We start from the raw sequence: 122429 nt of genomic DNA, 5'->3' as shown, positions 1-122429 counted from the left end.
TCACTGGGGAAGCCAGCGGGAAATTGCAAGTCGCAGTTCAGCAGCTGCTGCCAGGCAGGAGAAAAGAGCAAGGATGTGTGCAGGGGGGAGGCATAGGGAGGGTTGGCAAGGGGATACATTAGAGGCATAGGGAGGGTCGGGGAGGGGGTGACAGATGTGATGGGTTGGTGTGTGTGCGATCAGCATGAGCACAGATGGGGATGTGTGGATGGTGGAGACTTACTCAGTGACTTGCAACCTTTCCTGCTGGCTTCTCCAGTGACTTTCTGCAACCAGTTGTAAGTATGAACTGTCATATCACAATTACGTGAAGATCAAGGTTCAGAATTGGATTGATGTGTGAATGTTCTTTCAGCACTTCACGAGTTTTAACCAGCGAGCAAGACCTGATGGGTCAAACATCTCTGTTTATACCATCGTGGCTTAACAATCAAATTTGTAGGATTACCTGTAATCAGAAGTTGCCGCTAAGTCAGACTTCAGCAGGTGAAGCAAATATGGCAGGAAATACATGGATAGGAGACCACCAGGAAATTTCTCCTTTGTAGGCTGGATTAGGAAGTGGAAGAAATTATATGATGTCCTTGGCCCTAAATTTTGCTCTCTGAGACCATCCAGCTTTGAGAGTGCAGAAACTTTGCACTCTTTGGTCCTCCCAGAGCAAGGTGGGGATTCTGGGTGTTGTAGTCCTAGGATAAAGAATGGGGGGAGGGGAAATAAAGTCCATTTGGAAACCTTTCTGTATCCGAAGACATCCACGCCAGCCACTCAGGCAGCATGCGGTGTCCAGATTTAGCTATCAAGTTATTTCTGAGTGAGTAAGGTTAATACAAGGTAGTCCTCGAGTTACGACCACAATGGAGACCAAAATTTGCATTGCTAGGTGAAACCTTTGTGAAGCGAGCGTGTGCCATTTTGCAACTTTCCTTGCCACAGTTGTTAAAGCAAATCACTGCAGTTGTTAAGTTAGTAACAGGCTTGTTAAGTGAATCTGGATTCCCCCTTGATTTTGCTTGTTAGAACATCGCAAAAGCAGATCACATGACTCCGGGACACCGCGATCGTGATAAACATGAGCCACTTGCCAAGCATCTGAATTTTGACCATGTGACCCTGGGGCTGCTGCAAAGTGTGAAAAACGGTCCTAAGTACTGTTGTAAATTCAAACGGTCACTAAACAAATGGTTCTAAATGGGGGGCTACTGTACAGGTAGTCCTCGACTTACAACAGTTAATTGCTGTAACTTTGAACGGTCTAAATCAGAGGTCGGCAAACTGAAACACTCCAAGAGCCATTTGGACCCGTTTCCCACAGAAAAGAAAACACCGGGAGCCACAAAGGTCCTAACCGGAAACCTCCTGTTCAATTCTGGAGCTGACCGTAAGTTCATTTCCCCCACCATAGAATCTCCTCCTAGCGCGGCGTACTTTTTCCTCTACCTGTCATAACCGAAAGCCCTATCAATTGTGGGGACAACTGGAAAAGGTGCTGATTATCATCTTCAAAGCGCTCCATGGCACAGGACCTAGTTATTTGCGGGATCGTATCCTGCCCCACACATCCCTTCGGCCGATCCGCTCACACAGAGAGGGACTCCTCAGGGTGCCGTCCACTAGGCTGTGCCAGCGGGCGACGCCCAGGGGAAGGGCCTTCTCTGTGATGGGCCCGACCCTCTGGAATTAGACCGGCTTGGCCTAATTCCAGCTCTCCCACCTCAGTCTGTATTTTTAAATTTCACGGGTTGGTCTTAAGACTAAGTTTTTAATTTTTATAAATCTGTACAGGGGTTTAAAGTTTAATCCAATTTTAATTATATTTATTGTTATCTGTATGGTTTTTAATCTGGTACCTGTACACCGCCCCGAGTTCCTTCCCTGGCCATAGAGTCTTCTCCTGGCACACTGTGCTTCTCTCCCCCCCCCCACCGGAAGCTCCTCTCAAAATTGTGGCGCCGACTGGTGCCGGAGCCGCAGCAGAGGGAGGAAAGAGCCACATGCGGCTCCAGAGCCGCAGATTGCTGAGCCCTGGTCTAAATGAACTGTTAAGTCGATGTCTACTTGTACCTCACATGATAGCGATGCATTGGTCCCCAGAATCATTTGTGCACTTGCTCAAGATGCAGCTGTCTTCATAAATTGCCAGGGGGGGGGAAATGAAGCCCCCAGCCCCGCTTTTTAGGCAATTCTGTTAAGAGACAGGTTAGGGAAAGGGGCACCTTCTAACCCAGGGGTCGGCAACCTTAAACACTCAAAGAGGCATTTGGGCCCGTTTCCCACAGAGAAGAAAACACCGGGAGCCACAAAACGCTTCCCGTGCCTGACTATTTCCTGAGCGCCCACAAAACTACCGTATTTTCCGGTTTATAAGATGACTTTTTAACCCCCAAAAAATATTTCAAAAATCGGGGGTCGTCTTACACGCCGGGTATACCAAAAAACCAAACAAAAGAAAAAGCAACTCCGCCAACAAAAAGCCGTGCTGCCACCAGCGCAGATGCTGGCCTTTCAATCGATAAACTCAGCGCTCCTTGCCTGGGCACGTGGATGGATGAGTGCTAGGCTTAGTAAGGTCTGGCTGGAGGAGGATGGCGCTGAGCTCAAACTACAAAAGCCTGGCACCGCGGAGGCCTTCAGCTGGCTTGCCGCCGCCTGAAAGTAGGGGGTTGTCTTATATGCCCAGTCGCCTTATACGCCGGAATATACGGTAGCATATGTACTTGAATTGGACTCTTCTGTTTTCTTCTGAAACTTTTCTTGGATTTATTCATGGTTGGCTTACTGGGGATCGAAAAGCTCAATAAATCACATGCTGGCGGGTGTCACACATTGGCAATTTGTGACATAATTTGAGCAACAGGGAGCCACAGCAGAGAGATGAAAGAGCCACATGCAGCTCCAGAGCCGCAGATTGCTGACCTGTTATAGTGCAGTCTTTATTATCATTGTACAGAATAAATACAACGAAATTGGTTCTAACCCATGGACCTCATTCTCTTTCTCTGCACATAATACGTGGACATGCACGCAATGTTTGCTTAATTGCGCATTGCTTTCTCTTCCATCCTTCACAGGAGCAGATCAGATCGATAAGATACTTCATTAAAAGTTGCAAGGGAGCCAGATAACTTCGCTTCAGTATAAGGCTTCGTAGAGTCCTTTGCTGCCACCTTCCCTGGTGGTCTAGTGGTTAGGATTCGGCGCTCTCACCGCCGCGGCCCGGGTTCGATTCCCGGTCAGGGAAAGTGAATTTTACTTAGGCCCAGCTTTACAGAGGCGAAGGCGCAATGCGATGCCAAAGTTTTTGCATCTCCCCCAGCGCCTATCCTCCCCAAACCAGTCAGCCAGCAAGACCACGAGGCGGGTTGCAGTTGGGGGTTGGATCTATCTCTCCTGCCGCAGAAACACTGCACCTGGGCCGTGCCCGAGCCAGCCGGGGAAGCACCGGGAATCCCCTCCTCTCCCCGCTCAGCAGCAAAGCCTTGTGCGCAGGCGCGAAGCTGGGGGTGGGGGGGATGACGAGGAGGCCTCGCTAGCTCTCCTCATTCCCCCCTCCCCCTCCGGTCCATCCGCGCGCCTCACGCTCCTCGCGCGACTGTAAAAGCTGTCGGCTCAGCCCGCCCTCCTTTTTCCCAGCCTCGCCGGCGCTTCTCCTCGCCTCTTTTTATAATCAAATCTCTCTCACTCTCAAGCGCCGGCGAGGCTGGGAAAGGAGGGCGGGCTGAGCCGCCAGCTTTCACAGTCGTGCGAGGAGCGTGAGGCGCGCGGATGGACCGGAGGGGGAGGGGGGGAATGAGGAGAGCTAGCGAGGCCTCCTCGTCTCTCCCCCCCCCCCCCTCAGCTTCGCTATATATAAATACATAGATTTTTAAATCGTTTCTCCCCTCACACACTCTGGTCGAAGCGCACGCTTCTATTCGCCACCCCCCCCCCAGGAGCGCCTGAGCGCGCGCAACCCCCTGCGCCAAATCTCGCCTCAGAGAGAGCGAGATTGCGGAGGCGCGCGTGCGCGCCCACCTCCCTCACGCGCCCGCTCCTCGCGCGCTTCGACAACCGCCTCCCCCCCAATCTTCCTTGGCGCGCGCTCGCGCCTCCTCACGCGCCCGTCCTCCTCATCCCGCTTGCCGGCCTCGCGGGCGCGCACGTCGCTTGTATCCGGGCGGGCTGTGGTCGTGAGGCGCGAGAGCTTCGGGCTTTTTTGGTGATTGGCAACCGGGCGCCCGGCTGCCTTCCTTCCCACCCTCCCACCCTCACGCCTCAGTCGCCGGCCCTGCTTCCTTCTTTCCTTCCTCCCGTCAGTCCGCCGCCCCGTCTGAGGGGGGGAAACCCGGCCCGCCCCTCACGCCTCGCGGAGGCCGCCCTGAGGCGGCGGCGAAGTCGAAAAGGCGGCAGGTGAGGAGGAGGAGGAGGGCCGGTCGAGGGGGCGAATGGAGGCGACGGTGGCGCAGTGGGGCGGTCGCGGGGGGGGGGGCGGCTGTGGGGATACAGGTCGGGGGCGGCGGATTGGGAGTGGGGTGAAGATGAGGGTCCCGCTGCCCTGAGGAACCGGGATAGAAAACGTTGGACGGAGGGAGGGAGGGAGGGTCTCCTTCGTGCCCATCTAACGCCCCCCCTCCCTATTTTATAGGCTTGGCTGGCAGGGATGGGTGAGGAGGGGGCAGCCCGTGGATGCTGGGAAGGAAGGGGGTGGGCGGGCGGGCCAAGGAAAGGCCCACGGGATTTTGGGGAGCTGCTGCTGGGCCTCCCCAATCTCTTAGTCCTTCCCCCCCATCTCTCTCCCACATGTTGGGTCTGGGGGCTGCTCCAGAGGTCGTTGGGTTTTGCAAGCAGAGGAGATCCCAGGTTATTCGTGGGAAGCTGAGCCAGCTCTTTGCGGAAGGACGGGCGCATCCTTTCGGGCCTCTTGCGCTGGGAATGAGCTTTTTTAAAAAATCTCCCTACTGGTGTGTGTGGGGGAGATAGGAGTTTCAAGGGGAAGAAAAATATATACCCACCCCCCAAATTGCATATATGCTGGGCTTTCTTTTTTTTTATTTAGGAGAGGTGTGGAGGCTGAATGTGGCATTTCCCCCCCCCCCCCCCAATATCTTGAGCTTTCCAAATCCATGCATTTCATTCGATGTTTGGCGATCGGGTCCTTTAACAGTAAATTTGACGTTATGCATTTGATGAGGATGGAGAATGATGACCGCTTGGTGCCTTCCTGAGAGCACTGAGGGTTGGGTGGCTGATGCCGTTTCTAGCCAGACCCTGAGGAGCGGAGGATGAAGAATCAAGAGATGTGCGTCATGCCTACATTTTATCTGTGTCTCAGAATTACGGACTTGATGGCCCAGACTGGTCAGTTCATTATCCCTGTGGCTGGAGCTCTTTTCTGGAGCGGGTAGGGTGGGGGCAAGCAAAGCTGAATGCCGGTGCTGTGGGAACACAGCAGGGGCTTGTATCAACTTTATGTCTTGTGCGCCTGGTGATCGGGGGAAGCATCGGTTTGCAGCATTGCAATTAATAAATGCACTGCTAATTTTTGCTGTTCGTTACTTGCCTTTTGCGTAGGGTGTGGAAAAGGGAGGGTGGGGGGAAAAAAGACAAAATCAGTATATCACTTCGGACCAGTAGGAGACAAAATCTGCTTTTTATCAGTTCAAGCTGTTTTATTGCTGCAATTTTCTCCTTGGGATGTGTAACGGTGAGCGTGCCTTTCTGGCTGGTTACTGAAGCAAAGACTGAGCTAGATAGATCATTCTGTGAGCTGCGGCAACATCTTTAATTACTGTACCGAAAGACATTTATTTATCTATTTGCAGACTTTATAGGCCATTGCAATCCACTGAGTGAGCCAATCCATAGTTGGTGTTAAAATAAATACATAACAATCAGTTAAAATCCAGACCACACATTATAAAACACCAGATTTACTTGGAATTAAGCATCCCCCCATCCCAAAAACAAAAACAAAACCTAATTAAAAGTAAATGTGGAGGGATAGTCACAGCAGTCTTGCTGGATGAATTAGATATCTGGGAGGATCCTGTTCCAGATGTGGGGGACAGCAACTAAAGAGGCCTGTTTCTATGGTCCTTTCACATGGCAAGCTGTGATCAAGAGGACCTTTAAAGATCCTACTCTACTCTAGAGGGGCAGATGTTATTTAGAGATAGTCCCCACAGAAATCAAAATAGAGCTGTTAGGTGATTCAATTGCCACAATCTGGAACAGTTTCTACTGCTAACTGCCTTTTAATGACATCCCAAATAGAGATGATCACAGCAGGCCAATCGAGGCAAAAAATACAGAAAGTTGCAGTTGGTATACAAGATGGAGCTGTGCAAAGGTGCTCTTGACTGTGGCTGCCACTTAATTATCCTTCCATTTAAATTGGGGTGGTGTTTTTTTTTTTTTTTGATAGGGCAATGTTAGATACCTAGTGTATCTGGGTGTTTTATAATGTAAGGTCTTGGCTTTAAACTTTGATATGTATTTAACTTCAACTGTGGATTTCCTCAGTTGACTAAAATGGCCTATAAAACATTGCAAATAAATAAATGTGTGCTATTTAAATTCAGTTGGCCGAGAAGTCAGAAAGGAGCTAGTGCTTGTATACTTGATGAAAGGGGCATTCACTGCAAGCTATTTCAGACATAGGGTCCCCTTTACTATCTCTCTGATGAAATCTTTGCTGCCTCTTGATTTCATTTCACTTGACCACAAGAGGAATGAGGGCTACAAACTGGGTCAGTTGCCTATCCCCCCCCCCCCTTTGGCAGCACTTAAGTCTGTTGTGATTCCCAGGACTTTTGACTGAAGGCCAAGGGAACTATTTAACATATGGGATTAAATTGGATATTGCCAGTGGTGCATGATTCATTTATTTTACAGTTCTGCATAAAGCTAATTGAATTAACACATTTATTTTCTCAGTATTACTGAAAAGGAGATAAACTTTGGGAGGAAAACAGGAGGTGAAAGAGCATCCAGTACATGATGTTTCTGTCCCCTAAATTCTTCTGTTCCCTTTGTTAATAGATCTGCTTTCTTGGACTTCTTGGAGATGTTTCGCTAAGTAAATTCAATTCTCTTTCTCCATTTTTGAATTTCTGGTCTTTTGGCCCTAAAAATCCCCCCCCCTCTCTCTCACACACACATACACACACACACACACACAATTTTGAGGCCTAAAAGAAATTCAGAAATGGAGGCAGAAAACTGAATACACACACACACACTCCTGTTTATTATTTATACAAATAACTCAAGGTGACAAACATATCCAACACACCTTCCTCTTCCTTTTTTCCCCACAACAACAACCCTGTGAAGTGGGTTAGACCAAGGAGAGAGTTAGGGAGAGACTGGCAGGATTCGAACTCATGGTTCTGTTAACGTTTGAGGTTTATGTCAACTGAATGAGTTCAGAGTTTAACCAATGAAAGCTATAACAATTCTTTTTTCCTCCAGAACAGGATTTTTATAATCCTGATTTACAAAATTGATCAAATTTAAAAAACAGTATTTATTGCCAAGCATATTTAAAAGCCAGCTTTTAAAACTTTTGAAGGTTATGCCTTTTTCCTTGGTATTCTGCTGAACCACTGGGTTGTGGAAGGATTGCGAACATTTGTGCATTTGTCCTGCTACTTTGCTGAGCAAACCTGTGTTGCACAAATATTGAGGCCAGAGCATTTTATTATCAAATTTCATGCAGCATAAACTTTTTGGGATGTTACTAGTGCTGTTTCCTTGTATTTTGGAATGAAAAGCTCTCGTGCTGCCTGGGCAGTCTTTTATTGTGCCTTAGGAATTTACTTAAGTAGGCTACGGGGAGTAGAATTGCACAGCTCAGAATCAGACATACGGCCAAAAGAACAGGAAGCTGAGCTTAGATGTTTAAAAGAGAAGGTGGAATCTTTGTAAACACGGATCTGTTGTGAGGTTGTTGTTAAGAACATAAGCAATTCCCTGGCCCATCTGGTTCAACAATCAGCTTTCAGTTGTGGTCAACTAACTGCCCAAGGAAGCCTATTGGTTTCTCAGCAGAGGGGGTCTTCAGAAGCAGTCCCATGACTATCAAGGTTAAGAGCCAGCCTAGGACTATAATGAATTAGTCTAACATTTTTTTTAAAGCCAATCAAGTTGGTTGCCAGCACTACATCTCATGTTACTATCAATAAACTTTTGCAAAACAAAATTAGCAGAACACTCATGGCAAGTTGCTGTCACATGAGGTTTCATGACATTTCCCCCCCCCCCCTTTTACGGAGCTAGGGTGAGCGTGTGTGATGCATCTGGCCCATGGGCCACCAGCTTGACACCCCTGCTACAGAAGATAGGCCCAAGATCCAGAATGATCTCCAGAGACTTGAATACTGGGCCCTATCCACCAAAATGAAATTCAGTGATGAGAAAAGTAAAGTATATACAGGCAAGAAAAATCAAATGTATAGGTATAGAATAGGTCAGGGGTGTCCAAACTTGGGAACTTTAAGACTTGTGGACTTCAACTCCCAGAATTCCCCAGCCAGCTCTGCTGGCTGGGGAATTCTGGGAGTTGAAGTCCACAAGTCTTAAAGTTCCCAAGTTTGGACACCCCTGGAATAGATGGTCCCTGGCTCAACAGCAGTAATTGATGTGGGAATTCTGGGGGAGAACCACTTACATATGAGCCAGCCGTGTGCTGCAGCTGCCAAAAAAGCTAACAAAGTCCTAGGCTGCATCAACAGAGAGTTAGAATCAAGATCACATGAAGTGTTAATGCCACTTTATGATGCCTCGGTAAGATCATAATTGGAATCCTGCATCCAGTTTTGGTTGACAAGATGTAAACAAAAAGATGCAGAGACTCTGGAAACAGTGCAGAGAAGAGCAACAAAGATGATTAGGGGGCTGGAGACTAAAACATATGAAGAACGGTTGCTGGAACTGGGTATGTCTAGTTTAATGAAAAGAAGGACTAGGGGAGACATGATAGCAGTGTTCCAATATCTCAGGGGTTGCCCCAAAGAAGAGGGAGTCAAGCTATTCTCCAAAGCCCCTGAAAGGAAAACAAGAAGGAACTGATGGAAACTAATCAAGTTGAGAAGCAACCTAGAAATAGGGAGAAATTTCATGACAGAACAATTAATCAGTAGAACAACTTTGCCTCCAGAAATTATGGGTGCCCCGTCACTGGAGATATTTAAGAAGAGATTGGACAGCCATTTAACAAATGATATAGCGTCTTATGCTTGAGCAGGTGGTTGAATTACAAGACTGCCAAGGTCCCTTCCAATGCTGTTATAGTGTTCTACTTTGGGCTCTCCTTTCAGTCTACATTGTTTTCTCAGGTCTTTGCAATGTTATCCCATTTGGGCTAATCTCAAAGGGCATTGTTTCCAATTCTGGCTATCTTTATCTGTTTCTCTCACTCCAAATTCAAATGAACCTAATCAAAATGAACCTAATCATGAAATCATAGTCCTACATGAAGGAGGAAATGATAGATCTCCCTAGGATGCTATGCCTTTGCCCTTTCTCAGTCAAAAGCTTGGTAGAGCGAGGATTAAGAATTATGGTTGCCTTGAAATAGAAGGCCCTCCAAAGATACAAAGCAATTTGTTGTTCCAGATTAAAATTTAGAATGGCAAAAATGACCCTCTTAAATCCTCTGCATCCTTTTGAGAGTTGTTTGGCAAGCTGTATATGCAGTTCAGGTGAATACACCTATGCAAATGTCTGTGCCCTTCCCATCCACAATATTTACTTTTAATGTATCACATCCTGCTTGTCCAGAAAACAGCCCCACCAAGGTTAAGTACAGGTAGCATCAAACAAGTGGTCCTCAATTTACGTCCACATTTGGGACCAGAATCTCTGCTGCTAAGCAAGGCAGCTATTGAGTTGCGTCCGATTTCACAATCTTTTTTTTGGCAGTTGTTAGCAAATCCCTGCAGTTGCAAAGTGAATCGTGTGGTCTTTAAGTGAATGAGGCTTCCCCCACAGACTTTGCTTGTCAGAAGCTTTCTGGGAAGACTATAAATGGTGATCACATGACCACGGGATGCTGCGACTGTTGTAAATACCTAGTGGTTGCCAAATGCCTGAATTTTGATCACAGGATCATGGGGAATTTGCAATGGCTGTAAGCCTGAGGACTGGTCACAAGCCACTTTTTTTTGGTGCTGGTATAACTTTGAATAGTCATTGAATAAATGGTGGTGGTAGGTCGAGGTCTACCTGTATCTCAAATGAAATAATATTTTTTTTTAAAAAAACTTGTTCTTGTGGAATAATAGTTCATAGGAATGATCATGTAGAATGAGAGGAGATAATTTTCAGAAGTGGATTTTTCCCACCTGTCTTCCTCTTCTTTTTCAAGTATTTTTCATTTACTGCCATTTGCAACTCATAAAAAGAACCTTCCCTAACCCAGCAGTGCCCTGATCTGCTGAGATTCCCTGAAATCTCCAGGAATTCCTTGGGAATTCTGGATGCTATATTTGTATCCTTTCCAGGGGATGTCCTGTGTAAGAATATAGGGTTGAAGAATGTTATGTTGAAGAATAGAGGGATCCTTACAGGATCCCCAGTTGTCAGAAGATGGAGATCTCTCCTTTGGAAATATTAACCATTTTGCGGTGGTAGCAAATATGTTAGCTCAGGGGAAGGTTCATTCTCCAACCTTATGGTTTGGTTTCCAAGCGTTTTGGAATTCCCTGAAATCTACTGAAGATGTTACCTGGCCTGGTAATGAAATGTTCGGAAACTAACCCAAAAACTTGGAGAACCTAGACCCTGATTAATCATTTCCCCAAGTAGAGCTGAATGTTGAGAAAAAGTAGCATTCCCAACCCCATTAATGGTGGCAGGTGTTGCTTTGATATTTTTTGTCCTGTTCTCCAATTTTCTTTCCTTAGAGTGCGATCTAAGTTATCCCTGAACACATTTTCAGGTTGAATTAATAGGCAGGAGAAGGAACAAAATTGTCTTGAGTTTCATTTCTTGCTTTTTCATCCTTAGCAGCTGTGGGTGTGGCTGCATTTATTGGCTGAACTACTTCATGGTTTTTTCATTAGATTCAATTCCTTGTACAACAAAGGAAACTGTCAGTAAAGTTATGCTAAAGTTTTCTTCCTTTGATTTTTAATTTAACGCTGTCTGACGCAAAGATGCTTTTTCAAAAAACAACTAGACTTTTTTTTTCCTTGAAGAAATTTCGCTTCTCATGCAAGCTTCTTCCGAAGAAGCTTCTTGGATGAGAAGTGAAACGACTTCAAGGAAAAACAAAATCCAGTCGCCTTTTGAAAAAGTACCTTTGGGAGAACCATGCCCTGAATGACTAAGACTTTCCAAAGACATTATTGCTGTCATTTCAGAGTTGTTTAAAAGTAATTCAATTCCCTTTTTATGAAATCCATGATTCTTTTCTTAATGGAAACTAACAGTTAATGTGCATTACAATAAGAATGACAATAATTAATACATTGGCTTCACTCAGTTGAGTCTTGGAGTGGATGTACACATTTAATAAACAAACATGTTAATAATCTTTCCTCATTGGATAAAGAATCTCAATACAGATAGTCCTCAACGTATTGGGACCAGAATATTTCCTTCCTAAGCAAGGTGAGCATTAAATGAGCATTAAGTGAGTTGTGCCGAATTTTAAGACCTTTGTTTCCCCATGGTCATTAAGTGAATCCAGATGCCCCTGTTGACTTTGCTCATCAGAAGCCAACTGGGAAGGTTGAAAATGGAGATGACATGACCCTGGGATGCTGCGGCCATCGTAAATACATGCTTGTTGCCAAGTGCTTGAATTTCAATCACATGAACGTGGGAATGCCGCAACAGTTGTAAGTCTATGGACAGGTCATAACTCACTCTTTTCAGTGCCATTGTAACTTTGAATGGTCTCTAAACAGATGGATGTAAGTTGTGGACTACCTGTATTTCCTATAAGTAGAGTAAACAAAAATATTAAGGACTATAGAATATTTATAATGTGATACTTGTTACGAATCAGTTACATTTCCAAGCCCATCCTCGCCCTTCAACCTCTGCACACAAATGTAGCAAGACTTGTGTGCAGAGGTTGAAGGGCGAGGATTTAGACGCACAGTGACTGCATAATTCTGCAGTCTAGACTTCTGGCCAAGCTGGAAGGATGTGTAGTATGTTGTGAGAATTCTTTATTTTAGTTTGTCATATAAACCATCTATTACAGGAAGCCATAAAATGATTTGTTTGAGCATATAGCAGATTCTATGAACTTGTATGTACTGTGTTTCAACACTATTGAACTGAATGATGCAAGTCTTCTTATTTTGGATAGGTTGTTTTGATATTTAGAACCTGAACAAAATTGTTACTGGGGTGGGGTTGTCTTTCCCATGAATTTGCTCATGGGTTTCTTACAAGATTCGGTTCAGGCAAGCACCTTTTCACACGTTTGCCTCTGTCCATTGTGGGTTGTGAAATGTCCACTTGCTGAGCATTTTAATATATTACTTCTTGGAGGCATCTCTGTCTGCATCCATGGAAACTTTTAACTACTTGAGGATTTTAGCTAGTGGCAAAAGTCTGAAGGAAAGCTGTAAGTTTTTATACATACAGGACGATGATCCAGCAATTCCCTTTCATATGTACCAAATCAATGCTTCTCAACTTGAGCAACTTTAAGATAAGTGGACTTCAGTTCACAGAATCCCCCAGCCAGCATGCTCGCTAGGGAATTCTGGGAGTTGAAGTCCACACATCTTAAAGTTGCTAAAGTTGAGAAACAGTGCACTAGGCAATCCATTTTATGTTCATTGGTTGATTTGCTCCAAAACTCAGGTGTGTCACAACTGCCAAGAATTTCACAGGTAAACCAGTTCTTACACACTATTCCCCAACTTGCTCCTCATAATTTCATAATTCCAAGTAAAAGAGCAAGTTATTCAACATCTCTAGAAAGCAGCATCGGACATTGTTGAGTAACAATTGAGTGTATAAATGCTAAATGTTTTGTTTTGAGGGCAGAAGTGAAGTGACAGCATGAGGGAGGGAGGGAGCTGAGTTGCTGCTTATCAGTACATTTTATTTGGCAGCTCTGTGGGTCAAGTACACCCACATTGGAGTTTTATTTGATGGTCCTGCTGGCTGAAGATACTGAGAATTGATCCAATTTACTTAGGAAGCAAAAGGTTGGGGAAATTCAGCTTCCAAATGAGAATAAATGAATGCCCTTTATTAAATTGCTTAATTTGTGAAGTTGGTCTTCCTGCCATTTTAAATGTGGCTTGGTCTTTGTGCTTTATAAATGCTCTCTTAGGCCAAAATAAAATGTGGCCTTTTCAGGCTGAGAATCATGTCATAATAATAGCAATGGTAGGTTAAAAAACAATGTAGGCCTCTATCTTGGATGCGTTTCTAGTGGAGCTGTCCAGCATATAATACTGAAACGAACACCTCCCTTTCTTTCTTAGTTTCTTTGGTTTAGTTGAGAGTCTTCTGAGTTGAGTTGAATACAAGTAGTCCTCAACAAAGTTTCAATAGCACTGAAAAAAATGACTTGTGACCATTTTTCACAGTTATGACCGTTGCAGCACCCCCATAATTATGTGATCAAAATTCAGGCATTTGGCAACTGGTTCATATTTATGACAGTTGTAGTGTCCCAGGGCTGTGACTTTGCTGACTGAGGAATTCTGGGAGTTCAAGTCCACAAGTCTTAAAAGTTGCCAAGGTTGGAGGCCCCTGTAGAGTACTCTAGAGCAGTGTTTTTCAACCTTGGCAACTTGAAGATGTCTGGACTTCAACTCCCAGAATTCCCCAGCCGCTGGCTGGGGAATTCTGGGAGTTGAAGTCCAGACATCTTCAAGTTGCCAAGGTTGAAAAACACTGCTCTAGAGTACTTTGCTGAGAGGAAAGGTGCTAGTGAGAAGGAGCTACAATTGTTTGTACGTATCATGTGGTTCTACCTTAAAGGCCTTTTATTGGGGGACCAAGCAGGCTGTTAAAAATACTCCCATGCTCTAATGTTTATGGAAAATGTTATAGGAAATAAATAATTCACATTTCACATACTTTTAAGTGAATGGCAATTTTTGGAGCTTTTGGTTCTTAATATTGGTGCTCATGTTAGCCTGTTAGCTTTGCAGACATGAAAGTTGGGTGTGGTTTTTTTCTCTCTTGTGAATGTTTTATACAGCATTAAGAATATCTGCTTTGAGGAGGTTTTTGGAGGAAAAAAATTGAAAATCTGGTGGCCAATATTTATTTTTGTATTTTTAAATTTATTTTAATCTGCCCAGTCACCTTGTTGGGGAGATGGGGGGCATAAATTTAAAAAAAATAAATTAAAGCTGTCCTTTCTCACAAACAGAAAGTCAGAGTATACATTTGATAATTAATTAAAAATGTAATTTTTTTCTACTCCATTTCAGTTTCCACGAATATGAGGATGTAGTATCAAATGTTACAATATAGAAATGTGCCCTTTTCCTTTTTCTTTGTCATCTTCACACAAATAAAAGCAATATATACAGTGGGGCAAAAAAGTATTTAGTCAGCCACCAATTGTGCAAGTTCTCCCACTTAAAAAGATAAGAGAGGCTTGTAATTGGAATCATAGGTAGACCTCAACTATGAGAGACAAAATGTAAAAAAAAAAACACCAAACAATCACACTGGCTGATTTGGAATGAATTTATTTGCAAATTATGGTGGAAAATAAGTGTTTGGTCAATATCAAAAGTTCATCTCAATACTTTGTTATATATCCTTTTTTGGCAATGACAGAGGTCAAACATTTCCTGTAAGTCTTCACAAGGTTGGCACACACTGTTGCTGGTATGTTGGCCCATTCCTCCATGAAGTTCTCCTCTAGAGCAGTGATGTTTTGGGGCTGTCGCTGGGCAACACGGACTTTCAACTCCCTCCAAAGATTTTCTATGGGGTTGAGATCTGGAGACTGGCTAGGCCACTCCAGGACCTTGAAATGCTTCTTATGAAGCCACTCCTTCGTTGCCCGGGTGGTATGTTTGGGATCATTGTCATGTTGAAAGACCCATCCATGTTTCATCTTCAATGCCCTTGCTGATGGAAGGAGGTTTGCACTCAAAATCTCACGATACATGGCCCCATGCATTCTGTCCTGTACACGGATCAGTCGTCCTGGTCCCTTTGCAGAGAAACAGCCCCAAAGCATGATGTTGCCACCCCCATGCTTCACAGTAGGTATGGTGTTCTTTGGATGCAACTCAGCATTCTCTCTCCTCCAAACACCACATGTTGTGTTTCTACCAAACAGTTCTATTTTGGTTTCATCTGACCATATGACATTCTCCCAATCCTCTTCTGGATCATCCAAATGCTCTCTAGCAAACTTCAGACGGCCCCGGACATGTACTGGCTTAAGCAGGGGGACATGCCTGGCACTGCAGGATCTGAGTCCCTGGTGGCATAATGTGTTACTGATGGTAGCCTTTGTTACATTGGTCCCAGCTCTCTGCAGGTCATTCACTAGGTGACCATGTGATCCTGGGATTTTTGCTCACCGTTCTTGTGATCATTTTGATCCCACGGGGTGAGATCTTGCATGGAGCCCCAGATGGAGATTATCAGTGGTTTTGTATGTCTTCCATTTTCTAATTATTGCTCCCACGGTTGGTTTCTTCACACCAAGCTGCTTGCCTATTGCAGGTTCAGTCTTCCCAGCCTGGTGCAGGTCTACAATTTTGTTTCTGGTGTCCTTCGACAGCTCTTTGGTCTTCACCATAGTGGAGTTTGGAGTGTGACTGTTTGAGGTTGTGGACAGGTGTCTTTTATACTGATAACAAGTTCAAACAGGTGCCATTGATACAGGTAATGAGTGCAGGACAGAGGAGCCTCTTAAAGAAGAAGGTACAGGTCTGTGAGAGCCAGAAATCTTGCTTGTTTGTAGGTGACCAAATACTTATTTTCCACCATAATTTGCAAATAAATTCGTTCCAAATCAGCCAATGTGATTGGTTTTTTTTTTACATTTTGTCTCTCATAGTTGAGGTCTACCTATGATGCCAATTATAAGCCTCTCTCATCTTTTTAAGTGGGAGAACTTACACAATTGGTGGCTGACTAAATACTTTTTTGCCCCACTGTAGATTATTTTATTCAGAATTGGCAAATGAGGTATAATCTATAGATTCATAATATAGTTTTTGTGTGTCGTATCATAGGATGGAGTTATAGGGGCCCTGGTGGGGCAGTGGTTAGAATGCAGTATTGCAGGCTGACTCTGCTCACTGCCAGGAGTTCGATCCTCACTGGCTCAAGGTTGACTCAGCCATTTTACCAAGATCAGTAAAATGCGGACCCAGGTTGTTGGAGGCAATAGGCTGACTCTGTAAACTACTTCGCGAGGTCTGTAAAGTACTGTGAAGTGGTATATAAGTTCTACTGTGTTTCCCTGAAAATAAGACAGGGTCTTATTATCTTTTGACCCCCGAAATAAGTGCTTGGCCTTATTTTCAAGGGGGTCTTAATTATTTTTGAGTTGCAGGAGGCGGGGTCACCTCACGGCTACTGCTGTGTTGCGCGTTGCTGGGCCTGATACTTTTTACAGCAGCCATTAGCGTGACAGAAGGGGCGCGGAGGCTAGGGTTCCGGGAGCAGCTATTAGGTATGGACGTGTGGGGTGTGTGGAGCATGTTCCCCTCTCCCTTTCCTGTCCTCCGGCCTCGCCTCCTCACCTTGTGTTATTTCCGTGGCAAGCAACCAGATGAAATGGCGGGTACCAGCTGCACGTGCGTTTAAATATTTTCAGGAAGCGTTTATCTTGGGAAAACAGGGCATTGCTATCATTTGCGAGACCACCTCTCCTCAGTGACATCTACTCATAAGTGGTGGGTTGCTCTTACCGTCGCTACCGGTACGCTGATTGCGGTCTGTCCGTGCACACACCTGATATGTGCTGTGCACACATGCGCAATAACAGCACCCCTGCGATACCTAGCTGCTTGTCGGGGAACGTGCGCAGTGTGCCTTTTGGCATAAATACAGCTATAGAGTGCAGGCGGGAGAATGGGCCAAACGAGCCACTGTACCGGTATGCTCTCAACTGCTCCAGGCCACTACCGGTACAGCCGAACCAGTCAGGGTTGGCAGCAACCCACCACTGCTACCCACCCCATCAGGTGCAGCAGAAGCAGCTTCCATCCAGTAGTAAATGTGATATGGTGGGACCTAGAAGGAGGGCCTTTTCTGCTGCTGCACTTATCCTGTGGAACATCATTTCCCCTACGCCAGGCTGGGCCTGATCTTCATAGACTTCTGGAAGGGCTTGAAGACCTGGCTTTTTCATCTGGCCCCGGGATCAGAGAGTGGTATAGATACCCATAAAATTGCTGTATTGTTCTTGAATGGCTGTTCCCTCCTGGTGATTGTACTCTATAGCTTTTAATCGTTGAGTTGTTTTTAATGTTTGTATTGCTTGTATGGCTGTTTGGTTTTTGTTTTGTTTTGGTACTGCTTATATTTTAATTGGAAGCAGTCCAGAGACATGAATGTGTGATGGGCGGAGATATAAATTAGATAAATAGAGAGAGAGAGGGGAGAGAGAAAAGGATTGCAGGTTTGTAATATTTATATAGCATGGAAGAAAATTGCATCCCTCCTGTGTGAATGTACCATAAATTTGCAAATGAAAGTCTTTCCAGTTAAATTACTCTCTTTCTGGTTCTCATTTTTTGACAGCAACATGCTTTCATGGCACCAAGTAGAATAATTAACTCAGCCAGCTTTATGTAAGATAGTCCTGAATTCTAACAAGAAAATCCATACAAAATACCTGGCATAGCTTTTTTGGCTTGTTGACTACCACAGACTTCTAAAAGCACATATGCCGAAAACAGATTGATTGCCTATAAATATAGAATTAAGCAACACCAAGATGCCCATAGTTGCATTCCAACATGGGGAATGTTTGAAAACTGTCGCTGAACAATACTGATGGCAAACAGCGAAACAATAAATTTGAGAATGTTATTTTGACATTATTCCGTGGAAGTGGAACCCAGAGGATACCCAAGATACCAGACCTGATATGTTGCACTGAGGTAACTGCATAGGACAGTTTCTCTGTGATAAAACTCTAGTCATTTCGGGATGGGTTGAAGGCATTAGTAGCATAGATATTATAAAAGGAAGTCAAGATAGGCATAACAGTATGGGACTAACCGTAGAGATCACCTTAGAGAACTCATGCAAAAGCAGTTTGTCAAAATATGATTTAAGTTCAGAACAAGAAGAAAATTAGAAAGAAACTCAAATCGGCCTTAACTTTTGGAGGGGCAGGGGAGAAAATAGTCAGTTTTTCCATGTTTCTGCTACTTTAGCCTGATCAAATACTATATGTGTAGAGTCATTGGTGCTCTCTGAGCTTGGTGGTTTTGTTGCAGACATTTCGTTACCCAACTAGGTAGGTACAGTGCACTGATGATGTGATCTAGTTGGGTCATGAAACGTCTGCAAAAACACCAACCTCAGAGAGCACCAGAATTTCCATTGCTAACCAAGGCAGTTGTTAAGTGACTGGTGCCTGATTTCGTGACCTTTTTTGCCATGGTTGTTAAGTGAATCACTGCAGTTGTTGAGCGAATCCAGCTTCCCCCAATGACTTTGCTTGTCAGAAGCTGGCTGGGAAGATCACAAATGACGATTACCTGATCCCAAGACACTTCAACAGGTGTAAATACATGCTGGTTTCCAAATGCCGAAATTTTGGTCATGTGACCATGGGGATGCTGTGACATCATAAGCATGAGGACCATTCTTTTTCAGTACTTTGTAGCTTTGAATGGTTGCTAAATGAATTGTAAGTTATCACTACCAGTGCTAGCATTCTGTTGCCACGATCAACAAATAAAGCTTGAAGGTATAGCTTGTGTTGTTTTCATTCCAAGCACCTGCTTCCAAGAATTTACCATGGGTGAGGAACTCTCATTATGCACAGCAAGGGACCCATTTAGCCACGTGCATTTAAGAGAAACAGATCCTAACCCAAAGCTCCACACTTACATTATTTTCGTAAATTAGAAAGTTCCAAATATTGGTGTGCCTTTTAGAGCAAGGGTGGTTCCTTTTTATATCATTTCTTGCTGTTATAGCTTTTTCCATAGAGTTGCACATGGTAACTCCAAATATGGATTGTAAGCCAAATATGGATTGTAAGGTAGAACAAGAAGCAATGGGTGGAAACTAATCAAGGAGAGAAGCAACTTAGAACTGAGGAGAAACTTCCTGACAGTTAGAACAATGAATCAGTGGAACAGAAGTTGCCTCCAGAAGTTGTGAATGCCCCAACACTGGAAGTCTTTAAGAAGATGTTGGATAGCTATTTGTCTGAAATGGTATAGGGTTTCCTGCCTAGGCAGGGGGTTGGACTAGAAGACCTCCAAGGTCCCTTCCAACTCTACTATTGTATTATTGTATTGTAAGCCATCTATTCAAATGAAAGCAGTACAGTATGGTAATTATTTATTTTCTTTTGTAGTGATTTCTCGGGAGCTAATGAAAAGCAACAGGCTAGAAACTGAGAAACCATGAGTTCTGCTCCCAGGAAGAAGGCAAGGACAAATCTCTTCCATAAATGCTGCCGAGAAAACTGCAGGGATTTGTCTGTGTAGAGACAAGTGGTGTGTGTGTGTGTAGGTAGGTAGGTAGGTAAGTAGGATTAGAAAATTACTGAAAACATAGTAGTTCAGGACAACTTTGAATGACTGAATGCAACCTTTTAGTTACTCGTTGTCTCTTTTTAAATGTGACTTAAAGTTTAAGTCAGTCCTCTTCAACTGTTCAGTGATAAATCAGAAATAACATTGGCTCATAGAGTTCATGGCCTCTACTGTGTGTAGATTAATACTCATTGCATGAGAATTAAATAAGAGGATCTTAAGCACCTAATACAAGAAAGGTAGATACAATTTAGTAAGTACAACAGAAACCTGAGGGAATCTCTCCTTTAACTGGAATGTTAGCAGCTGAAGAAACAGAAGTAATTAAAGGAGTCTAGTGGTACCTTTTTCCTATTAACCGAATGCATTAAAAGGCATAGGCTTTCGTGAGTCTTAGCTCACTTCATCAGATCCATAGAGTGGCTGGATTGAAGTGGGCTTTATTGTAAATTGGGTTGAGGTGGAAGGGAACACAAGCTTGTTATGTAAATGTGAGATATTACAAGTTACTATATCAATAAACAGTTGCAGTGTGCTAAAGTGAGAATAACAGACTTGGAAGGGACCTTGGAGGTCTTCTAGTCCAACCCCTGCTCAAGCAGGAGACCCTACCATTTCAGAAAAGTGGCTGTCCAGTCTATTCTTGAAAACCTTATTGGAGCACCCACAACCTCTGGAGGCAACTCGTTCCACTTATTAATTGTTCTCACTGTCAGGAAATTTCTCTTTAGGTCCAGGTTGCTTCTCTCTTTAATGATCTCCCACCTGTTGCTTCTTGTCCTGCCTTCAGGTGCTTTGGAGAATAGCTTGACCCCCTCTTCTTTTTCTCAGCCCCTCAAATACTATCATCCCTAGTCCTTCTTTTCACTAGACTGCACATTCCATTGCCTATAGTATAACATCATAAAAATAGATAATAGATAATCCATTGTGTTTGTTCTGAAATCTTTTAATGTGTGTAAGTTCAGTTAAGTAATAGAAAGCGAAGAATTGCACTATTGCATTACAGATTGAAAATATCCTTGTTCAGAAAGCCAAGAAAATGGATTTGGCAGTAAAGAATCTGAGTTAAAATAAGTGGAGAGGAGGAAACAATAAAAATACTATTATTGTTTTCTCCGCCCCCCAAAAATCATTGAGAAAATGTGAAGGACCCTTCCAAAACCAAAATAGAGTTATTTGAAGAGAGCATGAAGTTGTAGTAGTATTCTTTTGAGCTGAAGACAAAGTTTGGATCTTTTATGGCTGTTTCTGACCTGCTTTGCTGACTTTGTCAATCAGAGAATGTCAGGAGGTAGAAAAAAACCAGCTACTAATTAATTAATGCCTAATGATAAAACTTAATTGATGAAATGGAAGTACAGTAGCAGGAACAGTTGGGGGAAAGTAATTGTGTAATGCTGATGTTTTTGAGGGCAAGTGAAATTAAAGTTGGGTATAGTTGAGTGCATGAAAATTGATTTTTATAAGCTTAGAGGAATGATGATTGTGATTTTATTGTAGGAAGGCACTATAGAGAAGAAAAGGCTGGTTGGATGGTCCAAAGAAAAATAAATGCTCAGAATATGGCTACCACAAAATTCCAGCAAGGCAGAGAACAGAAAGCATAAGCCTGTGGGACTACCCCAAAACTGTAATAAGGAACTGAGAAAAAAGGCAATATATACAGGAAGTAGAAAGAGGAACAGCTCACCAAGAAAAAAGAAGGAGCAGTTAGCCCAAAATTGGAGAACATCCTAAACTCAGAAAAGCTGGAACTCAAAATGAGTTGAAGTTCATGAAAGATGCTAAGAATACCAAGGACTCATTCAGATATTTTCAAAATAAAAAGAAGTGGGGAAAAAAAGTGGTTATCCAGCTGCTGAATGAAAATGGAAAGATGCTGAGAAATAATACTGTAGGCAGAACTAATCAACCTTAATTATAATAAAACAACAGTTGGAAGGGACCTTGGAGGTCTTCTAGTCCAACCCACTGCTTAAGCAGGAGTTCCTATACCATTTCTGACAAGTGGCTGTCCTTTTTCTTCCTAAAAGCCTCCAGTGGTGGAGCACCCACAACTTCCGGAGCCAAGCCATTCCGCTGATCAATTGTCTTAACTGTCAGGAAATTTCTTCTTAGTTCTATATTTATGTCCATTCTTCTTCGAAAAAAGCATACATCTATTTCCTTGCGATGAGGTATAGTCTTCAGTGCCAGATGAGTTACATCTGAGGGCCCTGAAGGAATTATCTGATGGTCTGGTCAATCCTGGACAATGGATTAGCAGATTATTAGAAGAGGGCAGGTATTGCAGTATCTTCAGAAGTGATGCAGATAGAGCATTTTGAGTTTAAAAAGAAAGAGGAAAAGAGGAAATAATAAAAATGCTATTGTTAGTTTCTCCTACCCAGTCATTGAGAAGATGTGAATGACCACCTCCCAAAACTAGGTATAGCTGTTTTTGGTTTTTATTTAGCAAATTTTTAAAACTGCCCCTGCCCCGCAAAGGTAGGTAGATATTGACCTCGGCACCTGGAAATATTTTAGAGTGCATCATAAAATGAAAAGTATGCACTTTTTGGGGGTGGGGGGGGATGGTGATCGGCTAATAATACCCTGTAAGCAGAAATAACATTCAAAATGATTCTTAATAGCCTAGATTAGTGGGGTGGAAATAACACAATTAAATTTACAGAGAGTTAGAGCTAAATGCTTACAAAACAAATAGAATTCACAGATACAAAATGGGACTGTTCCGGTGGTGGGATTCAACATTTTTTACTACTGGTTCTGTGGGTGTAGCTTGGTGGGCGTGGTGTGATGTGGCTTTGTGAACGTGGCTTGGTGTGCATGGCAGGGGAAGGATACTGTAAAATCTTCTTTCCCTCCCCACTCCAGGGGAAGGTTACTGCAAAATCCCCATCCCTCCCAATCAGTTGGAACTCCGGAGGCAGAGAATAGGTGAGGGTGGGACCAGTCAGTGGGGGCATTTGCCAGTTCTCCGAACTACTCAAAATTTTTGCTACCGGTTCTCCAGAACTGGTCAGAACCTGCTGAATACCACCTCTGGACTGTTCGGTTTGTCAGTACTATCTGTGGAAAGGATCTTACAATAATACAGGTAGTTGATTACAAACTGAATCTGAGTGAGCAGTTTTTATGTGACTGGAGAGGGGGGGGAAACAGAAGTAAAAAAACCCACCTCAACCGACATTTATTTTCCAAACCACAAGAAGTAGTTAATCCCCTTCATTTCATGTTTTAGTCATATTGCACCTTAGATTTTTAACACGTGTTCAGTGGAATTGAAACGGATTCAGAGATGATCATGGGTGTAGAAATTTCAGTCCTGTGTTAAGAAGGCTGAGGCGGGATGATAGCATGTTGAAGACCCTTTGTAGGCGTGTCATCCAGAAGACAAAAAAAAAAAAGGCCATTCCGGAGGGCAGGACACAGAAGAATGGATTTAAGGAAGGCAAAGTCTGACAATGTTAGAAAAATGTTTCTAACAGTAGTCAAAAAACAGGATCCAGGACCCAAAGAGATGGTGTTATTTTAATTGGGATTGTATCATTCCTTTCTTCAGCTGCATCAGTTCTGCTGATTCGTGGCACTGTAGTAAAATCTGCCAATATTTTTTGCAACCTCATGAAAAGCAGTGAATTTTAGTAAGTGAGCTCTCCAGAGCACAAGCAGTTATTATGGTGGGTCCTTTTAATTGTTTTGCAACCAGTTTTTTTTTGCTGAGGGCTTTTTTTTAAAAAAACAAAAAGCAATTAATTAAAAGTAGAGGCTGGTACTGTTCTAAAACTGCTTTCCCCCCATAAAGTACAGATAGTCCTCGACTTACAACAGTTCACAGTGACTGTTCAAAGTTATGAAGACCCTGAAAAAATCGGCTTATGACCATTTTTCACACTTACAACTGTTCTGGCCTCCTCAGGGTCATTAGATCAAAATTCAGATGCTTGTCAACTGGCTCATATTTATGTCTACGGAGATTCTCAGTCATCCAGGTCTAGCTCATATTTAGTTCATATTTATAACGGTTGCAGTGTTCCCGGGATCACATGATCCCCTTTTGACAAGCAAAAGCAGTGGGGAAGCCCAGTTCGCCATATTACTAATTTAATAACTGCAGGGATTCACTTAGCAAGAAAATTTGTACAATGGGGCAAAACTCACTTAATTGTCTCACTTAGCAACAGAAATTTGGGGCTTAATTTTAGTCATAAGTCGAGGACTACCTGTATACCTATTAGCAGCAGTGGTTGTTGATGATTTAAAATGGACAGCTGATAACAACACAGTATGTGTTAATGTTCTTGGGTTTAATGGCGGTTTTGTCTGATGTTGCATTACAAAAGACTTTTAAAACTTGTGTGTTAATCACATGTATCTTTTTGGGTAGTTGTTTTCCTGTTGTGTAAAATACATTGCCTAATTTTGTGGATGCAGTATTCATTTGGCAATGTTTCTCTGCGGTTTGCTTTATGTATTATTATCTGTGTTTTAAATGAGCACATACCATATGCAGGAAAAGGAAAGAAAGGTAGCCATTTTCAAATTCTATAGCTTATATGCTATATAAAAGAGCAAAATTAGATGGGTCTTTGAGGGTGTTTGTCTGCAGAGCAAAATGTCAAAACTAATATGACTTAAAAAGAATTTAAATAAATGCCAAGGAGAATCCCAAGTCAATCAGGGAGAGTTGAGTGCTCACTGAAGGCCCAGAATGCTGGCTGACTGGTTTGCTTGCTGATAGGGAGTGGGATGGGATACAAACTAGGTTTTGTGGAATAGAGTGAAGATTCTGGGAAACAGTTGATAGAATAGAATAATTGGACCTCAGTTTTACTGGCTGGATAACTCTGGGTGTTGTCGTCCAAATGCTTCTTGAAGGCACTTCATTGGAGAGGAAGCTAAATTGTAAAGAAAATATTTTTGGAAAGCCATAGTAAATTCTCCAATGTAAGTTTACAACACGGAGGTTCATTTTTGTTGTATTTATGGGAAAGGCTTTTTTTTTTTTTACACGCTCTGCTGTCTTAGCTCCGGATTGGAAGTGTTCTTATTATAGAGAAGGGAAATTGCAGGTAGTCCTCAGTTAATGACAGCAGGATTGCCATCACTAAGCGAGGGTCACGGGACTGCATCACGTGGCAACAACCTTAGCAGACCTTGTTGCTAAGCAGGAAGTGAGGGGGATGTTGCAGGGAGATAATACAATAATACAATAGTAGAGTTGGAAGGGACCTTGGAGGTCTTCTAGTCCAACCCCCTGCCTAGGCAGGAAACCCTATACCGTTCCAGACAAATGGCTATCCAACATCTTCTTAAAGACTTCCAGTGTTTAAGATATGGGAGGGGAGGCCCTCAAGCCACATATGAATTGTGCAAGCCCTGATGCAGGTTACACACCAGAAGGCCTGGAGGTGAATGGGTGGGGAGGGAGGGTGCAAATGCAGGAAGGATGGGGGCTGGATGGCACAGCAGAAGGCCAAGAAGACTGATGGATGGATGCTGCAGCAGAGAACAAACACAGCCAGTTGTGAGTTGAAGGTTTAGGAGTTCTGGTGCAGGTGCAGGAAACCAGCGAACAAATGGTGCAAATATAGGAAGGCAAGGGATGGAAAAGGGGTAGCTATTTCCTCCCACACCCCCTTTTTTCCTTTTTAAAAAACTTTTATATTTTATCTCTCTTTGAAACTTTAAATTCCTTATATTTTTACTGCATTAAAATTGCAAGTTCTGTTCAATGTAATAAAACATATTAATTTTATTGCATGTTTTTTTTAAAAGGAAGACCAGGGATGGATGAGGTGGCTGGGCACGAATGCAGGGAGGGAGGGAGGGGATGGACAGCGTGGTGCATGCGCAGGAAGCATGGACTTACCAGAGGGACTTGCAAAAAGTGCCCTATTGACATTTTTTTCATGGGAAGCCATCAGAGAAGGTCACGAATGGCGATTGCACAACTACATGATGCTACAACCCTTGTAAATTTAAGCTGATTGCCAAATGCCCAGATTCCGTTCACATGATTGTAGTGACAGACATTGCTAATGTGTACAGTTGCCAAATAGCTGATCAGTAAATGTGGACTATTCGTATTTAAAAAAATTACAAGTACATAAGTCAAAGAAGCAAAAGGTGTAAAGGGACGGAAAAAGAAAAGCAGCACAGCTTGGGAACATAGATGCTCTGAAGATTTTAACATCTGACAAGATTTTCCCTCTGGCAATATTTGAAAAGCTTGTCAGTCCTTGAACTGATAGCAGCAGTTATCTTTATTTAAGAATTAAGGTTTTCATCTAAGTGAAAATGAAATAAAAGCTTCTACATCAGCAATTCCCAATCTTTTCCTTTTGCCAGGGAAGTCTAACTTGTCTTGACTACTCTAAGTTTTGTGGACTTCAACAAGTCCATGCTGGCTGGGGAATCCTGGGAGTTGAAGTCCACAAGTCTTAAAAGTGGCTGACCAGCCCTGCTTTACGTGGATCAGTACCTTTGGCTTCTCTGAGCTTTTTACAAACAGAAAATATCTTTCTTTGCAAGAGTTACAGCCACTACAACAATTGTTCATAGTTTGCAGCCAAAAACACTCAGATAAAAACTAAAGCTATTTTTAACAAACAAATTGTCAAAACTGTGTGAGATCACTCAATATTTTAATACTCCCATCCCAAATCTTGTAAGGTTTTGACTGAGAAACCAAAATATTTAAAGCTTTGGTGGATCTTGTAGGATTTTAAGTATCTTTTAAAAGATTTGTTCTTGGCAGCTTCACAGGAAACACAGTTGAGGTCCTCCATAATCCCTGCCTACAGGTGAGAATTAATATTCTGCTGTTGTTAAAAGGCTTAGGGTAAAAAATAAATTAGCAGCTGGAAATAAAAAGCAAAAATTTATGTCTTTATAAATGTCTTCATGTGCTGTAAATTACAGTTCTTAACCTCCTCTATTTAAGCATTTAAGCATTTAATTATTTAAGTATTTGATTGTTTAATTATTTGTTTATTTATGTATCTTTTTATGTATTCTATTGACTGTACACCGCCCCAGTCCCTTTTGGGAGAGGGGGCGGTCTAGAAATATGAATAAAAGTAAAAAGTAAAAGTAAAGCTCTCCCAAGGCAAGGATTTTGTAGAATTAGATTAATAAGGGTGAATTTCCCAAACAATCCCTAGGAATCCTGAAGAAGGTGGGTGGTCCTTCGGAGAGCAACACCTTAAAACTTCTCCAGAAAACAAAAGATGTATAAATGGGCTTGAATCAAGAATTGGGAGATTGCAGTTGTTGGCTGCATTCTTCTCACTGTCATTGAAGGATTTGTCATTTTGATAGACCTTAGGAAAGAAGGATCTTTGATCCTTGATGCGCTCTTAGCTTGCCAACATTTCATAGCCCAACTAGGTAACGTTATCAGTGTTGGTAAGAAGTGAGGTTTGCTGTCAGTTTATATTCTGGTGTCTTGCTCTGTCATTGTTGATGGGGATGGTCTTAGAGGTTCTTTGGTTGGATTCTTTACTTCTTTGGCAGTTTTTCTTTTATTGGGGTGTTGCTTCCTTGATTATTGGTCTGATGTTAATTTTGGAGTTAATCTATGCTCATCTAGGTGCTTGATTGCTGGTGGAGAGATGCTGGGGTCTTTTTTTCTCTTTTGGGCTGGTTGATTGTCTCTTTTGCACAGTCTATAGATACTTCATCATCCTCATCCTCATCATAGCCATTCTCTATCCATTGCAGGACGAAGGCCTCTTATGCACGCTTCCAACCAATACTGTCCTGAGCTTCCTTTTGCCAATTGGGCTGGTCATACTTGCTGATGTCGTCGATCGATATTATTTTGGGTCTCTTTCATGGATGCTTTTGATCCAGTGGGATCCATTCCATGATTGCCTTGGTCCACCTGACCTCGGTTCTTCTTGCTATGTGGCCGGCCCGTTTCCATTTCAATTCTTTTACTCTCTTGATGGCATTGTATACTTTTCGTTCTCTAATCTGTGTGCAGGTCTTACTATGATACGGTTTATGTCTATCCATATTGATATGGATGGCTAATTTGTCAGAAATTCCTTAGCGCTAGGGAATCCTTCCTGCCCTGCCTTCAGGTGCTTTGGAGAAGAGGTTGACCCCCTCTTCTTTGTGGCAGCCAGCCCCTCAGATATTGGAACAGTTGATATCATGTGTCATCCCATTACACATATCCCACATGAAGCATTGCTGTTTTTATGTTGCTTATCCTGTTCGTTAAGCCTATTGTTACATGCAGCTAATACTTTGCCAGGCTCTTTCCAGATGGTGTCTTTGGATGCAACACCTCCATCTTGTCTGTCATCCTGAGCTTTGCTCTTAGAAATGACAAAATCTGGCAGAAAAGAGTGCTTGGTTGTTTAGGGGAGTGGTGTAGCTCACAAGTCCAGTGTGCTGGTCTTCTTTGATTGCACTTCTTAGATGTACATAGGGCGGGAAGGGGCCTTGGAGGTCTTCTACTCCAACCCCCTGCTCAAGGCAAGGAGACCTTATACCGTCCTGGTACCTTTTCTTGAAAACTTCCAGTGTGCGAGAATTACTGTATTATGTCTGATTAGGCTAGAGTTTTTGCAGGAATTCCTTTTAAATTTTCAGGTATGTAGAGCGTTTGCTTTGATATTTGTCACTTTGAAAAGAAGAGCAGTATTCTTTTCCACCAAGAATAGAGGATTAGAGAAGCAACATTCAGTAGTAGAAGGATATGATTTGCATGTTTAAAATCATAGATTGCATCCTAGTTAAAAAGACTTTTTAAGAACAGAAGACAGAAATCATTTGGCTTTAAAAGAGTCAGAAAATAGGCTTTGTTACTTGATGGAGCTTGGAAATATCCAAGAGGTTTTAGTGTCAGATGAACATAATAAACGAATCAAAGCAAAGACCCCTGAATTCATACCTAGTTGTGTCCTCTATTTGCATGATACCTTTTCTTAGAGTACAGGGTCACAAATCTTTACAAGACACTGGTCAATTCTATTTAAATAGCTGAATTTTAATCCTCTAAGCCTATTAAAGCAATGATATTTGGGCTACTAGGTACAGCGGAGCTAATTATAGACAAATTCTTGCTTTTTAAGTCAAATAAATTAGAGATTGTAAATGATTAAAAAAAATCTGTAATTCTGATAGATCTCACAAAGAATTGGTGTGATTTGAGAATCTTGTCCTTTTAATGAAATTGAGTTAAAGGATTCTTGGCTCTGATGTTTCCACAGGGGCTTCTAAACCCAAATTTCGTGTCCATCGCTCATGCTGACCTCCCCTTGTTCAATGTACAGAATGGTAAATTTTATGCTAATGAAACAACACAAAAGAAGCATTAAGTGAAATCTATATGGCTGCTGCGTCCTTCTTTAATAAGCCCCCTGCAAAAAAGTGGACACCTGAACAGTGTATAGGATCACAAACACAACATGACTGATTTGGAACATCCATCCCATTGCTTGCTGTTGTGGTTCTCTTCTACCTCAGTCCTTGACTTACGACCACAATTGAGCCCAAAATTTCTGTGTCTAAGTGAGATACTTGTTAAGTGAGTTTTGCCTCATTTTACGACATCTCTTGCCACGTTTGTTAAGTGAATCGCTGCAGTTATTAAGTAAGTTACATGGCTTCCACATTGACTTAGCTTGTCAGAAGATCACAAAAGGGGATCGCGTGACCCCAGGATCATTGCAACTGTCATAAATACGAGTCCGCTGCCAAGCAGCTGAATTTTGATCACATGACCACGGAGATGCTGCAATGGTCGTAAGTGTGAAAAGCGCTCATAAATCACTTTTTTTTAAAGTGCCATTGTAACTTTGAACAGTCACTGAATGAACTGTTGTAAGTCGAGGACTACCTGTACTTGAGAGATTGCCGGGCCTTAAGTAAGAACAGCAGCTTCAGGTGTGATTCAAAGCTGTAGACAGAAATATTTCCAGGGTAATAGGGGTGGTGAAATTGCTTTGAGTCAGTTAAACAGGTAGTTCTTGACTTAGCAACAGTTCATTTAGTAACCAAAGTTATAGTGGCAGAGAAAAAAGTGACTTGTGACCATTTTTCACACTTAAATGACTGTTGCATGGTCACATGATCAAAATTCAGCTGCTGTCTGCCTCTACTTCGCTTACTTGCTAACGGCTGCCATAGAAACGGGGAGGGTGGGGGCATGGTATTTGGGATGGGAATAAATGGTACCGGAGGTGATATGGAAAAGGGAGTTTTCTTCTCACCATCTTCTGTGCATGCTGGTGGCCAGTGTTTAGACCTGGTCAAGGCCAACCGTCTTGCATACCAACATGATGATGACTTTTGGAGATGCAATCCACATGACACCTAAGGGAGTTGCAGATTGGACACTGGGGTGGGGTTATTGGAGGGAGGGGGCTGGGTTATCATTTGATATGTACTTGTTTGCGCCTTTCTGGCTCAGATCTTGCTTTACTTTCGTTGCTATCTTTTCATAATCAGTAAAAGTATTTTAATTCCATGAACAATGGAGTTGGGAGTTTGCTTTCTTTGTTATTGATGGAGGCACGCCCGACAGCGGCTTAGCAACTGATTCATACTTATGATGGCTGCAGTGTCCCGGGATCATGTGATCCCCCCCCTTTTGCCACCTTCTGATAAGCAAAGTCAATGGCGGAAGCCAGATTCACTTAACAAAATGAAGCCAGATTTACTTGTGCAAAAGGCACTTTACAGAGAAATGGGCAGAGGTTTTGATTCTGACAAAAATATCAAACCGTCAATTGAGTGCTGCTTTCTTTTCAACCTACACTGCTATCCATGCACTAAACAACGTCTGTTGGTGGGAGCCCTGTTATTTGTCCATTAATTCCCCCGATTTGTGCCTTAATCTTAGCCTAGCGTTGTTTCTCTGTAATCTACTTTCTTATAAAATGAAAATATGCTAGCAATTTGATTAACTCGTCGTCATTTCATTCCATGTTTACTTGGTCAACCCAGAGGGAGCTGTCTATATTCCTGGCGCTGTTTATTTTATTTTATTTTCTTTAGAAATTTTATTTTGCTGCCTATTCACACATGGCAATTCAAGGTGGCTTACAGGAGTATAAAAACATATATAAAAATAAGACCAATAAAAGAAAATAATAAATTAATAAAATACTATAATAGCCCCCCATCCCGGCAACATCACAGAAGCCATTTGGAGGGCTACGTCCCACTCTGGGTTTCCCAGGCCTGCTGGCAGAACCAGGTCTTCATCGCCTTCCGGAAGAGTATTAGAGTGGGGGCCGTTCTAATCTCTGGGGAGATAATGTTCCAGAGAGAGGGAGCCACCACGGAGAAGGCCCTTCCTCGGTCCCACCAGGTGTATCTCCCTCGGGGATGGGACCTTTATGCTCTTGCTCTAGTGGATTGGCTAGATGTGACCAGCAAGTCCCTCAGACAATCTGGTCCCAAAATATGAAGGGCTTTAAAGGTGACAACCAGTACCTTGATTTGCACCTGGAAGCCAATCGGCAACCCTTGCAGCTACCCGTGGGAGAGGTGACGACATCCGAGGTCTGCACAAAACCATGCGGGCCGCTGCATGTTGCACCAACTGGAGCTTCCGAATGCTTTTCAGGGGCAGTCCTACGTAGAGTGCATTGCAATAGCCAAGACAGGAGGTGACTAAGGCATGAGTGACCATGAGTAGGAATTGTTGGTCCAGGAAAAGGCGTAACTGCCTGTGCCACCCTGTGCTAAGCACATTCAGCTACGTGAAGCTTTACCACTTTCTAAAGTTCATCATAAAATAGGTTTACGAGCGTTACACCTTGGATTGTGTATAGATCTTTATACTGTCAGTGGAATCTCAGTTCCTCTTCCAGTTTGTATGATGTCAGCCTCTGCTTCGCTATTTGTTTTCGGCTGCCATTGAAACGGGGAGGGGGAGGGGCTGGTATTTGGGAGGGGAAGATTTGGTACAGGAGAGATGGTTAAAAGGGAGTTTTGTTCTCACCATCTACTGCGCATGCTGAAGACTGGTGTTTAGAGTTGGTCAAGGCCAACCGTCCTGCATACCAACCTGATGATGCTCCTTGGAGATGAAACCCACATGACACCTGAGGGATTTGCAGATTGGACAATGGGATGGGGGTTACCGGGGAGAGGGGGTTGGACCAATATTGATATGTATGATTTTGCGCGCTTTTGCCTCAGACCTTGCTTTGCTTAGCTGCTATCTTATCATAACCAGTAAAAGTACTCTTAATTCTGCAAAATGGAGTTAAGTAGTTTCTTTCTTGGTTGCTGAGGGAGGCCGGCTTGACACATACGTTGACGGCGCTCGTCGAATTTCTGTATTTTCTTTTTAAGCACTGAAGAGTTTAGCACTCTGACAAACATTCACAACGGTCAGAAATCTAATAGCTCACAATTCCCTTTTGTTTGGTCCTTAGGAGAATCTTGCTCACATATCTACGAAGATTTAACTCCAGGATCCGCACCCGGGATCTGTTTTGCTTCATTTCACAAGGACGGCATTGTTTCAGTAAGTGAAAATTCTTTTATCCTTTTCAGGGCTTGCAAATAACACAAGGTGATACAGCAGAAACCCAATGTGTGACTTTGATTGAATGCCCCAACACTGGAAGCCTTTAAGAAGATGTTGGATAGCCATTTGTCTGAAACGGTATAGGGCAGCGATGGCGAACCTTCTTTGGCTTGTGTGCCATAAACGGGGGAAGCGCAGGAGGGTTGTGCGCGGGCATGCCGCACCCATAATGCAATGTGCGACACTCACACCCAGCGCGCATGCACGCATCACAGGCGCAACCCCCCATTTTTTGCATGCTTTTTTTGCCCTCCCCAGGCTCCAGAAGCTTTATAGGAACCTGGAGAGGATGAAAACAGCCTCCCCTGCGCCCCCCCCCCCCCCCCCGAGGCCCTCCGGAGGCTTCAGGAGCTTCCCTGAAGCCTCCGGAGCACAAAAAACTGGCCCTATGGGCAAACCGGAAGTTTGGGAACAGACTTCCGGCTTAAACCGGCCCTATGAGCAAACTGGAAGTCCATTCCCAAACTTCCGGTTTGCCCGTAGGACCAGGTTTTTGCGCTCCGGAGGCTTCAGGGAAGCTCCTGAAGCCTCCGGAGGGCCTCTAGGGGGCAGTGAAGGCTGTTTTTGCCCTCCCCAGGCTCCTATAAAGCCTTTGGAACCTGGGGTGGGCATAAAATGGCTTTAAAAAAGGCTGAACTCAGCTGGCCAGCGTGCGCATGCATGCTGGCCAGCTGACAGGGCAACACCTCGTGTGCCCTGACAAATGGCTCCACGTGCCACCTATGGCACGTGTTCCATAGGTTCGCCATCCCAGGTATAGGATTTCCTGCCTAAGCAGGGGGTTGGACTAGAAGACCTCCAAGGTCCCTTCCAACTCTGCTATTGCAATGTATTGTATTGTATTCCTTAAATGCACCTGGCTGAGAGTCCACAGCATAGCTGACGATAGAAACAAAGGATCAGAATATGTTCTAAGTATCATCTGTTGCCAAAACTGGCACTTTAATCAAAGAGAGGGAGGAGTATTAGGTATATTCACTGCCTTGAGTTATTTATATATATATATATATAAATGAAGGCGGGATAAAATCTAAAAAAATAAATAAAAGAAAAGTACACCAGATTGCAAAGACAAGTAACTATAGCGTTATTCACTTAGCAGGTAGTGACACAATTATTCCTGACTGTTTGCATTGCAGTGGTCTGATGTCTGGTGGGAAATCCAACAATGATCTAGTGTTGCAAAATAAACGTCTCCATGTAGGAGTTAGTATATTGTGCTGAAGAAGAGTTTGTAGTCAAAAAGACTGCATGACAATTAAATGGGTTGGTTTTTCTTTTTAAAAAAAAAAGTATCAGCCCTACCTAAGCATTGTAGGAGGAGAGCCATATTAGTCTAGGGCCGTGATGGCGAACCTATGGCACACCTGCCACAGGTGGTCATGCCGAGCCCTCTCTGTGGGCACACGAGCCGTCGCCCCAGCTCACTTCCACCGTGCATGTGCGTGCGTGCCTCCCGCCGGCCAGCTGATTCTGGGGTCTCTGCTGCACACATGCATGGAGGGCAAGGTGCATGCGGGAGACATGTGCCCATGCATGAGGGCGGGGGGGGGGTTTGCATGCACAGGTGGGGAGTGGGGGGGAGAGTCCCAGGAGGCTGCAGGGAGGCCTTGTAGGCCCAAAACAGTGGTGCAGGGGCGGATTGCATGTGCAGGCGATGGGGGGAGAAGGGAGGGTGGGTGGGTGGGTCATGTATCCATGCGCAGGGGGAGCTGGGTGTGTATGGGGAATGATGTCAAGCACACATTGCATTATGGGTATTGGACACACTACGACAGAAAGGTTAGCCATCACTGGTCTATGGTAGCCTTTTTTCAGGCTAATCCGTTTTATTAGAAGGCATAAGTTTTGGTGAGCTATAGCAGCGATAGTGAACCTTTTTTGGCTCGCGTGCCATAAGTGGGGGGAGTGCAGGGGGGTCGTGTGCGGGCGTGCCACACCCATAATGCAATGTGTGACCCCCCCAGTGCGCATGCGTGCACTACAGGCGCTCCCCCCATTTTTTGCATGCTTTTTTTGCCCTCGCCAGGCTCCAGAGGTTGGAGGGTCGTTTTGAGCGCTCCAAAGGCTTCAGGGATCTTCAGGAGGCTTCCCCGAAGCCTCCGGAGCAGTCAAAACGATGCTCCGAGCAAACCAGAAGTCCATTCCTGAACTTACGGTTTGCCCATAGGGGCGGTTTTTTGCACTCCGGAGGCTTCAGGGAAGCTCATGAGCCTCCGGAGGGCTTCCAGGGGAGCGGGGGAGGCTCTTTTCGCCCTCCCCTGGCTCCTATAAAGGCTCTGGAGCCTGGGGAGGGCGGAAAATGGCTTTAAAAAAGGGTGAACTCAGTGGCCAACGCGCACATGCGTGCTGGCCAGCTGATAGGGCAGTGCCTTGCGTGCTCTGACAAATGGCTCCGTGTGCCACCGGTGGCACGCGTGCCATAGGTTCGCCATCACTGAGCTATAGCTCACTTCTCACTTGCATCTGATGAAGTGATCTGAAGCGCACGAATGTATGGCTTTTAATAAAATTGATTAGACTAAAATAAGGTGCCACCAGACCCCGTCCATACGTAAAGCTTAAATGTGTTAAGATTTCAAGTATTGTTCTTAATTAGAATAGGGCAAATGGACCTGCATGAATACTGGTCTAAGTCAACAATTGGTTTTCAATCATATTATTAGAGTTTTTTTAAAAAAATCCGTATGTGTCATTTGGTTTTTCTGCTGCAGTTTGTTGATAGAAAGATTGGTCAGCCCGCCCCATTAGTTCTGGCAGAAAAAGTCTACTGCGGATCTCATCAGCCAAGGAATTTCAGCTGGTGGGGTCCAGAAGAGGCTTTTCGCCCTCAGTCCCCCTTTGGAACATCTTGCCACTGGAGGTGAGATCCACCACCTCCCTTCTAGCCTTAAGGAAAAGCCTTAATACCTGGCTAAGCCGGCTGGTATGGGGCCCTGAAGAAGACACTGTAGGCTGGAAGTGGTTAGTGCAATAGCAGTGAAAGCACCATTGTTGCTCTGATCCAAACCCCGGATTCCTTTAGACTGCTCTTAATCCTCTGTAATTGTCATCTGCTTTTATATTTATAATAGTTTTTATATCTATATGCTTTTATTACATTGTAAGCTGCCCAGAGTTGCCACAAGCTTCAAAATGGGTGCTGTATAAATTTAATAAACAAATGAACAAATATATATGCCTTGGTAAGGCCACACTTGGAATACTGCATTCAGTTTTGGTCGCCACGATGTAGAAAAGATGTGGAGACTCTAGAAGAAGAGGGAGTCAAGCTATTCTCCAAGGCACCGGAGGGTAGAACAAGAAACAATGGGTGGAAACTAATCAAGGAGAGAAGCAACTTAGAACTGAGGAGAAACTTCCTGACAGTCAGAACAATGAATCAGTGGAACAGAAGTTGCCTCCAGAAGTTGTGAATGCTCCAACACTGGAAGTCTTTAAGAAGATGTTGCATAGCCATTTGTCTGAAACAGTATAGGGTTTCCTGCCTAGGCAGGGGGTTGGACTAGAAGACCTCCAAGGTCCCTTCCAACTCTGCTATTGTATTGTATATATTCGTTCCCCCAATTCAAAATCCCTGGGAAAGAAATGTCTTTTGACTGCTCCAAAGGTATCATTTATAACCGAGCAGTAGCAATGGCTACAGATAAATATGTATAATTGATTTTTTTTAGATTTTAAAGGTTAAAAATAACTTTAGAATTAAAAACTGTCAACGAAGTGTGTAAAAGACAGTCATTGCTGATGCAATCTCCATAGAATGCATAAATTATGGATGGGGCTTGTTTGCAGAATCTAGAACAAAACTTCTGTTTTCTCCATAGTGAGGGGGGGAGTATCCAGGATGGGTTGACCTTGTCCTCTCTTGATTGGACTGAGTTAGATACGCTCTTTTAGCCATGCCTTGGTCACCAGGCTCCACCCAGTTATCAACTCAGTCCATCAACGGATGGCTATGACCATCCTGAGATCTTGAAGAAACTTAAAGGAAAAATGTTAAATTGCTGCAAAAGCGATCAAAATTGCCTCCATGCTGCCTGATCAATCACTAGAGGCTGAGGAAACTCCCAGCGGGGGTAGGAATCCCACACAGCAACCGCTAAGGCGACATGCAGCCCAGGTCACAGAGCGAGACCCAGGGCACTAAGTGAGGACACTCACCAAAGACAGGCAAGCGAGCTCCGCAGAGGCCCCTGCAGCAAGGGCAACGCCTAAGGACGCTCTAAGGGCGCCAGAGCGCTCCACCGCTCCCCTCAGGGGTTGAGCGATGAACCACGGTGTTTTAAAACGCCCCGAAGCGCCTGTGCTGGCAGCGATCACCAGAGAACAAAGTGAGAGCTGGAGAGGCTCAGAAAGAGCTGTGGGAGGCAGGGGGAGGCGAGAGAGAGCCCCCAGCGGCAGCGGGAGCCGCGCGGCAGCCTGCAAAGGCACAAGCCGCTTCCACGTGCTCCAGCAAAGAGGAGCTTTTTGAATTTGGAGCCAGGAGCCATTTTGAAATGACGTGGTCCAAGATGGCGGCCCCCAGCAGCGCAGAGGAGGCCGGCAGGAGCCAAGCACTCAGCCCTGCAGCCAGTAACCACCGAAGGCACTGAGGAGCCCTTAAAAAGGTTAGAAACCATCTTGGAGGCATCAGCCAAGGGCAGGGGAGGCAAGGCAAAGGCCAAAAAGGAAGCATATCTTCACCAACGGGGCTAAAGAGGCAGGCTATGGATCCAAACCCCCCCAAGCCTAGCTCCAAGTATGAAAGGCAGAGGCACCAGAAGCCTTGGAGCGCATCGGCCACAAGGTCAGCAGCAGGAAGACACCCCCCCCCCCGGCCTGGAACCTGAGGGAAGATTACCAGGTTTCTCTTCACCTGGCAGGGCTGCAGAAGGGGACCCCTCCCTCCAGGTGAGGATTCCCTTCGACACCTCGGGCTTTGTCATCCTGTGTTCCGGCAACCTTGCTATCACGATTTATGCAAGCCCTATTCAATCCTTTTCTGAGTGCCTGACTAGCCGGAGAAGCCCAGACAGGGCAACGAGGCTCAGATCGCTGCTGAGGCTTTCCCTTTAAAGAAGGTCTTCCCTTTAAGGAAAAACTTTCCCTTTAAGGAAGAGAAAGGAAAGCAGCTGGAGGAGGGGGCGGCAAGGCTCTCAGCGAGCTGCTGTTAACAGCAGGAGGCCACAGGAGAGAACCGGCAGCTCTTAGTAGCACAAGCCGCTTTTTCAAAGCCCTGACCGGCAGGGCTGTTGTATTTGCCACGCAGCGCCATTTGAAAAGAAGGGGGAGGAGAGTCCCCACGCGGCCCAAGATGGCAGCCTTCTGCAGCTCGGAGGACACAGGCAGGAATCAAGTCCTCGCTTCTAAAGCCAGCAGCCCCACTGGAGGAGCAGAACAGCCTCCAATCAGGTTACAGATTACCCCTGAAGGTCCATCCAAGGGTGAGGGGGGCAAGGCAAAGAGCAAAATGAAGCACACCTCCTCCAGGGCTGCTAAAGAGGCAAGCTTCGGCTCCAAGCCTCCCAAACCTGCCTCTAAATATGAAAGGCATATTCCCTAAAATTCTGGGAGCCGAAGCCCCACATCTGCAATTTGCCACTTGGTTGAGAAACATCCTGTCATTTTAAACATTGGAATAAATGCTCTGAAAAAGCATGGATTGTCAGGGGAAGTTCCACCCTGAACTAATGAGGTGTGGATCGTTGGCTTTCCAAGCAGCATATTTCCGAATAAGCAGAAAATAAAACCCGAAAACATATTCTAATTAAAAAAAACGTTAATATAAAATAAAATAGAATACAAATCTTGCTGTCTAAATCTTACATTTTTTGGCAAGAGCTACATTGCCCACCTTCTTCGGCAGGCGAACGGAAGATCAGAAGGGAAGTAAAGAATGTGTGACGTATTATGAGACATGCGCATTAATCATTGTCAGATAAGAAACAATTCAGTCTACTGTATAACTCAGTATATAAGCACAAGTTGGCAAACCAATTAACGCAGTGACATGGATAAACTAGAGCAGGGGTGTCCAAACTTGGGAACTTTAAGACTTGTGGACTTCAACTCCCAGAATTCCCCAGCCAGCCATGCTGGCTGGGGAATTCTGGGAGTTGAAGTCCACAAGTCTTAAAGTTCCCAAGTTTGGACACCCCTGAACTAGAGCAAAATTAGGGCTTGAATTCAATCATACTGTTTTTGGTGGACAGTTAAAAGTGGGCTGTTTAATCCCAGAGATTATATTTCTTGGTGCATTCGCTCTCCCAGGCTAGGAACGGTAACAGATGGCGGGCGAGCGTTTTGCATGCCACCTGCATTAAAGGTACAGAAGAAACGCTAGTCCCCACTTAAAAATTCCAGGCTTATTTGTGGCCTGACATGTAAAATCAGTGCACGTACATTTTACTCATTAGCTCGCTCCCCTCAAGATCAGGAGTCTGACGGAGTCATCCCTGCCTGAAAAGTACCATTAAGGCCAAAAAGACTTTGTGAGCTTCAGCTCATATGCATAGAAAAGGCTAGCTGGTTAGAGGATTTAAACTGAGAAGAGGGGGGGGAAGGAGGGGCAGACAGGTTGATTATGCAAATGCAGATTACGTAGGAGACAAAGTCCATGATCCACTTACAACTGTAATGTGTTAAAAACCCATTGTGGTGGTTGAGACTTTTCGAGGGAGCGGAAAATCTTTCGATCTATGTGGGTTGATGGATGGATTGTTTAGGCCTCACCTTTGTTATTTTTACAAATAAGGCAGCAAATATATCCAAACTAGCCTCCTTTTCTCCCCACAGCAACAACCCTGCGAGGTGGGTTGGGCGGAGAGAGAGTGACTGTCCCAAGGTCTCCTAACTGGCTTTCGTGCTTAAGACTTGAACTTCATCATCTATTTCGTTCTTTAATTTCTCTTCCCTTGCATTTGTATTTCTCCTTTGCATGGTACGTAAGCATCCCTTCCTCTCTTCAGCACATATTCTGGAATATTGTAGACCAGGGGTGTCAATCTCAATTTCACTGAGGGCCGCATCAAGGTTGTGTTTGACCTCGGTGTGTGTGTGTGTGGCCAGGGTGGGCGTGGCCAGCTCACCATCACTCCCATTGAATAGAATAGAATAAGAGAATTGGAAGGGACCTTGGGGATCTTTATGATTTAACTGTCATAAATATGAACCAGTTTCCAAGCAACTGGATTTTGATCATGTGAGCAGCCCTGGGCATGCTGCAATGGTCATAAGTATGAAAAACAATCATGGCTTTTTTTCACTGCCGTTGTAACTGAACAGCCACTAAGCGAACCGTTGAAAGTTGAGGACTACCTATGCATAAACAAGCAACAAATTTCCCTCTTCCATCCACTGACGCTGTTACCTATCCTGGCAATGAAACATTTGCAGGTAGATTGCAGTGACAAAAGTATTTTTGTCAGGGCCAGTGGTTAGAATGCAGTACTGCAGGCTACTTCTGCTGACTGCCAATTTAGCAGTTCAAATCTCACCAGGCTCAAGGTCGACTCATCCTTCCATCCTTCCGAGGTGGGTAAAAAGAGGACCCAGATTGTTGGGGGCAACAGGCTGACTTCGTAAAACCACTTAAGGATGGCTGTAAAGCGATATATAAGTCTAAATACTATTGCTATTTCTGAATTTAATGCCAGAAAAAAACTTCCTGGATTGTTCATATAATCATTCATGATTTTAAGTTGCGGGCAACTTGGCCACGGCAACGTAGCGTAACCATGGTGATGGGGCCAGATTTTCTATCACTAAGCAACACAGTTGTCAGCATGTGGACTGCCTCACTTAGCAACAGTGGTTTCAGCAGTCCCCAGTTACTGTCATTAAGCAAATCTCAGTCGGTCATTCAGCAAGGACCTCGTGGGGCTGCAATTTCCTGCTGGCTTCCCCATTGAGTCACTTGTGAAGGTCACAAGTGGGGATCATGTGACAGGGATGTTGCCACAGCTGGAAATGCGAGCCAGCGGTTGAGCGCCTGGTTGGTGATCTCTTGATCTCAGGAGCAATGTAATGACTGGAACTTGAAGGACTGGTCATAAATAATAAAGGATAGAATAACAGAGTTGAAAGGACCTTGGAGGTCTTCTAGTCCAGCCCTCTGCTCAAGCAGGAAACCTTGGACCATTCCAGGAAAATGGCTGTCTAGTCTCTTCTGAAAAACCTCCAGAGTTGGAGCATTCACAACTTCTGGAGGCACTTCGAACAACTACCACTCCCTTAAAACCATCATAAATTTGGACAGTCACAGAATAAGTGGTCATTAACCGAGGATCACCTCTACGACACTGGAATGTCAATGGACAATGGAAACTCTTCAGGGTTTGCATTTGTCTCACAGAAGTTCAGCGTCCAGGATACAGGTAGTCCTTGACTTACAACCATCGTTAAGTGACCATTCAAAGTTACAACAGCACCCAAAAAAGGGTGTTCCCATTTTTCACACTTACGAACATGACCACATGATCATAATTTGTATGCTTAGCAACTGGCTCACATTTATGACAGTTAACAATGTCCCTGATTCACTTAACCACCTCGTTACTAATTTAACAACTGCAGTGATTCACTTAACAACGGTGGCAAGAAAGGCTGCGAAATGGGGCAATTGTCTCACTTAGCAGCAGAAACTGGGGGCTCAATTGTGCTCACAAGTCAAAGGATACCTGAATACCTATTTAGCAGCCAGTGAGTTAGCGGTTGCTGGCGATTTAAAAGAAACATTTGATAACCATATTCTTCGGTTTAATAGCACTTTTGTTTTGGATGTTGCACAGTGTTACAAAAGAGTTTGAAAAGTTCACAACGGCCTCGCTTAGCAGCAGAAATTTTGGACTTAGTTGGGTTCGTAAGTCGAGGACTACCTGTAATTTATTAGCCCATGGCCTAGCCCACCGGCCCCCAACCTTTTGGGCACCAGGGACCAGTTCTGTGGCGAGAGGTTTTTCCGTGGACCAAAGCAAGCAAGGTTTCATGTGGGGCTTTGCTTGTTTGCATGGTCCAGTTTCTTTTTTCTTTTTTAAAAGTTTTTATTTTTTTATTTTTATTATTATTTTTTATCAATGCATATCAACGCATGAACAGTGTGACACCTGGAGGTCATATATTCTAATACAAATAAAACTAATCAAATTAATCATCATTATTACATTCAACCAGATTATATATTTCTAACAGTAATACATAATTATATTAAGTTGCCGTCTGTCATGATTCAATTCTTCCAATGTTTTCTCTTGTCACTTTCTCTTATTTTGTTATTTGAAAAATGTATACTTTAACATCCCTCCTCTTATTTCTATCTCTCATTCTAACTTTTAGTTCTGTCACCCTTTGTTAAAAGACGTTTTCTTTCTATCCTACCTAACTTCTAATCTATGTCACCTACCTAACCAAGGAAAGGAGAAAGAGAGAGAGAGGGAGGGAGGGAGGGAGAGAGAGAGAGAGAGAGAGAGAGAAAAGGAAATGGTCCAGTTTCTGACATGCCACAGACCAGGAGTTGGGGAACCCTGGTTTAGCCTACAGAGTTGTGTTTTCTAGTGGCCTCTCACTCTGCCGGAGAAAGTCCATCCTAGCCTCCTGCTTGCTGAGACTCAAAACTTTCAGCCACTGCCTTATCTCTTGTTTTTTTTCTACCCCACCACTGGTTTCAACCTCCGGCTTCTCTCCTTTATGCCCTCTGATGTCCACTGTTGCCCAGCAACCTCGCTGATGCTGAGCTCTTCTCCGTCTTGTCCTTCCCTCACCTCTTCTTTGTGTGCCTTTATCCTTAGGGACCTCCAACAATTATGCCTCATGACGATCTCCCTGTATCCCCAGCCATACACTCATCTGTTTCCATCCCCGTCTATATTTCAGCCAGGCTGACCTGTCGCGCTCTCTCCTCTAGCTGAGGTAGTTGCACACTCATTGCTCAGCCAGTCTCATATCACCATCGCCCAGTAAATTTAATTGATATCATGATTATGAATTTACCAGTAGAATAACATAGAATAAGAGAGTTGGAAGGGACCTTGGAGGTCTTCTAATCCAGGGGTCACCAACCTTTCGGACCTCAGGGACCCCTAAATTCATAATTTTGAGTCCCGCGGACCACTAATATGATCTGCCTAATGATCGGCTGGACGGTGTGGCCAGGTGGGCATGTGGCTGGGTGGGCATCGCCAACTCAATGTCACTCATGTTGAGGGGCATATGGCTGGCTTCTACTCGACCCTCACAGCCACTCCTCGCACTCCCCGCCTGGGCTCCTTAGGACCCCCAACAGGAAGCAGTTGTTGGAGTTAAGCAGCCACCAGGAGAAAGAGTTGGCAAAATAGCTGGCTCAGTTCAAATTGGAGTGCAAGGCCAGGTACCAGCGCCTGGAGGCTCAGCAGGCTGAGATGGTCAGCCAGTTCCAGACCATGATGCAGTCCCACTGGTACAAGGCCCTCCGGCTCTTCGCCACCAGCGGCGCTTCCCTCCAACCTTCGCCCAAAGCCCCCCACCAGGAGGATGAAGCAGACCACAAGTCAGAATTTCTGCCCCGCTCTGACCCACACAAAAAGACCCCGAAGGGGGGGGGACTCTCTGCAGCAACACAAGCCTTCATTGCACGTATCCATCCCAGGGACCGTAGTTTGAGGACCTCTGATTTAGTGCAATATCATAAATGCAAATAATTTTTCCGTAGACCACCAAACTTTTCTCATGGACCACCAGTTGGTGAGACACTGTTCTAGTCCCACCCCCTAACTTGTTAAAACTGTCTCACCTGTCAACAAAAAATGTGGGCTTCATTGCAGTCGTAGATCAAGGTCTGGCTGTAAACTGGGCTGAGCGACTGTACTTTCATCAAGCAAAATAAAACTAGGGAAATGCCGATGCCTGTTTCCTCTATCTGTAGTCAGGCCTCCTCTAAACAATGATTTTCTCTCTTCGTTGTTCTATCTGGCACAAAACACACTCTTGGCGTGAACTTATTACTTAATCTTAGCTCTGCCTGCATTGTAGACAGATCAAGTTCTCTGCTGTCCTGAGAGCGTCTTCTCTTTTCAAATGTGTCATCTAAAAAATATTGCTGTATTGCTGTTCCAGCTTCTGCCAACCTAGCAGTTCGAAAGCACATAAAAATGCAAGTAGAAAAATAGGAACCACCTTTGGTGGGAAGGTAGCAGCGTTCCGTGCGCCTTCGGCGTTTAGTCCTGCCAGCCACATGACCACAGAGACGTCTTTGGACAGCGCTAGCTCTTTGGCTTTGAAACGGAGATGAGCACCGTCCCCTAGAGTCGGGAACGACTAGCACAGATGTGCGAGGCAAGGGTGGGTTTCAGCCAGTGCAGACCGGTACTGGCATACCATTCCCTTCCCATACCCGTCTTCCGGAGGCCCCATACTGGAATGCTCCCTCCCCTGGCCTGCCCCCCCCCCTTGCTCCCCCCACCCACTGGTTGCCACTTGCTCACTCGCTCGCTCACCCCGCCTGTCTGCACCAGGCTTGCCCGGCCCACTCACTTCCTTTGCCGGAGCGGAGGATTGGGAGAAGCCCACATGGCGCCTGCTCCCTTCTCTTTGACAGTCACCTCGTTTCCAATGAAGGGGGTGGAGATTCCATGTAGAGGGAGGAAATCACATGGATTCCCCATCCCTTAATTGGAAACGAGCTGACTGCCAAAGAGAAGAGAACAGCATGCGCCACATGGGCTTGTCCAATAGCCGAATCCTTGCCTCCTGTTCCTTCTTCGGCTGTTGGACAAGCCTTTGTGGTGTGCACTACTCTCTTCTCTTTGACACACACACACACACACACACCGCATACCACCGCTTTCCTGGCCAGCCATCCAGCCAGGCAGGACTGCAGCTGATGGCCACGGTAAATGAAGAGAGTACCGGCCAGCATCCCTGCCTCCTTCCTTTGCGATCCCCCCTCGCTGCTTTTCCGGCCAGCTACCCAGCCAGCCAGGGCTGCAGTCAGCAGGCCACGGTAAATGAAGAGAGCGCCTGCTAGCATCCCACCTCCTTCCTTTGCACTCCCCTCTTGCTGCTTTCCCGGCCAGCCACCCAAGCAGGCAGGGCTGCAGCCAGCAGGCCGTGGTCAATGAAGAGGGTGCCAGCCAGCCTCCTTCCTTTGCGAGCCACGAGCTGAGAAACAGAGGCAACAAAGGAAACAGAGGCAACAAACAAAGGAAGGAGGTGGGGATGCTGGCCGCCGCTGTCTTCATTTACAGCGGCCCGCTGGCTGCAGACCTGGCTGGCCGAGAAAGCGGCAAGTGGAGAGCGCCGGCCATCATCCCCACCTCCTTTGTGAGCCATGGCAGCGGAGAAAGAGAGGCTTCTTTTTTGCCAGCCTCTCAGCTGATCCAGTCCCCCTTACACATGCGCCTTGCATTGCGGCAAACGTAGTGTGTCTGTGTGTGTGCGTGATGTGCGTGCCTTCCATGGCGTGCCCAACACCTTCGGACACCCACCAGGTCACCCATCGAGTGGCAGACAAATCTGGCTTTGGCAAAAGGAAAAAAAATTAGCCCTTTCTGCCGCTCTGCTAAAAAGGCGGGAACCAAGGCTGAGAGATAACATTATTATCATTATCATAGCATTTCCCCCTCCCCCCAATAATCAAAACTTAGCTAAATTCAACTTAGTTCTTTTTTATTAACCTTTATATATAACCAAATAATTTCTAGTCTTCCTTTCATATATTCAATATTCATATCCAATTACTAGTCATACCAATACATATGCATACATTATTATCATTATCAGTTGTTTATTTAACCATATCTATTGTCACTAAATTCCACTAGATTTAACTAGTTTTAGATTATACACTTTCATCTATCAACCTGTATCTTTCCAGTAGCAAAACAATCTCATGTCTTCTGCCATTTGTGGTACCAGTCCTCTAATCATCTCCTTAATCAAATTTGTATGGACTCCTCTGTATGGACTCCACGTAGTAATGAGGAAGGAGAATTTTAGTCCATAGGTTGCAAAAATAATAATTAAAAAAAAGATAGAAGAAAACTTAATCCATTTGTTTAAAAGGCTTGCATAAATTCCATCCATAAAGATAGCGTTTAAGAGCAAGATAACACACTGACCAAAACCTTTCAAAGCTTAATTCCACTGCTTATTTCTTCTGTTCTCAGATTTAAATTAATTTTAAGTTTTGCGTAGGCAGTCTCTTTTAAAACGCTAAAATTTCCTCACCAGCTCCACTTTCTCTTTCCGTTTCCTTCCGTTCGGAGCCGTCCCAACTTCATCAGCCTAGGGGCTGTGCTTTTATCTCCAGCTAGAAGAACTTCTCCTGGGCCGATCAGGGACTTTGCGGTGTCCCTGCGATCAGCAGGACTTACTCTTCCTGTTCGTCGTCTCTACGGGATGGTTTAGGTCCGATTGGACCACCCAGCGATAAAAGTTTCGGCAGCAATCTCAGAGCATTGAGATCGCATGACCGTCTCGTAGCGACGTTGGCTCCTCCTCCTCATTTCACCATTCTTAACCCTCTTATCTTACTCCTCTGTCTGCTATATTGGCTGATTACCTCTAGTAAATTTAAACCACTTGGATACATATATATGTGTTAATTCTCCTTAACTACTATTTTTGGGCTTTGTTGTCTTCCTTCATTGATCTTTGTTTCTTTCCTCCATCCACCTCTACCATTTATCCTATATCTGGTAGTATTCTGTTTCTTCTTTTCCCTGGATCTCTTTTGTTAATTTGTCCATTTCAGCACAATCCATAACCTTTCTTATTATTTCATCTTTGCTTGGGATTAATTGTTTTTCCATTTCTGGGCAAAGGCAATCCTTGTAGAAGGCCTATTTTGAGTTTTGATCATTTAGGCTGATGCTGCCTTGCCTAGAATTTGAGCATCATTGGCTTATAGGCATCTAGGATGCCAGGTGCCCAATCGTTTTAGAAGAACCCATTTTAAAAACCCGGTGAGGGGGAAAAAAAATCTTTTGGTCCTCATCTCTTCAGCTACTGTCATTTTTGCAGGGAGAAGGCCCCCCAAGCAAGAGAAAACACACGAGTTAATCCGAGGGCTTTAAAAAATACCTTTTCCGTCAGGCCTGTTTAATCTAGCATAGCTAGCTCCAGTGACCTGATCCCAAAATAGCAAGCAGTCTCTCTTCTCTCGGAGTATTTGCTGCTAAGTAATGACAGATGGTGATTTAGCTTGGTTTGAAACTGAAACTCTGTAGTGCGGAACAAAAAAAAATGGACAGAAGGGAAAATGAGATCCAAGGTCTTCTTTTCAATTGGAGTTCATTATGTGACCGCACACTAAAAATTTAGACAACCCAGCAGCAAGGTGGATATTTATTTATTTATTTATTTATTTATTTGAACTTATTAGTCGCCCCCTCTCCCCACAGGGATTCGGGGCGACGTACAAAAGCAACAGTCAGAACAGTGTCATACAGAGGAGGTAAAAATAAATAAATAAATTACAATACTCAGAAAGGTTAAAACCTCAATAACATTAAAAACTTAAAGAACTAAAATTAACAATTAAAAATGACCAAGGGGTGGAAAAGTTGTCGAGTTATGCCAGGCTGGCTAGCCGAAACAGGTGGGTCTTCAGTTTACTGCGGAAGGAGCGGAGATCGGTTGTTGTCCTAATGTCTGGGGGGAGGTCGTTCCAAAGGGTAGGGCCCGCCACAGAGAAGGACCTACTCCTGGGCACCGCCCTCTGACAATCTCTAGAGGACGGCACCTGGAGGAGACCCTCTCTGTGTGAGCGAATAAGATAAGACTCCATTATGAAGAACGGTTGCTGGAACTGGGTTTGTCTACTTCCTTGATGGTGAGCCTGGCACGAGTGCCACAGGCGGCACGCGGAGCCCTATCTGCGGGCATGCCAGCTGTCGCCCCAACGTCACTGTGCATGCATGTGCACCTCCTGCCAGCCAGCTGGCCTTGAGGTCTCTGCCGTGCATGTGCAGGGGGGGAGGGGGTGCATGCGGGGAGGGGGGGTGCATGCATGGGAGCAGGGCACATGCATGGGGGGCGCTTGCATTGCATTTTGGGGTCTCGCGCAGCCTCCCCACACCCCGTTTTGGCTTCCAGGTTGGCGCAGGAGTGCCTGGAAAGCCTCCTGCACCAACCTGGAAGCCAAAAATGGGCGAGGGGGGCGTGGCACATGCGCAGGGTATGCTCAATTATTATCTGTTTCACAGTCTGATTACCAGAGTGCTATTCAACCATCTAGGACTGTGATGGCAAACCTATGGCACACGTGCCAGAGGTGGCACGAAGAGCCTCTCTCTGGGCACATGCCCTGTTGCCAGCTGCTGTCTGAAATTTGTCTGAAACGGTATAGGGTTTCCTGCCTAGGCAGGGTGTTGGACTAGAAGCTCTTCTGGGGTCCGGCACGCACATGGGAAGACCAGCTGGCTGGCACACACATGCGCACGGGCTGTTAGGTAAGCTCCCCGTTAGAAGAGCGAGTGTGCAGAGAAGCGTGATGAGAGTGGTGTTGGAGAACACGCAAACCAGCATACAGAGAAACTCCAGTTTAAATAGGGTTTTACTTTCGTGGAAAATAGAGGTATTCAGAGTTCAATTTACACACAGTTCAGTCAGTCAGTTATCCATCGAACACAGTCCAGTATCATATACTCAGTTCAGCACACAAAGTCGCTAACAGTAGCAAAATTCACAGTAACTCACGATACATCCACCGAGCAGCATCTAACAAACAGAGAGCTAACAGTCATTCTGGCTCCCTCTTATGGCTGCTTGAGGTAACAGCGACCAATCCCATTACAGCAGTACTTAAAGCTACAGTACTACCATCATGGTTTATATATTGCTGACCCAACTGTTAGCTTACATTCCTAACACGGACAACTACTGTTCTGGGTTCCGGTGCTCCCGCCCACACGAATACCAGCAGCCGGCACATATATGCGCACCGGAACCCGGAATAGCAGCTCCTCTTCTGGTTTACAGTGCACATACATTCTGGTTTCGGCACTTGGTATCAAAAAGGTTCACCAACACTGATCTAGGAGAAACAGGAGCATTGCCCAACACCTGCAAAATCTGAAGTTTTATTTTAGTCTGGAGAAACTCCAGGGGTTTTCTTCCCATTTCCAGGGGCTTCTCTTTTTTGACCCATGAATAATATTGGAGAGTTTAACTGTCTCCTTCCACTATGTAGATCGGTGTTTCTCAAGCTTTAACAATCTCCAGATGTGTATGATGTTGAAGAGCAAGGAAGCTTAAAAACTAGACATCTGTTTTGGCTGTCGTTTAACGCAGGTGTCAGGAAAGGGATTCTTAAAATGCAGTGTCAGTTCCTCAGCACATAATTGGAGGGGGGGGGCTTTTCACTTTTACGTTCAGCAGGAGCTTGATTTGGTTTGAAGGTTAGTATTCTAGATTTTAAATAATTTCTTTGTAACACCACTCTGGATTCAGAGTTAGTTCTTGTTAGGACGTTATTCTGCAAATTAAATAGAACTATCCCTTCCTTTTGGTCTCCACGATGTAAAAAAGATGTGGAGACTCTAGAGTCTAGACAGAGTGCAGAGAAGAGCAACGAAGAGGCTTAAGGGACTGGAGACTAAAACATGAAGGACGGTTGCAGGAATTGGAGATGTCTAGTGTAATGAAAAGAAGGACTAGGGGAGACATGATAGCAGTCTTCCAATATCTCAGGGGTTGCCGCAAAGAAGAGGGAGTCAATCTATTCTCCAAGGCACCTGAGGGTAGAACAAGAAGCAACGGGTGGAAACTAATCGAGGAGAGAAGCAACCTAGAACTGAGGAGAAATTTCCTGACAGTGAGAACAATCAATCAGTGGAACAGAAGTTGCCTCCAGAAGTTGTGAATGCCCCAACACTGGAAGTCTTTAAGAAGATGTTGGATAGCCATCTGTCTGAAACGGTATAGGGTTTCCTGCTTGAGCAGGAGGTTGGACTAGAAGACCTCCAAGGTCCCTTCCAACTCTGTTATTCTATTCTTTGGTTATGTAGGAAAATAAATGCTGAATCTAAAAAACAAACATTCACCCTTAAATGCTGTTTGAAGGAAAAAGAAACCTTGATTAACCCAGAGCACCATTTGGCCTTTGTAGAGGTAGTCCTCGACTTATGGCCACAATTGAGCCCATTTCTGTTGTTAAGTGGGCCATTTGTTAAGTAAATTTTGCCCCAATTTGTGCCCTTCCTTGCTGCAGCTGTTAAGTGAGTCACTGCTATTTTTACGTTAGTCACATGGTTGTTAAATGAATCTGGCTTCCCCATTGACTTTGCTGGTCAGAAGTTGATCACATGGCCCCGGGACACTGCAAGCGTCATAAATATGAATCCGTTGCCAAGCTTCTGAATTTTGATCATGCGGCCACAGAGTCGTAAATGTGAAAATCAGTAATGTCAAATGGTTTTCAGTGCCGCTGTAACTTTGAACAGCCACTAAATGAACTGTGGTAAGTGGAGGACTACCTGTATCATGGAACATTTATTATTTTGTCCTTTGCACACGGTTTGCAAGTCTGGTTAGCCTACACTCCAGCAGAGTCACGCAGTTAATGACGGTGCCAGGTGGGAGGAAGGTGGGAAGTGAATATGAACCAGCTGACGTGACATGGGGATATGGAAGGACGGTTTTGTCCAAAGCAGCGTCATCGGTTGAGAAGCTTGTTAAAAAGAAGTAGAGTCTTCAATAGGGGAGAGGAGGCCCTGAGTCATTTGGACAGATGTTATCTCTCATGCTAAGACAGCTGCAGTGGAAAAGGTCTAACATGAGAGGCAAATACATCATGGGAAATGCAGTGAATGGAAGGAATTCAGCATTGGGGTTCAGAGGTGATAGTTGTCACAACAGAATCAGTCTTTTCTCAAAATCAAGGATGTCCAACCATGGCAGCTTTAAGACTGGCGGACTCAACCCCCCCCCCCCAAATCTTAAAGCTGCCAAGAATTGAACACCCCTTACTCAAAACACTAGCCTGGCCACCTTTGAGACAGGTAAATACGTGGAATTCCTTTATGGTGTTTTGAGTCACTTGGAGGAGAAGATGGAGGTGGAAATGGAGAGGGAGAAGGGAGAAAACGGTGGTGAAAACAGCGCTTTATGGCCCTTTCTAAGCGGTTTACAGGGTCAGTCTATGGCCCCCAATAATCTGGGTCCTCATTTTATCAACCTCGGAAGGATGGAAGGCTGAGTCAACCTTGACCTGGTCAGGATAGAATGCCTTGCAGTTGTCAGAATTAGCCTGCAATACTGCATTCTAACCACTGCTCCACCGTGGCAGATGATAGATAGATAGATAGATAGATAGATAGATAGATAGATAGATAGATAGATAGATAGATAGATAGATAGATGATAGATAGATAGATGATGATGATAGATAGATAGATAGATAGATAGATGATAGATAGATAGATGATAGATAGATAGATAGATAGATAGATAGATAGATGATAGATACTATAGATACATACCATAGATACATACCATAGATTAGGTAGGTAGGTAGGTAGATAGATGATAGATAGATAGATAGATAGATAGATAGATAGATAGATAGATAGATAGATAGATACATACATACATACATACATACATACATACGTACTATAGATACATACCATAGATACATACCATAGATTAGGTAGGTAGGTAGGTAGGTAGGTAGGTAGGTAGATAGATGATAGATAGATAGATACATACATACATACATACATACATACATACTATAGATACATACCATAGATACATACCATAGATTAGGTAGGTAGGTAGGTAGGTAGGTAGATAGATAGATAGATAGATGATAGATAGATAGATAGATAGATAGATAGATAGATAGATAGATAGATAGATAGATAGATAGATAGATAGATAACAATAGCAAGCTCGTTGATTTATCATATTTTTCAGAGTATAAGATGCACCAAGATTTTGAAGAGGCAAATTAAAAAAAAAAGTTTTTCCACTCTGCAGACCTCCCAAAAACGGCCCGTTTTTTGTCAAAAAAAAGGGCATTCATAGCCTTTAGGAAACTTGTAGAGTGCTCCTGAGGGCTGGGGGGGGGGGGGCAAAAAAGAACAAAAAAAAAGGCCCGTTTTTTGCTCATTTCTGTCTTCGTCAGCCCCCCCGGGAGCACTCTGAAAGCCTCCTAAAGGCTATGCATGGTCATTTTGGTGAAGGGGGGCGGGCTCTCGGGAGGCAAAAAAAATGCTGTATAAGACACACCCAGATTTTCAACCTCTTTTTTGAGGGGAAAAGGTGCGTCTTATATTCCGAAAAATACGGTACATACCACTTCACAGTGCTTTTTCAACCCCCTCTAAGCGGTTTACAGAGTCAGCCTCTTGCCCCCAACAATCTGGGTCCTCATTTTACCCACCTCGGAAGGATGGAAGGCTGAGTCAACCTTGACTCGTCCAGGATCAAACTTCTGGGCAGTCAGCAGAATTACCCTGCAATACCGCATTCTAACCACTGGGCCACCAGGGCTGTTTCTGTGCTTTTGCAAGAAGTTTGTGAATGCTTTGGGGGGACAATTTAGCTGCCATCCAGCAGCCAAGCTGGTTGGGCTAGAAGGGGGCAGAGCAGCCTTTACTGGTGGAGCCTTGCACTGCGTTATTATTGAGGAGCAATCAGAGGTTGCAGTAACATTCCTGGAAGGGGCTGGACTGGTTTTTCCCCACCGAAGGGCTGGGAAAACCTTGCTCCTTTGGCTTTCTCATTGTGATAAGCCCCAAAAGAGGACTTGCTTGTTTTTTTCCCCCTTGCTTTTCCTCCTCTGTGGAAATAACAGGAAACGGTCACCTTTGTTGCTCAGCAGTTTATTTTGTACCAGAAGGGAATGATGTGAGTTATGAGCAAGGCGTCCTCGGGGTAACCCTGTGGATTCTTATTGTGGCTTGCTGAGCCCATCAGGCCATCTTCACATAAGTCACTGGGGTCTCCTCTGGGAAAATTAAAAAACAGACTTTGTGCTCTAGTGACAATGGGATCCATTGCATTTTCCCCGATCAGTCTATTTTGTCCCTCGCTGGCAGCTAGCAAAAACTACTACATAGTGACTTACATACAGTGGTGAAATCTATTTTCCCCCCACACCGGTTCTGTGGCTTGCGTGGCTTGGTGGTGGTGGTGTCGTGTGACTGGGTGGGCGTGGCCAACTTTTCCCCGCTTTCTAAAGCAGAAAAATGCTTTCAAAATCTAAAAAAAGGACCTTCCAACGATCTGCGAGCTACGAGCCGCGCAATTGTCAGAAGCTTTTAAAAAAGCTTTTTAAGGCATTTTTTCCCTGTCAGTTCGCCCAAACCAGCAGAGAAAAAATGCTTTAAAAAGCACGGGAGGGAGAGCTTCCGACGATAGATAGATAGATAGATAGATAGATAGATAGATAGATAGATAGATGATAGATAGATAGATAGATAGATAGATAGATAGATAATAGATAGATAGATGATAGATAGATAGATAGATAGATAGATAGATAGATAGATAGATAGATGATAGATAGATAGATAGATGATAGATGGATGGATGGATGGATGGATGGATGGATGGATGATAGGTAGGTAGGTGGATGATAGGGAGGTAGGGAGGGAGAGAGATAATGATAGGTTGGTAGATAGATAGATAGATAGATAGATAGATAGATAGATAGATAGATAGATAGATGATAGATAGATAGATAGATAGATAGATGATAGATAGATAGATGATAGATAGATAGATGATAAGATATTTTTCGGAGTATAAGGCGCACCGGAGTATAAGACGCACCAAAGTTTTGAAGAGGCAAATGAAAAAAAAAGTTTTTGCACTCTGTAAACTCCCAAAAATGGCCCGTTTTTCGCAAAAATGGGCGCGTTTTTTTCCAAAAAAAGGAGGCATGACTAGCCTTTATGGGGCTTGCAGAGTGCTGGGGGGGCGGGGGGGCAAAAACAAGCAAAAAACAGCCCATTTTTCATGAAAATGGACCCATTTTTTGTAAAAAAAAAAAAGGGGGGGGGCATGGATAGCCTTTAGGAAGCATATAGAGTGCTCCTGGGGACTGGGGGGGGGATTAAAATTAAGCAAAAAATGAGTTGTTTTTTGCCCATTTATGCCCTCCCCAGCCCCCAGGAGCTCTCTAAAAGCTTCCTAGAGGCTATGCACAGCCATTTTGGTGAAGGGGGCAGGGTTTCGGGAGGCAAAAAAATGCTGTATTCTGTGTATAAGACGCACCCAGATTTTCAGCCTCTTTTTTGAGGGAAAAAGGTGTGTCTTATACACTGGAAAATACGGTAGATAGGTAGATAGATAATAGCACTAGCTCTTTGACTTCACAGTGCTTTACGATCCTCTTTAAGTGGTTTACAGAGTCAGCCTATGGCCTCCAACAATCTGGGTCCTCATTTTATCGACCCTGGAAGGATGGAAGGCTGAGTCAACCTTGACTTGACCAGGATCGAACTCCTGGCAGTCAGCAGAATTACCCTGCAATACTGCATTCTAACCACTGTGCCACCATGACAGACAGACAGCTGAGCCGCACGATCCTCGGAAGCTTTTTTTTTTACTACCAGTTCGCAGAACCATGGACAATTGTCCCTACTAGTTCAGCCAAACCAAGGCGAACTGGGAGGATTTCACCCCTGCTTACATAGGTTTCCTTTCTCTCCACGTCACCTTTTCTTTCTGTGTAAGAGGCTTTCAGGCTGAAAATTGGGGGTTATAAAAGCTTTGAACTCAAAATGCATAAATGTTGCCGATGCAAATTAGCGGAACACGTTGTCAACATCCAGCTCGAGAATCCAAATAAAACTCCAAGTTCATTCCGTTTCTGAAAATCTTACTGTTTCTTGAATACATGGCAACGTCGAAGCAAAACTAACTCTTGAGTTTCCCAAGCACCAGTTCATAGAATTAAACAATACTTTCCCCAGCCAAGCCAACCCCCCACCCCCCACCCCCCATCCTCTCACGTAGTCCATGTTTCACTGTGTTATGGGAACCGTCTGCTTCAACTCCACACCTGCTACAATGCCCTTGAAAAGGTTTCAGGTTCTCTTAGTCTCCAGCTGAATCATGGAGCTTTCGTTTCTCCATCTAACCCAGTGTTTCTCAAACTTGGCGACTTTAAGTCCTGTGGACTTCAACTCCCAGAATTCCCCAGCCAGCTATGCTGGCTGGGGGATTCTGGGAGTTGAAGTCCACAGGACTTCAAGTCGCCAAGTTTGAGAAACACTGATCTAACCCATTCTAAAGCAACACCTCCCTCTCACCTTACTCCGATGGCAAGTTGAAACCAAGAGGCAGGTAGCTGCCAAAGTTTCATTCTTGACATGTATTTGGAAAACCTTTTTGAGAGATTTGATGGTTAGAAGTCAATGCATGGATTTCAGGTAGTCCTCGACCTATGACCACAGTGGAGCCCAGGATTTCTGTTGCTGAGCGAGACAGTGGTGGTTTTGCCCCCTTTTGTGATCCTTCTTGCCACAGTTGTTAAGTGAATCACTGCAGTTGTTAAGTTACTAACACAGTTGTTTGGGAAATCTGGTTTCCCCATTGAGTTTGCTCATCAGAAGGTCACAAAAGAGGAATCACATGATCCTAGGACTCTGCAATTATCAGAAATGCATATTCCAGCTGCCAAGCATATGAATTTTGATCATGTGACCCTGGATCATGTGATGCTACAGCGGTTGTAAGTGTGAAAAACAGCCACAAGTCACTTTTTTCCAATGCTGTTGCAACTTGGTTACTAAACAAATGGTTGTAAGTCAAGGACTACTTGTGTAATAAATTCACATTTTATCAAGGTCACAGAAATAACGTTCATCATTAAAACTGCTTTTTTTCCCTGTGGAAAAAGGAATGGATGCTTAAAGATTAAGTGTATTAATTTCATGATGAAGAAACATATCTACCAAGGTTCCAACTGATGAACCCAAGCAAAGCAGGCACGACGGAGACGATCCAATCTTCTTACGCAAAGCTTTATTGAGTATATCATTTCGGCACATATGAAAGCAAAACCAGATCTAGTTATTTCCCGCACAAACCCATATAGTTAAAGTATGGATTCTCCCTCCCCCTTTTAAGCCAGATCACATTGTCCAGTTGTGTTTCTTAATATTGCTGTGAGACAATCTTTTTGGCTCTGGCAAACACCTGTTGAGGTGTCCTTGGTTCCCATGGCTGTTGTCTCATTGCCGGGAGTGTACATCCCTTTCCGCCTCGGGTTGTTGGCAACCTGAGAATCGAAAATGGCTGAAACAGCAAAAGCAAATTTCAAAGCTTGATATAATGTCCTTCCTTCATGGGGCTGTAATCAAAACACATGGGACTGAATCCTGTCCCTCTCCTGATAAGGTTGGTTGGACAGGCAGAATATGCTGGAGTGTCCTTCAAATGAACTTTTTGGCTGCCGTGGGTTGGGAGGCCTGGCCTTCTTAATCCAAATCACTCCTGCATATTGCAGAATGCTAGTTTTATGGAGATGGGAAACCAGTTTTGTGTCATGTTCCAGAAGTGATTTTCGAAAAGGAACCGGACTTTCTTCTTTTGTTTTATTTAAAAAAAAAAAAACATTTCACTTCTCATCCAAGAGGCTTCTTCAGTTCTGGCTGAATGGTGGGGCGTGGAAGGATTTAGAATAGAATAGAATTCTTCATTGGCCAAGTGTGATTGGACACACAAGGAATTTGTCTTTGGTGTATATGCTCTGAGTGTACATAAAAAGACAAGATACATTCGTCAAGAATCTCAAGGTACAACGCTTAATGAGATTTCACAACTACAGACCTTTATCAGGCTTGGAGAGCTGCCAGGCCAATATCTTCGAAACGCCACGCTGTAGCAGCAATTACTGTATTTTTCAGAATATAAGATGCATCTTACCCCCCCCCTAAAAGAGCGTGGAAATGTTGGTGCATCTTATACACCAAATACAGCCATTTTTGGCCTCCTGAAGCCCCGCCTCCGCATCCCATTTTTGCATAAAACGGGCCGTTTTTCGCAAAAAACAGGTGTTTTTTCCTTCCTCCAACCCCCAGAAGCACTCTGCAGCTCAGCAGGGCTGGGGGAAGGCAAAAATCCCTGTTGTTGTACAAAACGGCTCATTTTTTGCAAAAACGAGGGCGTTTTTGCCTTCCCCAGCCCTGCTGAAGCCTGCAGAGTGCTCCTGGGGCCGGGGAGGACAATTTGTTACTAACCTCTTTGAAATCTTGGTGTGTCTTATAGTCTGAAAAATATGGTACTTGGCAAGAAGTCAGGAACAGACCTTCATCCTAAAGAATTGAACTAATTGTCTCCTGCAAACTCCCCTCCCCTTTTGCTCCTCTTTATTCCCTATGGGAGGGGCCATTAACCCTCCACCTGTGCCTTTACTCCCAAGTCGGTCCTTGTTCCTTAGCTGTTCCCTTCTCCTGGCAGCTCTGCTCATGTGCACACTGAGAACAGGATCCAGCTGTTCTTCTGCCTCACTTGTGTCCAACTCCGAAAGCATCCTCACTGTACATAGTACAGTGTATATAGTGTTCCAATATCTCAGGGGTTGCCACAAAGAAGAGGGAGTCAAACTATTCTCCAAGGCATCTGAGGGTAGAACAAGAAGCAATGGGTGGAAACTAATCAAGGAGAGAAGCAACTTAGAACTAAGGAGAAATTTCCTGACAGTTAGAATAATTAATCCGTGGAACAGAAGTTGCCTCCAGAAGTTGTGAATGCCCCAACACTGGAGGTCTTTAAGAAGATGTTGGATAGCCATTTGTCTGGAACGGTATAGGGTTTCCTGCCTAGGCAGGGGGTTGGACTAGAAGACCTCCAAGGTCCCTTCCAACTCTGCTATTGTATTGTACGAGCCTTTTGGAAAAAGCATCTTTGGGACAAGCATGTCTAGGATGATTGAGGCACTCCATAGACAATGTCGTGTCATGTTTTGAACGCTTTTCTTCCTGACAGGGTAGCTCAGGATGGGAGATCAGCGGCAACGTTCGTTATCCACATCCGGAGAATCACTATATCATGTTTTAGGACTGGACAAGAATGCCACCTCAGATGATATTAAGAAATCATACAGGTAAGGAGGTGGGACCTCATCCTGAAGATAGTATGGGTTTCAGGTGCATTTTAAACATTTGCAGGCCGTCTTGAGTTTCAAACATCTCCACGTGGCACATAAGTATGTGGCATACAGACCTTTGTTGATACAACCGGCTCAGCTTGCGATTTTGGGTCTCGTTACATATTGTAGAAGTGTGTCGATTGGTTACAAATAACTTTCGTGCATCTCTTCCACAGTCATTACTTATGGTTCATATCACATTGTATATTTTAAATCAAAAATCTTTACATATCTTACTATCAATATTCCACAATTCTCATTTGATTATAATTGTTTTAACGTCCTTTTGCAGGAAATAATCCAAAATTAAAAACACAACCACATAATGACATTTCATTAATTATTTCTAATATCATCTAATAACATTACCCCTTTATAGCATGTTCTAAGTAAAAATTAATTATGTTTCATAACAAGGTTTCTAATCCTCTTTTCCAAGTCGATGTTTACTATTTGTATCCCAATACCTTTTATTGAGCCAGTACATATATATATATTGCCAACTATATCCCATGCCATTTCATTGTTATTATTATAATTGTTATTTATTAACAGAAATTCATTCGCTAATTATATCAGGTTTCCTCTCTTCAAACCAATACATGTGCGTACCTTGTTATATTATCAATTATTTATTTAACATATCACTCTAAAGATTACTAAATTACTAATCACTAATCATATTGTAGAAGTGTATCGATTGGTTACAAATAACTTTCATGCATCTCTTCCACAGTCATTACTTATAATTCAAATCACATTATGTATTTTAAATCAAAAATCTTTATATATCTTACTATCAACATGCCACGCTTCTCATTTGACTATGGTTGTTTTAACATCCTTTTGCATGAAATAGTCCAAAATTAAAAACACAACCACATCATAGCATTTCATTAATTATTTCTAATATCATCTAATAACATCCCTTTATAGCATGTTCTAAGTAAAAATTAATTATGTTTGATAACAAGGTTACTAAACCTCCTTTCCAAATTGCTGTTTACAATTTATATCCCAATTCCTTTTATTAAACCAGTACATATATATATATTGTTCACCATATCCCTTGTCATTTCATTGTTATTGTTATAGATATTAGTTATTAACAGAAATTTATTTACTAATTATATCAAATTTCCTCTCATCAAACCAACACATATATGTACCTTATTATCCTTATCAATTATTTATTTAACATAGCACTCTAGAAATTACTAAATTGCTAATCACTAATTACTAATATTAACTAATTTTTTATTATCAACTTTCATATATCAGTCTGTATCCTTCCAGTAATAATACAGTCTTATTTCTTTTGTCATTTGTGGAATTGATCTTCTATTTATTTCCTTAATAAAATTTTTGTGGACTTCTCTCCGGAGCTTGTTGCTTGTAGCATCACTTAACGTAATCTTGATGCCCTCCATCTGCTATTTTAATCACCTTATCTTTGGTTGTCAATCATGCTTCTGAGAAGTTTTTTCTCTTTAAATCCATTGTTTTTCCTCTTTTTTCTTCTTCCATGACTTGAAATCCGGGGTAGAGTTCCTGTCGATCTAATTCCCTTTTCCATACTCCCCTTTTCCCACTTTCAACCATGTTCACTCCACTGGTAAGGTAATCAGTTGTCTTGTCTTTATAATCATTTTCCCCTTCAATTTTTGAGACTCTGACTCCATCACTTTTTGCTGTTATAAATTCTATTTTTCCCATCTTCTTCTCAATTCTCTCTGTTATTTCTAATAAATTTTGAATTCCAGCCAAGATGTTTTGCAAATTAATGTTTCTTTTGAATATTGTGCCATTTTGGCAAGCTGGTAGATACTGCCACTCTGGCTTTCAAGGCTTCTTATATTAAATTAGCTTAAATGCAAGTTCATTTATGATCTTCAAAAAAGAAGGTTCTGTTTCTTTTTCTCCCCCACTGCCAGTAAGACTCTCAAAGTGCACCTGTAAAAACAATTCGTGCCCTTGCTGCTTATCACTTTCTATAAACAAGTTGCAAAGCCTCAAGATAACAAAGTCAGTGAGATCAAAAGGAAAAGGGAAAGTGCATTGTTTCAAAAACTCAAGCCTTCAGCCTCCAAGTGGCAGTATTGCTCCCCACTTAAGTTATTTCAAACTTAAAAGAAACAGAGTTCTTAAATGGAATTAATAGCAAGAAATAAAAGTCCTTGTTGAAATAAAGAAGAAGACTTTAATCCATAGATTTACAAATAAAAATAAAAAATAGAAGAAGAAAAACTGATCCATTCTCTTTAAAAAGAAAAAAAAAGTTGTGACCACTTCAATTCACAAAGTAGAATTACAAAGAAAAAGAAACACACTATCCAAAGCAATTCAATATAGGTTAATTTCGCCGCTTGTTTTCTTCTGCTTTCGGATTTAATTTAACTTTTTTTAAAATTTTGGGCAGTCTTTTCCAAAACAGTAAAGTTTCCTCACCAGATGGGCACACTTTCTCTTTCCGCTTCCATTCCGTTCTGGAGCCGTCCCAACTTCATCAGCCTGGGACTGGAGTTTTTGTCGCCGGTTTGAAGAACTTATCTTGCATCGATCAGGGACTTTGCGGTGTCCCTGAGATCAGCAAGACGTATTCTTCCTGTTCACCATCTTTACGGGACGGTTTAGGTCTGATTGGACCATCCAGCAGCAAAAGTATCGGCAGCGGTCTCGGGGCATAGAGACCGCACGTCCGTATCGTCGCGACGTTGGCTCCTCATTTTTCTTGGAGTGTCCTTCTTAGCGTTAGTTTAAACACACATGCAAAAACACGAATTAAAAATAGAATCAAGCAGGTCCAAAAACTTGGGACGTGTTGTTATTCTTTCCATGCCAGGATTTATTCTAATTACTTTAACCTCTTTTTCATTTCAGTCATCTAATTGGGGGATTGGGTCACCTTGTTCTTTGGCTGTTTCTAATCGGTGGGTGTTAGAAATCCTGCCAATGAATTGCAAAAATAAAGTTGCAGGATTTATCCTAAAAATGCATCAGGTGTTTCCAAATCTGTCTGTAACTCAGGCTGATCAAGAATAATGATCAATAAAAAGTAAGATACAGAAGGATCTTGACAAACTTGAACATTGGGCGCTATCTAAAAATGAAATTCAGTGGTGAACAAAGTAAGCTTCTACATTTAGGCAAGAAAAACGAAATGCACAGGTACAGTATAGGTGGTACCTTGCTCAATAGTAGTAACTGGGAGAGGAAACTTGGAGTCTTAGTGGACAACCATTTAAATTGGAGCCAGCAGTGTGCAGCAGCTGCCAAAAAAGCCAACACAGTCCTAGGCTGCATCAACAGAGGGATAGAATCAAGATCACGTGAAGGGTTAATACCATTTTATAAGGCCTTGGTAAGGCCACACTTGGAATACGGCATTCAGTTCTGGTCGCCACGATGTAAAAAAGGCGTTGAGACTCTAGAAAGAGTGCAGAGAAAAGCAACAAAGAGGATCAGGGACTGGAGGCTAGGAACTGGGTATGTTTAGCTTAAGAGAAAGAAGGACTAGGGGACACATGATAGCAGTCTTCCAATATCTCAGGGGTTGCCACAAAACTGAGGAGAAACTTCCTGACAGAACAATTAACCAGCTTGCCTCCAGAAGTTGTGAATGCTCCAACACTGGAAGTTTTTAAGAAGATGTTGGATAACCATTTGTCTGAAATGGTGTAGGTTTTCCTGCCTAGGCAGGGGGTTGGACTAGAAGATCTCCAAGGTCCCTTCCAACTCTGTTATTCTATTCTAATGCATTTTTAAAATAAATCTGGAATGGAACCATCTACTTTTAGAGGATGCTAAGCTATTGGTAGTAAATGTTATTTTAAAGTTTTGATTTGAAGGATGACAGTTTGTGATGGAGATTGGATCACCACCACCACCCTTTGACCTATGAGGCACATGTTTCATTACCCAACTAGGTAACATCATCAATGCTGGAAAGTGATGGGAGGAGGATGAGGAGGACTGTGAGGCCCCTTCTGTTCAAAATGCAGTTTAGACAGAACTTAAGCTTTCTTATATTTCTTAATAAATCTATAATTTACTTCAGATACCAATGAAGGGCATTCATTTATGGCTAGGATAAACCCATTCTTTGCGTCCAGATTTTCTTTTTAATGGGAACTCCCTCTTCTTAATTACTTGCTATTCTTTTAGCATTCTGCATGTGCTCAGGAGCACATTCTCCAACAAGGGCTCCTGCCCCAGTTTTTCCATGAAATGTTAGGCAACACATAACACAGAAAGTTTTAATCGTCTTGGGTCTGAAATTTAGTAATTCCACCCCCTCCTCTACATCTTAGAAAGATTGTGTAGGTAAAGTTTGAAATGTTTATAATAAAAGATTGAAATGTGCTACTGATACTTGGAATCCAAAGCAGGAAAGGCTGTTTAGAGTAGGGAGTACCTCACCTGTTAGCAGTGTTCTAATATCTCAGGAGCTGCCACAAAGAAGAGGGGGGCCACCTGTTCTCCAAAGCACCTGAGGGCCGGACTAGAAGCGATGGGTGGAAAAATCATCTCCCCAGTGCGATTTCAAACACTTTGAGTTTCTTTCAAGTTTTTTCCCCTCCCATTTTCCTACTTCATTTGACTGTAAATAAGTGTCTTTTTGAAAAATTAAGCAAATGAAGCCATGTGTGTGTGTGGGGGGGGGCAAAATTAAGCAAAAAATGGCCTGTTTTTCGCTCATATCTGCCCTCCCCAGCCCCCAGGAGCTCTCTGAAAACCTCCTAAAAACTATGCACGGCCATTTTTGCAAAGGGAGCAGGGTTTCAGGAGGCAAAAAATATATGTATTCAGTGTATAAGACGCACCCTGATTTTCAGCCTCTTTTTTGAGGGAAAAAGGTGCGTCTTATACCCCAAAATACGGTGTGTGTGTGTGTGTGTGTGTATGCACACAAACACACACACACTTTCTAGGCACAGCTAAGCAATCAATCAATCTCAAACTCTACACACAGAACTACTATGAAGATAATACACAAGGAGAGAGAGAGAGAGAGATGCCCTCACATGGGCTCCCTTATATATACAGCTTCTTAAAGTGGCAGTAACCCTGTTGATTCATCTTCATGTCATCCTCTTGGTTTACAGCCTTACAGCAGCTCGTCAGCTATTAAATCGTCATTACCCTGACAGGTTTAATTAAAAGAAGGAACAGGGATGACATTATAGCGGTCTTCCAATATCTTAGGGGTTGCTCCAGAGAGGATGGTTGGGGGGGACGGACCTATTCACCAAAGCATCTGAAGACAGGACAAGAAACAATGGGTGGAAACTAATCAAGGAGAGAAGCAATCTGGTATTGAGAAATTTCCCAACAGAACAATTAACCAATGGAACAACTTGAATGCTCCAACACTGGAAGGTTTTAAGATGATGTTGGATATCCATTTGTCTGAACTGGTGTAGGGTTTCCTGCCTAAGCAAGGGGTTGGACTAGAAGACCTCCAAGATCCCTTCCAACTCTATTATTCTATATTCTGTTCACGCCTCCTAAAAGAAGCCACACTGGCAGAGTTGAATAAAAGTAAAACAATTTGGCTCTTTGTGATGTCCTCTTTCTTGGAGAGTCAGGTACAGCTAATCTTCGACTTACACCCATAATTGGGCCTAGAGTTATGGTGGTAAGTCATGGTGGTCATTAAATGGGTCACCATGTAAGTAGACCTGATCTGCTGGCATTTTTTATACTGGTCATTAAGTAGATCCATTTTACCCAATGAGGGTGGGTGGTGGGTGGAGGGGTTGGCCAGAAACTGGAAATAAACACCAGCAAAACTGGCAAAAAAAATGTCAAAAATCGCCACATTTCTAGTGGAGGTGGCAAATGGTCATAAAGGGAGCCAGTTCCCAGCATCCCAAATATGATTGCATGTCTGCGAGAAGGAATTGCAGCCGTCGTAACTTTGAAATTGGGTCACAAAAAGCTCCAGGTTTCTAGCCTGATGCCTTCACCAATAGGAGTGGTCCTTACTTAGTGACTGTGAACACATTCCACAATTCTACTCCTTTCTATTCCCCCTCCCAATTCCTACACTAATGAAACAGCATAATGAAATAAGAGAGAGTGTGGCAGGCCAAAGATCCTAAATAGGAATATATAGCAGGCCTGACAATCAGTATATCAGAATATGAAGTCTGTGTTTCACTCACACACACCATGTTTGGGGTATAAACGATTGTGTGTTGCTTCGTTTTTCCCTGAATTCCATCTGCTTGAAGAGTGACCCCTGGGATTGTTCCAGCAGCTATATTTGAAGTTTTATCAAGCTTTTCCCCGCCGGATCCTAAATATTGTTTACTTCTTCCATAGGAAACTCGCATTAAAATATCACCCCGATAAGAATCCAGACAATCCAGAAGCCGCAGATAAATTTAAAGAGATTAACAACGCACACGCAATATTGACTGATGCCACAAAAAGAAATATTTATGATAAGTACGGCTCTTTGGGGCTGTACGTAGCAGAACAGTTTGGAGAAGAGAATGTGAACACCTATTTTGTGTTATCCAGCTGGTGGGCAAAGGTGAGTCTTGAATGGGTTCTGTCCTGAAATTAATTAAATTAATGTGATCTTGAAACAAAATTTGCCTCATTCGTTTCAAGGATTGAATTTGCCTTTTTTCTAACGTGGGGGAAAAAAAAAAAGATTAAATATTCCGGCTTCCGTCGGTGGCCTAGAGGCACTGGTGGGATTCAAATAATTTAACAACCGGTTCTCTGCCTCAATGACCAGCTGGGTAGGCGTGGCTCAGTGATGGTGTGGCTGTGTGGGCGTGGCCAACTCAACATCCCTCACGTCGAAGGGCGCTTCGTCTTAGGTGTTACAATGTAACAAGGGTTAACCAGGGTGGCAGTTTCTGTAAGCAGGGCAATAAAGATTAGGCAAGAAACAACACCAGAATGTTTCCTTCCTGCTTTCCTTACAGGATTAGCCCTGTAAAGTGAGGGAAAACAAAAGGAGATCTTCCAATAACCGGTTCTCCCAACTCCTTAGAACAGTGTTGGTGAATCTTTTTGGCACCGAGTGCCGAAATGGCGGTGTGCGCATGTGGGAGTGCCGGAAACAGAAGCGCAGCCCTCAGGAAGATGATCTTTCGATTTCTGGCATGCGTGCCGCCTAGTCTTGCATGCATGCATGCGCCGGAAACTGGAAGAGGGGCCACCTAGTACTCATGCGTGCGCCAGGAACATGATCTTCTGTTTTCCTGTCCGTGCATGCACACCACCCAGCTGGTCTTCATGCGCGCATGCGCACCAGAAACCGGAAGAGCAGGTAGCTGGTGTGCATGTGGGTTCCGGAAACTGTAAGATCATCTTGCTGGTGCGTGCATGCACTTCCAAGTTCTGGTGCTCCCGCACAGGTGAAGACCAGCTGGCTGGCGCACCAGAACCCAGAAGAGCAACGGGCGATGGCTCACATGGCTCTGTGTGTCACTTCCGGCACACGTGCCATAGGTTCGCCATCACAGCCTTAGAAAGTTAACAACCGGTTCTCCCGAATAGGTGCGAACTGGCTGAATCCCGCCACTGCCTAGAGGTGGAGCTCTTGCCCCACAATCCGGAGGCTGTGAGTTCAATCCTTAGGTAGAGGCTGATATTTCTCTCTCTGGGCACACTGAGAATATATCTGCTGAATAAAACTCCGCATTGGCAACAGGGAAGAGCATCCGGCCAGTAAGCACTCAGTTGCCCAGACTCCACCCTGCAAGGGATTATGGAGTCATTAAAAGAGGAGGAGGATCTTAGCTACCACAGACTAGTTTCATCGGCCTCTTTTTCCTGTTCCCTTCCCCCCCACCCCTCTATAAATTGAATAGCTGCTGAGGCTTGTAAAAATGCTAGCTGCAGCATGATTAAAGAAATGTTAAATCACGTACGATTTGTGCGCCAGTTAATTTTCCTGGGGGTCATAAAGATTTCATAAAGAAGCAGCCTTGTCTTTTAAGGACTTCAGAAAGGTCATAGGAGATCGTATTTTTTCTAGATGCCACCCTCAGTCTAGGAAAGGAAAAGCGGACACTTTAGCAGAGGGCGGAGAATTGCCGTTCCTGATTTTACAATTTAAATCATCTTTTTTTTTTAAGTCCGCCATTTGCAGCCTTGTTTTTCAAACATTTGTCATAATCACGATCAGCTTTTCTAAAATGAATTTGTTTTCATCTTGCGTGGCGAGGTACGCATTTGAGGCCAACAACGCATTTTAATTTGAAGAATTTTTCATGAGTCATATCTTTCTGATTATATATTAACGTCCCTTGGGACGATGCCAAGGAAGCTGCAAAAGATCACAAATGCTGGAAAACACTTACTGCCCTATGTGCTTTGCACATCATTAATGATAATGATGGTGACTAACTTTCCCATTCAATTTCCTGAAAATTCTAGATTTGGGGGGCCTCCTCACAGTTCGAAACACATCTTAATTACTTTTTTGGAGTATAAGACGCACCCTTTTCCCTCAAAAAAGAGGCTGAAAATCTGGGCGCATCTTATACACTGAATACAGCATTTTTTGCCTCCCGAAACATCACCACATTCACCAAAATGGCTGTGCATAGCTTTTAGGAGAGCTTCTGGGGGTTGGGAAGTGCATAAATGAGCAAAAAATGGGCCATTTTTTGCTCAATTTTGCCCCCACCCCCACCCCCAGGAGCACTCTACAACAGGGGTGTCCAAACTTGGAAACTTTAAGACTTATGGACTTCAACTCCCAGAATTCCCCAGCCAGCCATGGTGGCTGGGGAATTCTGGGAGTTGAAGTCCACAAGTCTTAAAGTTCCCAAGTTTGGACACCCCTGCTCTACAAGCCTCCTAAAGGCTATTCATGCCCTTTTTTTGACAAAAAAATTGGGCCCGTTTTTGCAAAAAACAGGCTGTTTTTGGGAGGTTTGCAGAGTGCAATTTTTTTAAAAAAAATTTGCCTCTTCAAAACCTTGGTGCGTCTTATACTCTAAAAATATGGTAACTCTAGTAGACAAAAAAAGGTTTGCTGGTGTTTTAGCTTAAGAGTATTATATGCTGTCACACATTTTAAGCCTCCTGTAGGTTTGAGGGCTCTGCTTTCCTGCCTTGGTGAGTTAGCTACACTTATCTATGACTTTTCAGCTTTTTCCTGGATTCTCTACCACAAGAGAAGCTTTTGGAACTCCCTCCATCCAAGAGCTTGGACATGCTAAACATTGCTACTCCCCTATATAAAATAAAAGAGTTTTGTGCTAATGGATGCAGTTTAGATGTATTAGATCAGATATACCGTATTTTTTGGAGTATAAGACGCACCGGAATATAAGACACACCAAGATTTTGAAGAGGTAAATTTTTTTTAAAAATGTGAAAAACGGGGCATGCAGAGAGTTTGAGAGGCTGCAAAGTGTTCCTGGGGGCTGGGGGGGGGGCAAAATCAAGCAAAAAATGGCTTGTTTTTCTCTCGTTTTTGCCCTCTCCGGCCCCCAGGAGCACTTTGCAGGCCTCCCAAAGCCTCTGCACATCCATTTTTGTGAAGGGGGCGGGGTTTTGGGATGCCCAAAATGCTGTATTCAGTGTATAAGACGTACCTATATTTTCATCCTCTTTTTGGGGGGGGGGGGAAGGTGCGTCTTATACTTCAAAAATATGGTATATTTTGGTAATATATAATTTGGGCTGTCGTCATGACAGTCCGAATGCTGGAAAAATTGGTCAGGAGGGCTAATGAGAGGTTTAGAAATGGATCTATGCTTTTATTCCTCACAATTCACTGCAACACAGGGCAATGTTCACAAAGCAAAACAAAACAAGAATAAATATTACAAGATTGTTAATGTATTCATGACGTTAATACATTAGGAGGGCTCGCCCACAATCATTAAACCCAACGGCATGTTGGAGTTATGACGGTCTTGAAAGACGTACGACATGGGGGGCATGATGGGCCCAAATGGACACAGTTGGCAGGGATGTCCAACCTTGGACACCCCTCAGAGTGATGGACTTCAACTCCCAGAATTTCCCAGCCAGTATTTGACATCCTTGTCAAGTCACTTACAATAAGGCCTCATCAAAAAAGCAAGAATCCCACAGGCCTTGATAAGGAATTTCAGTGCAAGAATGAATGAAGGTCACAAAATTCTGAAAACTCAGCCCTCTTTCTTAAGCGAGTTCATTAAGGTGATGCCTCTCTGAACATTTTTAAACTCTTTTTCCTGGAGGCCAAACACCCGTTTATGAGATACGCCAGTATGTATGTCCGGTGTTCCTCTCGTTTCATTCTCAGCTTGTTACAAGTTCTCCTAGGGCCGTGATGGCAAACCTATGACATGCGTGCTGGCTGTGGCATGCGGAGCCATCTCTCTCGGCACGCCAGCTGTCACCCATTGCTCTTCCAGGTTCCGCTGGTCTGCGCACAGGAGTTCTGGAAATCGGAAGAGCAGTTCCCCAGCACGCTGAGCTTCTAGTTTCTGGAATGTGCGTGCATACTGGCCAGCTGGTCTTTGGCATGCGCGCCAGAAACCAGAAAACCAAGTGACGGCGCACATGGGCACACCAGAAACCGGAAGTTCAGCTTCCTGATGCACACACGCGTGCCAGGGAACTGTTCTTCCAGCTTCTGGTGCTCCCCTGCGCATGCGCTCCTGTTTCAGCACTTGTATGGGGCACCTTTTCAGTGATGGCCCTAGGACAGTGTTGGCGAACCTTTTCGCCACCACTGTCCTAGGGCCATCACTGAAAAGGTGCCCCATACTCCAGGAACAGTATCACTTGAGGTCAGGGAGACCCGTAGCAGCTCCTCGCTTGGTATTCAGTCTGGACAGTCAAATCTGATTTGTTAGCAAGGCGATTTCCCATCTATCCCAGTGCTAAATTTTAAAGAGCGTTCTAGATAATAACCTGCATTGAACCTGGATCAACAATCTCAAGTTGTCTGATTCTACAATGCCAGGTTTTCTCAACCTGCAACCTGACCCATCATGATTTGCAGATGTTTTACCCCTTCTGAGTTGCCTTCCAAGAATGCCCTGTATAGAATTGGCTTATTAACTATTGCATTTTTCGGAGTATAAGATGCACCTTCCCCCCCCCCCCCCCCAAAAGAGGGTGAAAATCTGTGTATGTCTTATACACTGAATACAGCATTTTTGGCCTCCCAAAACCCCACCCCCTTCGCAAAAATGGCCATGCATAGTCTTTAGGAGGCTTCCAGAGTGCTCCTGGGGGCTGGGGAGGGCAAAAACGAGCGAAAAGAGGACTGTTTTTTGTTCGTTTTTGCACCCCCCCCGCCCCCCCCCCAGTTCCCAGGAGCACTCTGCAAGCCTTCTAAAGGCTATGCATGCCCTGTTTTTGGCAAAAAGTGGGTCCATTTTTGTGAAAAAACAGGCCGTTGTTTGCTAGTTTTTGCCCCCAGCCCCCAGGACCATTTTGTAGACCTCTCAAACTCTCTGCATCTTGTGAAAAACAAGGTGTGCAGAGGGTTTGGGAGGCCTGCTGAGTGCAAAACCTTTTTTTTAAAAAAAAATCACCTCTTGGTGCGTCTTATACTCCGAAAAATACGGTAACCTGAATGCCTTTGAATCGGTGTCTTAAAACACAGGACATGTTGCTGAACAGCTGTCATAAATCAGTCCGTATAGCAGTGTTTCTCAAACTTGGCGACTTTAAGTCCTGTGGACTTCAACTCCCAGAATTCCCCAGCCAGCTATGCTGGCTGGGGGATTCTGGGAGTTGAAGTCCACAGGACTTAAAGTCGCCAAGTTTGAGAAACACTGCCGTATAGTCAAGGTCGAAGGCCACACCCAATGAGCGGTCCTCAGCTCTTAAGGCCTCAGCAGCAGAATTTTTCCAATGCTCAAGAGTTCAACACTCAACCTTTCAGAAGACCCAATTCTGGTCACTTTGTTCCTCTGACTTGTCTTCCCCAGAGGCCAGCTTGTTTGCTTGCTCCGTACGGACAATCTACGTTTCTTTTCTCCCCTACCCAGGCGCTGTTTGTCTTCTGTGGGCTCATAACCGGGTGCTACTGTTGCTGCTGTCTCTGCTGTTGCTGTAACTGTTGCTGTGGAAAGTGTAAACCGAAACCCCCCGAAGGAGAGGAACCGGAATTTTACGTCTCTCCAGAAGACCTGGAGGCCCAAGTACAATCAGACGAGAGGGGTGAGTGTGGGCTGCTCTAGTTTTAATCCGCCAGGAACACATCCACACATCAGAAAAGGGGAAAGGGATGACACAAGGTGGCTTAAGGTGCAATAGAGTTGAGGACCAGTTGGTGTAGTGGTTAAGGCATCAGGCTAGAAACATAGTGAGCTCTAGTCCCACCTTAGGTTTCAAAGGCACCTGGGTGACTTTGGGCTAATCATCAGGAGACAGTGAGTTATAGTCAGGGGTGGGCTTCAAAAATTGCAGCAACAGATTCGCTGCCCTGTTGCTGGGTGGGCGTGGCCTAGTTGGCCTCCTGCACCATGGGGAGGGGTTTTTTCACCCTCCCGAGGCTCCAGAGGCTTTCCTCGAGCCTCTGGGAGGGTGAAAACTGCTTCCCCTATGCCCCGGAGGCCGGAAACTGGCCCGTTTCCAGACTTCCGGAACCTTCGGTAGGCCTGTTCCCCCCCCCCCTCCCCAAGTCTCCACGCAGACCCTGCACTTACCTGACATGATGAACGGGCCACTTGGAGACTCCTGGTAGAGGCGGGATGGGGTGGGGGTGGCCAGCCAGGAATACCATTTGGGGATTCGCCGAACTGGGCAGAATCCTAGCTAGAGGGTTGCCTGAACCCGTGCAAACCCCCAGCAGCCCACCCCTGGTTATAGTTCTGCCTTAGGTATGACAGCTGATTGATTGACTTTGGGCCAATCAGCAAGAAGTTTTCTCTAGCCTAACTTAGGCATGAAAGCCTGCTGGATGACTTTGGGCTAATCGTTAGGAGACGGTGAGTTCTAGTCCTGCCTTAGGCGTGAAAGCCAGCTGGGTGACTTCGGGCCAGGACCCCCTCCCCTTCTCTCAGCCCAATTCACCTCACAGGGCTGTTGTTGTGGAGAAAATAGGAGGAAGAAGGTGTGTTGGCTATGTTTGCCACTTTGAGTTATTTGTAAAAATAATAAATAAATGTATAAACATGTAAATAAAACAAAATTTATTCTGGATGACACCTTCGCTTCCCTCTCACGCATCATCATAGGTGTGTTGTGACAGCCTCCAGGGAGAGCTCTCAAATAATGATTTTGTTTATTACCTTTCTTACTGTCTGCCCACTCCCCTCTCCAAACTTAGGTCCTCCATCAATCCAGCCACTCTCTGCATCCAGTCAGAGGACTAAAATTAACTATCTGTCTACCCTTTGTACTTTTATATTCATTTTCTTTTCAAAAATCGCAGCCCAAAACTTTTCTTTCTAAGGTACTTAAGCAAATTACTTGCATGAATTATCGACAATTTTTTTTACGTCTGTTGACTTGCTTAAGAGCTTTATAATTCATCAGATACTAAGTCACTTAATATAAAAATTACAGCAAATTCACAAATAAAGCATTCAAGTAGATACATTTTTTTAAAAAAAATGAAATAGGTGAAATCTGTAAAATGAATGAATGTTCAAAAAAGAATGTCATAGTAATTTGTTCTCACCAGCCTGTTACACCACCCATTACAGGTAGTCCTTGACTTAACCATTTTTAACGACTATTTGAAGTTACAACAGCACTGGAAAAATAAACTTATGACCGCTTTTCAGACTTACAACTGTTGCAGCATCCCTGTGGTCACATGATCAGAACTGCAGCCCTTGGCAACCGGCATATATTTATGATATTTGTAATCTCCTGGGGTCATGTGATCACCTTTTGTGACCTTCTGACAAAGTCAAAGGGGAAGCTAGATTCACTTAACAACAGCAGTGGTTCACTTAACAACCATCAAAAAGGGTCGTAAAATGGGGCAGAACTCAATAACTTTCTATTGGGCTCAATTGTGGTCGTAAGTCAAGGACTACCGGTACCATCTGAGTAGCTGCAGAATACTTTCCTTACAATAGGTCGGGAGTTTCTGATAAATACTCCGTTCCACCAACGATGACACCTTGCATATTCCACGAATGCTTAAATAAACGTTTAATAAAATATGTCAGTCAGGAAAGGTTCTGTCAACTCTTTAGCTGGCCTGACCGAGGCCGTCTTGGAGGCTTCAGTGTTACCACAATGGTGCTGAGGGAAAGGAAGTGGGGGAATAGAGATAGTTGGATTTTGTAGCCAAAACAAAATACTTTTCTCTTGAGAACCAAGGACATTCCCAAAGGTGGTTGAAGAGAGGAGGAGTGAAGCTTCCAAGCAACCGGCCAGCACTTTGATTGATTGTTTGGGAAAGAGGGGGAAACTTTTACTTTTAATTACCATATTTTTCGGAGTATAAGGCGCACAAGATTCTGAAGAGGCAAAATAAAAAAAAAGTTTTTGCACTCGGCAGACCTCCCAAAAACGCCAATTATTTTGCGAAAACAGGCCTTTTTTTGTCATGCAGCCTTTAGGAGGCTTATAAAGTGCTCCGGGGGGGGAGAGGGGGGAAATGAGCAAAAAATGGCCTGTTTTTTGCTCATTTTTGCCCTCCCCAGCCCCCAGGAGCACCCTGGAAGCCTCCTAAAGGCTATGCACGGCCATTTTTGCAAAGGGGGCGGGGTTTCGGGAGGTCAAAAATGCTGTATTCAATATGTAAGACGCACCCAGATTTTCACCCTCTTTTTTGAGGGAAAAAGGTGCGTCTTATACTCCGAAAAATACGGAAATAGGTGAAAACCGTGGGAAGCTTTAGAGTCGGTTTTCACCAGTCTGTGCCAATATGATATATCCAGTAAACCTGTTACAATAATACAATAATAATAATACAATAGTAGAGTTGGAAGGGACCTTGGAGGTCTTCTAGTCCAACCCCCTGCCTAGGCAGGAAACCCTGTTCTTTGAGGAAACCCTGTTCTTTGAGGAACTCTGCTTGCCTTGGAGTTCTGTTTGTTATGGGTGTATTACCTGGAACCCTGGCAGGTGCAGGTAAACCCTTTTTGATGTTCAACTTTCGAACAGGTGCTGTTTGTTTTTCAGAGAACACCGAAGTCCCCATCATGATCCAGCCAGCCTCTGCCTCCGAGACGACTCAGCTCACGGCAGATTCTCACCCCAGCTACCACACCGATGGATTTAACTAAGTTAAGGAAGCACTTATTTAACCCGAACGGATAAGAGTAAATCATTAAATGGCCAATCCAGCACTAGAATCATGGACATTAGGAATAGATTATGGGGAAGGGAAAGGCGTTTGCCGATGGTCAATTGGGCAGCTTGGTAACCTGCTGACAAAAAATATTTTGTAATCCCCTCGTCATCTTTTTGTCACCTTCAGTGTCGTATCTCAATGAGACATGGAAGTACTGTAGCATGCCGAATCTGAACCTGTTTAGCTTTAGTCTTCTTCTTCCCCTGCCCCCTCTCTCTCTTTCATTGTTTTCCTCCCCCCGTTCTGTTTTTCAAAAGGAAGAATAGCATGTGTCAAGTTTACATTATAAACGTTTTTGTGTTGTAAATGTACTAAGGAGTTTATCATGACGAATGTGACAGGTTACATTCTGCATTTTAAGCAGTCAAACCAGTTAGAAATGAGGAAACCTTTCTTTCAAAGAGAACTTTAAAATTGATCAAATGGAGCCACAAAACTTCCGTACAGTTGAGCTACCGATCCCCTTCCTGCTCCATTGGGGTGCAACAGAGATTTCCGATTGCCCACCTGACGTTTTGCCTCAATAACTTTATTTTGAAAAAAATGCTGATGTTGCAAGGAAGGGAGGATGTGGTGGGTTTAAGGGGGGGGGGGAATGCTGTTTTTTGGAAATACTGTTTCCGTTTCTTCTTCCAAAGCCATCGGATGCTTCGCAGGCGTCTTGTCCAACCTCATCTACGGTGCAGGAAGTTGTAATCCCCCTGTATCTGGAGGGCGATCCCCTCTGCAAAATTTTCTTTGTCGTTTCCTTGTGTGGGAGAGGGCCAAAGTAGTGTTTTTTTTTAACTACAAAACTAGAAATTACTTGAATAGTCTCTTTAAATTAAAACTCATATTATTCTTGTTTCAATTTTAAAAATATAAGCATTTCCCCAAACTATTTATAGTTAAGCCGCTGGGGGGTGGTTTTTTGGGGTACGTATGCATGTTTTCACTGCCCAGTTAGCGATATCCGAGAGCAACTTTTAGATTTTTGAATATATATATATGACAATTGTTCTCAAATTACTCTTTTTAAAATAATAATAATAATAATGAATCTTATCAAGTCCACTTTATAGATGATGTGTTCTAGTGATATGTGTGTGTGTGTGTTGTATTTGTGCTGATAAATAAATAGCACAAATACAACACAAATATAACAAAGGCAACATTAAAAATATGGTTTTCTGCCTGGATGGTCTCCTGGAGTGAGCCGAAGGACAGAAAGGGGAAGCAGTATGTTCCCTCCCATATTTGGGCATACCAGGGGGTAGATTTTCACGGGTGTAGGTATGCTGGTCTTGTTGTATTTGGGTCTTTTCCCGTGTAAGATAAATCTTACACGGGAAAAGAAACATACATACATACATACAGTACTTAGGTTTATTTTTAATTGATATTTTAAAATAATCCCGGCTCACGATTCCTTAAACCGGTGCCATTATCCGGCAGGTCTTGGGGCTCAGCCCTCAACAGTCACCAGCCAGCGGTGTTCCCTTCCTGTTCTCGGAGTGTATGGCAGTGATGTCAAGCATGCCTCAATGACATCCATCCATTGATATAATTTGAGCCCATTTGCTCACGATTTGGGTTGATACCATTTTGGTTTCTACACCCGGCCACTGATATGCAGCATTGTGGCCGTCACAGTATCACGAAGCTGATGGAAAGGACATAATTCACATCCTTTGCACCTCGATAGACTTAATGCATGTGATGTCACACTCCCCCCCCCCCCTGCCTTCCCTTTCTCAAATGTTCACGGCTGGAGATTTTGGGAGCTGCAATTCCAAAACATCTGGAGGGCCACCAGGTGAAGGAATAGTGAACTAGCAGGTCACAATTCTGACAGCGATGACTGTGGTAGAATTGGCTTCCGTTTTTTTTCCGTTTCCAACGTGCAGGGCACGAATCAGATTGAAACTGACTAAAACTGAGCAGGAGGTGGGGAGTGAGTTGGACCTGAGGTGGCTGGATCAACCTCGCATCCATGCCTGAATTTATCTGGTTGGTGGGCTGGTTTCCTTCTCTGCCTCAGTCCTTCCTTTATAAAAACAGGAGCAGTCCGTCTCCAATGTCCAAATTTCGTTGTGCGGTACTTTTACCTATTTGAAGCAGTGTGTGGTAGAGTTGTGTGAGTTGTGTGCCTAAATGATCATTTAAAAAAAAAGAAGAAAACCCACTTGCTCGTCCATGTATCTGTATAGAGCAGGGATATTCAACCTCGTGCATTTTAAGACCAGTGGACTTCTGGGAGTTGAAGTCCACAGGTGGACTTCTGGGAGTTGAAGTTGAAGACCAGTGGACTTCTGGGAGTTGAAGTCCACAGGTCTTAAAGTGGCCAAGTTTAGACACCCCCTGGTCTGGAGAAATGTTCTGCAGATGTTCTTCTGGACCCAATTCCAATTGGGCTCGTCGTATTGAAACATTTTTTTCTGTGATGAGTGGGAAAATCCACCACAAATGGAAATTGTGTGTTTATCCAGATAGCGGGCATCTCAAAGTTTCCTCTGTCACTTTGCAGTACAATACACTAGGTTGTGTTAGTAAAAGTCAGAACCTCCCCCTCTTTTTCCCAGCTGCTTCTGCTTCGATCACTTCCCCACCCTCTGTTTTTGTCTCACCATCTCATTCCCACTTTGCATTCTGTGTGTGTGTGTGTGTGGACGCCCACGAAATCCCGTCACCAGCCACAACAGCCTTTGCATCACGTTTGTGAGGTTTTGTCACGGCCCGTTGTGACATTGTCGTAACATCTACCGGGCGCCTGCGCCACAAAAGGACCGTTATAATTTCCAAGGGCAGGTGGCAGCCAGGCGTTTGAATGCTCCCTGGTGTGTATATTTGTGCGTGTGTTGAATCATCGTGAAGTCAAAACATTCATTCTAGGAAGCGTTTCGGGGAATCTTCTTGCAGGTTTTCTATTTTACGGTGGTCACCCCTTTTATTTTAAACAGGCAATAGTTTTATCTCACATAATGCTTGAAATAGTTGGTCAGTCTGTCTAGTTGTTCTACTTTGTGTCCAACTTTCATGACTTTAAGACCTGTGGACTTCAACTCCCAGAATTCCCCAGCCAAACTGGCTGAGGAATTCTGGGAGTTGAAGTCCACAAGTCTTAAAGTCACCATTGTCCCTGGTGTTGATGAATTTCCCCTTTCCTTGATTTTCACCGCTTCTTTTTAAATGCTTCTCTGTGGCTCCCTCTGCCCCTTCTGGACCTAGATATAATTTTGATATATTTTTAAAAACAATTTGAAAGATGATGTGCAAACCCAGAACCATTTCTCCAAATTCCCAATTGGATACTGCCCTGCTTAGCTCAGTTATACTCTTGAGTTCACTCACAAAAAATTGAAGCCTCCCCCAGTCAGTTTGCCAAAACAATGCCTGATCGAGAGAGCAATGCCCAATAACTCGAATTAATAATGCCATTTATGAATGTATTCTTATATATGGATTGTCAAAGCCTCATCCGGTTTATCTCATGCCATCCAAAACAAAACCAAAAAGAACCCCAATCGGTTAAGAGCAAAACGTATAAACCGTGATTGATGTGTTGATAATCCAGTGTTAATCTCACTGGTTTATTCCTGATTTTTCTAAGGCAAAAACATCACTTGACTTGAGGCTAACAGAACAAAATTTAGATGTTGAATTGTAATATTTAGCTATAAAAAGAAAAAAAAAACCCACTCATTCTCAGGCATGATGCTTTCATTTTTTTGTCAGTTTTGTTCATTAGGATACTTTGCCCTAGTGGTCTATAATTCTAAATCACCGGAAACAAGCTGCTGTTATCTCGTAATTGGCTTTTAAAATTGATATTGAACCGCTACCAGTTCGCCCGAACCAAAGAGAACTGGCTAGATGCCAGCTGTGTTTCAAGTGGGAGGTGGTGTCATAGAAGTCAAAATTATGTCCTCGGTCTTGGAATCAAACTCTTTGTCACATTTGTACACAAGTTGTGCATTTGACACCGGCAGGGCTTCAATAGTAGGATCATGGCCGTCTTGGACAGAAAAATGGATTTTCACCAATGTTTTTCAAACCTAGCTACTTTAAGAAGGGCAGATTGCAACTCCTAGAATTCCCCAGCCAGCATTCTGGAAGTTGAAATCCAGACCTCTTAAAACAGCCAAATTTGAAGAAGAAGAAAAAACCAAAAAACCATGTATTAGATGGTACCATAACCATTCTAGTAATTTCCATTGTAAACGTTATTCTATTCTTTTCGTTCTCATTATGTTCATTCTTTTCTGCAGGACCTTATCATGTTCTTGTCAACTTTTTCGATTCCTCTCTAACTTATTGTGTCCCAACCTTAGCCATTTTAATATGCGTGGACTTCAACTCCCAGAATACCCCAGCCAGCAATGGGGTATTCTGGGAGTTGAAGTCCACGCATCTTAACATAGATCAGGTTGGGAAAACACTGTTTTAATTCTATTCAGGAGATACACAGATCTCGATTAGTCTGGACCCTGACTAATCAGGGCTGTCTTCCATCCCAGAGTCTTGATGTTTTAGATTAATTAACTTTAATTTAAAGTTAGTCTAAGCCAAAGATCCCCTTCCCTGGTGTAGACAGGTTTCTGAAATCTTGTTAGTACATAGTTTTTTCTCTCTCTTTAAATCAAGTCCAAATATTAAAATCCCGAGAGATGGCTGGCTGTGCCTTGAACAGTGGAGATTTTAAAATTATTTGACCTATCTTTTGCAGAGGTTCTGTGTTCAAATCAGCCTGGTTTCCCTGATTTTTCAGCCATGGATAAGATGCAAATTCAAGCTGAGTTTTTTTCCCCCAGTAGCTTGATTTTGTTTTTAATTTACCACCTCCTTGCGTGTTGCCACAATACCTTCAAGCAGCTGTTTCTTCTGATTTTTCTAACTTTATCAAAATCTTGGCAATAGATATTAAACACATTGGTGGTAGGTATAAGTAGGGCCCAAAATGTATTACACCCAGAATTAATTTTCCCCAGAGTTATGGCCAAGCTGTATTTCAGGCATCCATTTGGTGAAACCTAGCATCCGAGGTCTTGCCCCCTTTGGAAGCCAAAAGAAGCTACTGAGATCCAAGACAGGTGCCTAAATCCATAAATGCTTTTTTTTTAAAGTCCACTGACTTTGGTTTATGACAGGGGTGTCCAAACTTGGCAACTTTAAGACTTGTGGACTTCACCTGCCAGAATTCCCCAGCCAGCTGGCTGGGGAATTCTGGCAGGTGAAGTCCACAAGTCTTAAAGTTGCCAAGTTTGGACACCCCTGGTTTATGAGAAGACTCCATGCCAATGAATTTGAAGCCAGAACTTTGCCGGTACATAACATTTGCATTTTCTTTTTCTCTGATTCAACTAAACATGATAAGTTTCCCAAATTGTAAGTTTTCTGATTTGGCAGTCTTCCAGCGCATATATTGCTGCTAAATTTTGACTTAGCAAATTGCTCATGTGTCCTAAACCTGAAAATTTATCTAGATGAGATTTGGATTTTCCTTCAAGTAGCCAAATTTCTCTTGATTCCTCCTCCTCCTCTTTTCTTCTCTTCTCCCATTCATTTTCTCCTTTTCTTTCTGCCTCCATCTCCCTTCCTCCTCCTCCTCCTCCTCCTCCTCCTCCTCCTCCTCCTTTTTCATCCCCCTCCTCCTTTCCTCCTCCTTTCACTTTATTCATTTTCTCCTTTTCTTTCTCTCTCCATCTCTCCTCTTCCTCCTCTTTTTCTTTCTCTATCTCCCTTCCTTCTTTGTCTTCTCCTTCTCCCCCCTTCCCTTCCCTCTTTTTTTCCCCTTTCTTTCACTGTCTCCATCGCCTTTTCCTCCTTCCCATTCCCCTTCCCTTTGCCCAATGGTGGGATTCAACCAATGTAACGACCAGTTGCGCATGCACAGAGCATTTGAAAACAGCTCTAAAACTTAAACCTTCTACTACAGCTCCGATGAGTAAAACAGCTGAGGTGTGGCAACCTGCGCTGCGGCGCCGATCAGCTGGGTTTCAAACAAAGGAAATATAGGGCAGACTAGCAGTTGGGTGGGGCCAACTAATCACCAGAGCTACTGGTTCCTTCAAACCGCCTGGATTCAACCCCTGCCTTTTCTCCCCTTCTACATAAATTGGGAGCCTTTGCTTAAGTGGGCAAGAAGAACACAGGGCTTTTACTAGCAAGCTAAGAGCCTTCATCAAAAGCCCAAGTCACATCTATAGGGCCTCTGGGTTTCATATTTGTAGATACCGTTATGTAAATATCCTCAAAGCAGTCGTGTGTACACCTTGCCCTATGTTGTACTTCTGGTTTCACTTTAGCGTCCTTCGTTTGGATAAGAACCCCGATTGCGTACACAGAAAGACGCCCTGTGGAATCGCGTGGCGTGCTTGTTCAGCATTCCCCCAGCCCATCGCTCTCTTTAGACAGAACCGAAGTAAAATCCGTAGCCTAATTCTGGCTCGCATCCCGCCAATCCCCTGCAAAAGCACTTTTCTGCAGCTCATGCTCCAAGCAGGAATGAGAAGTCCTGATCTCAAGCGTCCCCAAATTAGGATTCTTTTACGGCTAAATAAAAAGGCAGAGTTTTCCAGAAGAATTTCATGAACGGAAGGGAGGCCTCCAGAGATGACCCGAGAAACAGCGAATGAGATGTACAGAGTATTGTTACGGCGATACTCATCTAAAGGTTGTCTTCTGCTTTTTCATTCCTCTCCCCTCCAACATCCTCACCGCCATCCAAACGAAATGAGGAGGGACTTCCTCCAGCCACCTGCGAAGGTCTCCTTCCCCCAGGTCCCCTTCTTAGCTCTCTGAAGGCCATGAAGCTACCAGATAGAGCAGGCAGGATCGGTGGCAAGATTCAATGGTTTGGTTCATCCCACTAGCCCGCCTTCATCTTGGCTGGAAAAACTCCCGTGTTTTTGTTTTTTTCCTGTTGGCCGAAACGTTCTGGAGAAGGTTTGGTGGTCCTCCTCACGATGTCTGTGTGGGGAAAACGCTGAAATAGACACGTGGAAGTATGACTTATGGAAAAACTGGAGGCAATCAGCAGAATCATGTTAACTGCACCATGCAGGTCACAGAAGTTATTTCATTGTTGATCTTTCGAACCGTTAATTTTTATTTTTTAAATTATGTCTCTGGGATTGATCGAAACCTCTTATCAAGCAACCGACCCTTCAGATGTTCCGTTTTTCTCGTCGGGTGTGGATGTCTCTGTGTGAATGTGGGGGCCAGCTTTATCTTGTTAAGCAAGTTGTTCCATTCATCCCTTCCTCCTATGCCTGCTCTTCTTAAGGTTTGTTGGTTTTTTCGGGTGTGTGTGTGAATTTATTTCCCTAGTAGTTAGTCAATTTTAGTGGGTCTCATGTATTTAAGGTACTGATCTTCAACCTTGAAGACTTGTGGACTTCAATTCCCAGAATTCCTCAGCCAGCCATGCTGGCTGAGGAATTCTAGGAGTTGAAGTCCACAAGTCTTCAAGTTGCCAAGATTGGCGATTCCTGGACTAAGGGGTAAAATTGGCCAGTATATCTTGTTTTACCATGTTGGTTGAGTTCAGTTAACGTTCCCCAAAAAACCAAGGTTCTGAAACTAGTGGGGTGCATATCACTAACTTAACAATGATTTTTAGATTTTACTGCCACCTCTTGAAATCCATTTAACCCGTCGAGTTAAAACTGGTGGTTTTTTTTTTTTTTTGGTTCGTTTGGATTTTTTGCACTTATATTTGTGAGATGGGAGAAGGGGGGAATGGGGGGGGGGAATCCCAATGTGTTAAAAAGTAAAAAAAATAAAAACAAAAAGTTAATCGTGAAAAAGGAAAAAAAAACAATCAAAGTATAGATAGATGCATTTGAAAAGCAATGATATAAATATATATATATACATAGAACATATATATATATATATTTTGTTATGTTATTTAAAGGGTCGTCCTTTGAATTGTATGTAAGTAACTGTGGCTTGTACATTCGAAGTAATTGTGGATTGTTAACAGTCGCAGGTCCTGAGCTCCTGTACATACCTCCTGTTCCGGAAGGAATTCTATTATGTTTTAGCATGGTAATTTATGTAATTGTATGTCTGAGTAGGAACTTCAAAAGTGAAAAATAAAATAAAATAAAGATTGCTAAATTACCAGAAACCAAGATTATTGTAAAATAAATGTTTTCATGGCAAAAAAAAAACACCAAACCTTGGCTTGATTTGCATTTTTTCCCCTTTCTTCTTTGCTACAATCTTTGCCGTTTTCTTGCCAAAAATGGATTTTAATTGAAGAGGAAATCCATAACCGGTAGCCGGATTCATTGTGTAGATCTGTGATGGCTGACCTTTTTTGGATCCCGTCCCAAAAGCGGGGGGAGCGCAAGGGGGGCATGAGCGGGCGTGCCCACACCCATAAAGCTATGCGTGTGACATCCCCCCCGTGCGCGCATGCCCCCCCCTTTTTGCACGCTTTTTTCACCCTCCCTAGGCTCCAGAGGCTTTCTAGGAGCCTGGGGAGGGCGAAAACAGTCTCCCCTGCCCCTTTGGAGGCCCTCCGGAGGGCAAAAAGCCCTAGGGGCAAACCGGAAGTCACCATTCCCAAACTTCCGGGTTACCCGTAGGGCCGTTTTTCGCCTCCTGAAGGCTCCGGAGCTCGAAAAATGGCCCAACGCGCGAACGGGAAGTCTGTTCCCGAAAAAGACAGCCAAACAAGAAGGCCGAAGTCAGCTGGAAGGGCAATGCCTTGCATGCCCTAACAAATGGCTCCTACACTCACCATCACGGGTGTAGCTAGTCCTCAACATACAACCATTTGTTCAGTGACCATTCGAAGTAACAACAGCACTGAAAAAAAGTGACATGACCAGTTTTTTTCACACTTACGGCCGTTGTGTTAATCTGATCAATATTTATGACCGTTGCAGTGTCCCTGGGCTCACGTACATCCCCTTTTGCGACCTGACCAGAAAAGTCAAATGGGGGGAGCCAGATTCACTTAACAACCGTGTTACTAACTTAACGACTGTAGCGATTCACTTAACAACTGTAGCGAGAAAGGTCATAAAATGGGGAATAATTCACAACGGTCTTAGCAACAGAGATGTTGGACTCCATTGTGGTCATAAATCGAGGACTACCAGTGCTGCCTGAGGAATTCTGGGAGTTGAAGTCCACTCAACTTAAACATTGCCGAGGCCGAAAAACACAACACGCCAGCCAAGCTTGAGTTAAAATGAAACAAAAGGGGTTTAATGAAAGAGGAAAGAGGCAAACTACATGAAACAAAGAGAAAGATTCTGTCCCGTATTGCTCAGCAATTGAGCTCCTTCCGTCCTTGGGGATAAAAGTGGAATTAATTTAAATTTCTCTCCAAAAGAAAGCCAACAAGCAGCCACTTCTAATTCCTTGCTCCCCCTGTCTGCATTGCAAATTTCAGTCTTAGATTTGAAGACGGGATAGCACAGCGGTTAGAATGCAGCATTGCAGGCTAACTCTGCTCACTGTCAAGAGTTCAATCCTGACCAGCTCAAGGTCGACTCAGCCTTCCATCCTTCCGAGGTCAGTAAAACGCGGACTTAGATTGTTGGGGGCAAGAGGCTGACTCTGTAAACCACTTAAAGAGGACTGTAAATCACTGTGAAGTGGTATATGTAAACAGCTAATGCTGTTGTAATCTATCTACCTACCTACCTATCTACAGTATCTATCGACCTACCTACCTACCGATCTATCTACCTATGTACGGTTATCTATCTATCCATCTATCTATCTATCTATCTATCATCTATCTATCTACGTTCCCTCTAAGGTGCGCGGCTGCGCGCCCGCGCAGGTGGCAAGAAAACACCGTGCAGCAATTTTCAACTGCCGCGCAGTGATTTCTATTGCCACAGGGTCCAGAAGCTGGGGAGGTCCTTTGCAGGCAGCTAGAACGGGCCGCCCGCAAAGGACTTCCCCAGACTTGCTTTGAGGAGCACGGGGCGACTGAGGCTAGTTGTGAAGCCCCAAAGCCCCCACCGCCACCGGAAGAACTGCTACCACCACCTCCTCCTCTAACAGGCAGCACTGCCGGATTTGCCGCCCGGCGCTGTGGCTGAGATGAAGCTGCCAAAGCTCCAGCCGGCATCTCCGCGCGTGGCAGCAGCGCCTCCCCTCTGCTCGGAGCACCTGAGCTCAGCGCTGGGTTACCCCTGCCCCCTCCTCCTCCTCCGCCGTGCTTTTGAGGAGCCACGAGGCTGCAGAAGACAGTAGGAAGGCGGGGGGGAGCAGGGGGGAAAAAAGCCTCATGGCTCCTCAAAAGCACGGAGGAGGAGGAGCGGGCAGGGATAACGGCGCTGAGCTCAGGAGCAAATCTGGTGGTGCTGTTGGAGGAGGAGGAGGTAGCAGCAGTTATTCTGGTGGCAACTCGTCGGCATCTTCAGCAGCAGCCCTGCCCACAATGAAGAAAGCAAAGATGGAGCAGATCCACGCAGATGACGTCGCTGCAACATGACTGGAGGAGGAATTCTGGGAGTTGAAGTCCACAAGTCTTAAAGCTGTCAGGTTTGAAGACCTCTGCGTTTTTTTTCTAGGGGTGGAAGGGTCTTGTAACTTGACAGCTTTAAGACTTCCATGCTTCAAATGCCAGAGTTCCTGAGCCAACAGGACTGGAGGAGGAATTCTGGGAGTTGAAGTCCACAAGTCTTAAAGCTGTCAGATTTGAAGACCCCTGGGGTTTTTTTCCTTAAAGGATTAGGGGTGCAAGGATCTTGTAACTTGACAGCTTTAAGACTTGCGTGCTTCAAATGCCAGAGTTCCTGAGCCAACATGACTGGAGGAGGAATTCTGGGAGTTGAAGTCCACAAGTCTTCAAGCTGTCAGGTTTGAAGACCCCTGGGTTTTTTTTCCCTAAAGGGTTAGGGGTGCAAGGGTCTTGTAACTTGACAGCTTTAAGACTTGCGTGCTTCAAATGCCAGAGTTCCTGAGCCAACATTTTGGTTGCTAAGCAGGAGCGTTGTTAAGTGATACTGACATTATATAACACTTTGAATTAAGCGGGTACCTTGAAGAAGCATAACTTTGAGTTTCAAATAATACTGATTTCGTTGTTGTCTTAGGTGACATCTGTGAAAAAAATTCAGGTGCTCAGGCATGAAAATGTGCCGCTCAAACACTATACTTTTCTGCTCACATCGAAAAAAAATTAGAGGGAACATTGCTATCTATCTATCTATCTATCTATCTATCTATCTATCTATCTATCTATCTATCTACAGTATATCTATCCGTCTGTCATGGTGTTGCAGTGGTTAGAATGCGGTATTGCAGGGTAATTCTGCTGACTGCAAGGAGTTTGATCCTGGACAGGCCAGGATCAAACTCAGCCTTCCCTCCTTCCGAGGTGGGTAAAATGAGGACCCAGATGGTTGGGGGCAAGAGGCCGACTTTGTAAACCGCTTAGAGAGGGCTGGAAAACACTGTGAAGTGGTATATATGTCTAAGTGCTATTCCTTCCTTTACATCCCTTCCTCCTTTGATCTTCCTTCCTTCCATGGTGGCTCACTGGTTAGAGTGCAATATTGCAGGCTAACTCTGCCCACTGCCAGGAGTTCGATCCTGACCAGCTCAAGGTTGACCCAGCCTTCCATCTTTCCAAGATCAGTCAAATGAGGACCCAGTTGGTTGGGGGCAAGATGCTGTTTAGAGAGGGCTGTAAAAACATGGTGGAGCGGCAGATAAGTCTAAAGCGCTGTTGCTTGGATTAAGAAATATAGCTGGAATGACATTGGGTGGGAGGTGACCCAGGTCTGCTGGGAAACAACTGGACCGTTGCAATGCGCTTGAGATGGGGCTAACCCTTAAAAAGTATCTGAAAGCTTCAGTTGGTACAAAATGCAACCACACAGGCCATCTTCAGGACGCCTAAAGATACGACACCTCTGCTGTGCAAGCTGTGTTCGCTGCAGGTTTATTTCCAGGTTCCATTCAAGGTGTTGGTTGTGACTTTTAAAGCCCTACACGGCTTAGGGCCAGGTGACCTACACAACTACCTTCACCACCACCACATCAGATGGGAAAGGATGTTACAGACCCCTTCAGTGCAAGATGGAAACTAATCAAGGAGCGAAGCAACCTAGAACAAAGGAGAAATTTCCTAACAGTCAGAGGGGGGGGGGATGTCTCGCTTAGCAACATAAATGTTGGACTCCATTGTGGTTGTAAGTTGAGGACCAGCCATAATCGGATTTAAAAAGAACCGGATTGCATCCGTGTACCAGAAAGAGTTTCTTAAGAGTACAGAATAACAGACCTGGAAGGGACCTTGGAGGTCTTCTAGTCCAAACCACTGCTGAAGCAAGAGACTATACCACGGGTGTCAAACGCAAGGCCTGTGGGCTGGATCTGGCCCATGGGCCTTGTGTTCCACACCTCTGGTATAGGGTCTCTTGCTTCAGCAGTGGGCCGGATCCGGCCTGCAATGTGGTCATGAGGCCATCCTGGAAACCATAAGGGGCCAGCTCGCGTCACTTTGGTGCTGTCTACCCAATGCGAAGGGGAAACATGCCAGCAGTTTGGGGAGTGGTGTCAAGCTGGCCATGCCCACCCAGTCGGCCATGCCCAGTGAGTGTTGTTAAACTGGCCATGCCCACCCAATCGGCCATGCCCAGTGAGTTGTTAAGCTGGCCATGCCCATCCAGTTGACCATGCCCAATGAGTGTTGTTAAGCTGGCCATGCCCACCCAGTTGGCCATGCCCAGTGAGTGTTGTTAAGCTGGCCATGCCCACCCGGTTGGCCATGCCCAGTGAGTGTTGTTAAGCTGGCCATGCCCACCCGGTTGGCCATGCCCAGTGAGTGTTGTTAAGCTGGCCATGCCCACCCGGTTGGCAATGTCCAGTGAGTGTTGTTAAGCTGGCCATGCCCACCCAGTCAGCCATGCCCAGTGAGTGTTGTTAAGCTGGCCATGCCCATCCAGTTGACCATGCCCAATGAGTGTTGTTAAGCTGGCCTTGCCCACCCGGTTGGCCATGCCCAGTGAGTGTTGTTAAGCTGGCCATGCCCACCCGGTTGGCCATGCCCAGTGAGTGTTGTTAAGCTGGCCATGCCCACCCGGTTGGCAATGTCCAGTGAGTGTTGTTAAGCTAGCCATGCCCACCCAGTCAGCCATGCCCAGTGAGTGTTGTTAAGCTGGCCACGCTCACCCAGTCGGCCATGCCAAGTGAGTGTTAAGCTGGCCATGCCCACCCAGTCAGCCATGCCCAGTGAGTGTTGTTAAGCTGGCCATGCCCACCCAGTTGGCCACACCCAACTAGTCACTCCCCCCACCCAGGTCAACCACAGCCCTGATGCGGCCCTCAATGAAATTGACTCTGACACCCCTGCCCTGTACTATTCCAGACAAGTGGCTGTCCACTCTCTTCTTAAAAACCTCCAGTGTTAGAGCCCCCATAACGTCTGGTGGCAAGCCGTTCCACTGATTGTTCTCACTGTCAGGAAGTTTCTCCTTAATTCTTGGTTGCTTCTCGATCAGTTTCCATCCATTGTTTCTTGTCCTGCCTTCAGATGCTATGGAAAATAAATTGGACCTCCCCTCTTCTTTGTGGCAGACCCTCAAATATTTGAACCCTGCTATCATGTCACCCCCTAGTCCTAATCATCTCTGGCTTCCTTCCAAAATTTTAATCCTTCCTTCCACCTTCGAGATGCCAACTTTTGCATCTGAGCTGAAATGCCCTTTAGGACCGAGTCGAAACCTAAACCACTGGTGGGGAGCATGACACCGCGGTTATATTTCTGGAGCCTTCAAGTAACATGTGGCAGACCCCTGGGGAACCCAAAGCCGTCAGGTGCTTCTGGCCATCTCCAGCTTTTTCCCACCGCCGTGTCTTGCAAGGACACACAGAAGGAGCTGCACCTCCACAAACAAGGCTGCCTCGGACCCTGGTCATGTCGAAGCACATGGAGTACACGTCCTACCCAAGAGATTGTCCCACCATGGAGAACCTGGAGAGGCAACTCATCTGCCCCATTTGCTTGGAGATGTTCACCAAACCTGTGGTCATTCTTCCATGTCAACACAACCTCTGCCGGAAATGCGCCAATGACATTTTTCAGGTCAGTTGTGGGTGGGGAACCCTTCAAAGCAAATTAATGGCAACGTTTTCTCAACATGGAGCACTTGGCTCTCAGAATCGGAGAGCAGAGTTGGGTCAACGCTTTGGGGAGTTTGGGAAGGTGCTTTCAGAGGTTTCAAAAGATCACAGCAGATCACGGGGTTTCAAGCGGATGGGAGAACGAGATGGTTGGGATTGCATTGTAAGTGTTTGTGGGTGACTAGGATATTCTGAAGGGACGCTCAGTGGCTCAGAGGGTGAGCTTGTCGATCAGAAAGATCGACAGTTCGGTGATTCAAATCCCTAGCGCCGGATAACGGAGTGAGCTTCCGTTACTTGTCTCAGCTTCTGCTAACCTAGCAGTTCGAGAGCATGTAAAAAATGCAAGTAGGAAAAAATAGGAGTTCTGTGCGTCTTCAGCGTTTAGTCATGCCGGACACATGACCACGGAGACATCTACGGACAGCCCTGGCTCTTCGGCTTTGAAATGGAGAGGAGCACCACACCCTAGAGTTGGGAACGACTAGCGCATATGTGCGAGAGGAACCTTTAGGATATTCTGTTCTTCAGAGAATAGGTACAGTTGTCCAGAGGTGGGTCTCACATAGGTTTACCACTGGTTCGCCGCGCACCAAAAAATGTGAGTGTGCACATTCTGCACATGTGCACAACCTTCCGCGCATGTGCTTGGCTCGCATGCACGGCTTGAACATATGCGTGCAGCTTAGAAAATGTGGCTAAATAGTGCTGGGGCGGGCAAAAAAAAATGCGCGCCGAATCGGGAGTAATACTCGTAGGAATCCACCTCTGATTAGGCATAAAAGCCAGTTGAGCTGCTTTGGGCTAGTTTTTTTTCTTTCTTTCTTTCTTTCTTTCTTTCTTTCTTTCTTTCTTTCTTTCTTTCTTTCTTTCTTTCTTTCTCTCTCTCTCTCTCTCTCTCTCACTCACTCTCTCTCTCTTCCTTCCTTCCTTCCTTCCTTCCTTTCAATCTCTCCTTTCCTTTTGTCTCTTTCTCTGTCTTTTTCTTTCTATCTCTGTCTCTCTCTTTTTCTTTCTCTCTCTTTCTGTCTCTCTTTCTTTCTGTCCCTCTCTGTCTCGCTCTCTCCCACCCCAACCCACCTTGCAGGATTTATTTTTTGTGTGTTTATGAGAATTTATATAGCTGCCCACTTACCGTATTTTTCGGAGTATAAGACACACCGGAGTATAAGAACGCACCAAGATTTTGAAGAGGCAATTTTTTTTAAAAAAAAGTTTTTGCACTCTGCAGACCTCCAAAACCAGCCCGTTTTTCACAAAAATGGGCCTTTAAAAAAAAAGGTCATGAATTGTCTTTAGGAGGCTTGTAGAGTGCTGGGGGTGCGGCCCCAAAATGAGCAAAAAATGGCCTGGTTTTTGTAAAACAAATGGAAGTGCAGAGCCTTTAGGAGGCTTATAGAGTGCTCCTGGAGGCTGGGGGGGGGGGCAAAATTGACCATAAAATGGCCTATTTTTCGTTCATTTCTGCCCTCCCCAGCCCCCAGCAGCACTCTGCAAGGCTCCTAAAGGCTCTGCATGGCCATTTTTGCAAAGGGAGCGGGGTTTCGGGAGGCAAAAAAAATGCTGCATTCAGTGTATAAGACGCACCCAGATTTTCAGCCTCTTTTTTGAGGGGAAAAAGGTGCATCTTATGCTCCGAAAAATACGGTAATCTCAGTAACTCTAAGCTGCTTACATAACAACAAGAACAAACCCAAGATACAAACGGTTAAACCAATAACACCCCCATCTCTGTATTTGTGCTGATAAATAAATAAAGGGAGACTAGTATAGATCTATTTCAAGCTATTTAGCTCTCATCAGCTAGCCATACCCTTACTGGGATTTGAACCTGGGCTGTATTAAATATTAGGCAGATGTATTAGCCACTAAGCCACAGGCTCTCCTCCTTTATCAGCTATTCCCTCCCATATTTGGGCATACCAGGGATTGTGACACAATACGCACACACACACACACACACACACAAATAATAAAGCCATGTTACAAATAAATAAATAAACGTGATTGAGACCTGCGCATGCAATATAGGCCATCGAGATTTCTTCCCAGACATTTGTGGGCCCAATTCACAATTACAGACGGTCGTTGAATGCTCTGGTTTCTAGCCCTTTGTCTCTCCTTGGGGATCACCGACACCTGCCTTTGCGCTATTATTGGATATCAAGGCTTGGCTCCAGTCGGTCTTGGGTGTTTGGATTCCTTGCCAAAATAATATGCTCTTTTGCTGGAGCTCATCTAGTTAGGCCCCCTCCTAACCCCTGGAGAGCTGAGCATTGAACCACTGACCTTGGAGAGATGTGGGCTGCAAAGAGGAGGGGTGTATGTCAACTTCTGGAACTGCTTGCATTGCTCCCCGAGGTGCCCCATTTTTGAAATGTGAGAAGGCCAAAAATACAAGACAGTTCAAGAAAGCATTCTAATATGGTGAGCAATCAAATTTGCAGATGACACCAAGCTGGCAGGAATAGCCAACACTCCAGAAGACAGGCTTAAGGTACAGAAGGATCTTGAAAGACTTGAACACTGGGCACTATCTAATAAAATGAAATTCAATGGTGAAAAGAGTAAGGTTCTACATTTAGGCAACAAAAACGGAATGCACAGGTACAGTATAGGTGGTGCCTTGCTCAACAGTAGTAACTGTGAAAGGGATCTTGGAGTTCTAGTGGACAACCATTTAAATATGAGCCAGCCGTGTCCAGCAGCTGCCAAAAAAGCCAACACAGTTCTAGGCTGTGTAAACAGAGGGATAGAATCAAGATCACGTGAAGTGTTAATACCACTTCATAATGCCTTGGTAAGGCCACACTTGGAATACGGCATTCAGTTTTGGTCGCCACTATATAAAAAGGATGTTGATACTCTGGAAAGAGTACAGAGAAGAGCAACAAAGAGGATTAGGGGACTAAATCATATAAAGAACAGTTGCTGGAAGTGGGTATGTCTAGTTTAATGAAAAGAAGGACTAGGGGAGACATGATAGCAGTCTTCCAATATCTCAGGGGTTGCCACAAAGAAGAGGGAGTCAAACTATTCTCCAAAGCACTTGAGGGCAGGACAAGAAGCAATGGGTGGAAACTCATCAAGGAGAGAAGCAACTTAGAACTAAGAAGAAAATACCTGACAGAACAATTAATCACTTGAACAAGTTGCCTCCAGAAGTTGTGAATGCTCCAACACTGGACATTTTAAAGAAGAGATTGGAAAACCATTTGTTTGAAGTGGTGTAGGGGTTCCTATCTAAGCAGGGGGTTGGACTAGAAGACCTCCAAGGTCCCTTCCAATTCTGTTATTATATTATATTAACTGAGTTGGAAGATTGTTTAAAAGCAGTTTATTAGGGTACCTTGATAAAGTGGGATCTCTATGAAAAAGGTAGAGAGAGCCCTTTTCCCCCACTCCTTTTTATAGTTAACAAAACAAAGAAAATGCGAGAGTAAAGTTGATTAGACAGGATAAAAGTAACCTGGAAGTTTTTAAGAAGAGATTGGACAACCATCTGTCAGAAATGGCATAGGGCAGTGATGGCGAACATTTTTGGCTCGCGTGCCAAAAGCGGGGGGAGCGCAGGGGGGTCGTCCGCTGGCATGCCACACCCATAATGCTATGCGCATGATCCCAGTGCCCATGTGCGCACGACCAGCGCTCCTTTCCCATTTTGGGTGTGTTTTTTGCCCTCCCCAGGCTCCAGAGGCTTTATAGGAGCCTGGGGAGGGCAAAAACAGCCACCCCCGGAGGCCCTTCGGAGGCTTCAGGAGCTTCCCTGAAGCCTCCGGAGCACGAAAAGCCAGCCCTATGGGCAAACTGGAAGTTTGGGAACGGACTTCTGGTTTGCTTGTAGGGCCGGTTTTAGCCCTCCGGAGCCTTCAGGGACCTTCCGGAGGCTTCCCCGAAGACTCTGGAGGGCAAAAAACGACCCTACGAGCAAACCGGAAGTCTGTTCATGAACTTCCAGTTTGTCCATAGGGCCGTTTTTCTGTGCTCCAGAGGCTTCACAGAAGCTCCTGAAGCCTCCGGAGGGCCTCCGGGGTGGCGGGGGAGGCTGTTTTCACCCTTCCCAGGCTCCTATAAAGCCTCTGGAGCCTGGGGAGGGTGAGAAATGACCTCAAAAAAGGCAAAGTCAGCTGGGCAGCAAATGCATGCGTGCTGGCCAACTGACAGGGCAACGCCTCTCGTGCTCTGACAAATAGCTCTGCCTGCTACCTGTGGCACACGTGCCATAGGTTCACCATCCCAGGTTATAGGGTTTCCTGCTTGAGCAAGGGGTTGGACTAGAAGACCTCCAAGGTTCCTTTCAACTCCATTATTCTATATTCTATACCTCCCTTTTGCATAGGAAATCAGTTACATGCAGTCAAACATGTTACATATTTGCACCTCTCCTTCCTTTCTCCCTCTCCTCCTCCTCCTCCCCCTTCTCTCTTCTTCACCTCCTTCCCTTCCCTTCTCCTTCTCCTCCTTCCCTCTCCTCCCTCTCCCTCTCCTCCTTCTCCACTTTCCCTCTCTCTCATTTTCCTCCTTCCCTTTCCTCCCTTTCCTTTCCCTTCTTCTCCTTTGTCTCTCCTTCTCTTCCCCTCTCTCTTTTTTCACCTCCTTCCCCTTCCTCCTTCTCCTTCTCTTCCTCTCCTCCTCCTTCCGCCTCCCAAAGTGCACCTTTAACCAACTAAATATCTTGATGGTTTCAGCTGCCCTTGAGTGCTCCACGGATCTCTACAGCAAAGCCGCTCCAAACCTATTATCTACCAGCTTACTTATCTGTTGTGGCCCAGCAGGAGCTGTTGGAGCTGCAAACAGACTCCAACAGCGAGGGGCCCTATGAGTCGGCTCTGGAAGATGTGGAGGACCCTGGACAGGGTTCTGACTCTGAGCAGGGATCAGAGAGGCTGGTTGGCCACCAGGAGGCGCCTGAGGCATGGAGCAGCAGTGAAAGCCAAAGGGAGTGTGCTCCTGACGTCATGCCTTGGAGCAGTGGGGAGGAGACAAGGGAGTTGGTCCTGGACATCCGGCAATGGAGGGCTGATAGACGTAGAAAACAATTATGCAGATACAGAAGATAATTGGACCCAGGTGGTTGTAATTAGGCTCCTCTCAAGATAGTATTTAAGGAGAGACTTTGTGAGGAGGCTGGTTGCAGGATTCAACTTAATTACCAACGCTGGAGAAGCTCTCGTGCCTGTTTCTTTTCTTGGAAGTCTGGATTGCTGCCAAGGTCTAGTCAGTGTATTAATTTACTGTGAATAAATCATCTAGCAGTATTCTTGTCTTGGAGTGCTTTGGTGTACGAAGAGGGGGGTCAGAACACCTATTGGTGTATTTATGGTCTCTTGCACCCCACAGTCTCGAGGGACAAGTTTGGGCTCTGCAGGGAGATTTCGCTGCCCATCGTGCCGCCACGAAGTCGTCCTGGACAGACACGGCATTTACGGCCTGCAACGGAATCTGCTGGTGGAGAACATCATCGACATCTACAAACAAGCGTCAGCGAGGGGACCAGAAAGGTTGGCTGTCTTTTGCGCCACATCCCCAAATGTGGGCAGAATTCATTGATTGATTCATTAAATGGAGTTGACCCAATGCAGAATTTAAGAGGATTTGATGGAAACATACCGTATTTTTCAGAGTATAAGATGCTTCGAAGTATAAGACTCACCTAGCTTTTGTGGAGGAAAACAAGACAAAAAAAAACCCCGTCTTCTGGCTCCCAGCAATTTGCCTCCTTGCAACAAGCAGCAAACAGAGAAAATACACTGTTTGTAGTGTTACATTTCAGACTATACTTGTACAGATGTTGTTAAAATGGATGTGCTTTCTGGAAGTATAGTTATTCTCTGCTATTTAAAAGAAGATACAATAGCACGGGGCCTCTTCAGATCAAGCATTTATTTTAAAAAGCTTCTTCATTTTGTTAAGATGTCTAGAACAATAACAAAGCAGTCTTTAAAAATAAGTAATAATCTGAACATTCTATAGGCATTTATAGTTATTGACTTACCTCCTTGCAGCAAACAGCCTGATTAGCACAAGAAAAAAAAAATCTGCCCCTGCCTCCCAGCTATTTGCCTCCTGAAGCAAACAGCAAGTTTCACTTTCAGTTTAAGTGGCCTCCCGATCATCAGCTGTTTCAGGCTGCAGGGATTGCTATAGCCTATTGCAGCCTCCGCAAACCCCATTTTCCCTGTTTGCTGCAAGGAGGTAAATTGCTGGGAAGCAGAGGCCAAAGGGTGAGGGGCGGTGGATGGGAGGGGCTACATTCAGTGTATAAGATGCACCCAAATTTTCACCCTCTTTTAGGGGGGGAGGTGCGTCATACTCTGAAAAATACGATAGTTCGGGAAATATTGGACTGTGGAGAGATGGATAGCTTGACATTGAAAATAAAAGATAAATGAGATATAAAGTTGTTAGCGTTCTAAATACCATGTATGAAATAAATCATTGTCCAAGGCAGAATCATCCTTAAAGTTCCCATTTATTCATACAGGCAAGTTAGCACGTCTATGGAATTCCAACACTGATTCTCTTCCTGGGATTCCACCCAGTTGAAAGTTCATGATCTATCCTCACACCCACAAATCCATCACATGTTCCAATCATCATCTTCCACGCTGGCATCTACACCCCTCTGCTTCCGGTCAGGTGTCGAGGTGCGGAGACAAAAGATGACCTTGGCTTCTATAAAAGAATGACAACATACATTCCACAATCCTACTCCTTTCTATTCCCTCCTCCCAACTACTACACTAATGAAACAGCATAAGAAATTAATACAAAGTGTGGCAGGCCAAAGATCCTAAAAAGAAACATAACTACAGGCCTGACAAAAGTATTACTTAACGTGGAAATAGATTTTATCAATGGTTAGAGATAAGAGGTAGAAATTAGATGAAGAAAGATTGTTTTTATGCATAATTAAAGTATGAATGTTGTTTACAATTATAAGTGCTAGTAAAATTAATATGATTATAAATAAGCTAATACAATTACAAACATTGTTATAATTACTATATGTATTATTAATATTACTATCAGTATATCTGTTATTTTCTTCTTTTGTAAAATTAAATGCCTGGACAGTACACTGTCTTCAAAATATTTGTATATAAATAAATAACATGATTTTTTTAAAAATTAAAGGGGAACTGGGAATCTTGGGGAGATCTATCCCTCCCATCGTATATTCCCCCCCCCCATATTTTTCTTCCTTCTTTAACAGGCCTCTGTTGAAAACTGAGCACCCAACTTGCGAAGAGCACGAGGAGGAAAGGATCAACATTTATTGTGTGACGTGCGCTGTTCCCACATGCTCCCTGTGCAAGGTTTTCGGGGAACACAAGGAATGCGAAGTAGCTCCACTCTCGGACATCTGCACAAAGCAGAAGGTGTGCCCCAGCCTACAGATGATAAGAGGAGATGAGATGAGATGAAAGAGGAGAGAGGAAAGGAAAGGAGGAGAGGAGAGCAGAGGAGAGAAAATAATAGAGAAGAGAACAGAGGAGAGGAGAGAAAATAATAGAGGAGAGGAGGGGATAGAGGAGAGGAGAGAAAATAATAGAGAGGAGAGAAGAGAAGAGAAGAGAAGAGAAGAGAAGAGAAGAGAAGAGAAGAGAAGAGAGGAGAGGAGAGAAAATAATAGAGAGGAGAGAGGAGAGGAGAGGAGAAAAGATAATAGAGGAGACGAGAGAAAATAATAGGAGAGGAGAGAATAGATGAGAGGAGAAAATATAATAGAGAGGATAGAAGATAGATGAGAGGAGAGAAAATAATAGAGGAGAGGAGAGAAAATAATAGAGAGGAGAGGAGAGAAAAGAATAAGAGAAGAGGAGAGAAGAGAAGAGAAGAGAAGAGAAGAGAAGAGAAGAGAAGAGAAGAGAAGAGAAGAGAAGAGAAGAGAAGAGAAGAGAAGAGAGAAAATGGGACAAGACAAGACAAGCTTTATAGTCATTTTTCTATGTGCACAATGGCACACATTAAAATGAAATTCCGAAGCCAACTCAAAGGAAGAAGAAAAAATTATTTTTATACACACATGTACACACACTATTACAACATGAAAAGGCATACTTAACATTTATTGAACTGCTTAGTGTGTTTTAGATCAACTTTTCTACCTCTGAATATGTTGGTTTACAATTTGCGCCACCTCCAATCTATTAAAGGGAGTGATTGGGCCTGTAGTCTTAAAATGCTAGTTAGTTCTTGCCTTATGACTGGTTGTTTAGACATGAAAGCCAGCTAGGTGACTTTGGGTGAATCACCAGGAGGTGGCGAGTTCTAGTCCCACTTTAGGCTTGAAAACTAGCTTGGTGATTTGGGACTAATCACAAGATGCCTGTGAGTTCTAGTCCTGCCTTAGGCATGAAAACAAGCCGGATGACTGGGTCAATCACCAGGACATTATGAGTTCTAGTCCTGCCTTAGGCGCGAAAGCCAACTGTGTGACTTTAAGCCAATCACCAGGAGACTGTGAGTTCTAGTCTTGCCTTAGGCATGAAAGCCAATTCTGTGACTTTGAGCCAATCACCAGGAGACTGGGAGTTCTAGTCCTGCCTTAGGTGCGAAAGTCAACTGTGTGACTTTGAGCCAATCACCAGGAGACTGTGAGTTCTAGTCCTGCCTTAGGCATGAAAGCCAATTGTGTGAACAAAAAATTTTTCACCATCACTAATCTACTAGTTAAGGCACCTGGCTGGAAAGCAGGACAGCATGAGTTTTAGTCCCAGTTTAGGCCTGAAAAAGTGACTGGGTGATTTGGGCCAATCACCAGGAGACGGTGAGTTCTAGTTCCAGTTTAGGCCTGAAAAAGTGACTGGGTGACTTAGAGCCAATCACCAGGAGACGGTGAGTTCTAGTCCCAGTTTAGGCCTGAAAAAGTGACTGGGTGACTTAGAGCCAATCACCAGGAGACGGTGAGTTCTAGTCCCAGTTTAGGCCTGAAAAAGTGACTGGGTGACTTAGAGCCAATCACCAGGAGACGGTGAGTTCTAGTCCCAGTTTAGGCCTGAAAAAGTGACTGGGTGACTTTGGGCCAATCACCAGGAGACGGTGAGTTCTAGTCCCAGTTTAGGCCTGAAAAAGTGACCGGGTGACTTTGGGCCAATCACCAGGAGACTGTGAGTTCTAGTCTTGCCTTAGGCATGAAAGCCAATTGTGTGACTTTGAGCCAATCTCCAGGAGACTGGGAGTTCTAGTCTCCCCTTTAAGCTGACTGGGTAACCTTGAACCAGTCACTCACTCACTCTCTCACTCTCTCTCACTCTCACTCTCTCCCCCCACCCCACCCCACCCCATCCCACAGGGTGGCTATTTCCTACTATTAGGAAAATAGTAAGATTAAGAAGTTTGCTGCTTGAGTTGTTTATAAGAAGATAATAAAAGTGGGATGTGAATAAATAAACATCTTCACCGCAAGGCTTCCGATCTCTTCCATCTAGGCGGAGCTGACCGTTGGAATCGGGGCCCTCGTGGCAGCTAATGACCGGATACAAACCTACATGGCAGAACTCCAAGGCCGGTGCAGGAACATTGAGGTGGGCCCTGATTCTTCTTCCCATTTCTTCTGAAAACCAGGAATGTCTCCCAGCCTCCTTCACACGCCCAAACATTTTTCACTCGCTGCATTCACCCAAGATGATTAAGTGGAACAGAGAAATACAGGTAGTCCTGGAGTTATGACCGGAATGCTGCCTGCCCAACTCAGTGACCGTCCCTGTTAGATACTAGCTTCAGCTATAATGGTTTCCACCAAGGTCCTCTGTTCTGGCGGGAACAGAGGTTTAATCTCATTGGTCGAAGGGTCTGACAGCTCCCTATAAAACGGCTGCTGTCAGACTCAACCTTCGCTGGATTGTACATAGTTACTACTGATTTAATAAAGAGCTGTTGTTGCCTTTAGCCTGAGTGTGGCTTTCCAGTACCCGATCTAGCAGTCCCGATTTTATGACAATTTTTGCAACGGTCATTAAGGGGATGCAGCAGTCATAAATGGGAATCCATTGTTTGCTACGGGTGAGATTTTGCTGACAACTGAAAAAGCGGAATTTTTCAGCAAAAGCCATCGCAAAGTGTGGTTAGGTGACTCTTGCATGCTGCAAATGAGCCAGTTTGATTTGATCTGATGGCGAACCAATGGCATGGGTACCACAGGTGGCACGCGGAGCCATATCTGAGGGCATGCGAGGAGTTGTCCTAAGTCAGCTCGAGCGTGCATGCGTGCACTGGCCAGCTGATTTTCAGCCTTCCGGGGGGCGGGGGAGGCAGTATTCGCCCTTCCCAGTCTTCCTGAAGCCTGGGGAGGGCGAAAAACAGCCCAACTGGCCTATCGGAGATCCGGAGGCTTCAGTGATGCCTGTGTGCATGCGCACGGGGGAAGGGCATTGCATTATGGGTGTGGGCGCACACATGTGCTATCACGCATACATGCACCCTTTTGGCACCTGAACAAAAAATTTTTCACCATCACTAATCTACTAGTTAAGGCACCTGGCTGGAAAGCAGGACAGCATGAGTTTTAGTCCCAGTTTAGGCCTGAAAAAGTGACTGGGTGATTTGGGCCAATCACCAGGAGACGGTGAGTTCTAGTTCCAGTTTAGGCCTGAAAAAGTGACTGGGTGACTTAGAGCCAATCACCAGGAGACGGTGAGTTCTAGTCCCAGTTTAGGCCTGAAAAAGTGACTGGGTGACTTAGAGCCAATCACCAGGAGACGGTGAGTTCTAGTCCCAGTTTAGGCCTGAAAAAGTGACTGGGTGACTTAGAGCCAATCACCAGGAGACGGTGAGTTCTAGTCCCAGTTTAGGCCTGAAAAAGTGACTGGGTGACTTTGGGCCAATCACCAGGAGACGGTGAGTTCTAGTCCCAGTTTAGGCCTGAAAAAGTGACCGGGTGACTTTGGGCCAATCACCAGGAGACGGTGAGTTCTAGTCCCAGTTTAGGCCTGAAAAAGTGGCTGGGTGACTTTGGGCCAATCACCAGGAGACGGTGAGTTCTAGTCCCAGTTTAGGCCTGAAAAAGTGACTGGGTGACTTTGGGCCAATCACCAGGAGACGGTGAGTTCTAGTCCCAGTTTAGGCCTGAAAAAGTGACCGGGTGACTTTGGGCCAATCACCAGGAGACGGTGAGTTCTAGTCCCAGTTTAGGCCTGAAAAAGTGGCTGGGTGACTTTGGGCCAATCACCAGGAGACGGTGAGTTCTAGTCCCAGTTTAGGCCTGAAAAAGTGGCTGGGTGACTTTGGGCCAATCACCAGGAGACGGTGAGTTCTAGTCCCACCTGTAAGGGATTAGATGAAAGCATCAGGCACGATTCACTTAATAACCATCTTGTTTAACAGAACTTTTGGTCCCAATTGTGGTCATACGTTGAGGACTATCTAGAGCAGTGATGGCTAACCCTTTTCTCCTCGTGTGCTAAAATCATGTCTGTGTGTGCCCATATCTATAATGCAATGCTCCCCAGCCCCCTGCGCATGTGCGCACCCCCCCTGTGCTCCCCCTTCCCCCCTGCGCATGAGTGTGACCCCTCCCCGCTCCGCCTCATGCACACGACCCCCCTGGGCCCTATTTTAGGCCTAGCAGGCCTCCCTGAAGCCTCCTGGGACTAAACACGAGAATTTCCCTTGCTATGTGAGAGATTGGTGAAGTGAATCTTGTCCCATTTTACAACCTTTTTTGCCACTGTTGCTAAATGAATCACTGCACTTTTCATGTTAGTCACGTGGTTCTTAAGTGAATCTGGCTTCCCCCATTGACTTCGCTTGTCAGAAGATTGCAAAAGGGGATCACATGACCCCTCCCCAGGACCCTGCGACCGTCATAATTGTGAGTCAGTTATCAAGGGGCTGAATTTTGATCAAATGACCATGGGGATGTTGCAATGGTCATAAGTGTGAAAAAGGGTCCTAAGTCACTTTTTTGAGTGCCCTCATTACTTTGAAAGATGGTCACTAAATGAACTTAATAATACAATACAATAGCAGAGTTGGAAGGGACCTTGGAGGTCTTCTAGTCCAACCCCCTGCCTAGGCAGGAAGCCCTATACCGTTTCAGACTGTTTAAAGTCAAGGATTATCTGTATTTCTTCACCCACAAGCTGGATATAAAAGATGGAGCAAGTAAAGATATATAAAAAAATAGAAGGCGAAAAAGTCTTTCATCTAAATTTGTTTGATGGCATCATTTTAGATGTGATTCAGGATGAATCAAGTATTTATGAAGGTACCAAGGGAAAAATCATCTCCCCAGTGCGATTTCAAACTCTGAATTTCTTTCAAGTTTTTTTTCCTCCCATTTTCCTACTTCATTTGACTGTAAATAAGTGTCTTTTTGAAAAATTAAGCAAATGAAGCCAAATAAACCTCCGGAACAAGTGGGTGGAATTTAGATGCTTTTCAAATGCGGTGATACTAATGGCTTTTTAATATATATATATATATATATATATATATATATATATATATATATATATATATATATATATGTGTGTGTGTGTGTGTGTGTGTGTGTGTGTGTGTGTGTGTGTGTGTGTGTGTGTGTGTGTGTGTGTGTGTGTGTATGTGTATGTATATGTGTGTGTGTGTGTGTATGTATGTATATGTATATGTATATGTATATGTGTATGTATGTATGTGTGTGTGTGTGTGTGTGTGTGTGTGTGTGTGTATGTATATGTATATGTATATGTATATGTATATGTATATGTATATGTATGTATGTATATGTATATGTATATGTATATGTATATGTATATGTATATGTATATGTATATGTATATGTATATGTATATGTATATGTATATGTATATGTATATGTATATGTGTTACAACCCCTGGTGTGCCCAAATATGGGAGGAAGCTCACTACTCCCTCTTTCTGTCCTTCGGCTCATCAAAGAAAACCATCCAGGCAGAAAACCATATTTTTATTTTTAATGTTGCCTTTTTATATTTGTGTTGTATTTGTGCTGATAAATAAATAAAGGGAGACTAGTATAGATACATTTCAAGCTATTTAGCTCTCATCAGCTAGCCATACCCTTACTGGGATTTGAACCTGGGATCTATACTAGTCTCCCTTTATTTATTTATCAGCACAAATACAACACACATATATATAAGGGGGGGGCAAAATTAAGCAAAAAATGGCCTGTTTTTCACTCATTTCTGCTCTCCCCAGCCCCCAGGAGCTCTCTGAAAGCCTCCAAAAAGCTATGCACGGCCATTTTTGCAAAGGGAGCGGGGTTTCGGGAGGCAAAAAATCCTGTATTCAGTGTATAAGACGCACCCTGATTTTCAGCCTCTTTTGAGGGGAAATGGTGCGTCTTACACTCCAAAAAATACGGTGTGTGTGCGTGTATGCACACAAAGACACATACGCTTTCTAGGCACAGCTAAGCAATCAATCAATCTCAAACTCTACACAGAGAACTACTATGAAGATAATACACAAGGAGAGAGAGAGAGAGAGATGCCCTCACATGGGCTCCCTTATATATACAGCTTCTTAAAGTGGCAGTAACCCTGTTGAACCATCTTCATGTCATCCTCTTGGTTTACAGCCTTGCAGCAGCTGGTCAGCTGTTAAATCGTCATTACCCTGACAAGTTTAATTAAAAGAAGGAACAGGGATGACATTATAGCAATCTTCCAATATCTCAGGGGTTGCTCCAGAGAGGATGGGTAGGTGGGTGAACCTATTCACCAAAACATCTGAAGACAGGACAAGAAACAATGGGTGGAAATTAATCAAGGAGAGAAGCAATCTGGAATTAAGGAGGAATTTCCTGACAGTGAGGACAGTTAATCAGTGGAACAACTTGCCTCCAGAAGTTGTGAATGCTCCAACATTGGAAGTTTTTAAGAAGAGATTGGACAACCATTTGTCTGAAATGTTTTAGGATTTCCTGCTTGAGCAGGGGGTTGGACTAGAAGACCTCCAAGGTCCCTTCCAACTCTGTTATTCTGAGGTCATTCATTCACAACCCTGGGTTCAAATAACATAATCCACCAGTTGTATCTTTCACCACCCAACCAACGTGTATTGTTGGGGAAACCCAACCTCAGCAACAAACCATGGTTTATTAGCCTGGCTAGACCCTCTAACCTGGCTGTATCGCCTGATCCTTCCTTCTCGCACAGGCCAATTGCAAAGCTCAGAAGCAGGCGCTGTGCGAGAAGTTTGACCGCATGGGGGCTATTTTGGAAGAACGGAGGAAGATCATGCTTCAAAGAATCACGTATGAACAGGAGAGCAAGTCCCAGCACCTGAACGAGCTGAGCAAAGTATGCAGTGACCACATCGAATCTTCTTCCAAGCTGGTGGACACTGCCCTGCAATCCATGGAAGAGCCTCAGATGTCTGTTTTTGTCCAGGTAAGAGCCCTGACACCAGCAAAATGTAATATGTACAGGTAGTACTCAAGGGTGGTGCCATGGTGGAACTCTTGCCTCACAATCAGGAGGTTGCGGGTTCGATCCTAGGTAGAGGCAGATATTTCTCTCTCTGGTCACACTGATACTATATCTGCTGAATAAAATTCCGCATTGGCAACAGGAAAGGCATCGGGCCAGTAAAGACTCAGCTCCATTCAGATGCCTAGGCTCCACCCCGCGAGGGATTACGGGGTCATTAAAAGAGGAGGATGAGGATGATACAGGTAGTCCTCAACTTATCACCCCAACAGAGCCCAAGTGAAATGTTTGTTAAGTGAGTTTGCCCCATTTTACGACTTTCCTGGTCACGGTTGTTAAGTGAATCTGGCTTCCCCATGGACTTTGCTGGTCAGGAGGTCGCAAAAGGGGATCACGTGACCCCAGGACACTGCGACCGTCATAAATATGAGTCAGTTGCCAAGCATCTGAATTTTGATCAGGTGACCAATGGGAAAGCTTGCAATGGTCATAAGTGTTAAAAATAGCCGTAAGTCATATTTTTCAGTGCTAATGTAACTGTCAACGTTCATTAAATGAACTGTTGCAAGTGAAGAACGACCTGTAGAAATTCTGAACTAAAATGTAGTTTTGAGAAGTATATTTGGGGTTGGACTAGAAGACCTCCAAGGTCCCTTCCAACTCTGCTATTGTATTGTATTGTAAATTTAGTGTAGTATATACTATAGTATATCATATTTATACTATAGAGCAGCATATTTAAGGCTCATCTTTATGGCCTGGTAGAATTTCAAGCCGCGTCACAAAATGGCTGCTAACTAGTTATAAAAGTCAAGACGCTCCTGAGCTAAGCCCATGTCGTTTGACGACAAAGAGAAATGCAGGTAGGGTTGGTTATTTTGAGGATCACATGACCCTGGGATCAATGGTGGGATGCGGCCGGTTTAACAACCCATTCGATGAGCGCATGCTTGGTGCGCACGTGTGGCCGAAGTGCTTGCGTGCAGCGGTGAACATGGAGCATTCAGAAGCTCACCTGCTTATCTTCCAAGTCAGCAACGGTAAGTAGAACAGCTGGGGAGGGGAATCAGCTGTGCCGTGCAATTGAGATAAGCTAGGACTCCAAGATCCTGCTCAACTGTGAGAGGGATCTTGGAGTCCTAGTGGACAACCATTTAAATAGGAGCCAGCCGTGTGCAGCAGCTGCCAAAAAAGCCAACACAGTTCTAGGCTGCATCAACAGAGGGAGAGAATCAAGATCACGTGAAGTGTTAATACCACTTTATAAGGCCTTGGTAAGGCCACACTTGGAATCCTGCATTCAGTTTTGGTCACCACGATGTAAAAAAGATGTGGAGACTCTAGAAAGAGTGCAGAGAAGAGCAACAAAGAGGATTAGGGGACTGGAGACTAAAACATATGAAGAACGCTTGCAGGAACTAGGTATGTCTAGTTGACTAGGGGAGACATGATAGCAGTCTTCCAATATCTCAGGGGTTGCCCCAAAGAAGAGGCGAGTCAACCTATTCTCCAAAGCACCTGAGGGCAGAACAAGAAACAATGGGTGGAAACTAATCAAGGAGAGAAGCAACTTAGAACTGAGGAGACAGTTAGAACAATTAATCAGTGGAACAGCTTGCCTCCAGAAGTTGTGAATGCCCCAACAATGGAAGTCTTTAAGAAGATGTTGGATAGCTATTTGTCTGAAACGGTATAGGGTTTCCTGCCTAGGCAGGGGGTTGGACTAGAAGACCTCCAAGGTCCCTTCCAACTCTGCTATTGTATTGTAAGCTAGAAAGCAGGAAATAAAGGACAGGATAGGGCGGGGCCAGTTGATGGTCAGAGCTAACGGTTCACCTGAATACCACACCTGCTCAGGATGCTGCAACTTTCATAAATATGAGTCAGTTGCCATCCAAATTTTTTATTATATGACCAGGGCATGCTGCAAGTGTGAAAACCGATCATAAGTCACTTTTCTCAGTGCGGCTGTAACTTTGAACGGTCACTAAATGAATGCTCCTAAGTCAAGGATGACCCCGTATCCTTTCTCACACTGTTTTTCTCAATCATTTCTTTTTTGGGGATTGATCTTCGTTTTGTTTCTTTCTTCCAATGTCTCAGAACGCCAAAGTTCTCATCCGAAAGTGAGTATGATTTATTCTCTTAGAATATCCATGCTTTTGGGGAATCAAAAATAAATAAATGAAACCAGAGGTTTCCATGTGTAACTTTGTGCCTCCTCCTTCCTTCAGGATTTTGGAGGTGAGCGACAGCTGTCAACCAGATGTTCTGGAGCCAGGATACGACAACATGGAACATTACACGGTGGACTTCAATGCGGAGGAACGGATCCTCTATCAACTGGATTTCATTAAAGGTCATAGAATCATGGAATCGTAGGGCTGGAAGGGACCCTGGAGATCGTCTAGTCCAACCCCCTGCTCAGGGCAGGAGTCCTTATACCATTTCAGACAAATGGCTGTCCAGTCTCTTCTTGAAAACCTCCAGTGATGAAGCACTCACAATTCTGGGAGACAAGCTGTTCTACTGATTAGACAGAATAATAGAGTTGGAAGGGACCTTGTAGGTCATCTAGTCCAACCCCCGCCCAAGCAGGAGACCCTACACTATTTCTGACAGATGGCAGTCCAGTCTCTTCTTGAAAGCTTCCAGGGATGAAGCTCTCACAACTTCTGAATAACAGAATAGTAACGGAATAACAGAGTTGGAAGGGATCTTGTAGGTCATCTAGTCCAACCCCCCGCGCCCCCACCCAAGCAGGAGACCCTACACTATTTCTGACAAATGGCAGTCCAGTCTCTTCTTGAAAGCTTCCAGGGATGAAGCTCTCACAACTTCTGAATAACAGAATGATAACGTAATAACAGAGTTGGAAGGGACTTTGTAGGTCATCTAGTCCAACCCCCCCGCCCCCACCCAAGCAGGAGACTTTACACCATTTCTAACAGAGGGCAGTCCAATCTCTTCTTGAAAGCTTCCAGGGATGAAGCTCCCACAACTTCTGAAGGCAGCTTCTGTTCCATCCGTTGATTGTTTTCACTGTCAGAAAATGTCTCCTTGTTTCCAGGTTGAATCTCTCCTTGATCAGTTTCCACCCATTGCTTGACCCCCTTCTCTCTGTGGCAGCTCCTCAAATATTGGCACACTGCTATCATGTCTCCCCTGGTCCTTCTCTTCCCTAGACTAGCCTTGCCCAGTTCCTGCAACCGTCCATCGTATGTTTTAGCCTCCAGTCCCCTCATCATCCTGGTTGCTCTTCTCTGCACTTTTTCTAGAGTCTTAACATTTTTTTTATAGTGTGGTGACCAAAACTGGATGCAATATTTTAAGTGTGGTCTTACTAAGGCTTTATAGAATGGTAGTACCTCACTTGATCTTGATTGTATCCCTTTGTTAATGCAACTTAGATTCCGTTGGCTTTTTTGGCAGCTGCTGCACACGGCTGGCTCCTATTTAGCTGGTTGTCCACTAAGACTCCAAGATCCCTCTCCCAGTCCCTGCTATTAAGCCTGGTTTCATCCAGTCTATATGTGTACTCTATATGGGTTTTTCTTGCCTAAGTGTTAAGACTTTACTTTTCTCTACATTGAATTTCATTTTGTTAGATAAGGCCCAGGGTTCAAGTCTGTCAAGATCCATCTGGATCTTGAGCCTATCTTCTAGGGTGTTGGCTATTCCTGCCAGCTTGGTATCATCTGCAAATAAGTTCCCCTTCTATTTCCTCATCTAAGTTGTTTACGAAGTTATTGAAGAGTACTGGCCTAAAACGCAACCTTGTGGTACCCCACTGCTTACTTCCCTCCATGAAGACATAGACCAGTGATAGTCAACCTGGTCCCTACTGCCCACTAGTGGGCGTTCCAGCTTTCATGGTGGGCGGTAGGGGTTTGCTGTAACTTTGCTTTATAAATTTTATTAAGTAAAGTTACTTCCCTACTTTATAAATCACCATTACTGTGGAACCGGTGGGTGGTTAGAAAATTTTACTACTAACAGAGATACGTGAGTGGGCAGTAGGTATAAAAAGGTTGACTACCCATGACATAGATCCATTAAGGACTACTCATTGAGTACGGTTTGTCAGCCAGTTACGAATCCATCTGGTGGTGATGCTATCTATCCCATTTTTTCTAACTTACGAAGAAGTACCATATTTTTCCGAGTATAAGACACACCAAGGTTTTGAAGAAGCAATTTTTTTAAAAGAAATTTTTTGCACTGTGCAAATCTCCCCAAAACGGCTCGTTTTTCACGAAAACAGGCCCATTTCCCCCCCAAAAAGGGCATGAATAGCCTTTAGGAGGCTTGTAGAGTGCTCCTGGAGGGGTGGAGGGGCCAAAAACGAGCAAAAAATGGCCCATTTTTTTGCAAAAACAGGCACTTTTTTGCCAACAAAAGGACATGGATAGTCTTTAGGAAGCTTATAGAGTGCTCCTGAGGGCTGGGGGAGCAAAATTGAACAAAAAACAGCACATTTTTTGCTCATTTCTGCCCTTCCGAGCCCCCAGGAGCTCTCTAAAAGCTTCCTAAAGGCTCTGCATGGCCATTTTGGTGAAGGGGGCAGGGTTTCAGGAGGCAAAAAATGCTGTATTCAGTGTATAAGACGCACCCAGATTTTTACCCTCTTTTTTGAGGGAAAAAGGTACGTCTTATACTCTGAAAAATATGGTAGATTGTGGTGTACTTTGTCGAATGCCTTTTCATCGTCTAGAAAGATTCTCAATCATCCAGGTCAGGGTTTTCCAATAGGCAATTGGACTTCCTTGCTTCATTTTTTTTTCCTTTGAAAACATTTCGCTTCTCATCCAAGAAGCTTCTTCAATTCTTCAGAACTGTTTCTTCTGAAAAACCAGTTCTGAAGAATTGAAGAAGCTTCTTGGATGTGAAGCAAAATGTTTTCAAAGGGGGAAAAAATGAAGCAAGGAAGTCCTTGGAATCTTTTGGGGACTTTTATGTTCACCCCACCGCTTGTGACTTTCTTCTAGTTGAAGACCCCGAACTGGCGGCTGAAGAAGAAGGGGGCTGTGGGGAATCAGAAGGCATTTTAGGAGAGGCTGAGCCAGAAGGTGGTGAGAGGGAAGAGAACCTCAAAGACCCTTGGCAAGGAATATCTCCTCTGGTCAACGGGACGAGGAATGGTGCTGCCATTGGGGCAGGAGCTTCCACCCCAGAGCTCACTCCATCTCTAGCTGAAACGAGCCAAGAAAGCAATCTATGGCCCACCCAGCAGGTAAGATCCCAATCCTGATCTCTGGATCCAGAAATCCCACTCAGATTTCTGATTCGGGCTAAGGTCAGTGTTCCACCTAACTCCTCATTGCAATTCAGAACTCCGAGACAAAGTCCATCAAAGTAAGATTTTATTAAGAGGAGTCATATTGGCACTTCTGGGGAAAATCCGAATCTGAAATCCCGCGAAATCACACTAAAACTCACACCCCGCCCTGTCCAGTGACGTTGACATCACATGGCCCAATCAATCCGCCGTTTCAGCTGCTGCCACACTTTGTTCACTCCCCTCCAAGTGCCAGCAGCCCGACCTTGATCTCATGTGAAAGAACGCTGTTATGATTTACTCTCTTCGCTACTGTCCCGTTCCCTCTGTGGCAGCCCTCTAAAGTCTGACCAAAGATGGATCTGAGGCTGACACTCAAAGAGCTGGAAGCAATTTGTTCCAGCTCCGCTTGGTTCTTCCTCTGTCATCTTCTTTCTTTTTCTACTTTCTTTTCTCTTGGCTGAATACAGTTTTGATGCAAAGTTTCTCTGTTCTCACTTTCCCTTTTGGTTCACCTGAGGAGCGTCCCATATTCCCCTTACTTCTGCTTTGCTCAGACACCAGCTTGAACTTAGTGGGCACCGCCAAGAAAGGATTTATAGAAACAGGAAGAGGTTTAAAGAAGGAGGATGGGGATGACCAAGGGGCTAGAAATTAAGTTTTAGAAGAAGAGGAGATTGAAGGAAGCAGGTGGTTTTGACTTTGAGAATAGAAGAGTGAAGGAAAACATGATCACATTCTCTCTCTCTCTCTCTCTCTCTCTCTCTCTCTCTCTCTCTCTCTCTCTCTCTCTCTCTCTCTCTCTCTCTCTCTGTATACACATTCACCCACACATCCACACACCCATCCAATTACCCATCCTTCCATATAAACAACCATCAATCTATCCATTCAAACAAACATCCAAACAAACATCCATCCATACAAACAAAAAACAAACACCCATCCATTCATCCAACTAATCTTACATACTACATACAATCACCCATCCATCCATCCATCCATTCATCCAAACAATCACCCATCCAACCATCTAATCATCCATCCATCCATCCATCCATCCAAACAAACAAACAAACATCCATCCATCCATCCATCCATCCATCCATCCATCCATCCATCCATCCATCTAATCTTACATACATACAATCACCCATCCATCCATCCAATCATCCATCCATCCATCCAAACAATCACCCATCCACCCACCCATCCATCCATCCATCCATCCATCCATCCATCCATCCATCCATCTAATCTTACATACATACAATCACCCATCCATCCATCCATCCATCCAATCACCCATCCATCCATCCAATCACCCATCCATCCATCCAACCATCCAAACAAACAAACAAACAAACAGTCTACACATTTATATGGTCACCACTCTCTTGGAAGTGACTCTGGCAGTTTACTACTCTTCAAACACCTGGGAAATGGTTTCATAGAAGAAGCTGAGGACACAGAATAATTAGTTCAGTAATCATGTTAACCATGATTGGTCTTTCATGTTGGTATGTTAGTTAGACTCTCATGTGCCCAATGATTCTTATGCCCATGTCTTTCAAATTCCAGATATAGGTAGTCCTTGACTCACAACCATTAATGGCACCAGAATTGTTGTTGCTAAGCAAGGCAACAGTGTGAGTCACACCCGATAACAGATAGCTCTTTCCCTTGAGTTTCTCCTTCGATCTAGATTTTACTGTAATGTAGCCTGTTTTGAGAGTCACGTTAAGCGAGCGCTGGTGATTTGCTAGGATTTAAGTTCAATGTGTGGTATACACCCGGTTAAGAAGTGTCTTAGAAGCTCTACACTCTTTCTACAAGGAAATGGGTAGATTGATAGCTTTTCCCCCCAACTGGATTTATTTTTAAACAAATCTATGGTAGATTGATTTATGCCCGGTGATCCGATATAGAAATGGGCCCAAAGCTACCACAACATTCTCAAATCCAAGATTTTGTTGAATGCCTAGATTTACACTCCCTTTTTTTCATCTTCTGGATATGCTTATGTTTTAGGATCAGCTTGAGGGAGGACTCCAGGTGACCGATTCCACTTCACCCTCAGCTCTGCCTGAGGGTAACCTAGCAGATAATGGACCTCCTCAAAGCATGGAGCAATCTCCTGGAGAAGATTTCAGCACCACGGAGAGCTCAGCAGAGAACGGAGAACCTGAAGGAGAACATGTCCTGCTACACGGAATGGCATCCACCACCAGCCAGGTGTGTTACCATATTAGCTATTGAGGTTCCTCTGAGGGATTGAATGAAGTCAAGTCATGACCCCCAAATGATTTCTGGGCCCCATAAAAAATTGTATGCATTTTGAAATTATTTCTTTACAGAACAGGTGGTCCCAAAGTTGTTAGATATTAGCATATATCGTAGGAAGTCTCCTCTCTGGTCCGCTGCTACAGCGGGAAACAGGTATTGTTCTGATTGGTCGAGGGGCGTACCCGATCCCTATAAAAGGGGAACCCTCCGACCACAGAGCAAGCTGGATCACTACTACTACTATTAAAGAGCTGTTAAGTCACTTCGTGTCCGCAGTCTGTTCTCTCGTTGCCCAGATCTAACATTGGCGACGAAGGTGGGATGAGAGACAGATAGGACGAAGAACGCTACCTCCAGAATCTCCGGATTTGATCCAGCCTAGGAATTCGGCGGAAATTCCGGCAGCCATCTCAGGCCACACAGCGCGGCAAATTCAAACGAGAGAAGATGGCGATGCACGCTCCCCCCGCTCCATTCGACCCAGCGAACGACGAATGGGAAGCCTTCATGATTCGTTTCGAGTGTTTTCTCGAAGCAAACGAATACACGGGGATCACCGACGCCCGGAAGAAAAACATCTTCCTCGGCTACTGCGGAAAAGAAGTCTTCAACACGGCCAGAGACCTCACTGCGCCTACTCCAATACAGGCAGTATCATGGACGGCGTTGCAACAAGCTCTACAGACTCATTACGCGCCAAAACCTTCCCGCCATGTTTGCCGCCAAGCATTCAACACGAGGAACCAGAAGGCGGGAGAATCTATCAACCAGTACGTTGCAGCTCTACGAAAAGCAGCCACACATTGTGGATTCAGAGACCTGGATGAGCAGATTATGGAGCGACTCGTTAGCGGGCTGAGAGACATTTCCCTACAAAAACGGCTGTTAGCCAAAACCAATTTAAGCCTACAAATTGTACTCGACGAGGCAAGAGCTTCAGAAGCAGCAGACAGATCAGCGGAGACAATTCAACGTGGATTCAACACAGGCCAGCCAGCGCCAAGACACACCAGAGTCCACTACGAGGACACCATTCCAGATTTCGAGGATCCCGAACTCGAGGAAAGTCACCTGATGAGGAGCAGTCACGTGAGACCTGGGGGGAGACCCGGATACCGTTTGCCGCCCTGCGCAAGCTGCGGAGGGAATCACCCCCGGTCTACCTGTAGGTTCAGGAACGTTGTTTGTTCACACTGCAACAAACTTGGGCACATCGCACGAGTGTGCCGGAGCGAAGTCCCTGCCTCACAGCAGCCACCCATGTACCGCCAACAGAAGCCCAACCCAGGGGCTTGGCGAAACCAAAAAGGGCGCCCAGAGAGAAATCCACAAGTGTTTACTCAGAGAGAAAATTCCCAAAGAGCTGAGTGAGCGTATCCCCAGAGAGATTACACACAAGGAGCTGAGCGAGCGTATCCCCAGAGAGATTACACACAAAGAGCTGAAAGAGCGTTCTATCAAGACGCTCAACGAGAGTATTTTCAGGATACGGATGCTGAGATAGAGTTGACCCAGAGAGAGGAGTTGCGAACGTATCTCACCACAATAAGTCAGGTCCGCACCAAGCGGCCCAAAAAGCTGAAAGTCACAGTCCTCTTGGAGGGCTCACCTTGCGAGCTGGAAGTTGACACGGGATCGTCCCTAACGATCATTTCATGGGCATCCATGAAACAGGCTATCCCTAGCCTCAAAAAGAGCCAACTACGCGTTCCAGACATCCTGCTGCGAGACTACCAGGGGAACCAAGTCCCCATCGTGGGCCAGGGCACATTCCAGATCCGTTTCAAGGACATCGTAGCCCAGCTGCCCGTGACCGTCGCCACCGCACCATTACAGAACCTTCTAGGACTAGATTGGTTTGAAGCCTTGGGGCTGGAAGTCACCGGGATCAACAGCGTGGAGAACAGCAGCGCTGAGCAGATCTTTAAGGAGTTCGAGGATGTGTTCAGCCCCGGTCTTGGTAAGTATGTGGGTAAACCAATCTCATTCAACTTAGACCCCAAAGTGGCGCCAATCCGACTTAAACCGAGACGAGTGCCTTTTGCACTCCGCCCAAAAATAGATAAGGAAATAGATAAGCTAGTGGAACAAGGAATCCTTGAGCCGGTGGATCACGCGCGCTGGGAAACGCCCATTGTGACCCCAGTTAAGCCAGACGGGTCAGTCCGCATATGCGCGGACTATAAATGCACAATTAATGTCGCACTACAACAAAGCGCATATCCTGTGCCAGTAGTTCAGCACTTATTGCACTCGTTGGGGCCAGGAAAGATATTTGCAAAGTTAGACATGGCACAAGCTTACCAGCAATTGCCCGTGCACAGCGCCACAGCGGAGGCCCAAACTATAGTGACGCATAGAGGGGCATTCAAATGCAACCGGCTGCAATTCGGTGTGAGCATTGCTCCAGGTTTGTTCCAGAGCGTCATGGAACGGCTTTTGCAAGGGATACCGGGAGTCGTCCCCTATTTCGACGACATCTTGGTGTCCGCTGCAAATGAGGAGCAATTAAATAAAAGAGTCAGAACTGTTTTGGCCAGAATCAGAGAGAAGGGTCTCCGCCTTAAAAAAGAAAAATGCCAAATTAACGTGCCTAGCGTAGAATTCCTGGGATATAGAATCGATGGTCAGGGAATACACCCCACTTCAAAGAAAATTAAGGCGATCCAGGACGCCCCCACACCACGTAACCAGACCAAGCTGCAGGCCTTCCTCGGACTACTTAACTTCTACAGCGTTTTTCTGAGACAGAAGGCGACCGTTGCTGAGCCACTACATCGACTACTCCAGCGAAATGCACCATGGAGATGGGGACGATCCGAAGCAGCAGCTTTTGCCGGGGTAAAGCGCCTGCTCACCACTGACTCGCTGTTAGTCCAATACAGCCAGACACTACCGCTAGTATTGACCTGCGACGCATCACCGTTTGGAGTCGGCGCAGTCCTTAGCCACAGGATGCCAGACGGAAAAGAAGCACCCATCGCTTTCTACTCTAGAACTCTTTCATCGGCCGAGAGGAACTACAGCCAGATGGACAGGGAAGCGTTAGCTGCGGTAGCTGGAGTAAAACGTTTCCATGAATATCTCTACGGCCGCGATTTTGAACTAATTATTGATCACAAACCGCTGTTGGGACTTTTGGCGGGAAACCGCCCCACCCCGGTCTCCCTCTCTCCACGCATGACCAGGTGGACTGTTTTCCTGGCTGCGTACTCCTACAAGTTAATTCATCGACCGGGCTCCACTCTAGGACACGCAGACGCACTCAGCCGTTGCCCACTACCGGACCTTTTGCCAGACCCCACTCCCGAAGTACCGGTGTTGCTCATTGACTGTTTAGACTCTGGACCGGTTTCTTTCTGCGACGTTGCAAGGTTCTCCTCTAAAGACAGTTTAATAAAGCAAGTTCAAACTTGGGTTTGGAGGGGGTGGCCGAAGGGAAACGTGGGCCCAGAATTCAAAGTGTTTTGCTCAAAACGGGACGAACTCTCAGTGTTACAAGGTTGCTTATTGTGGGGGGATCGAGTTGTTATTCCTTATGCTTTACGTAAAAATGTGTTGGATGCATTACATGTTGGGCATCCGGGGATCGTTAGGATGAAGGCTTTAGCGAGAAGTTACGTTTGGTGGCCAAACATGGACAAAGAGATAGAGGAGTGGGTGGCCACTTGCGATCCATGCCAAGAATCGAGACCAGCACCCCCGGAAGCGCCCGCCACGGAATGGGAAAAGCCGAAAGCACCCTGGTCGAGAATACACATCGACTTCGCAGGGCCATTCCAAGGTCAGACTTTCCTTATAGTTGTGGATGCATACTCAAAATGGCTAGATGTAGTCCTAATGACTTCAACCACGGCAGAGGCAGTCATTAAAGTTCTACGGCGACTTTTCGCCACTCATGGCCTGCCCGACCTCCTGGTCTCCGATAACGGGCCCCAATTCACGGCCATGCATTTCAAAACGTTTTTAGCAGGTCAGGGAATTCGGCATGCCCTCGTCGCGCCATTCCATCCGGCATCAAACGGACAGGCGGAGAGAATGGTGCGATCCGCAAAAGAGGCCCTCGCTAGGATGGGTCCAGGTGATTGGCAAACACGCATAGACCATTACCTCCTCATTCAGCACATTACCCCCAGTGCAACGACGGGAAGGAGCCCCGCTGAAATGCTCATGGGCCGCCGTCTACGGTCTCACCTGGACTGTCTTCACCCCAACTACTCTGCCACAGCACCCCCAGACTCCACAAGCAAAATTCGGAGTTTCAGCATAGGGGATTCGGTATACGCCCACAACTATGCAGGGGGAACATTGTGGATGCCGGCAACGGTCATTGGCATCACGGGTCCACGATCGTATCTGTTAGAACTGGAAGATGGGCGGAATTGGAAGAGGCACATCGATCAACTTTGGGGTCGCCTGGCGCACTCAGACCTACGAGCCGAGGACGAGAGCTACCTACCAATGCAAAGTCAGCCACTCGAGAGGCCCAACACAGAGAGCTACGACACCTGCGAGCCCAGGATATCTTCCAAACACCATGCTGTAGCAGCAATTACTTGGCAAGAAGCGAGGAACAGATCTTTACCCTAATGAATTGAACTAATGGTCTCCTGCAAACTCCCCTCCCCTTTTGCTCCTCTTTATTCCCTACTGGAGGGGCCAGTCACCGTCCACCTGTGGCCTTTACTCCTGAGTCAGCCCTTGTTCCTTAGCTGTTCCCTTCTCCCGGCAGCTCTGCGCATGCGCACACTGGAAACAGGCTCCAGCTGTTCTTCTGCCCCACTGATCTCCAATTCCGAAGGCAGCTGATAACTGTCAGACAGCCCTGACCCCCTCTCTGCCTCTGACACAGAGCCCTCGTCAGAGCCTTCCCCAGACTCCAGGGCTGGCCCAGGTTCCTCCCCAACCTCCTCACTGTCCGAATCTGCTGCCAGATCTGCTAGCCGCTGGCGGGCCACAACACAAAGGTGCTTTTTCAAAAGGCAACTGCACTTTCTTGCTTTTTTTCCCCTCAAAAACATTTCGCTTCTCATCCAAGAAAATGAGAAGTGAAATCTTTTCAAGGGAAAAAAAAATACCCCAGAAAATCCAGTTGCCTTTTGAAAAAGCCTCTTTGGGACAACCATGCCCTGGATGGTTGAGAATCTTCCTGGTCCTACAGTTCAGTTAGTGCTTGATTTATGACCACAATTGAGCCCGAAATTTCTGTGGCTAAGTGAGACAGTTGTTAAGCGATCTTTTCCCCATTTTAAGACCTTTCTTGCTGCAGTTGTTAAGTGAATTGCTGCAGTTGATTAGTTAGCAATCTGGTTGTTAAGCGAATCGGTCTTCCCCATTGACTTTGCTTGTCAGAAGGTTGCAAAAGGGGACCACATGACCCAGGGAGACTGCGATCGTCATAAATATGAGTCAGTTGCCAAGCATCTGAATTTCGATCACGTGACCAATGGGAAAGCTGCAGTGGTCATAAGTGTTAAAAATAGCCATATTTTTTCAGTGCCGTTGTAACTTTGAACAGTCACTAAATGAACTGTTGTAAGTCAAGGACTACCTGTGTTGCATTTTTAATTTTTCTTGCATTATCCCTTCTGGTTTCTTTTCTCCATGCAAAAATCTTGTGAGGCATGTTTGGATTGAAAGATAAACTCAAATTTATCCAGTGAATCCCACGATGACGTGAAGATCTCAATCCAGGTTGGGTTAATATAGATGCTGTTGTTGGATAATTACTGTATTTTTCGGAGTATAAGAAGCACCTTTTTCCCCTCAAAAAGGAGGCTGAAAATCTGGGTGCATCTTATACACTGAAGACAGCATTTTTTTGCCTCTAGAAACCCTGCCCCCTTCACCAAAATGGCCCTGCATTGCCTTTAGGAGGCTGTCAGAGTTCTCCTGGGGGCTGAGGGGGGGTAGAGATGAGCGGGAAATGGGCCCTTTTGTTGCTCAATTTTGCCCCTAAGAGCACTTGATAAGCCTCCTAAAGGCTATGCATGTCATTTGGGGGGGAGAAACGGACCCGTTTTTGCGAAAAATGGGCCGTTTTTTGTTCATTTTTGGCCCCTTCACCCCTCAGGAGCACTCTACAAGCCTCCTAAAGGCTATGCATGCCCTTTTTTTGACAAAAACCAGGCCTGTTTTTGTGAAAAATGGGCCATTTTGGGGAAGTCTGCAGAGTGCAAACACCTTTTTTTTTAATTTGCCTCTTCAAAATCTTGTTCTGTCTTTTTTTTTTTTTTAAAAAAGAATTTTATTGGTTTTTAAACATTTATAGGGAAGGGTAGGTGGATATACACAAAATCTTGGTGCGTCTTATACTCCGAAAAATATGGGTAACCAGAATTTCTAGGGCAAAATCCACTTACCTTTCCTACCAGTTTGGTAGTGATGTGAGCGTGGGCGCTCTTCGCTTGCACGTACCATCTCCGCGCCTGCGTAGGACCTTCCGTGTATCCACAGAATGTCAAAATGACATCAAGGCAGGTGAACCTGCTACTGAGCGTGCCTGGGAAGCCAGGTAAGGGAACAGTGAGAGGGGGAAATCCGTTGTGCCGCGCGATTTAGATTGGCTAGAATGCAGGAAATCCTTTGTGAGTTTGGGCATGCACACCTGTGTGATAGCACTCGCACACACAATTTTGACACACCTTTAGAAGAAAGGTTAGCCATCACTGTCAGACAAAGGGTTGCCCAATGGAAAGAGGAGGAGTTCCTTAGTTTTGAGAAAGAAGAAAACCTAAGAAATTCAGAATTTCTTTTCTCTTAGAAATCTTATGCAATCTCTTATATAGATCAAAATAGAACCAGTTTGGTCTAGTGATTAGGGCACCATGCGTTCTAATCCTGCCTTAAACATGAAAACCGGCTGGGTGACTTTGGACCAATCCCCAGGAAGCAGTGAGTTCTAGTCCCGCCTTAGGCATGAAAGCCAGCTGGGTGACTTTGGACCAATCACCAGTAGGCAGTGCGTTCTAGTCCCGCCTTAGGCATGAAAGCCAGCTGGGTGACTTTGGACCAATCACCAGTAGGCAGTGAGTTCTAGTCCCGCCTTAGGCACGAAAGCCAGCTGGGTGACTTTGGACCAATCACCAGGAGGCGATGAATTCTAGTCCCACCTTAGTCATGCAAACCAGCTGGGCAACTTTGGACCAATCACCAGTAGGCAGTGCGTTCTAGTCCCGCCTTAGGCATGAAAGCCAGCTGGGTGACTTTGGACCAATCCTCTTCTCTCAGCTCAACCCACCTCACAGGGTTGTTGTAGTAAATAGTATAGTCTTTATTGTTATTGTATAAAATAAATACAACGAAATTGGTTAGATAAACTAGAAAGACGAACATGTCTTCAACATATTTGCCACCTTCAATTATTTTTTAAAATAATAATGGTGGGACTTAAATACATAATATAGATATAGATATGGATATGGATATAGATATAGATATAGATATAGATATAAATAATATAAATAATATAAATAATATAAATATAAATATAAATATAAATAATATAAATATAAATAATATAAATATAAATATAAATAATATAAATATAAATAATATAAATATAAATATAAATATAAATATAAATATAAATATAAATATAAATATAAATATAAATATAAATATAAATATAAATATAAATATAAATATAAATATAAATATAAATATAAATATAAATATAAATATAAATATAAATATAAATATAAATATAAATATAAATATTATAAGTAACATTTTAAAATGGTCTTGATGTAGTTTGGTATAAGATGTGATAAACTAAAAGATTTTTTTAAAAAATCAGGCACAGCTGGGATTCTAGAATGCTCTTGATTAGTGTGGGGAATTATAACAGAAATCTTAAAAGCCTACAACATACATTAAAGACAGGCCGGGCTTTGATCACATCACGATGTTTGGCATTTTGACTTTTTAAGACTATACCCAAAGGGGCATCCCTTCCCACTCTCATCCCAAAGCAACTGGAGTGGTCTCTGCAGAACTGGTTGCAATGAGTCATCAGGATGAGTAATTAAGGAAATAAGCCATGAATTAACCTGGCTCTCTTCCTAAGATGTAGGTTTATTAATACATCTTTTTCTACATGATAGCAGTCTTCCAATATCTCGGGGGCTGCCCCAAAGAAGAGAGGCTCAACCTATTCTCCAAAGCACAATAAGCAAGGTATGGAAATTAATCAATGAGCGAAGCAACCTAGAATTAAGGAATTTCCTGACTGTTAAAACAATTAACCAGTGGAACAACTGGCCACTGGAAATTGTGGGTGCTCCAACACTGGAGGTTTTTACAAAGAGACTTTTTATGATGGTCACTTGTCTGAAATGGTACAGGTAGTCCTTGACTTACGATCACAATTGAGCCTGAGATTTCTATTCTTCACTGTTGTTCAGTGAGTTTGCTCCATTTAATGACCTTTCTTGCCATGTTTGTTAAGTGAATCACAATGGTTGTTAAGTTAGTTTCACAGTTGTTCGGTGAATCTGGCTTCCCCGTTGATTTGGCTCATCAAAAGGTCGCAAAATGGGGATCACCTGACCTTGGGACACAGCAACGGTCATCAGTATCAACCAGTTGCCAAGTGTCCGAATTTTTGATCCCACGATCGTGGGGATTCTACAAAGGTTGTAAGTGTGAAAAAGGGCCAGGTCACTTTTTTCCCCAGTGCCGTTGAAACTTCCTCTGTAGGATCTCCTGCTTGAGCAGGGGGTTGGACTGGAAGACCTCCAAGGTCCCTTCCAACTCTGTTGTTCTGTTAAGTTGGCCATGGCTATCTCTTATCAAAGCAAGTTCTGGAGTTTTGTGGCAAAAGTAAGTTGTATTTTGGGCCACAATTTCTAGCAGCTGGATCTTGCTTGATTTCCCTCCATCTTCTTCTTCTATATTTATAAAAATGGCTGTGTGTGTTTGTGTGTGTGTGTGTGTTACAGCATAACTCTGGAACGCCTCGAGCAATTTCAACCAGACTTGGTACACAGATGACTTACTCTTTGGAAACAAATATTGTAGGGGTAACACATCCCTAACACTCCTTGGGATGTGTGTTCTGTTAAGATGCAGCCTGTTATGCCTTAAAATTGCTTCTACTGTACTGCTGTAAAATGGCTTCTACTGTACAGTGCAGTGGAATTGCCACGGTAACGGCTTCACAGTACTCCACAAGGGGGCTCCCTCTGGTAAGGGGGAAAATCCAACATTAAAGATTACGTTTGGTCCGGATATTTTCCCCCTATAAATAAATAAATACCCGGGAAATGCCGTGTTATCGCCTAGTTATGCATAAAACTCTGGACATTTGAGAAGGATAAAGTGGTAATCCCTAAGAAAGAACACAGCATTGTTTGGGGATGAATAAATGCTAAACTTAATAGTCTCTAGTTGAACAGTATCTACCAAAAGAAAAAAGAAAAAGCCAGATTACAGAATAACAGAGTTGGAAGGGACCTTGTAGGTCATCTAGTCCAACTCCCACCCAGACAGATATTTAACTCTTTAACTCTTTCCCACTAGTTGCAAAAGGAATACACCAAACAACTTTAATAACTGTCATCTAATTTTATGGTTTACATTTGATTCTACAGTGATTTCTTGTATAGACAGAAAAAACTTTGGAATCCTGCTCTAGGGTAACATAATTCACACAAAAGACTTGATGAGCAGACATCTGTATTAAATTGATATCAGTTTTCTGGGCTCAGATAATACAATAAAACAACACTCCAAGACTCCAATCAAGGTTAACGCAAAGTAAGCTTAGTGTGAGATCTTTGGTGCTCTCTGAGCTTGGTTTTCTGGCGGACGTTTCATTACCAGACTAGGTAACATCATCAGTGCCAATAGTGATGGTAGCACTGATGATGGTACTTACTTGGGTAATGAAATGTCTGCAAGCCAACAACAAAGCTCAGAGAGCATCAAGAACTCCTCCCCCCTCCTCCCCCCTTCCTCCTTCACTCTGCAAACCCATTCCTTGTTAAAACTGATGACATTACCTAGTTGGGTCATGAAACATCTGGAGGAAAACCACCAAGTTTTCCACCAACCACAATCCTCCTCCTCCTCCCCTTCCTCCTTCCCTTCTTTCTTCTTCACTCTGCAAACCCACTCCCTTGCAGCACTGATGACGTTACATAGTTGGGTGTTCTGACCGAGGCTTCCCGAGAGCCTGAAGCAAACTCCTCGTCCCGACAAAAACCCCTTTTATTAATTGACTGTGAATTCTGCTCATTCACATCCAACGAAGTTTTTCAAGGGAGGATTTACAGTCACAGACCTTCTCTGGCTTGGAGGGCTGCCAGGCCGATATCTGCAAAACTTGGCAAGGAGTCTTGGAGAGTCACGAACCAATGAAGCGAACTCATTGTCTCCTGCAAACTCCACTCCCCTTTCGCTCCTCTTTTATTTCCTCTGGGAGGGGCCATTCACTGTCCACCTGTGGCTTTACTCCCAAGTCAACCCCTGTTCTTTAGCTGTTCCCTTTGTCTGGCAGCTCTGCACATGCACACACTGGGAACAGGCTCCAGCTGTTCTTCTGCCTCACTGATGTCTGACTCTGAAGGCAGCTGATAACTGTCAGACGGCTCTGTCCTCCTCTCTGCCTCCGACACAGAGCCCTCATCAGAGCCTTCCCCAGACTCCAGGACTGGCCCATGTTCCTCCCCAACCTCCTCACTGTCCAACTCTGCTGCCAGCTCTCCTGGCCGCTGGCGGCCACAACAATTGGGTCATGAAACATCTGCAAGAAAACAACCAAGCTCAGAGACCACCCCCCTCGACCCTGAGCTACTCTCTTCCATTGCGAACCTTAGTGTGTTATGCAGTTGTAGTTTCTAGACCAGTGTTTCTCAAACTTGGCGACTTTAAGTCCTGTGGACTTCAACTCCCAGGATTCCCCAGCCAGCTATGCTGGCTGGGGGATTCTGGGAGTTGAAGTCCACAGGACTTAAAGTCGCCAAGTTTGAGAAACACTGTTCTAGACTTTTACTTGACCTGATACACTGTGTGAACTTAAGTCCGGAGTCTAGACCTTCTTGTTTCCATTTTTATGTATGGAAGCCGTTCTTGATTATCCTAGCCTTTCTCGTGTTTTTCCCCAGCCTTCTGTCTCCAGTCCCGCAGCTGACCGATGAAGAAGTGAGGACTTCGCGGAACCTCTGCTTAGCAGCTGCTTCAACCCCACCCTTTGGCTCCACGATTAAGAGAAGTTGGCGGGAGGTCGGATCTAGCTTACTTCTCTTGGCCCACGTTGACACTGTTCTGCAAAACATCCCAAATTTCCAGCCGGGTTTTGACCCTTGTCATCCGGTCAGATCTTCCCGTAGGAAGACAAGAAGCTCTGTTGCAAGAGGTTACAGAGAGTCCTCGATGTACGACCACAGTTGAGCCCAAAATTTCTGTTGTTAAGCGAGACGTGTGTGAAGTGAATTCCCCCCCTCCACATTTTACGACCTTCCTTGCCACGGTTGTTAGGTGAATCACTGCAGTTGTTAAGTGAGTAACCCAATGGTTAAGATGAATCTGGCTTCCTCCATCGATTATGTTTGTGGGACGCCGGTTGAGAAGGTCACAAATGGTGATTTAGTGACAGTCACTAAATGAATGTTGTAAGTCAGGGATAACCTGTAGTAATTTATTAATAATTTATAATTAACAAGACAGACAGAGACTTCAGAAGGTAGTAATCAGAACGGCAGAAAAAACAATGGCTGCCAACCTGCCTTCCATTGAGGACCTGGACACTGCACGAGTCAAAAAGAGGGCCGTGAAAATATCTACAGACCCTTCGCATCCTGGACATAAATTATTTCAACTCCTACCCTCAAAACGACGCTATAGGGCTCTGCACACCAGAACAACTAAGACACAAGGACAGTTTTTCCCAAACGCCATCACTCTGCTAAACAAATAATTCCCTCAACACTGTCAAAATATTTACTAAGTCTACATTACCATTACTATTATTCTTCTCATCGTTCCTATCGCCCATCTCCTCCCACTTATGACTGCATGCCTGTAACTTTGTTGCTTGTATCTTTACGATTTATATTGATATTGATTGTTTCCTGATTGCTTATTTGTACCCTATGACTATCATTGTGTTGTACCTCATGATTCTTGATGAATTTATCTTGTCTTTTTATGTACACTGAGAGTTTATGCACCAACGACAAATTCCTTGTGTGTCCAATCACACTTGGCCAATAAAGAATTCTGTTCTGTTCTATTCTATTCCATTCTATTCCATTCCTCTTCCTCTTCTATTTCTCTTCTCTTCTATTCAATTTTCTGTTCTGTTCTGTTTTGTTCTATTCTATTCCATTCCATTCCTATTCCTATTCCTATTCCTATTCCTATTCCCTTCCTATTCTATTCTATTCTATTCTATTCTATTCTTGTTCTTGTTCTTGTTCTTATTCTATTTTTATTCTATCCCATCCCATCCCATCCCATCCCATCCTATCCCATCCCATTGCATTCTATTATTCTATTCTATCCCATTCCATTCTATTCCTCTCTTTCTGTCTCTCTCCCTCGCTCTGTCTCTCTCTCTCTCCCTCTCTTTGTCTGTTTGTCTCTCTCTGTCTTTCTCTCTGTCTCTTTGTCTCTCTCCCTCTCCCTCTCCCTCTCTCTATCTCTCTGTCTGTCTCTCTCTCTCTGTCTTTCTCTCTGTCTCTTTGTCTCTCTCTCTCTCTCTCTCTCTCTCTCAGAGATGCTTCAATCTGGGTCCCTGCACTAAACAAGGAGTACCCTAAATCCGTGTTTCTCAACTTTGGTGACTTTAAGACCTGTGGATTTCAGCTCCCAGAATTCCCCAGCCATCACGCTAAGGTTGAGAAACGCTGCTCTCAATAGAACCACCCCGGTTTTATGTAGTCTTTGCCCCCTGTTGAACCACCATCTATGACTTAGGGGGAAGAGAGGTTAAATAAATGAGCTCAAATTTATGGTAATGATTTTGATGTCTGATGGCTCCAGTCCAGGATCTTCGGGTTTATTTGCATACATAATGCACAGATTTGGATCTATGTGCAAATCAAAGATGTTGCAAGCAAATTTGCAATTGAAAATATTAGAAGACAGTTTTTTTTTAAAAAAATAAAAGGGTACAGGTAGTCCTCGACTTACAACCGTTCATTTAATGACCATTCAAAGTCACAACAGAACTGAAACAAAGGCCTTGCGACCATTTTTCACACTTATGACCATTGCAGCATCACGTGATTGACTTTCAGGCGCTTGACAACTAACTCGTCTTTATGACGGCCGCACTGACCCGTGCGATCCCCTTTGACGACCTTCTGAGCAGCGAAATCCATAGGGAAGCCAGGTTCACTTAACGGCCGCGTGACTCATTGAACGATGACGGAGTTTCGCTTCACAAATGCGGCAAGGAAAATCGTAAAACGGGGCGACGCTCACTTCACCAATTTCTCACTTAGCAACATGAACCCTGGGCTCCATTGCGGCCGTACGTTGAGGGCTATTTGTTTGAATGATTGAATCAGGAGAAATTCCCTTGGTGATCTCTGCTTATGTCAGGCCAGCAGGCCTGTGTCTTAGCCCCAGTTTTAGAAAAGAGGCAACGATTCAAATAAAGTTTATTGAGCACATTTTACACGTCCATATTCCTAAAGCAAGCGCTGGCTTTAATCCACGTGGGAGGAAATACGTACGACAGAAGTGAACAACTTAGCAAATCCGGACTGCCATCACCAGCACAAGCAACTGAGTCATCGCTGATGCACTAAACACATAATTGCCATTACACACACACCGACACATCTTGCTGTGATCTCACACTCGTGGGCTCGGAACTGATGAGGGTTT

At 44.5% G+C, this 122429-nt stretch overlaps 2 protein-coding genes across 2 annotated transcripts; both read left to right on the top strand.

Moving 5' to 3' along the window:
- The first annotated feature begins 4081 nt into the window (after positions 1-4081).
- Positions 4082-73126, top strand: DNAJC5 (DnaJ heat shock protein family (Hsp40) member C5). The gene is made up of 6 exons (XM_081949831.1): positions 4082-4389; positions 32081-32172; positions 57136-57253; positions 63626-63839; positions 69271-69442; positions 72368-73126. Exons 3-6 carry the CDS (start codon positions 57147-57149, stop codon positions 72469-72471), a joined length of 597 nt encoding a protein of 198 aa, XP_081805957.1. The 5' UTR covers positions 4082-4389; positions 32081-32172; positions 57136-57146; the 3' UTR covers positions 72472-73126.
- A 13292-nt stretch (positions 73127-86418) lies between these two features.
- Positions 86419-107891, top strand: LOC309389600 (tripartite motif-containing protein 54-like; the record flags this gene model as incomplete). Its single annotated transcript, XM_081948152.1, has 9 exons — positions 86419-86586; positions 91965-92125; positions 93841-94006; positions 96059-96154; positions 100754-100987; positions 103130-103152; positions 103261-103385; positions 106015-106259; positions 107886-107891. 9 exons carry the CDS (start codon positions 86419-86421, stop codon positions 107889-107891), a joined length of 1224 nt encoding a protein of 407 aa, XP_081804278.1.
- Positions 107892-122429: the final 14538 nt, after the last annotated feature.

Source organism: Natrix helvetica (genome assembly GCF_964273705.1).
Source record: "Natrix helvetica genome assembly, chromosome: 3".
Classification (NCBI taxonomy): domain Eukaryota; kingdom Metazoa; phylum Chordata; class Lepidosauria; order Squamata; family Natricidae; genus Natrix; species Natrix helvetica.
This window is presented reverse-complemented; position numbering and strand designations above follow the sequence as displayed.

Bases quoted from the DNA above. Each gene is read 5' to 3' on its own strand.
- DNAJC5 (XM_081949831.1), top strand. From the start codon at position 57,147: ATGGGAGATCAGCGGCAACGTTCGTTATCCACATCCGGAGAATCACTA. The intron at 57,254-63,625 runs GTAAGGAGGTGG...CTTCTTCCATAG, and splicing joins GATATTAAGAAATCATACAG to GAAACTCGCATTAAAATATC. The intron at 63,840-69,270 runs GTGAGTCTTGAA...TCCCCTACCCAG, and splicing joins TATCCAGCTGGTGGGCAAAG to GCGCTGTTTGTCTTCTGTGG.